Source organism: Aethalodelphis obliquidens, unplaced genomic scaffold (genome assembly GCF_003676395.1).
Source record: "Aethalodelphis obliquidens isolate GAN/ISIS:26980383/991018 unplaced genomic scaffold, ASM367639v1 scaffold6, whole genome shotgun sequence".
Classification (NCBI taxonomy): Eukaryota; Metazoa; Chordata; class Mammalia; order Artiodactyla; family Delphinidae; genus Aethalodelphis; species Aethalodelphis obliquidens.
In genome coordinates this window covers 20,615,883-20,760,061 of record NW_020837950.1, presented here as the reverse complement: position 1 = coordinate 20,760,061, position 144,179 = coordinate 20,615,883, and positions in this window count along the sequence as shown.

Below are 144,179 nucleotides of genomic sequence, written 5' to 3'. Positions count from 1 at the left end.
TATTATTATTATTTGATTTTACACTTAATTTTAATTATCAGTAATACCAACTTTAGTTTAATGCTTTGTTTTTATAATTACCTTAATTTTAATCAAGTAGCTAGTTGTCCATACTTATTGTGTATTTCTGATTGCCAAGTGACATAAGGACTCACCTAAATTTGTTTTAGCTCCTCTATTAAAATGAATATTATTTAAGAGGTGCTGCACTGAAGAGATACCTCCATAGTTCCATGTTAAACTCAGTTTTAAGTGGCTCTGAAAGTATTTTCATCTGCCATTTATAATTGGATAGTTTATAGTTTATAGTTTATAGTTTATAATTGGATTGTCAGGGAGAAAATCTGCAGGCTATTGTATATCACATAAAGATGACAAGTGACATTCAGGCTATTAGGCCATTAATATACAGTAATAAGTTAATACTCAAGTTATATAAACTACTTAAAGTAAAAAAATATATATAATGTCCACCATTTTTGTTTGTTTGTTTTGCTCCCTGTAATATATAGGAGGAAGTATTCATTCCAAAATGGTCACTGTTGACTTTTTAAAAATATTCCTTTCCTTGGGCTTTTGTAGCATTTCACCCTCCCGCTGAAAATTATTCTTAATTTAATCATCTAATGCACCAATTGTGCTTTCAAAGGTTATTCCAAATGGGGTCATTCTCCATTTTTCTGTACTCAATTTGTTAACACTCTTCACATTCAAACTGAAATGTGTTAGTTTCTGTTGACATTTCCTTCTTCCCTGAAAATAGGCAGTCATTAAGTCATCAAGATTCTTTTCTTAAAATGCGTATCATATTTTTCTGTGCTTTTAGTTCTCATAACCATATTTTTTGGGGCTATCCTAAGTCATTCCTGAAACTTTACATAGATTTATATCACCCACATAAACTAAACTGCCTTCATGGTCTCCATGGTCTTGTATATCTTCAAATTGTTGAATATCAATCTTTGTAAAGCATTGTTTGGACATTACAACTTTCTTCTCAATGGCATTTTCTGGCTCTTTTTATTTTTTATCCTACTGAACAAAGTAAAAATACATTTTTCTAATATACAAGATTATTTGCTGTGTCAAAGTTCCAGTCTTTTCTTTTATACCATTTTCTATTTCAGTCAAAAGTAAATATCTCTTAAAAAACAAAAACAAAAACAGTTTTGTTTTCCACATCCTTGGCTTGGCTCACACAATTCTCATCATCTGTGTTTCTATACTTCAAGGTATGGTTTGTTTGTGAAGTCTTCCATGAAGTCTATACAAAATGTGTAATAATTATGACTTTTTTTCATTGTAATTAACACTTGAATATCTTTTACTGTAAGTCCTTTGAAGGCAGACAATTGCTATCTATATACTTGGTTCCTAGCTACTGCTGAATGTAGTGATTTCATAATGTTAAGGCTCAATGTCATTATGTTTGATAACACTGAAAAAACTAGTATGATTTATTTATGACATAGTGTTCCATATTTTACTTGCATGATTTGAAAAGCATAAAATTTTATTGTCCATTTTACAAGTGATAACAATTAAAAAGAAAATGCCTGCATTAGCCTTCCTCAACTGTTTTAGAACTGAATCATATCTACTTCCCTGAAAGTCTCCCTTTTTGAAGAATATATGCTTGTCTCTGTGTGATAAGGACAAAATAATAATTAGCATTTGACAATTCTGTACTGAGAATTAGAGTCTCAAATATGCACTGAAGTAATTTTAAAGGCATTTGATAAGGTGAACTGATGATTAGATGTAGGTTAAGTCCCAGCATAAACTTTCTCAAATTGTTTTACTAAATTCAAGGCACTGATTGAGAGAGGATTAAGTGATGTTCAAGAACTACTTTATAATCTGTAGGGTAACATAAGGGCTATTTCATTCCTTTATCCTACTTTTAAAAGTTATTTTAAGCAAGAAGTAGCTCACATATCTATTTTATATTTTATTCCATTGCAGTTTCACTACATTTAGGCATCATAGGCACCTATAGTAATCTTGTTATTTAAGACTAATTGGTTTACCAAAAATTAAACACATAAGTAATTATCAGTTTGTATTATACTCAAAGACTGCTTTTATCCTCAGAAAAGGTTTAATAATTATAAAATTATTTTTCTGATTAATCACAGTATTTACTTTTAATGGATCACTACATAATAATAGGGCTCTCCAAGTTGGCTTAACTGTCATAAAAATTAAGATCCATAGTCACAGGATTATGCCCTAACTTTTAAATTAGACATGACATAAAGTCCTTCAAAATCTGTCCCTGCTAACTTCTCCAAATGAATTTTCCATAGGTCCTCTTGCATCTCTTAAGGATCATTAAACTACTTATTCTCTCTGCATTCACTCTGTGTAGTTTTTGTTTGCCATTTTATATCCTCAAATGTTTGCATGCACTATTTCCTCTATCTGTTCTACCTGGGATGCCTTTTATTTCCTTTTTCCATTTGGGAGATTACTCTTTGAGGTTTTGCCTAAATACAGTGAAAGTCTTCATTAGAGTATAACTTCTTTAAGAAAAAATAACAGATAGAACTTATATTATTCATCTTTGACAATCCAGAATACAATATTTTGCCAGACATAAAAGCATTTAATATATTTGTTGACAGAACTGCTTGAGGGGGAATGGACTACTTCTGTTAAAAAATAGATGTCTAGAAGTTTAAAAGGTACAGTAAGACATGAAAGGCTGCTATAGTACAACTGGGAAGGGCTCAGATGATTTTTGCAGTGTGTCTCAGTTTCTTTGTTTTAGATAGGTAGATAGATGGATAGATAGGTAGATAGATCGATCCATCTAGATCTAGATATCTCTACTACCTAGAGGTAGAAAGACAGCAATGTACCTGTTAATTTCCCACTTTACAGGTGCTCCTTTGATGAGTTTTAGAGAAGTTAACGTTCAAATAAAGTACTGATGATCTAAATTAAAATGAAACAAAATCACTACATGTAGAATATGTTTTAGTCAACCATGTGATCTCACATGAATTGGTGTTTTGTTTTTTGTTTAATTTCTAGAGCACTAGATAGTACTCTAACTCCGGAGTCCCAGTGTCTATATTTTAAAGTTATCACCTGCCTTGGGTGTGTTTTCATATGGCTTTAGTCTTTTTCATGAGGGATATAATTTTTTCTCTACGGGGAGTCTGGAGTATGATGAAATGATCACAATTTGATACATAGCAATTTTTCTTTCTTTTTTAAAAAAAAACTTGTATGTAATACTTTTTCTTACTCTTTCTATCTACTTACAAGTGTCCTTCCCCCCCTTTATTATTATTTCTTTTTCCCCTTTATTATTATTTCTTATTTTTTTAATTGAGGCATAACTTACACATGTTAACATGCACAAATCTTAGCTCTACAGCTCAATACATTTTACATATGCATACATGTGTCCTTTTGAAGGAACTTTAAAATGGGTAAATTATTGAGTAGTACAAATACACTAATTTTTTTTCTGTTAGGTCTTTTCTGAACTAGATTGTGCTTCTCTTTAATTCTCTGTGATTCATTGTTGAATTTGTGTTAAATACAATTGGTTTACACATCCATCAGCATAGTGCCTCTTGCATTGCAAATATTGAATAAATGTAAATACTAAGTAAATGAATGAATGAATGAATAAACAAAATATCAGTTTAAGCAAAGTGGTGAGAGTAACTTTCTCAAATACAATTGTAGAAATAGAAATAAGCAAAGTATTTACTGTGCATTTGGAAAGTTTGACTATTGTATCAACCAGGGTCCAGTAAGGAAAGAGCAACCTCGTGATTATTTGCATGGAGAAAGTTTGATATAAAAAACAGTCACTATAATAGACAGTAAAATGTATTGGCCAGTAAGAGAAATCTAAAGTATATAAGAATAGTGGATATAAAGCCACTAATCCTGGAGCTGAGATAGAGTTCCCAATGAGGAGTGCCCATCTGTGTCTCACTGAATGGCAGAGAAGTCACTGTGGTGTTGCACTGGTGGAATTGGCTGGAAAGCTATATTCTCTAGATGCTGGGAAAAATTGTTCCTGACAAGGTGTCTCACCAGAGGTATTTGTCTAGGAGACATTGGAGGGGGAGTCTATGAAAAAGTTATGGCACCTGACGGCTGGTAGCTGCCAGATACTGTAGGAGTCTGGCACTAGAGAGGCCGTGTGCACTGTAGAAACTGGGTTCTGGCAATGTTCACACAATGAAGGAGCCTGGCACTGGAGAAACCAATGCACTGTAGGAGGCTGCCTATCAGAAGCCACCAGTGCTACAGAAAGAAGCCTGGAACTAAGGAACTTGCCTATATTTTAGAAGCCTAGTCCCAGAAAACTGCACACACTGCAGGAACCAGACACTGGAGAAGCCAGGTAACTGTGGCAGCTGATGATGAGGAGCACAGCAGAACAAGAAAATAAGCCCCTTCTGCTTGCAACTAACAAAGATTACCATTGTTCCATTTAGCAAAAACCAAATATTTATAGGGCCAAGCTCCATTTTCACAGAGCAGGCAAGGAAGTATAAATTTGTAGCTGAGAGGCAATAATTTTATAACTGGCACTCTCTGTGAATTAAGGGAGGAGGAACAGAGATAAAATTAAAAAGAATGCACTCAATAATTAGAGAAATTACCTATTTGCTTTACAAGAGTCAATATGCTAAGAAGAAGGAAAGAAATGAGACAAGAAAGGAAGATATATGGCATGAAACAGGAAATAACTGACAATGAAATCATGAATGCAAGAACAGATGAAAATATCATGGACAAAATTTTAAAAGATATATACATTTATCTTGTGTTTGCAATATAATTATAAAGTGATTTTCTACTAAGAAGATTGCCTTTCCACATTTCTGTCTCTGTATGCATATGTTATCCTAAAAATTGCTATTGAAATACAGTTTTAGAGTAGTTTCAGATTTTAAATCAGAAACATGTGGAGGAGGTACATCACTATACCAATACAGACTTTTTAGAAATTATAGTATTTAAAATTCTAAATGTATTATAAAATACCTATTTAATAAATAAAGTTCTCAGACAACAGCTTTAGGAATGTCCAACATTAGTTAAGTTTTATTATTTCTAGACAGGATGGTCAAAACACTGATAGAATTTTGTAAATGGTTAAATAATCAGGACTAGTAGAACTTGAACATTATGACTCATTTCTCTGAAATATATGAAGAGCTATGCACTATAAAATTAATTATTATTTATCATGGCAAATATCACAAGTATATTTTAACAGGAATTATGTATTATTGAATTGGATTCAATATGTATTAATTAACAAAGCAAAATTGTCCCATAACTTGGCAGGACAGTCTCCTCTAAGAATGTAACAGGTAGGGTTTTAAAAATTATTAGGATTTCTCTTCAACCATGTTTAACATATGCCTTAAAGTAGTAACTAATTTCTGACATCTCTCATTAATGCAGTTTACACCTCCACAAAATGGATATATTTCTTATATTTTGGTGGGAAATGCTAGAAAAGTCTAATTTCAATCTCAATGATTTATATTTTCATTTTGTGATTCTTTTCTTCTCACCATATAGATTACTTCTAATTAGATTCCAATCAAAGGAGAATGTATCAAGGGCATCTACATGGAAAAAAATCAAATGAGCATTTTAATGATTTAATATTTGGAATTTATGCTATATAAGTTTTCTAATTGAAAAGAAAATATATTTATAGGTGTATTTATAAATGACTAGTGTTTAAAACACATCATAGAGATAATATTTACAGAAATTTTACTAATAAATTAATAATACTAATGATTGTTTTTATTGTTACCTAATAAATGTAGAGTATATTGTTTGGGAACAAAACAATATTTTGACCACTGTTAGATAATTGAAATAATTCAGAAACAACAAATAATTTAGTAAAAATGTAAAATAACTATTTTACCTTGAATCTTTTATTAATGCTTATATCACAATTATAAGTATTTTGACTAATAAAGAAAAAATACATAGAAAAATAATTGTAAAGCTAAACCAGTTGCATTTTAGTTTCTGCATTATATTGTTGGTGTAGATTGACAAATTAAACAAAAAGTGGTGTTTGGTGGGTCCCCATAGGAGGGATTTGAGCTAGAACAGAAACCTTATTTGCACTGATAGTGATACGGTGGTGTCTCAGAGTCTAAATCACCCTTGACTTCAGAAATATCATTTTGTTGAAGCAGAATACTGTTGTTTTTATCCTTACTTGACAAGAAAATGTGAGCAATGATTTTGTCCCCAACGTAAATTGGACTGCCCCAATTACAAACTCATGGTCATTTTCTGTGGCCATTATTGAAATGTATTACTTGAAATTTACCAACATATGTATTCTATGATTATTTGCTTTCTGCATCTTGGTATCCAAGAACCAGTCACTTTGCATTTTATTCTTTTAGTGCTCTTTCTGAGCCTGTGCTTAGATTTATGGTAAAGTATTCATCAATCAAATTGGCATTGCTTTTAGTCACATTTGGAGGGGAAATGTTTGCATTTAATCAATAAATGCACATGTTTAACTCCTGGATATGTAACTGTAGGCCCTATTACAATTTTAGTAACTTATGCCGGAGGTTTTCAGAAGACTATCATTATTTTTACAAATGCATTTGAATGTTGTTGCCTATTAGGACTTGAATGAAAAGAAGGATTCACAAGGATATTCCAGAAGCTTAGTATGCCAATACTGATACAGCTGCTAGTTAGATCTGTCCTCAAAGAGTAGAATACTTGACTGCCGCTGCCAATTGGATTTGTTTAACTATTAATTCCCTTTAGCCAAAGGCACAGGATGTAGGAAATCTATATCTAAGGGCTTTGGCAAAACCTTAGCTCTTTATCATTTGTGTGAGGATCAAGCAGCCAGGTGTACTGATCATTTTAATGAAGCCAATATAGAAAAGGGAGTTCAGAAAAACAATATAAAGCTTTATTCATTTACTTTACCCCTTGCTTGCAGTTGCAAGCATATAGTAGTTTCCTAGCCCACAAAATAGCCTGAGTTTTAATTCATTTTTACAAATAGAAGAGAAACCAGTTCTATTTAGACATCACTTACACTATATTGTTTTTTTTGTTTGTTTGTTTAATATGAAGATTTTTTGAATAAAAAAATTGCCACTTTTCTGATCAATACAATGTCTAAAACTGCAAGATAGAAAAAAAAAGAAATTTTATTTAGAGGAAAAAAATGGTGATTGAAGTTAAAATGCAGTCTAGATTGTATATTTGTGGAATCAGAATATGACAGTGATTTAGAAGAGAATTTCAAAGTCCTCTACCTTCTTTCAAGTAGACAGTGTTGGGCATTACTCCAGTTCTTCTAAGTACTTCTAAATTCCAGTATTAGGAGTGAGGTGAAAGTTATGGTTAGGCTTCAAGGTGACAAGCAATAATGCTGATGAAGATAAAAGTGATCACACTACTCTACATAAAATAGATAAATAATAAGAACCCACTGTATAGCACAGGGAACTCTACTCAATACTCTGTAATGGCCTATATGGGAAAAGAACCTAAAAAAAAGTGGATATATGTGTACATATAACTGGTTCACTTTGCTGTACAGCAGAAATTAACACAACATTGTAAATCAACTATACTCCAATAAAAATTTTTATAAAAAGATAAAAATGATCAGACTGACACTGAAGCAGTATGCAGCATTGGCAGTGGCAAGAATACAATGCACAGAGAAAGGGCTGGCATTCTGCAGAATACAGATGCTACTTTAGCACACAGCTCCCCACCATATCTCTTATTCCCAACATATGGGAATGTTCAGTGATTACTACCCCACTATCGTGTGTATTAGATTTCAGAATAAATAAGGGACCACTTCAACCTTGTATCAAGCTAATACAAATACTATAAAAGACATATTTTCTCCTAGTTTTCAAGTTCATTTCTTCTTTGGTGTATCTCACAAGAGAAAAGACTTTTGAATCTGTGTCTTAGGGTCAACAATTCTGAAGAACCAGTTGACAAGGAAGAATATTATCCCTTCATTTCTCCATTCAGGTAGACTATTAACATCTCCCTTGCCATACTGTGTTTCAGGTATCATAGAAGCTTGAAATCTAGTGAGAAAAAATTGAGAAACATTGCAGTTCTTCCTGTAATATCCATATTGTCATGACTTCTCATAATGCAGACAGGTTAAAGGCAAAATATCCATTGAGGAAACCATCCTGTACCAGAGGAGATAGTTTCATGAGATAAGCAGAACCAAAGAAAGAAAGATGTTTGAAACTGTTACCAAATATGGCAATGCATTTTTCTAACTCAGAGCTTCTGTGTTATCTATTCCTCTTCCTGTAATGCCCTTCCCCAGAGTCGCCTGGTTAAACACCTCATTTCATTTGGGCCTCTTTGTAAAAATTTTGTGCAATTCACCAGTGATGTCATCTGGGTTTAGAGATGTGTTTGTAGGGAGGACTTTAAGTACAAATTCAATTAATTTAATTTAATTTTAATATAGTTTTATTCATGTTATTAATTTCTTCTTAAGTGAGCTTTGGTAGTATGTGTCTTTCAAGGAATTTGCCCATTTCTTCTAACTTGTCAAATATATTAGCCTAAAGTCATTCATAATATCCCCCCTATTATCTTATTAATATCTATAGGATTTATAGTGATTGTACCTCTCTCAGTTCAGAAAATGGTAACTCATTGTTTTCTGGTCATTTTGACTAAGGTATCAATTTGATAACTTCTTAAAGAATGAACTTTTGGTTTTATTGAATTTTTTTGTTTCTATTTTATTGAATTTTGTTTTGTTTCTATTTTATTGAGTTCCACTATGATCTTTAGTATTATTTTTTGTTTTTACTTAGTTGTTTGGGTTTCATTTATTCTGCTGTTTCTTAAAAGAGAAGCAGTGTGATTTGAGTCCATTCTTCTTTTATTATATATCTTTTTAATACAACAAATCTCTTGCTAAGTACTGCAATATCAGAATCCCACAATTTTTAACACGTGTTATGATTTCTATTTTATTAAAATAAACTCTGTTTTATCTCCTTTTGTTGATAGCTATAACTCTTGGTTTTTTATTTTACTAATTACTTTGGGGCTTATAGTGTTAATCTTTAATTTATGGTCCATATTCATGTGATATTGTAATACTTCACTTATACTATAATAACATACTTTAATACACTTCCATTTCTCTCCTCTATCCTTTTGTTTACTGCCATCATACATTTTTACATATGTTAAAAAACCCAAACTAAATTGCTATCATTTTTGTTTAATAAAATTAATGCATTTTGTTATTATGTTTAGAGAGCATTATCTTTTTAAAGACATTTGGAAATTAAAAATCCATATAGTTACATTTTCTTTCTGTTTTTCTGTTCATCTCTATTTCTACCAATTATCATTCTTCTGTCTGAAGGAGTTCTTTTACATTTCCTGAAATGAGAATAGGCTGGTGACGAATTCCTCAGCTTTTGTATGTCTAAAATCTCATTATAATTTCTTAATTTTTGAAAACTCTTTTCTGTGGGTACAGACCTCTAGGTTGACAATTTTCTTTTTTTTTTATTCAATACTTTAAAGATGTTGCTCTACTGTCTTCTCAGGTTTATGAAATTGTATGTAAATCTGCTGTTATTCTTTGCTCTTAGGTGCATAATGTGTGTGTGTGTGTGTGTGTGTGTGTGTGTGTGTTTTCTTCTGGCTGCATTTTTTTCTTTTTTAGTGGAATATATTTGATTTACAATGTTGTGTTAACTTCTGCTGTACAGTAAAGTGAGTCAGTTTTATATACACATATATCCACTCTTTTTTAGATTCTATTCCCATATAGGTCATTACAGCATATTGAATAGAGTTCCCTGTGCTATTCTGTAGGTTCTTATTAATTACCTATTCTATATATAGTAGTGTGTAAGTGTCAATCCCAATCTCCCAGTTTATCCTTCCCCCCTTTTCCTCCCTGGTAACCACAAGTTTCTTTTCTATATCTGTGACTCAACTTCTGTTTTGTAAATAGGTTCATTTGTACTGTTTCTTTATATTACACATATAAGTGATATCATATGAAATTTGTATTTCTCTGTCTGACTTACTTCACTCAGTATGACAATCTCTAGGTCCATCCACATCTCTGCAAATGACCAAATTTCATTCCTTTTTATGGCTGAGTAATATTCCATTGTATATATGTACCACATCTTCTCTATCCATTCCTCTGTTGATGGACCTTTAGGTTGCTTCCATGCCCTGGCTATTGTAAATAGTGCTGCAATGAACATTGGGGTGCATGTATCTGTTTGAATTATGGTTTTCTTCAGATATTTGCCCAGAAGCAGGGCTGCTGGATCATATGGTAGCTCTATTTTTAGTTTTTTTAAGGCATACAGTTCTCCATAGTGGCTCTACCAATTTACATTCCCACCAACAGTGTAGTAGGGTTCCCTTTTCTCCACACCCTCTCCAGAATTTATTGTTTGTAGATTTTTTGATGATGGCCATTATGACTAGTGTGAGGTGAGACCTCATAATAGTTTTGATTTGCATTTCTCTAATAATTAGTGATGTTGAGCATCTTTTCATCTTTACCATTTTTACCTCTTTACCATCTGTATGTCTCCTTTGGAGAAATGTCTATTTAGATCTTCTGCCCATTTTTTGTTTGGGTTGTGTGTTGTTTTGGTATTGAGCTACATGAGCTGTTTGTATATTTTGGAGATTAATCCCTTGTCCATCGCTTTGTTTGTATATGAATGCATCACATTCAAACTTCATTACCAAAATTTTCCTGATGCATAGAAGTGTCTAACCACAGATTTCCATCATTATCACCAGTTTCACCAGGCAGGGAGATTGTCACCGTAGGGGATGATATAATGAGGAAAACAAGGAGATCTGAAGTAGAGAATTTTTTCTGGGGTAAAATTCATTATCAGTCAGCTTCTCATATGCACCAACTAATTTAATCATCACAGAACCTCATCAAGTTGTCATTTGTCCTCTTGTAAAACAAGAATTTGAAACCAGAACACTTGATTGTGAAATCTATGCTTCTGTTACTATTACATAGAGCCTAGCTGTTTGATACTTTCCATATAGTCAATAGTTGTGAACTATTTGAATCATTTGTTAGGGGATTTTTACTCTACTCTGGATCCCAGTTTTTCATTAGAGAGTTTGGGCATGAGATGTGATTAAGAAAGGATCATAGTGCAATATTGACTTAATTTCATCCTGATTTAATTTACATTACTTTTTCGAAAAGCACTGTCCAAATGTTACATATAGTGAATAATAATATCAGTAGTAGTGATAAACATTTCAAATATTTTTATTTTAATTGATTTTATTTGAATAAATGAATTAATAAAGATATTGTTTTCTTTTTTATGGCTGAGTAATATTCCATTGGATATATGTTCTACATCTTCTTTATCCATTCATCTATCAATGGACATTTAGGCTTCCATGTCTTGTCTAAGAGATTATCATACTAAGTGAAGTAAATCAGACAAAGACAAATATCATGTGATATCACTTATATGTGGAATCTAAAAAAAATAATACAAATGAACTTATTTACAAAACAGAAATAGACTCACAGACATAGAAACTAAACTTATGGTCACCAAAGGGGAAAGGAGAGGGAGAGATAAATTGGTAATTTGGGTTTAACAGATACACACTACTCTATATAAAATAGATAAGTGATCCTCTCTCTCTCATTGTCACTTTCTTTCTCTCTCATCTTTATTATCCATAGACTGGAAATAACATTTTATAATTGTTGTGATTTGTACTATTATTATTTTATGTATTTACTCATATTCTGACTTCTTTGTTTTTAATATGAATGTGGATGAGATGTGTTATATTTTCAAACATTAAAAAAATACTAAATTTGTTCATAAGTTGCCATTACATCACGTTTCTCATTCATTTATTCTGTTATTCATTAATTTATTCAGAAAATAATAATTGAACAATTACTATATGGAGGAGGGGTGGGAGACACCTCACAACTATTTAGGGCAAGGATGGGATTTACTGAGCCTAAGGTGATTAGAGTACAAAGGATAAAGATTAACCTGAGTGATTGGAGCTTCTTACTCTGCCTGTCAAACAAAGTTAAGGTTGCAATGAAAACAGTTCTGTTTTACTCAAAGCTGATGGAGAGGCCAAAGGTGGTGGGGGTAAGGAGTGGGTTTTAGAAAAAGAGGATCAAACTCCTGACTCCAGATGCCTTCCCATGATTCCTGTCAATTAAATTTTATACCTTTTCTTCTTGGAAAAACTAGTCAGCATGCCAGAGTTTTCATGCTTTAGTTGGTTTCTTTCTTTGTTTTTGTTTCTTTAATCATTTTAATGGAGTTCTCTTTACTGGAAGTAAGACTTACAGGTTGTGCAACCTTAGACAAATTACTCAAATTTTCTAGACTTCAGTTTCTGTATCTCAAACTAGGTATAATAATATTGCATAGTTAATGTATTTGTTGTATGGTTTAAATGTCTAGAACATTTCCTGACATATTGGAAGTGCACACTCAATAAATACCAGTTACTACCACCTTAGTATGAAAAAGGTAAAGTAGAGATGAGGAAGTTGTTGCTATTTCAAACAGTTATTGCAATCTTCCTGTCTCTTTTTTCAAGGTTGTGTTTTGCCATCTGTTTATTTTATATTTGTTCAGGTACTTACATGAATTCATACTCTACTTTCAGATTCCATGGTTAGTATTTGTTTTCTTGTTCATTTCTCTGGAGCGCCACAAAACCATCTATAATAAAAATTTTCAATATGTTGCCAATTTATGGACAATATTTATGTGTTATTTTTACCATGAGATATTCTATGTGTATATGTGGTGCTCATTGTATAAAAAATATATTTTAGGTGTCAGACTAAATCAAGGGTAGTTTTCAACACTTTCTTGAGGTAGGTTTAATTTTGGTTTATATAAAGTAATCAGTGAGACAGTGAGTTTGGGACAGAAACTTAAACATCATCCAATAAAGATGTTCTTCCAGTCTCTTACTCAATATTCATATATCACTACATTGGTTTAAGCCTTCTTTTCCCCCTTCATATCTGAGCATCTCTGGATCCTCTGCTTGAAATGACAGTACATGTCTATTTGCCCACATTTTATATCTGTTAAAAAGGAATTCGGGGCTTCCCTGGTGGCGCAATGGTTGAGAGTCCGCCTGCCGATGCAGGGGACATGGGTTCGTGCCCCGGTCCAGGAAGATCCCACATGCCGTGGAGCGGCTAGGCCCGTGAGCCATGGCCGCTGAGCCTGCGCGTCCGGAGGCTGTGCTCCGAAACGGGAGAGGCCACAACAGTGAGAGGCCCGCGTACCGCAAAAAAAAAAAAAAAAAAAAAAAAAAGGAATTGGGAGTGGCTGTGGTGATTTAGTCCTTTTGCATAGAAGTTATTCAGGTACCATTCTGATCCTACAGATGTGCATTAGTTTAGTCCTCTGGTAAAAGTTTAAACACTGGTAAACATACTAATTGTACAGCAGTAAATGTTGCATTTATTTATTTTAAGTGTATCTTTGAGAAAAAGGATATATATTTACTTTTTACTATGGGTTTGAGAATACTGGTTAAATCATTATTTATTATTTTACTCTTTTTAACAATTATCTCTTAAAGGAGTGGGGAGGTTCATTAATATGTGGCAGGTTTTTTAGGGGCTTCAGGAAGGGAAATCATATCAAAGATCTCCTTATCCTATGTTAATAATGGTATTACCTCTTACTTGCCTACCTGATTTTTTTAAAAAATAATTTATATCTGTAAGCCCTAGTTGTGCTTTGTTTTGTTTGTTTGTTTTTTTCTTTCTTAGTGGTACGAGGGCCTCTCACTGTTGTGGCCTCTCCCATTGCAGAGCACAGGCTCCGGACGCGCAGGCTCAGCGGTCATGGCTCACAGGCCCAGCCGCTCTGCGGCATGTGGGATCTTCCCGGACCGGGGCACGAACCCGTGTCCCCTGCATCGGCAGGCAGACTCTCAACCACTGCGCCACTAGGGAAGCCCCCTAGTTATGCTTTGATATTTATTTTGACATGTCTGCTTATTGCATACCTACAATATATATCTTCTTTTAGTTTGTTTGAAAAAAAAATGTGCTTTGTAATTTAGTGATATCATTATTTAGTTTGAACCCTAATTCAAACACAGACACAGGCATTTGAGAAAATAGTCTCTTTTAAAAGATTTGTGTAGAACAATCTTCAGGGTGAACATCGTTGGGTCCTTGGTAAGTGAAAACTATCAATACTAAGGTTGCCACTACTAATTTTGCTTAGGACAAATTTTAATGTCTCAGGAGACATGAATGGATCTAAGTCTAGGTCTTTACAAAAGAAAAAACAAAAGAGTTACACATCTCGCCAAAACAAAAAAAGAGAGAGAGAGAAAAGAAAGAAAATGTTTGGTTAGAAGAAAATGTATGTACCTTGAAATATATTTTCTCAATCTTTAACTATTTGTCAACAAATACTATTTTGATATACTATGTTAAAAGCATCAGGTAGATTATTAGGAACTTAAAAATATAACTGACCGCAAACATTTTACAATATATTTGTGAAGATAGGGTATATCCATGTTAGAATAAATATTTAAGCATAGTCAATATATATATTCAGGACCAAATAAATGAGGTAATAAAAAAACAGCTCCCTATCTCCTACAAACTCTTTATTTTTTTAAAGTAACAATCATCTTTTTAGCAACTACAGTATATCATTACCTGGAAAGTTTTCCTAATACCTAATAGTAGAAATCAAGTCATTTATTCTTGTTCTATCTCAGCACACAAGGTGAACAGCCATCACTCAAAGATGTTCATTTTATTTTACTTGACTTTTAGCCCTTTTGGAAAGTGAATCCTTAAATAGACACTAATGAAGAAACTTATAAGTCATTGTCAAAGTTTAATTTACAAGTAACTTTAAATTTTCAGTTAACCCATGATATCATACCAGTGTTACAGCTGCATCTAGTTTTGTTTACAGTAAAAACAGAGGACTGATTTTTACAGATCAAGCCAGACACCCATGACTTTGAAGAATCTGAGAAATAATCCTTTCAGATTTATATAAAATAACTGAAAATGCTATTTTTACTCACAGTATTTTTTGACTTATCAGAAATTCACAGTAACAAAATCAAATTCTATTGCTAGAGTTTTAAGGAAAAAGTGAAATTGTGGTGAATAATTTTGCCAATTTTGGGATAATAAAAGCAGTAAAAGGAGCATAATGATCTTCTAACCTCAATTTTCTTTACTAGAAACACACAGAGCTCATATTACACATGTGACAGCTTAACTAAAAGGCAAACACACTCATTTTCTCCTTGAAAATATTTGTTTATAGTAAATTGTATTTCAGAAATTCAACAGAAATTGGACAATCTCAAATAACTAATCAGACAATAGTTTCCAAATTTTTTTTTCAAACTATGGATTAGGTACCTTGAATCAACAGGATTTTAATCCAGAGCTGGAAAAGGGGCAGGGGAGAAGTAAACAGCCTAGCCAATATTTCTAGATATAATCAATAAAAAGTGCCATGTTGGAGCATTGCTACATTTATTTTTCCATCTGATTTTAGATAAACATTGGTAAATTACTTACATACAAAATACTTTCTGTTTTTAACCCTAAACCTAGAAATAAATTTGAAAGATACTGATGACTTTGTCAAAGGTACAAATGTTTAAGATGTTTGCAAGGGCGCTTCCCTGGTGGCGCAGTGGTTGAGAGTCCGCCTGCCGATGCAGGGGACGCGAGTTCGTGACCCAGTCCGGGAGGATCCCACGTGCTGCGGAGCGGCTGGGCCCGTGAGCCATAGCCGCTGAGCCTGCATGTCTGGAGCCTGTGCTCCACAACGGGAAAGATGTTTGTGAGTATCTTAGAAAGACTGAATTTCTTGTCATAGACATTTTACACATATTCCTAGATGAAAAGTCTATCTTGTATTTCAGAGTCATCTTACAATGACAGGAAATGTGTCATTTCTTCTGCTTTGGACTACTCTTCTACAAGTGTTTGGGGTGTAACCTACCGCATTCTCTGGAGGCTCCTCTATGACCTCCACTCTCAACTAAAATTGCATGTTTTCATTTCAAAGGCTTCTTACCATCAGCATTTAAATAGGTTTTTTCATCCAAACCTTAACAAAACAAGCAAATAAAGACGTCAGTATCCACAAGAAGTTCTCCCAAACTATTATTTTTCTCAAATTTACAGCAAAGCTTCTAATAGTCTCTCTATGCACATTCCCTGGTTCTTTATCTCAGATTACCTCCCAACTTGCTACAAAGCAACTTCCACTTAACATTAGTGAAACTGTTCTGAATATGTTTAACAACCTCTTGTTTGCATAATCAATTTTTTATTTTCCCTCGAACCATCTATTTTATTTAGCAATGTTGACCACTGAGTTTGAATCATTCTATTTCTTCAGTTTCTATGATACCATGATTTCATACTCACCCAGATACTTCTCCAGTTGGGCTTCTCTTTCCCTGTCATCCTTTAATTTGTGATTCTTCTTGAAGATGTTTCTTTGATTCTCACTTTATTTTCTGCCCCAGTATGGCCTATCTACAGTCATGGATCCAATATTGACTACACATTTGTAATTCCCAAATCTAGATCTACAAGTCTTATTGCACTAATGGTCATATTATTAGTATATTTATTTTCTTACTAAAAATTGGCATTTAAATCTACAGAAAGCTTAAAATCTGCAAAAAGCTTAAAAGGTGATTTTCACCTTCTCTTGTAAAATAGGGAAATGTAGGAATATTAGCCAAATTTGTTTGTGGCAACAATGAGCTTGAGCTAATTAACTTCTTGGACATATTATGGACCTTATAGTCATTTGAGTTTTAGAACCACAATAAAGAAGAGAGATGTAGATTTGGAATATAACAGACCAAGGTCTTTTGGCTAAATGGCATTAGTCAAGCCCATTTTAAGTCTCTCCATCAATATGTAATGTAAAATAAAAAACAAAATATACATTTACTATGCTTTTTATAGGATTAGAAAAATGTTTCTTCTTTATCCGTTTATTTATTAGTGACATTTATGCATTTATGTAACATATATTATGTACCATGTACTGAGGTGAATGTTGGAGGAGACACATAGCTTCTGTCCTTATGGAACTTAAATTCTATGTAGTGTATGAAATAATTATGTAATGATAAGCATCATTAAATAGATAATTGTGGATTGTGCATGGCATATACGAAACACTTAATAAAAACTAGTTATTTTAGTCTTATATAAATTAACTTGGAGCATAGAATTCTTAGGAATTAGAAATTAAATGCATTTACTTTAGAGTAGGAATGTTAGAAAATTTAGCCACAGTAAGAGTTTTATCCTGAAGTTCATGTTGTGGTTGTTTCTTTTTCTATTCAAGTGTTTGTACTAAATGCTGGGATGAACATTATCCATAACTTCAATTTTTAACAACACACACATAAAATTAGTGGGTATGTGTGTGTAATTTTATAAACAATTATCATATGTTAATTATCAATCTTGTCCCTCAAAGAAGCAAACTATAACCTTGCTTCTCAGAGGACTAACAAATGTAAGTGGACTACCAATAAAGATAACAGGAAATTATTTTTGCTGAGAAAAGGTAATTTGTGAAACTTTAAAAAAATATTAGTTTTATTTCTGCACTTTAAGTTATTTATCAATATAAGTAGGTGTTTTAAATGCCCAATGAAATGATATTTGCTGCTATTTCTTCAGCGTTATGAAAGTGTACATTTTATATCCATGGCGGGTACTCTAAGCAATTTCTCAAGATATTGTTATTAAATATAAGAAAAGATAAAAGATTAATATTTTCATATCTTGTGTCTTTCACTGTATTTAAAAAATAATGTAGACCTCAGTTTCTGGTTCTGCATGTTAGGATCTTAGAATCACCACTCCATTTTAACAAATGAAAAGCTGAACAGACTCTAATGTAACAAATCTTCTTGGGCAAACCAAGAAGAGAGAAAAAGGAGACAGAAAGGGGAGGACAGAGGGCAAACCACTGCCCTCAAGATTGGGGAGACTGACAGGTGAAAACAGAGAATAACCACTTACCAGAACAGAGGCTCACAAATGGAAATCTCCAGAGGAATCAGTGCTGGAATTGGAAAACCTGAAATGTGGTTGGCGAGCAGCTGGGGGCTCAATGTATACAAGTCTGAGTGTTAAAAACTCCAGGAAAACGCATTCATAGTAAGGTCCCCACAGTTTTGTAAGATTTACCTCCATGAAGTCCATTAGAGTCCCACAATAAATATCAGAAAAAATTCCCTCAGGCTTTCAGTATGCGGAGGGGAAAAGGAAACATTTTGAAATACTTCAGATTACTCTATTCTACTTAAACAGGCATGCCCTCAGGAGAAACTAGTCAACTAGAGACTAACCTGCTGGGGTATTATCAGAGCCTAACTGATTTAGGAGAAGGGAAACACCTAACTCCCGTCAACTCTAGTCTTTTACGTGGGAGAAGGAAAATACCCTACTTCAGTCCACTCTAGCTTTTCTGTCCCAACTAATGGGAGGAAAAAACCCTGAAAAATACTTGTGAAATTTACAGTCCAGAGGCACTGGCTCACTGAAAGATTAAGACCTAATTGTAGGATTATAGAATGCTTCCCCTCTCCCCACATCTTACTATCACATTACCAAAGGCTTATTTGCAGCAGTTTCTCTTACCTCATACATCATGTGTAGATATAAAGAAAAAATTACATACCAAAAGACAAGAAAACAATTTAAAGAGATCAAGCAAATACCAAAACCAGACATGTAGAAATGTTAGAATTATCAGACTGTGAATTTAGAACAACTATGATTAATATGCTAAGGACTGTAATGGATAAAGTAGACAGCATGCAATAATGGGCATGTAAGCAGAGGGATGGAAATGCTAAGAAAGAACCAAAAAGAAGTGCTAGAGATTAAAATCACTGTAACAGAATTGAAAAATACCTTTGATGAGCTTACTAGTAGACTGGACACCAGTGAGGAAAAAATCTCCAAGTTAGAGGATATATCAATAGAATCATAAAACAAACAAAACAAAGACAACCACAAACCCAAAACTCCCAAAGGTAAAAAGAAAAAGACTGATAAAAACACAAAAGGGAGGGCTTCCCTGGTGGCGCAGTGGTTGAGAGTCCGCCTGCCGATGCAGGGGACACGGGTTCGTGCCCTGGTCTGGGAGGATCCCACATGCCGCGGAGCGGCTGGGCCCGTGAGCCATGGCCGCTGGGCCTGTGTGTCCAGAGCCTGTGCTCCGCAATGGGAGAGGCCACAACAGTGAGAGGCCCGCGTACTGCAAAAAAAAAAAAAACACAAAAGGGAATATCCAAAAACTGTGGAACAACTACAAAATTTGTAATATACATGGGAATATCCAAAGGGGAAGAAAGAAAGAAAGGAACAAACCAAGTCCAGGAATCTCAAACAATACCAAGCAGAATAAATGAGAGAAAAAAACAAAAACAAAAAACTACATCTAGGCATATCATTTTCCAACTATAGAAAATAAAGGAAATTCAAAAAAAAGCCAGAAAAAAAAATAAACCTTACATATAGAGAAACAAAGATAAGAAATACATTGGACTTCTCAGAAACCATGCCAGCTAAAGAGTGGAGTGAAACATTCTAAGTTTTGAAAAAAAATAAGCACCAACCTAGAATTCTGTACTTTGTGAAATTAGCTTTCAAAATTGAAGGAGAAATAAAGACTTTTCAAAATAACATAAATTGAGAGAATTGGTTGTCAGCAGACCTTCCTTGCAAGAAATGATAAAAGTTTTTTGGAGAGAAGGAAAATATCTGAGGTAAAAAACTCAGATCTACATTAAGGAAAAAAGAGCATTGAAGAAGAAATAAGTAAAAGTAAAATTTTATATTTCTTATTCTTAATTGATCTAACAGATAACAGTTTGTTCAAAATAATAAGAGCAACAATGTGTTTGATTATGTATGCTTATGTATATATGATATGCTTATGTATGACCATGGGTATGATAATGCCATTTTAGATACAATACTAATGATACAATCCATTAAAGAAATAATTGATAAGCTGGACTTTAAAACAATTTTAAATATCTGCTTTGAAAGGCAGTGTCAAGAAAATGAGAAGATCAGCCACAGACTGGGAGAAATTATTTGCAAAAAACTCAGTGAATAAAGGTTTATTTTCCAAAATATACAAAGAACTCTTAGAACTCAATAATAAGAAAACAAGTAACCTGATTAAAAAATGGGGTAAACATCTTAACAGACACTTTACCAAAGAAGATTATACAAAGGGAAAATAAACATAAAAATATGTCCCATATCATATGTAGTCGGGAAAATGCAAATTAAAATAACAATATGATACCATTACACACCTATTATACTGGCCAAAATCCAGAAACTGACAACACCAAATGCTGATAAGGAAGTGGAACAACAGGAAGTCTCATACATTGCTGATGGGGATGCAAAATTGTAGAGTCACTTTGGAAAACATTTAGCAGTTTCTAAACATAAACATAAAACTAAGCATACTCTTACTATATGATCCAGCAATTATGATCCTTGATATTAACCCAAAAGGATTGAAATTATACAAAACCTGCACGTATAAATTTATAGCCGCTTTATTCTTAATGGTCAAAATTTGGTAGCAACTGAACTTCATTCAGTAAGTGAATGAATAATGTGAGGTACATCCAGAAACTAGAATCTTATACAATGCTAAAATTAAATGAACTATCAAGGCATAAAAAGATATGGAGCAATCTTAAATGCATATTACTAGGTGGGAGAAGACAATCTGAAAATGCTACATACTGTTTTATTCCAACTATACAACATTCTGGAAAAAGCAAAACTGTGGAGATAATAAAAGGTTCAGTGGTGTGGGTGTTGGGGGGAAGGAGATGAATAGGCAGAGCACAGAGGATTTTTAGGACAGTGAAAATACTCTGTATGATACTATAATGGTGAATATCTATCATTGTACATTTGTCCAAATGTATAGAATGTATAACACCAAGAGTAAACCCTAACTATGAACTTTGGGTGATTACGATGTGTCAATGTAGGTTTGTCCTTGGTTTAAAAAAAATGAAATTACCATTCTGGGTAGTAATGTAGATAAAGGGGGAGGCTGTGCATTAGTGTGGTTGGGAGTATATGGAAATTCTCTATACCTCTTTTTCAATTGTATTCTAAATATAAAGTATTCTGAAAAAAATAAAGTTTTAAAAAATTTCCAAACATGAGACTTTAACAATTAGCGTTTTACAAAAATGTGTCTAGACTGCTCCCATAGGCCCATATCATTTATCTTTACCATATGAAAATGAAGAAAATTCCTTGAGGTTGCATTATTAGAATAAGAGTATGTAATTCTTTGAGTGCAAACATGTTTTAATTTGCTTCACATTTTAATGGGATGGGAGCTAGCAAGTCTGATGAAAATAAAATTTGGCCGTATGATTTAATCATTGAATTCCCCCCCAAAATAACCTGGTTTTATATATATGAACTAAGAGACTTCTATCTTAAAATTTGAGAATATTTTCTTTAAAATTCTTTCCTAAGTAATTATTAGTCATTGCCTATGGTGTCCCTGGAAGTTAATATCTTTCATATAATAGTTTCTTTTTCATTCGTTTATTTAATATGGGTATACTTGAGCCCTAAACTAGAATTTTAGGATTGTGATCAGTGGAAAGAGTAATCAGTAATAACAAACTATTACATCTTTGTTGATATGCAAACATGGTAGCATCATATTGTAGGAACAGAAAGTGCAGTCAGCCAAAAGGTGGCAAAGGCCCACATAGCATTTCTTGGAAAAAGTGGTCTATTTTATGAATCCTGAGCATAAACTCAATGTAAGGACTTATGGCAACTGCAACCATTTCAATGCCTTAAACATGGTAGTGTCAGTGGTACTTAGAAAGTTGTGATGGTAGATAAAGGGAGAAAGATCTGGTTTGGACATCTGCATTAGAATGAACAAGGTGATTTACAAAACTCCTTTTCAAATGTTGCTCTGGAGAGATATAAAACAACTCTGTTTTTATGCCGTGATGAGAGCAGCTATGGAAATGCAACTTTGAGGTTTGTTGGCCAGCTTTTATATAACCAATCACATTGACTGTGTGACAGTCCAAATCAGTCATTATGATAGGTGAAAACAGTGCATCGACCTTGCTACAATCCAGTGTTTGGGTCATACAGGCGTGAACTATGTTTATATGCCTGAAGCAAATGGATGAAGGAACAGCAGTGTGGTCAATAAGTTTCACTGGCCCAGTCAGCTTGATCTATTTTTTAGTATATGTGCTGCCGAAGTGAGCACAGCTTGGTCTAGTTTGAATCCCTATAGTATCAAAGCCAAGGCCCTGTGGATCAGTCACAGAGACAGCCAATCACAAACTGCTCCAGTAATGAAGCCATAGTGCTGTGGAATTTATGAGGATATAAAGTTAAGTAGATATTAAAAAAGGGCTTTTATTTCTTTCCATATTAACTAATTATTAACTATCATTTTCTGTCAATCCCCTTCCTTCCAAAACTTGTAAATATTTATCTTGACATCTAATGCATATTAAAATCTGATAATCTATGAATAAAACACTGCCCCAAAATAAAAGGCAGGTCCAATATTGGAAAAAATAATGCAGCTAACTATAGTCTTCTAAAATGTTGTGATATCATCTCCATTACTAAACCAAGATGTTTGGAGAACTGTAAAAATCATGTTTAGTTTATTTCTATTTACTTAAAAAATTTTCCTCTGCAGCATTTAGGATTTTTTAAAAATATAATTCCTATTCATTTTCTAGGCTGTTTCCAAAATCTTTATATTTCCTTTGAAATTATTTTTTGTTCACTGCTTCCCTAGGTCTTCTACTCTATCTCTCTTAAAACATCTATTAGGTTTACAAACTTGTTATATCTTTATACTATATTTGAATGGAGATTAAAGGGCTTCAAGAAGACCATCCTCTTTTAGACCACAAGCTATTGCTTCCTAACAAATGTATTTCTTACATTTTTCACAGCAGGCACATTTTATATGTATATATATTTATGTGTGTGTAGTTGTACTTACTAGTGTTTTGGAGTTACTCTTTAATAACAAAAAAACCTCTTTTTTTTTTTTTCTTGGCCATGCCATGTGACATGGGGGATCTTAGTTCCTGGACCAGGGTCCAATCCAAAACCCTGCAGTGGGTGGAAGCGCAGAGTCTTAACCACTGGACCGCCAGGGAAGTCCCAACCAATAACCTATTTTGCATAATTGCACAGACTCCAGACCTCCACCCCAAACATTTCTGAATATAAGTTACATGGACTTTTTCCCTGCATTTCTTTAATCTCAAGCATGGCCGTAAATTATTGCCTTTAAATCTAGGACAGTAAAAGCAAGCTCACTATGTATCAAACTTTATAAATTTTGTAGAAAATGAATGAAAATTATATAGATGTAAATTATATATGCATACATAATATATGTGTGCATATATATATATATATATATTCTTTATGACAGAATGAGAGCCATAATAGTATCTAAAGACCACCAGTGATCTTACTGAATTTATTTATTTATTTATTATTATTATTTTTAAAAATTTTTATTGGAGTATAGTTGATTTACAATGCTCTGTTAGTTTCAGATGTACAGCAAAATGAGTCAATTAAATTTTATTTATTCATTCAACAAATGTGGTATTGACTAACTACAAAATTTTTAGGTACTATTCAATATCCCTGAGGTAAAGAAGAAAACAAAACAAATAAAAGTCTTTGTCCTTATAGTGTTAAATTCGAGTGGAAGAGACAATGAATAAAAAATTAAATAATAAAAGGCATAATAAAATATCATATAGGTAAAAGGACTAAGAAGAAAGATTAACATATTATAGCAGTGAGATGTATTGTCATATACGAATGAGGTACGAAAGAGACAGAAAGATACATAGAGAAAAAACATTCCACAAAGAGTTAATTAGGGCTTTGAGTCAGAAAGATGTTTGACTTAACCAAGGGGCAGGAAGCATACCAGTGTAACTGGAGTATAATGAACAAAAAGTGAAGTCACATGTGATAGTGCTGGGAAGATAACTAAGAATAGAGTACATAAGGCTTTGTAAGACATAGAAGGATTTTATATGTTGATCTAAATGTGATGTGTAATGGTCAGGTATTACCACAATAACTGTGGGTAATAAACCACCACACAATCAGCAGCATGCACAAATTAGCATATATGTTTCACTTCTACATCTGAAGGTTGGCTAGGATCCAGGAGGGTTCAGTGGGTGTGGTCCCAGGTGGTGAGTTAGGTCCAGTAGATCCAATGTTTCCTCCCTTCTCAGATTATTACATTTTACATTTCGTACTCTGAACCTACCTCTGTGTAAATGTAAATTATTATGGTGTTTATTTTCTTCTGTTTTCCCTTGGATGAAAGCTATATTGAAACATGAATAATACTTGACTGTTTTACTACTGTCACACTTGTGGCTAAGGCCGGGCATGGAGCTGATGAGATATTTAACACATATTTGCAGACTGGCTTTCTTCTGGAGAGGTTTTTGAATTAAATTCATTGTTAGGTGCATAGATAATTCTGATATACTCCTCTGTAATTCTCCACTCTTCAAACATGCTTTATATAAACTTTTTTGAAAATAAAAACCATTCTGGTGCTTGTCTTGTATAAACTATAGCAGACACTGAATTAAATCAATACATAATGTTGCCCAGCTCTTTCACGGGTTACCCTCCAGATCAGGGATTAGCAAAATTTTTCCATAAAATGTCAGGTAGTAAATATTGTATTCTTTGCCATCACAGCTGAATAACTCTGCTGTTATAACATTAAACTGTCCACAGAAAATACATAAACAAATGTGTGTGGCTGTGTTCCAATTAACACTATTTACAAAAAACAGGAGGAAGGCCAGATTTGGTCCATGGGTCATAGTTTTCTGACATCTGTTCTCAGAGATACACACATCACTTGTTTCCATATTACCCCTATCTACCCCTACACCATTTTTCCATCTCTAAAAGGTATTGCCTCCAGTAGATACAATGGATGAGTTCACAAATTTCTGTATCATAGGTTTCCTCACAGTCTCTTGTGTTGATATTTGCTTTCTGATTGCTGTTTTGTGTCTGCTACCACACCATATCTGCTGAGGCCAGAGCCCATGTTGAGAGCATCAGTGCCTTGGTTGAGGGTGATACATGATGATACATATATAGTTTGAACACCCCAAGTGTCAATGTAGTGCTGGTCTCAGAATCCTTAATGTAATAACCTATATATATTCTGTCCACAAATGGAAAAATCACCTCTCTCTGACATGTAGTTCTCATGTAGGTGTTGCTTATCCTACAATATCTCAAAGATTTGGTCCAAGAAAGTGACTTTTCAGTTTTTTCTTTAACCTCTGGAATAATAACTCTAGGCTTAGACAGGGTTTAGAGGCTAAACCAATGCAAAGTAACAAACAAAAATCATCCCTTTATTCCTCTTCAGCCAGTCTATTACATGTGCTCAGAGAGTGGGCAGTGTACTCAGGAGGGGGCACAGAGTAGACAGTATTGGTGTTTGCTATTAAAAGATCAGTCCACGAATTCTGATAATTATAATAAACTTCAGATATAATAAACCCTAACATCATCCACACCTGGTTGATCCAAAGTGTATTTATTAAGCTTAAATTTTATAAGAAAGAAAGCAGGAAAGGTTGATGGCAGAAGTTTTTAATCTTTTCTGGTTGCTTTTCTGGATGATGGACGGAACATTCCTTGTTCTATCCATCTAGATTCTCTTTTGGATCAATCTCTCTGCAGAGAATGCTCATAGAGAAAGGTTATAGTCCTCAAAAAAGGTTATAGTCCAGTTTGGGGGAGCAAGTTCAAGTCAGGAGAGATATTGGAAGCCTAAAAGTGGCCAAAGGGCTTCCCTGGTGGTGCAGTGGTTGAGAGTCCGCCTGCTGATGCAGGGGACGCGGGTTCGTGACCCAGTCTGGGAAGATCCCACATGCCATGGAGCGGCTAGGCCCATGAGCCATGGCCACTGAGCCTGCACGTCCGGAGCCTGTGCTCCGCAACGGGAGAGGCCACGACAGTGAGAGGCCCGCATACCGCAAAAAAAAAAAAAAAAAAAAAAAGTGGCCAAAGATTAAGCCACATTCTCCAAACTAACCTTACATATACTTAAGCTGATATTTCATATCCATCTGTTTAATTCATCATTTATATGTTGCAAAAAAGTTCTGAACTTCAGTGAAGACAAGCATGTAGTTTATTAGCTCCCTTGAACCCTAAAATGTATTATCCAAATATAAAGCCTGATGTATCAAGGGTTCAAACATATATAAGAAAAACTAGAAAAAGACACCATTATTAATGTACAAAGCAAATTTGGTGTTCTGGTAACTTAAAATATCACAAAACAGAATAGTTGTTTTAAGTTTCGCAATTACTAAATTATAGAGATAGTTTCATTAATAATATACTTCATTATTTTCCTTCACATTACTTATATCGTTTATTTAAAAAGGATTCCAAGAGCACATATTCATTATAGAGTAATGTAAGAAATAAGTGCAGAAGATACGCTGAATATTTTTCATTGCATTTACAAAATACATTTTCTTGCCTCAATTGATTTAATATATTGCACTACCTTAGGCATAATCCAGCTAGAAATAACCTAACTGGTGAAGTTGATATGTGAGCATTTTAATGTGTTTTCATTTTCTTAAATGTAACATGGAGAAACAAATGAGATTGAAAGTAATGACACATAGTTTATTTTATTTTTATTTTTTCTAGCAGAAACCATTACGTTATGAGGGTAATAAACTCTTTTAGAAATAAAGACACCTGTCTTGATGGGTGTATAAAAGAGAGAAGCAAAGTGACTACTGCACTAGTAAGATTTCATTTTTATTATGTTGAGCAGTTTATTTTCTTTGCCTCTTTTTATGTAGTCTCTGAGTATTTTTACTGCTGTTTTTTGTCTTTCTCTCATTCACAATTTTTTATCTATTTGCTCCACCCTTCAAGAAATTTTGGATGGCATAAACAGTGGCATAATTGCATGCCAAGGTCAAAATCAGAGGAGCATACAGAAAGCTAGTATTGTGGGAACAAACATGTTATGGAAAGATTTCAGGTGACACATTGCTAGGTTTGCATTATTAATGGTTCTCTTCAAATTAATTTTTCAGTCAAGTATCTGGCTCATGAAGTTTTCCTCTTGGCAAAGTGTTTCTTCATTTTATTTTCATGAAATATACATTTCATGAAATAAATTTCTATTTATTAATCTGATTGGGAAAAGCAGATATATGGCTGACAATAATCTGTATCAGTAATCAACACATTGCTAATGAATATTGTATTATACTGTTAACACTTCAATACCTTAGCAGAAAATACTTCTATATGTTATTCAGATATTGCTAGTCTTTGAAAGTCAAAAGAAATTGGAGGACTTTCAGTTGTTTAAAACTATTATTCTGAAATTTAAAATTATACAAGACTGTAGACATTTGAAAGCATACAAAATTTGTCTCAATTGGGGTACATACTCTGAACACTTCTTGTGAGCAGTTCTTTTGTATAATTCTGTGACAAATTGATTTGCTTGCCTTTTGATCTCTTCTTACAACATTAAATTTATAATGAAGTAACTAAGATAATACTATGGGAAAAATTTATAGAAATTTGTATTATATTCATTAGTGTGTATTTATTGAAAATTTAACTTTTTATATTTTACAGTGAGGCCAGAGTAATTTTTAAGTCATAAGACCTTTGTGAAGGATAGTAGAGTCCTCATGTCAAATTGGATATATTTTTGGAATGAGTACAACACTTCCTTTCAGTTAAAAAAGCAGAAAGTTAGGGTACAATTACAGCTTCCATGAGGTTCCAGACTGATGTATGTCATTAAACTAGCTTCATGTAACTATGGATTTGAAAAAGAATTCATACTGACACACATCATTAACATAGCCAGTTTGGGAACAGAGGTTATGTCATCATTACATAAGTATCCATGCAAATGAGATTCTTTGTTTTATTCAGAGGTGAGATTAATTTTTATTTTCTATTGGAAGGTCTTTTTTGCTCTCAATGTATTGCACTGGCAAACCAGTCAATATGAAGACAAATTTAGTAGAATGCTAAATTTTAAGTGAAAGAAATTGATCTCTAAATCCAGCCTTGTTGATTATTGTTTGACTTTTAATAAACTATTACAGCAAATAAAAAAATAAATACTTGGTTTGGAGCCACATCCAGGTTCTTCTACTTATAAGCCACACAGCATCATAACAAATTAAACTAATATGATAATATCCAATTTATAGTATTGTTATGAGTACTTAACTAGTATATATATATATATATATATATATATATATATATATATAATCACCTAACAGAGTGTGTGGCACATGTATCAGATACTAAGTTAAGTTTAATAAATGATACCATTATTCAAAATTAAGTAGTTCATTAATTTCTGAGTTAATCCAACAATTGTTCATGGTTCACTTATGTTTTTTCTTTTATTAATTATTCAACATATAATGATATGATTACGAATTTACTTGAAGAGTTGTTGCATCAGAATGCAGAATGGGAAGAGGAAATACTAGGCATCACTGGAAGAGTGGTTGCCTAAGTGGGATCCAACTATAGCCCCAATACAGGAAAGGTTTTTTAAAACACAGGCTCATATACCAACAACAGATATTCTTATTCACAGTGACAATACTAAGATGCGCAGCTAGGTTTGTGTCCTCTGCCCCAGCTTACACAAATCTTACTGGTAAACATACATTTTGTACAGAAGCTTAGGTGTGTGCACTTTCCTTTTCAGTCTACAGAAGAATGAACTGGGAAGATTTTCACTCATTTATAAATACTATCTGGGATGGGCAGTGGATGGGGATGAGAAGAGAGATGATTCTATTCCTCTTTCCATGGTGTTGGTTCATCCTCTTTATTCATTTCTTTCAAAAAATCAACTTATTATTCTGTTTACTATAATAAATGTGAAAGTAACAACAATGGCACCTAATTTCATCATTTATTCAGATAACCCATATTGACTTAAACATGTAAAACAATCCATTGACATTGAAATTCAGTAGGAAAGTAGAAAGGCGGAAAGTGAAAGCCTTCTCCTTTGGACCTCATTCTTCTGTACTGAAGAGTCTAACAGGACTCCAGAGGACCTGTGCTACCCTGCCATGTCCCTGAGCCATTCTTTTAACGGTTTTTTGTTTGTCTGTACCTCTCCCCAAGCCTACCACCCTAATTCTGCCTTCTTAAATCTGTCAGTAGCATTTAGATTCTCAAGTGAGGTCAGTTTGGTGGTATAAAGTAGAAACTAGTATTAGGCATGAGAGATATAATTCCACATCAGTATAAATATACCCCCTGTTTATGTTCAGTAAGGGGTGATGGATTTCCCTTAACAAATCTAGTCAGTTTTAATATTATTTTTGTGATCTCATTCAATAAATGTTTGATGTTCCATGACTCCCTCCCAGCTTCTATCGGTTGTCAGCAATCCTTAGTGTTCCTTAGCTTGTAGACACATCATTATAATATCTGCTTCTGTTTCCACGTGGTGTTCTCCCTTCTCCACATTCTGGGACTCATAGAAAGACACCTACAGGGCTGACCATAGTCACATTTGAAAAATGTGTCAAAGAAAGGAAATGCACACACATACACACAAACAAAACAGAACTCAGCATTACCAATCCTCCTCCTTTTAAATATCAATACATTTCTATCATAAGTCATCTTTGCTAGCTAATATAAAATTCCATCCCAAAACATATATTGGCCAATTTGGTACCTATGTGACATCCTATATTTTCAACATAATTGTTTGATTAGTACAAAATATATCAATTAAAGATGACAAAACTTGCTTTTTTAAGGTTAGTATAGCTTTTTATTTTAAAAGGTATAGATATTATCTGGTTTCCTTTCACTTATATATTTTGCATTGAATTTTCAGTGAAGTTCTCACATAAAGCTTATTGGTGGAGTGGGGTTTGTGACGGAGTGGTTTTCATATCTATGTTGCTACATGGGTAATATTTTATAAATACTTTTATAAAACATATGTAACATTATCTTTTTTTTTAATTTTAGGAATCCATCTTCCTCCCTTCACCATCAATTTAAATGTAGTCTTCCTTAATCTGTTAAAGTTTAGCTTTTTTCTCCCTTATTTTTTCCCCTTTACATTCAATTATGTGTATACCACTCAGTAAATTCATACTGTTAACATAAAATAGTTTTCCATTTTATCATTAAAACATTGCAAAGGGTAAGAAAATGTCTCAGCACATAGCCTAGCAGAGAATACGATGAAAAGTAGGACTATATTTGTCTAATGATTAAGATTTTTGTACTAATTTGTATTCCCAAAGTTACCGAACTGTGAATTGTTACAGAGTATAACTTAGGTAGTGAACTCTGAGCAGAAAGAAGCCTTTTATTTCCTTTAAATTTTACTTTTTTTTCAGGTAAGACAAGTGTATTAAGGAAAGTCCCTAATTGTGAATTAGGGGTGAGATTTTTGGAAGAGTCAATGCAGTGCTTACATGGGGAAGAACTGGTTCAGGCACTGAATAAAACAGGGAATTCAAATGGGGGTTACAGTGCAGTGAGTTTTAGGGAGGAACTTCGTGTTTTGTTACATCTTGTTGTAAAACCATGATTCAGTGAGACTCTGCAAGAACTTTTGGGAGTCTAGGACTTCTGAAGTTCACCAGAACATATAACCGAAAGTCTCATATAGAATAAAATATGTGATCAGGACAACTCACATGCACTGTGGCTTCTGTTCGTTCATCAAAATGTGTTATAGGAAAACTAGAGGATTTTAATTATTTCCTACAAGGATTTCAAAGAGGCCCCAAGGTATCACTGGCTAAAAGTATATTTGGCAAAATGTCTACAATATATCCTGCCATTTGCTAGGAGATACCTGAATATCAAACTAAATCCTCAGCTAGACAGAACACTGGGGATGTGTAAACTGCTCCAGGGATGTGTAAACACCTAGACAACTGCTAGTGGTGATTGCAAACCTGGGGACCTTGATAGTTCTCTACCTATGGGTTTGATTGTTCCTGCTGTGTCTGGGCATATCTATGAGAGACCAGGATGCTGGGAAAAGTAGGATGAGGGTAGGATAAAAGGTACTCTCACACTCATAATGCTCTTTCTTTCCTAGAGAAACAAATTCTTTACTGCGATATTATGTAATGTCCTGAGAAAGGTGTTTACTGAATTCTAAGACCAAGGCTTGTGACCTCTTTCATTATGAACAACTGTAAAAAATATTTGAAATGTGCTTAGGGAATATATGTTTGGCAATGAGCCACCAGGCTGATAACAAAGAACCCATCCTCTCATTCATTATTTTGGCATCAGTTTAAGACTAACTGATGCTTTTATATTCACACAAGTATATATGGATTGTTAATTAAATCTATATTTATAAACACACATATATTAAAACTATACCAAAACAAGCCTAAATATATTTCAGGTACAATCAATAAGGTAAATTACAAGTGAAAGCAAAAATAAGATATTAACTGGCTAATAGTCTTCTATTTCCTTACATATTCCCTTAGCATTATTGAAGAATTAATTATTTGAGTATTTGAGCAGGCACTAGATTTTATACCTTATTCAGTAAATGCTTTTGATGTTATGACAACTATTAGATAAATTTAAGTTGTAATAGATAAAAGTATCATAAATATAATATGCATATATATACTATTTCAATAGATTTCAATTGCTCTTTAGAATTAAGAAAATTTAAATTATTTCTAAACATTTATAGTCAAATTTCTGGCAACTGATTCTAAATTAATTGTAGTAAGCTAAATGTTAGAAGAGTTAGCTATGAATTAGCAGAGTCCAAATAAGTAACTTTCATAAGTTTACTAATAACTTCAGCAAATAAATCAGACAGGACAGCTTAATGTGTTCAACCTGTTCTATATGTCATTTACTTACAGTGAATCCAATGCACATATTTTAGAATTAAGCTCTCTATACCCATTACTAAGAATAGATTCTAGGATTTATCCCTGTGCCTTGTCCATTTTCCAAAGTCTCTCAAGCCAGCAACAATATTTCAAACATGCAGTTTTGCATGTCTGAATAAACAATTGCTATGTTTTATGTAGATGCATTAGTTTGCTAGAGTTGCCATAACAAAATGTTACAGACTGGGTGACTTAAACAAAAGAAATTTATTTTCTCACAGTTCTAAAGGATGAAAGTCCAAGATTAATGTGTTGGTAGGTTTGGCTTCTCCTGAGGTCTTTTTCCTTGGCTTGCAGACTGCTGCCTTCTCACTTTATCCTTACATGGCCTTTCCTCTGTGTGTGTGCATCCCTGGTGTCTCTTCTTTTTCTTATAAGAACACCAGTCATATTGGATTAGGACCCCATCCTTATGACCTCATTTAACCCTAATTACATCTTAAAAGTCCCTCTCTCTAAATAGAGTCACATTGGAGGTTAGGGATTCCATACTTATTCCATCCTCTCAAAACTATTGAATTGATCTAGTGATGATACTCATGACAGTTTTTTGTTTGATTTTTTGTTTTTTTGCTGTATGCAGGCCTCTCACTGTTGTGGCCTCTCCCGTTGTGGAGCACAGGCTCCAGACGCACAAGCTCAGCGGCCATGGCTCACGGGCCTAGCCGCTCCACGGCATGTGGGATCTTCCCAGACCGGGGCACGAACCCGTGTCCCCTGCATCGGCAGGCGGACTCTCAACCACTGCGCCACCAGGGAAGCCCTCATGACAGTTTTTTTTGTTGTTAAATACTTGAAAAAACTCACCATTCTCATACCTTGGAAACTTATTTTCCTCCTTTTTTTCTTTTAAAATATTCTTAGCTCTCTCAGTTTCTGAATAAAGTTTGAAAGTGCAGTCATTTTTGTCTCACTTTGTTAAATGTATACATTTCATACATTTAATGAAATATATACATTTCATTAAAGATCTCAATATGGGTGTTACTAACCACAGTCAATAAACTGCCTCTGGGCCGTGCTACACTTTTGTTAATCTAGCATATAATATCATTCAAAAAGAATGAGGCACATATACTTCCTATATATAGTAACAAGAAGGTGACTTTTCCACCTATGACTCAAGCATCACAACACAACTCTAATGCTAATACTGGAGTTGAGGAATATTATCTAATATAGTTTGAATTTATAATAATAAAATAAGATATTCTCTCCAAAACTTTCATTAAAAAGTTATCACTTTTCTCTTAAGATTTTTCCTTAAGTTTTACAACATTTCATTAATCACTCAAGACATGCATATTTTTGAAAATAGTATCCTTTTATTCTGTACCATATATTCTGTTTTAAAATACAAAATTGAAGTAACTATTGTTTTTTTTAAATGTTGAGCCTTCTTTTTTTTTTTTTTTTTTTTTTTTGCGGTACGCGGGCCTCTCACTGCTGTGACCTCTCCCCTTGCGGAGCACAGGCTCCAGACGCACAGGCTCAGCGGCCATGGCTCACGGGCCCAGCCGCTCCATGGCATGTGGGATTCTTCCCAGACTGGGGCACGAACCCGTGTCCCCTGCATCGGCAGGCAGACTCTCAACCACTGCGCCACTAGGGAAGCCCTCTTTTAATTAATTTATTTATTTTGTCTGCGTTGGGTCTTCTTTTCTGTGCGAGGGATTTCTCTAGTTGTGGCAAGCGGGGGCCACTCTTCATCACAGTGCGTGGGCCCCTCACTGTCGTGGCCTCTCTTGTTGTGGAGCACAGGCTCCAGATGCGCAGACTCAGTAGTTGTGGCTCACGGGCCCAGTCGCTCCGCGGCATGTGGGATCTTCCCAGACCAGGGCTCGAACCCGTGTCCCCTGCATTAGCAGGCAGATTCTCAACCACTGAGCCACCAGGGAAGCCCTGAAGAAACTATTTCATTTGTGATTCAGTAGAATAAATGAGGTTTGTCTTTGTTTATAACATACACGTAGACTATGTTCTTTCTTTCCTTTGAGAAATCAGGGATATAATTTATCTGCTAAATAGCATGATTGATCCTTTCTCACTGTGGTCTTTTCTGAGTTAATAAATCAGGACATCGTTACCACCTCCAAATGTTCAGTTCTGACCCTGCAATTAGTTTTCCACTGACTCTGGTTCCTGATTATCAGCACAAACCTCTACCTTGAGTTATTCCATAATTAGTAGACAATACAGTGTCATGTGCTAAAATATCTTGTCTTGTAGAACATTGCTAACCACTGATCTGTCACATCCCCTGGATGGATCTCATGCCCTTGTTTAGATAAGAGGATTGTCAGCTCTGCTTCCCATTACATTGACACTAACGTGGCATCCAAAATTTAAACGCAGCAATTAAAAGTTTTTAAAGCTTTTCTTAAATGGCACCAGGCCAAATCCTACATGCAAAATGTTTGGTGATCTTTCTTATGTATGAATAAAAATTTTCAAATGTTAAACAATACTGAAGGTGCTATACCAACAGACCATATGCATTGAATTTTGCTTTTATTGTGAAAAAAGAAAAGAGCAGAACTAAAACATCTCTCCAGCTGAATCAGAGAAAATATACCTCTTCATTATTTTTTTATTGTTTTTTTTATGTTATTCTTCCTTCAATTATCTGTAACTTTCTAAAAGTATTTTTCCAACTTAAGATCTCAATGTTGTATCATTTCTTAATTGTATTCTACTTGTATACATTTATAGAAATTTGTAAGAATTTTACTTTCCATATTTGGTCTTTTGGCAATATATGTGATCAAGGGGCAAGTATTAAAGGTACAAGAATTCAAAAGAAGACCATTATATTATCGATAAACATGGTGAGGATTATCAGACATATTTAATGAACTAACACTACTGTCAACAAAAACAAATTACAGGACTAAGAAGCATAAGGTCATATTGTAGGTAGTTAAAATATTAGTAAAAACAATTTAACCTCAGTCCTTGTCTGATTATTTTTACCATTTATTTAAAAGGATGTTCACAATTGAAAATACAGAAATGGCTAGAATTTACGTTAAAAGATGTTCATCATCATTAATCATAAGGAAAATGCAATTTAAACCACAATGTGTCACCTTTTAAACAAACTCAGATGTCTAAAATTAAAAACAATGAATATTCCAAATGTCAGTGAGGATATGGAATAACTGAAATGACATATTGCTCATGGGAGTATTAAATTATATAACAACTTTCTAAGAGGATATGAGATCCCTTATAAAGTTAAACATATTATATCATATAGCAATTCCAGTTTTAGTTATTTACCCAAAATAAAACATATGTCCACACAAAGACTTTTGTGCAAATGTTCATAGCAGTTTTATTCAGTCCCAAACTGGAAATAATTCAAATGTGTACCAGCAAAAATAAGTAAACACATTTTAGCACACTCAAAAATGGAATACTAAAGAAAAAGAGCACTAATTTATGCAACACATGGATGAATACAAAACAGACACAAAAGAGCATGTACTATGTGATTTCATTTTTCTTGCTTCTAAATAGGTAAAACTAAATTATGGAGATAGATATCAGAAAAGTGTTTCTCCTGAGGTTAAAGTGAGTTTGACTAGATAGGAGTATAAAGAACTTTCTGAGGTGACGAAAATAGTTTATATTTTGATTGAGGCAGTGGCCACTTGGGTATGTATGTTAAAACTCACCAAACTCACAATTAAATCTTGTGCACTTAACTGTAAGTAAATTTTATTTTGTGGAAATCTTGTGCTATATAAATATTGCCTCAATTAAAACCAACAATCATCACCATATACTAATAAACAGAATAAAGAGCAGAACTGTAACTCTCTTAGTAGATTAATAAATACAATCATAAAAGCAACACTCATTCTTGCATTTAGTATCTGATAATTTCTCCATTAAATAATAATAAAAAATTACCAAGACTGTTCTGAGGATTAAAGAATTCATGTATAACATAGTACCTAGATAACAGCCAGTACTCAGTAACTTATATATTCTTGTTAGATATTATCACTTTCTAATGAAATAACTTAAGTGCTAGATTTGTCTTTATAACATTAAAAAATAGCTGTCTCCGTGGATGGACCTACAGACTGTCATACAGAGTGAAATCAGAAAGAGAAAGACAAATATTGTATATTAATGCATATATGTGGAATCTAGAAAAATGGTATAGATTATCTTATTTGCAAAGCAGTAATAGAGACACAGACGTAGAGAACAAATGTACAGATACTGAGGGGGAAGGTGGGAGGTGGATAAGTTGGGAGATTGGGAGTGACATATATACACTATTGATACTATGAATAAAATAATTAATGAGAACTTACTGCATAGCTCAGGAAACTCTGCTAAATGCTCTGTGGTGATCTAAATCAGAAGAAAATCCAAAAAAGAGGGGAAATATGTATACATATAGCTGATTCACTTTGCTGTACAGCAGAAACTAACACAACATTGTAAAGCAACTATACTCCAATAAAAATTAATTAAAAAATAGCTCTCTCTTATATTTTGGTGAATTGATCAGTAAAATAATGACATTCTCTTTGCCAAACCTTGTACCAGAAAAAAAATAGCAAATCATGGTTGAATGTACTCATCGATACAAGACTGTGATAGCCTCAGAGAGTGATTTATGTAGTGTTATCCTCAAAAATTATTTTTAGAAATATGTAAATGTCAGAACACTTGATAAGGAAAAACTGACTAAAGAAAAGTGTCACCTTAATCTGACTTACCTTCTCTCACTTTCAGTAATTATAACTGTGTGTTTAAATTAAAATACTTGGTTCAAGCATTTTGTTTTTTCCCCAATACTTTAAATGAAAAAAAAATCAATTTCTTGTTTATAGGGGAAAATTATAATTGATTGAACTCCTTAAGCCCTTTTAAACAGTATGTCAAAAGAGAACCTTATCTGTTTGCTTTTATGTAAGTATATAATACAGCATTTTTAACTATAGTCGCTAATCTGTAATGTAAATTTTCAGGAGTTATTCTTCTTGTATAACTGAAACTTTGTATTCTTTGACTAATATCTTCCTGTTTTTCAGCTTCCCAGCCCTTGGAAATCACCATTACGCTCTCTGCTTCTATGAGTTTGACTATTTTAGATTCATTATATAAGTGGTATATGTAGTATTTGTTCTGTTTTATTTGACTTAGCATACCGTCCTCCAGGTTCGTCTGTGTTGCAAAAGGCAGCATTTCCTTATTTGTTTTAAGATTGAATAATACTCCATTGTATGTTTATACCACACTATCTTTATCCTTTCATTCATTCATGGGCATTTAGGTGGAGGTGATATCTTATTGGGGTTTTGATTTGCATTTCCCTGATGCTTAGTAATGTTGAGCACCTTTGGTATACCTGGTGACCATTTGTATAAACATACAAAGGTTTATTTAGTCCCTTTGCCCATTTTTAACTTGGTTTATTTGTTTTGTTTTTGCTATTGAGTTATAGAAGTTCCTTATATATGTTAGATTTTTATTCCCATTTGATAGCATTGGGTAGGGCTTCCAGAAAAAAAAAAGTGAATAAACATGTGTATACCCATAATGAATATCTTTATTTTGTTGTTGGCTGTTGTTGTGTTTTGTTTTGTTTTAACTAAGAGTGACTTTGCAACCTGGTTTGATCTGTTAAAAGTTGTGTGACCTTGGGAAATTTATATAACGTGTGTGTGTGTATACATATTTCCATTCCATATGTATGTGGATATATGTATGGAATATTTCTGGACATATATATCTATATCCTACATATTCTTTATCCGTGCATCTGCTGATGTACACTTAGGTTGCTTCCATACCCTGGCTCTTGTGAATAATGCTGCACTAAACATTGAAATACAGATCCCTCATTGATATCCTGTTTTCATTTCCTTTGGGTATATACCCAGAAGTGTAATTGATGGATCATATGGTAGTTTTATTTTCACTTTTTTGAGGAAGCTTCATACTGCTTTACATAGTGGCTGAACAAATTTACATTTCCATTAAGAGTGCATAAGGATTTCTTCTTTGCATACTTACCAACACTTGTTATCCTTTCTTTGTGATGATAACTATTCTAACAGATGTGAGGTGATATCTCATTGTGGTATGGATTTCAATTTCCCTGACCATTAGTGAAGTTGAGCACTTTTTCATGTCTCTGTTGGCTATTTGCATGACTTTGGAAACAGGTCTATTCAGTTTCTCTGCTCAATTTTAAACAGATGGTTTGTTTTTTACTATTGAGTTGTGTGAGTTCTTTATATATTTTGAATATTAACCCCTTATCAGATATATGATTTGCAAATATTTTCTTTCATTCTGTAGGTTGCCTTTTTATTTTATTGATTATCTTCTTGGCCGTGCTGAAGTGTTTTACTTTCATGCAATCCTATTTGTACATTTTTGTTTTTGTTGTCTGTGCTTTTGGTGTCATAGCCAAAACAATTGTTGCCAAAACCAATATCAAGAAGCTTTTCCCCTGTTTTCTTCTAGGACTTCTTTGACTTCAGGTCTTAAATTTTTCTTTAATCCATTTTTTTTTTTTTTTTTTGTGGTACGCGGGCCTCTCACTGCTGTGGCCTCTCCTGTCATAGAGCACAGGCTCCGGATGCACAGGCTCAGTGACCATGGCTCACGGGCCCAGCTGCTCCTCAGCAAGTGGGATCTTCCCCACATTGGCAGGCGGACTCTCAACCACTGTGCCACCAGGGAAGCCCCTCTAATCCATTTTGAGTTGATTTTTGTGTATGGTGTCAGATAGAGGTCTAGTTTCATTCTTTTGCATGTCTCTGTCCAGTTTTCTCAACACCATTTATTGAAGAGACTATTCTTTCCTCATTATAGTCTTGGTTCTTTTGTCAAAAATTAGTTGACCATATATATTAATGGGTTTATTACTGGATTCTCTATTCTGCTCCATTGATCTATGTGTCTGTTTTTGTGCCAGTACAATAGTGTTTTGATTACTATAACTTTATAATGCACTTTGAAATCAGGAAGTATTATACCTCCAGCTTTGCTGTTCTTTCTCAAGATTGCTTTGTCTATTTGGCATCTTTGGCACTTGATACCAATTTCAGAATTGTTTTTGTGAAAAAAATTCCACTGGAATTGTTTTAAATGATTGATTTGAATCTATAGATTGCTTTGAGTAACATGGACATCTTAACAATATTAATTCAATGTTATTATTCATTGGTGTTCTCCTATTTTGGAGTTTTAAATACATATATTGGGCTAAATTATTTCTTATATTTCCTTTAGAGAAAGACATCTTCTTTGGACTGAAAATAAGAAGATTCATGCTTTGAAGTGTTCAGCCAGAAACTGCCTCAAAGCCTTCCAACTGGGTAGTCATTAAGTCTACTAACTCTAGACACTCAAAAATAGTTTCACCTCTTCTTTCTATGATTAGTGTAGCTTCAAAAGCCAGAATATAGCCTTGGGAACATTGTGCTCATTGCAGAAGCGGGACACATAATATGACCTAATATGGAATTTTAATGTTTTTCTTTCATAGACCTTACCTTAGACAGTAAATGTCAGCAACAGTGAATCAGTTGTGTGAATGTTTCTATTTCTATTTAGTTGCCTTTCGTGAATTTTTGTTTGTGTCAAAAGTGTAGTTGTCTTTCTTTCAAGAATCAAGTGAAAAATATATTCAATCACAAATATTATTAGATAATTAGGTGAGTAGAATAAAATATTCTTTATTGGGATTTGGCTTTGACAAGAGAAATAAACTTATTGAGTTTATCTCTTAAAATATTACCTGTAATATTCTCTAGTAATCATAACGATCAATTATAAAATTTTTTGAAAAAGAAAAGATACCAGATGTCCTATTTTCTTTCTGTCAGAAGTTGCTACTCTCATCACTAATAGGAGCCAGCAGCAATTATACTGACAACCAAGAGTTTCTTAACCAGGGTAATTTTCTCTATGAGGGTTTTTTGATACATGATGAATATGTATTTCACTTAGGTATCTAATGGTTCCTGTCAGTGTCACCTGAATAGATGAGCTCAGACTGTAGAGCATTGTAGGCTGATGGGAGCTTTGCCAGGTTAATGGTCTTTTGGATGTTTCAGTACCAGGCATTCCTTTTTCCTCTGTACCCAACAGCCACATGTGCCCACAAATTAACATGCTCAGATAAAGCCATATTTGATATCTCAGTCTCAGGAGGGGTGAAGTCAGTAGAGTTAACATGGCAATTCAAACTTTGCTCTCTCTGTAGAGTATATCCATATTTCATAAGCTGGACCCCAAATTTATGAGGCTAAATAAAGTTTAAGAGAAAGAATATAGTCATTAAGCACAAAGATTAGGTGAATACGGTTTAGAGTGAGATAATCTAGCCTAAATTAATCATACAGCAAATAACTTACTTTTGCTGAATATTCATTGTCTCAGGTTAAAATGAATAAATTAATTTTTTGATAATAATGCATGATTAATGGGATTGTATTTGACTTTGGTTTTAAGTAGGTGGACAATGAATGCTTGCTGGTTAGAATCATGTTAAAACCTTATTATTTTTTCACACCTGAATAATTATTTGATTGATTTTCTTGGTGAGTGATTTCAAATTATTGAAAAACAGTATATTTTGTTGTTTCTGGATTGAGAACCACATCTTTATATTTGAGATCTACTAATCTTGAACACACTTTTGTTATACCTCAAGAATTTCTTGAGAGTTCTTCAGTTAGTTGTTTACATAGTTTCTGAGTTAATAGGACTTCTGAGACTTCTGAGTAAAACAGTCTCACAAGAAGATCGAAATTGAAATTAAGTATATTCATATGGTATATTAAATATCTTAAGGGAATGAATTTCTTTTAAACATTATTAAAAATTAATGACTAGGTTGAGAATTAAATGAGCAATTTATATAGACTGTATTGAAATTATTTGCTAATTAGGTACATGTATATATTATTCACTTTTGATTATCTATGTTTTCTGTTTTATACAATATATATCATATATAATATATAACATTATGTATATAAAATTATATATGATAAAATTATAACTAATAAAAATACATAAATTTTTATTTAGAAATACACTTTGATTGCTTTGATTGCCTATGTGTTTTCTATAATACCATAGCATAAATAAATAAAGGGGTATATAGTTTGAGATGATATGATGTAATACATATTAAGGGAGGCATTTCAGTGAATCCATATAGAGGTCATAAAATCATTATGCACACATTTCAATATGTCTTATACTGTAGGCAGAAATATTAATTATAAAATATTTTTAATGAAACTTATATTTGGTTAGCATAAATAACATCATTAAATTATTTGTTGAAATATGTTTCACTTGTACAAACTGCTTGAGGTCATTTCTAGTAGGACAGTGTCACTAACAAAAATGTAGGCTCTGGAACTGTATTGCCTGGGTACACTCATGTCAGCTACTCTCCAGGTCTATGTGACTTCACCTCATTTGTACAATAGAAATAACCACAGTATATTCATAAATTGTTGTGAGGAACCAGACAATCTGTTTAAGCACTAAGAACAGTGTCTGGCATATGATTAAATTTCAATAAACATCAGTTATTAATAGTGGTAGCAGTAATTATACTACTACTCATACTATAAATAGAAAAGTACTGCATAAAATTTCCATTAGCATAATTTAAAAATATCATTGTATCTAAAATTGCTATTTTATTTATTTTTAAAATTCATTTTAATGAGTTGCAGGGCAGGATACTCACAATAAGACATTTGGAAATTTTGGAGTTTGGAAAAGAGAAGAATTGGAGTTATAAAGCAGTTACTGGTCCATGTGGTGGCAAAACCTTTGTCCTGGCAATTGGAGACATTCCTTTTTCAGACTCTGATTCTGCTCTCCAGGAGGAATTTCATGTCTGTTGATCCCTGGGAAGCTCACCCATTGGGCAGTTCTTCTTTGTTCCCTGTTCTCCATGACCACATCTAAAGTGGTCATTCTTGAGCACATCCTCCTTGGGGGCTGAGTGATTTATGTATCAATAGCTTGTTTTCTGTTAGTATGTGTTGGGGAGTTTGGCAGCTGTTTTATTGTCACAGGCTCTTTCAAAGTAGACCCATGGTTTCTCTGGCTACACAATTCCACCAGCAGTGCCATAAACATTGTTCTATTTGTTTTCAGGCAGATCCAATTGTCACATAAAAATATTGAAGGCATAACAATGTCATTTTGAAGCCTACATTATTTCCTTCCTTTAGTGCTCCTCTGTTTCAACTCAATGTGGCTACATTGACGTCATCTTGGAATTAATGTCTCTCTCTCTCTCTAATTTTAATAACTGCTTGAAAACTGTTACACTATTTCTTGAGTGCATCTCTTTCTTCTAATATTTGGTGAAAACAGAAAGGAATAATTAATACACACAGACATAAAATTGTTATGTTAACTAGATGAAAAATGATTTAAATATTTTAAACTAATCACACAGGTACTATTTGTCTTCTTTCTACATGAGTTGAATCTGTAAAAGTGAACAACATTATAAAATAAGACAAGTGTCATGTAAAAATGGTCAAAATTGAAAATTTTTAGAGTTATTAATAGTCAAGGGTTATGGTATATATCAATCAATGTATAATTTTCTTGATATTTACACTTAGTTTTATAGGATAAACTTCCAGCTGATAGCAGCGTTATTAGTTGTCTGTAATATTTGAATAATTTTAAAGTTGTTAAGTCTTCTGTTCTAAACAGTAAAATTTCAGACATCAAAGACACTCATTTTTTAGGGATAATTCTATACATTTAAAATATTGTTTTTCCAGACACTTAAATTCTAGTTCAGTTGATTTTTAAAGAATACTTTCCATAAAATTAATTCCTGGCACTTAACACAAAAGTTCATTTTCATATTGAACACAGATATTTTAATTCCTTTCTTCAAATAAGTTATATACATCATGAATATAATATTTGCTTTCATACAATTAGAAATTCCATATTCTTATTTGCATAGCCCTTTATCCAAACCACTATTTTATAGTCCATACATTCCAGAGACAAGTTTTTATGGTGCTATACAAACAAATTATACTAACAAATAATTTTTGTTGGATTAGTTTTCCTTTTCATTCTAATATATTAATACTCCCTTCTTTACTAACTTGTTTGAGGAGCAAATTTTTATGCTAGTGGAAATAGTTTCAGAAGACATGAAGACTAAAAAAGGCCTTTGAAGAATGTATTAAATTTTGAAAACTGACACTTTTGTAAAAACAACAAAGGCACCTTACATTTTTTGCTTTATAAATGAAGGAATAATGTTTTACCTTAACTATGAAGGACTAATGACAATTATTACCCATCCTAATGCAATGAATACCCTGTGTATCAACCACTAAAAAGTGGCTGAATTAAAGTGTTTGCTCATTCTGTGTGATAAAGGGAAAATAATATCATCATATGACTTTTGATTATAGCATGGATTCCTCAAATGCATTTCTAATCTTAAGAAAGTTTGTGGTACACATGGTAGGTCTAGTTAATAAGCAATATTTGACCACCAGCTACCAGCACACATATATTCATACTCTCAGGCAGGTTCCTTCAAAATCTAAACACATTGTGAAGAAAGCAGGAAACCTCTGTTCTCACCTGTTTGATTATTGGAGAAGTCATCCCTCATGGTGTGGGTATTATACATAGGTAGATTTACCACTGATGACTATATATAGTTTCTGCATTCAAGTTTTATTGTGTCCTGTTGTTGTTTTTTTTAACTTAAATTGTAAAGCTGTTCTCTAATGGAAAGCAATAATATACAATTGATTTGCACAATAAATATTTTCTTTCTTTCTTTCTTTATTTTGCGGTATGCAGACCTCTCACTGTTGTGGCCTCTTCCGTTGCAGAGCACAGGCTCTGGACGTGCAGGCTCAGCGGCCATGGCTCACGGGCCCAGCCGCTCCGTGGCATGTGGGATCCTCCCGGACCGGGGCATGAACACGCGTCCCCTGCATCGGCAGGCGGACTCTCAACCACTGCGCCACCAGGGAAGCCCCACGATAAATATTTTAAATGTAAACTGTAGATCACAGTAACAAAACACGAATATGTATAACTCAGTTCCATTGTTCTATAATAGCTGATAACAGGAGTTTGTTTCTATGGCCAGAAACTGGTGGAGGAAATCATATATACTGTACAATGACTATATTTTTGACAATAAGTGATTAAATAAAACACATGCTTTGGTACATTTGGTTTTTCAGGGATGATAAATTTAGAGGAAACAATCCTACTGTAGAAAGTTTTTTAAATACAACTACTGCCAGAGATAAAATACATGAATGGGATGCACCTAAGCTATTATAATTGATGACTTTTGTTCAGGAATATCTCCAGTCATAAAATGAGAAAGTTGATGGTTTACTGTAATTGGAAACCAGGAGTGATTAAACAATTTAATAACAATGAGTCTAATTCTCTTTGATTGTCTCTGCACATCAAGGTGGTCCTTTTGTGGATAATGTTGCTCCCAAATTAAACACTGCTTTAGGTAATTTGAACCTGAGTCCCTGAATGGAGGCTTGTCTTGGGTGTTTATTTCTTCTAATATTGGTGTTCTCATGACTTCTTTTTGTTTTTGTTTTTTTTAGAAGATGTTGGGGGTAGGAGTCTATTAATTAATTAATTTATTTTTGCTGTGTTGTGTCTTCGTTTCTGTGCGAGGGCCCTCTCCAGTTGTGGCAAGCGGGGGCCACTCTTCATCGCGGTGCATGGGCCTGTCACTATCGCGGCCTCTCTTTTTGCAGAGCACAGGCTCCAGACGCGCAGGCTCAGTAGTTGTGGCTCACGGGCCTAGTTGCTCCGCGGCATGTGGGATCCTCCCAGACCAGGGCTCGAACCCGTGTCCCCTGCATTAGTAGGCAGATTCTCAACCACTGCGCCACCAGGGAAGCCCTCTCATGACTTCTTTTAATGCCAGTCTCATGAGCTGAATTGTGTAACTCTGTTACAAAGCTACCAAAACCTTTTTCTGTTACAGAAAATGTTCTGTAGCATGATAGATATTCCGAATGACAACTGGAGTCTTCCTGGATACCTATAATGTCTTCTCCTAGATTTTTTATCCCTTTATTATAGCACCAAGCTGTGTTTTGATGTCTTTTCAACCATTCTGGTATAGTTTACCTGCACTACTATCTATGGCGAATCACCTTGCTTTACGAATTCCAGCAGCTGAATTCCTCACCATCTCACTCTACTCCCTTGACTGTCTCTGGTCATTCTCTAATGGACACATATCCTTCCAGGGCCATTTTTCATTTCCAGGCATGGCCATTTCACAGGGTGCAAAAGGGAAGAAAGCAAGAAAGCAGACTGATAGTGAAAGCTACAGATGTTAGAAATAACTAGATTGAAATGAATTAGAGTCCTATTTCTGTCACATTGTCAGTAAAGAAGGGTTATTTATAATTTCTTAATTTTATCTAATCATTTGGGAAATGGTAAGACTGCATGCTGAGATGTGTTTATATTAACTATGTTGATTAATCCCCCCTTGTTAGAAATTAAACATTTATAAATAGTAATAAGAGATAACAGTGAGAATATGAGCTATTTAATAATATATTTCCTTTGCCTGACTTTATATGCAGACTAAAATTGGGTCATCAGAATGTATTGCTAAAATAATAAGAGCATTACATCCTTCAAAATCTTGATGAAGTTGATAAATATGATGTGAACTAGGACTTGTGAGCCATAAATGCTCACAGTAACATATTTGAAAAACACAATGTTGTCTATTTCAAAGTAATCAACTTTCTCCTCTATTGATTGTGAATACTGAATATCTAAACTTCAAACTCATCTTGGAGGGAAATCAATAAATATATTTCTATTTAATTACACAAATAAACAGAATTGGTAAGAGAGTGGGTGAAAGCTCCTTCCTATGACCTCACTACATGACAGTTCTATCTACAAATGGAAAATTTATTCCCTTCAATTCATATATGCTTCCCAGAAGTCTCCGTATTTCCCAGAATGTACATTAGTTCTCTCAAGTATACCAATGATGGTCATTAAACATTGCAAATTTTGAACCAGTTTTACTTTTCCAAGTTTCTGGGAAAATGATTTGTCCAAACTAATTGAAGTATTTCCTCTGATACATTTTTGTTCTGAAACAAGCTAAGAACGTCTAAATTAAAATGAGAGAAGAAAACCACTACCAGATTTTCTAGTGTCTTTCACTGGTCCTCAGCTAATACAAAATGAGACTTCATGTGTACTAGATAGGGACTTATGAAGACACATGATCATCAGACAAAGAATAAAGATAAGATATTTTCCGTGCTTTGGACCAAAAGTTTGTGTCCCCCTAAAATCTGTGTGTTGAAACCCTAACCTCCAATATAGGGTATTTCGAGTTGGGGTCTTTGAAAAGTAATTAGGTTTAGATGAATTCAGGCAGGCAGAGGTCCCATGATGGGATTAGTGTCCTTTTATAAGATAAAAAGCCCAATGCTCTCTCTTTCTCTGCAATATAAGAACCACAGCAAGAATTTGACTGTTTGTAAACCAGAAAGCTGGCTTTCACCAGACACCAAATCTGCTGGCACCTTGATCTTAGACTTCCCAACCTCCAGAACTGTGAGAAATAAATGTTTATTATTTAATCCATCCACCTTATGGTGTTTTCTTATAGCAGCCCCAGCTGACCAGGGCACTTCCCTTCTGGTTAAAAAGATGTATTACTATGAGTATTCATCCGTGTTCTTTTCATAAATAGCATACATATTCTGTAATTACTAAACTAAAAATTTACTTTGTTCTCTATGTTTTTCATCTATTTCATTCAAATTACTTTCGGTATCATGATTTTTTTCTATTATTCCATAGTTTACCATCACACTCAATGCCTCAAGAGATGCAGAACAAACAAAATATGTCTACTATATACTATATAGTCTTCACTACATGATTTACAATTTAGAATTCCTCTCTCCCTTACTATTCAATAGAAAATCTCTATTTCCTTCTCTCTCCAGTTTAAAAAATATAGTTTTCTACTTTTCACTGCTGAGAATGTTCTTATAGGAGACTCTCCATTAGTCAAAAAAACGAGCATCCTTTCAGCTCTACTTGTTTATTAATTATTTTGAACAAATGAACCAAATCTTCTACCATTCTTGCCAATTTTATGATACCCAAGAAAATGGAATGTGTATCACCTCTCCTTTTTTTTTTTTTCAAATTGGAGGTTATTTCATCTACCCTCTTCCTGTTTTGATTTATAAAGCAGCTCTAAAATTTTACGTTCCAATCTCCTTACCTCTGAGAACATTTTTCAACTCAATCTCTCTAACTCTAATCTACTGATCAATAACTGTGAACCAGAGGCTCTAATAAGATGGCAGGAATCCACAGTCATCAAAACAAAGGGGTCTTACTTTCATGACTATACATTTGGCATTGAGGAGGAGAGACATATGAAAAACCCATTGCCAAAAAAATATAAAAAATACAATATTTAAAAAGAATAGTCAAAGGAAAATCAGGAAGCAGAGTGACTAGGGTGAAATACCCAATCTACAAAAATGGAAGGGACTTCTTTTTTATTTAAAGATTTCCAATATAGCAGCATTACATCAAATATTTCTTCCCTTTATCTTTCTGCATATTTTGTATAAAAATGGGAATAGGCAAGCTATTTTTAATAGGAGAAGTACAAGACATGAAAGAAAATACACCAAGTTGAACAAAAGAGATTGCATTAGGAGTCAGAAGAACAGGCGCTAGCTAATCTTAGATCTGGTTCTAATATACTGGTTTGGGCAAATCACTTCTATTTCTTAACTTATTAAATAAGGATGGTGTTCTAGGTTAGTGTTTTTGAATTGTGTTCCACAAGCCCTAGGTTTTGAAGTTGAATACCGTTTTATTTGGGTAGTGTGAGGGGATGATCAGTTTACCAGATACCCCCCTGGCACTTATCAGATTAGCTGTTTATAGTGACTATATATTTGGTGTTTACACTATATGTATACATTTAGCTGAAAAAATGTTTTTCATTCTAAAAGTAAAATATCAGTCTTTACACTTTAAATTCTAATTACACTTTAAATTCTAATGTTCCATGATACTATCACATACAGTGTGAAGAAGTCAGGACGAACATTTATCTTTTGCCTTTGTTTTCCACATAACACCCACTACATTTCCTTACTTTCTTCTCATACTGACCTAATGTGAAAGTGTCTGTCTTTAGCATAAAATACTTCAAAATTATGCTACAAACTCTATCAATATTGACAATAATATGCTTTAATTTTCTTAGAGAAAAACCTAAACTTGCATTCCAAGAGAAAACACAAAGAGCTATTTTCTGCAAAGATTCAAAAGAATTCTTCAAAATGGAGGCAAGGAAAATATCTTTCCAGTCTTGACAATCTATATCATGAACAGTACAGATCAAGGATTCAAGGTGAGAAGAGGTGGTGGGTGGGGAGAAAAAAAACTGAGGAATATAAAATAAACAAACAAAAAAAAGGAAATAGAGATATTTGATGGTCTAAATGATACTGACTCTATATATTAAGAAAGGCCATTAGAGGGAATTTAAAATGTATTCATTATAATATACAGGAAAGACTGTATTCTTTTAAATAATGGACTGTACCTACATGTCCTTTCAGACATTTTGAGGGCATAAAAAGGTTTCATTACATTTGTATATTCAGTAAATATTAACCAGGTACTATGATAGTGTGGCAATTCAGCTATTAACATATATATTTGAATTCCACCCACAAAAGCTAATAATCTAGAACTGTGCTATACATTAGCCACTAGCTCATGTGGCTATTTAAAATTAAATTAATCAAAATAAAATATGACTAGTAACCCATTTCATTGGTCATACTATATGATTATATCAAGGGCTCTGCAATCACTTGTGGCTAGTATCTGCTGTTTTGGACAGCCAAGATTATAGAATATTTCCATCACTACAGAAAGTTTTACTGAACATCGATGGAGTAGAAGACAATACAGGAATGAAATTCAAAATTGCCATTGTAATTAACACATTAAAATAGAAACATAGGACATTTTGGTAATATATTAACAGTCTCAGAAAAATTTAATTCATCTGTAACTGGGATGAGTATGTGACCACAATATTTGAAAAGAAATCTTCCTTGAGAAAATTATGTTTAAGATAAAACTAAAAATTCCTAGGTTGAATAAGTTTGGAGTTTAAAGATTAAATGGAGGTAGTATAAAACACCACAGGCAGAGAAAACAGAGCATGTGATTCTATAGTTATTAGACTCAACAAAGAAAATAGAAGAGTTTAGCAAGAAATATTCCCAATCATTTTGGGTAATGAAGACTGTCAAACCTCAAGCATTTTATAGTTTATCCAAAAAGCATGAGAATGACTACAAAGATTTTTAGTAGAGTAGTGTCATAAGCAGTATTACATTTTTAGAGAGATCTATGGCATTTGAGAATAGCTGGAGATGGCCAAAAGATGAAATCAGAGATTATGTAGAAGTTAATTACCCTGATGCATTAGAAAAATAATGCCCCTTTGGTCAAACATGATGAAAACTGTGACTGCAGGATTAATCTGAACCCCCAGTAATTACTGAAAATCTGTATTTGGGAGGTGAAAGAGTAAGAGAGGACTGCCCAGCTAATCAGCAGACTCACAAGTGTTTTAAGACACTAGGTTTCAGAGTGACTTGTTACACAGTCATCATTAACTGATACAATAGTATTGAAATAGGGAACAATAGATGAAGAATAGAGTTTTATTAGAAAATAATTATTTAAATACATGGATCCTAAGTTTGAAACTTCTATCAGACATTGAAATGAATATATCTTATGTAAGTGTTGGAAGTTGGTAGAAATGCCTATGGCTAAAATATACATTTCAGAGATAGCTGTATGTAGAAACTAATTGGAATACCAGGTAGTGAATGAGATTTCCAAGGGAGAAAATGTAGTGTGAGAAGAGGTAAAATAAAAGTCCTGAGTGACTTGAACACTTAATAGAAACTATGTTGTATACCCTGAGAGGTCCATATACTTTAGAAAGCAGGTTTACCTGAAGGAACTATGTTCCCATGGAAATATTCATAGACCTCAAATCCTTATTCAAATGAAGAATAGAAGGCAGAAGGCATAAGAAGAAAAAGAAAGACCCAACTGAATACTATTATTCTTCATAAAAATTCTTATCAATGTCAAATTTATAGTATACTATTCAGCTAATGCAAATGCTGCTAATTTCTGCTCTTAAATATAATAAAAGATTGTGACAAAAATGTAACTGCAATTTTTAAAGGGGAAAAATCAACAGCTTTTATTTTAGCTTTGAATATTTTTAAATTTCCCTCTGATTCTCTTGACCTTTTTTAGCTATAAGAAATACATTCACTGATGATTAATTTAACAGAAAGGAACCCATGATCTCTGCTTATTTCTTAAGCACTTTCACTCTTCTTCTTTGTGAGCTGGAAAATCTTAAAGGTGACCCTTTTGCTGAGATTTATCATAAAAAAAGAAACAAAAATAAAACTATTAAATGTTGATATTGCACAGTAAGTGATGATGAAGTATTATTAGTTAAATTCTTAAATGTTCTTGATAGTGGGAACTTTCAAAAATATGTATTATGGAAGGATGGAATATAAATTAAATGTATGTAACTGATTTATTTATGTAGAAATTTAAACTTTATAGAAAATAAGCTATATACATGAATACATTTTATCTTGACCTATAAGTTGAGGAATCATTCAACCTCTTTACAGACAATGATACAAATTAAAACAACTTAACCTATAGATATGAGATATATTATTGCATAAGTTTTTATCTGAATATTTAATTACTTGATCATGGTAAATTTTTATTTTGAAATAATGCTGAAATTAATTTAATAGTAAATTATTTTAAATTGTATATGCTCCTTTCTAAGAAATACCCATCTATACTTTTAGTTGGGTACAAGACAGAATTTTACAAGATGCTTGTATTGGTTTCAAGGTATATTTTTGGTATATCAGAATGTAAATGTTTCCATATAATTGGATATTTCAGGTATTGCCTTAAATCTCCTCATTTGATTTCAAATTACTTGTCTTTTACCAAACATAACAGTTAACACTGGAATAATGACTGACTTTGAACATTAAATTCTAAGTAAAATTTAAAATTCTTGGGAAGTTTGACTTTTGAATATGATAAAAAATGGGTATTGATTTTATATGTGTGAAATGTGAATGTCAAGGAGAAGGCTTTGCAAGACTGGCTGAAGAGCTTTTGTGTATTATGTACAAAGGAATAAATAAATACATAAATGAGAGTAACTATTTAATAAAAAATTGAATAGATGAAATAATCAGTCACATACATACTTTTTAACTGTGAGCTATATAAAGATCTCAGAATAGTTTGATGTGAATACCTCAACCCACATCTTGTTAGCAGGACTATGTAAAATGTATTCTGTGTAGTTGTATCAATGACAAAATTTCCAATCAATAAAGTTTTTATTATGGGTTCTAATTTTATTTTCCAAATGATCTAATGGAATTACACTAAGGGAAAGGCAAGGGAAGATTATTTTTTATTAGATATCAACATGTTTCTGAAAGTTTTGTTTTTGTCCCATTCTTGACACTATTTTTTCATCTTACGGGGCAAGTTTTAATATTTGTTTATTATTATCTAAAATTAGAGTCTTTAAGAATGGAGCTTTTATCCATTGATTTATATGAAAGTCTCCTTTTCCTTCTCTTATGCTCCTGCAGAACTCTATCGGGAGTGATCACGGCCTCAGTTCTCTGTTCTCATCTGAGGCTCTAGTCTTAACCTGTACTGTCTTTACTTTGAAACTTCGTTTTGAACTGCAATAAAATGTGGGGTATTTTAAAGATTTTCTAAGTTACTTTCTGTTTGGAGTCTCTTCTAAAAACAGATTATCAAATGCACAGAGATGAGGACATTCAATACATCCTGGGAATGCCATTAAAAAAAAAATCCCTCCTTCAGAAACAGCTCAGGGTAATGGCTATTTAACAACTTTTACACAATATTATGCAAAGCACATGAAAGTATAATTTCCTAAAATATGAGTTTCTTTATTTTCTTGGTTGTTTTAAGGGAAATGTGTAAGAGGGATTTTCCAATGTTCCCTCACACCTACAAGTCACAGAATATATGAATGATTTGAAATGAAGTAATGCCCCTAAAACAAGTACAATGGCTCCATGGGTACAGGGTGAAGATAAAGAAGCATGTCTTTGATGATGAGCAAAATTCAAGAACGATTTCTACACTAATAGGTAGTTCAGTGTAGAGATTTTGTAGAATTTTTAAAATTAAAAATAGTAGTTGAAGACATATGGATAAGAATTAGTCTGATCTTGGCTCTTTTATAATGATAATTTGTGGTAAATTACTTTGAAGTCTGCAGTCCAAATGAAAATCAGCTGTGACAAGAAACAGTTGCCTTGAGTACATTTTATCTACAATTTCAATGAGCTTCCTTTCTCTATATTTAGGTTATTTTCTAACTCAGTTATCAATTCCACATCTTCATTGTCCAACCTTTGCTTTTACTCTGTTTGCCAATCATTTTGATTATTCTTTTTCAGGGTTGCAGCTCATACTATACCCATCACTTTGCTTCTCCCTACATCTTATTTTTTCCCTCATTTGTGCCAATTTTTCCACAATTGCCCTTTTCTTCACTGTTTTAAATTATATTACATATCTTGTCCTGAATTGTGAATAATAGAGCATGAAAATTATTTGTAAACCTTTCTGTATTGTTTAAAGTTATGAATTCCTTTAAACATTTTGAATCATGGTGTGTTGAAATATTTTTTGCTTATTTATTATCCATTTTTAAAAAGTATTAATTACTGAAAATGCTCTTCTGTGTGAAGAGCAAACAGTGTGTGGTGCTCTGATTTTTCCCCCGATTTTGAATCCTCTCATGGAATAGCCAGTACCTGAAGGAATGGTTTACATCATAGTGGCTTAATCCAGTTCTTCTGGATCTCAGTCAGTTCTTTAAATTATTGGAGGAAGTATTTTCCCCAAGAAACATCTCTTAGGAGAAAGAGAAGAAGAATTTCAGGACCTCAGTAAAACTACTGACATGAAGTATGTGAGTGTGATCCCTTTGGGGGAAGGTTAAACTTGCCACAGAATGAAGACAGGGTCCTCTATTCATGTTGACCAAGCCATAGAATGAAGAGCTACCACTAACATACAGGTGATTTGGTTCAAGCTAAACATAACAGGTATCAGGTCTAATGTAGTTTTATATACTTTAGACACTATGTTTTAGCTGTGTTCAAGGATGTAGGTTCATTAACTGGACAAGAATGAACTTCTTTTATTAACACATTATCAGTACGAATCAGTGCAATGATACTTGCTACAACAGATAAACCATAAATTCTCAGTCATTCAATAATATGCTTCTCTTGTAAAGTGTAAAACAGGTGGGGCATGGCCAGTGAGTGAATGGTCTGCTATAAGCAGTGATTAAAAATGTCAGGAAACTTCTATTTGGTGGTTCCTCCAACTTCATCATGTGGCTTCCGTGTTCATCAAGCTGGTTTGCATCAAGACCCAGAAATGGAAAGAGCATAGTATCAAGTTTTGGATGTGGGCCCACATCATTTTGTTAGATCTCAGGCACAAATAGCTAAAGTTAAGTGCAACAGCAAGTAGACAATTTAGTTTAGCTTAATACCTCAAAAGAAGTGGATGTGGTGAGCAGCTCATTATTCTGTGCCACACTATCTTTAATTGCATAAGTGTTGGAGAGAGAAAGCTTATTGAACACACACTCTGGGAAGGGCTATTTTTTTCCATAAAATATTTAGAAATAATTACTTATATAAATTATATGGATGAATGACATTAGAGACATTTCATAAGATTAAGTAAAATTGATCATTAAATTGAATCGTGCGAACTTTAGGAAAGCAGCCAGCTAGGCAATCAGTTAATTCAACTTTTAAACGTAGTGTGTTTGGAAATAAGTGGTGCATGCTGATGTGTAGCCTCTGAGGAAATGCTTCTTTGAAGACATTAGCACTTTACATAAAATCCAGTGTGTGTGTATGTGAGGGAGGCATGGGGGGGGCTGTGGGAGATTGGGGCATGGATAAATTGTAAATGAATACATTTAGTTCAAAAATATTGATCTGGATATATTGTAGAATGTCTATAAGATATTCTAAAATATGCAATTATATAATTAATTTTATTTCATGCTACCTTATTGCCATAATTTTCAAATTATTTCTTTAATGTAGAGAGAAACCATGGAGTTGGGATCTGAGGATACTGTTGCCTTATAACACTGACTAATGAAAAGTGAGAGTAAATATTAAAGCTGGATAAATGCATAAAAATTGCATTGTAGAAGGCTTCCTCATTTCCCTACCCAGGAAGATGTCCCTGGAACCTGGGAATACATTACATGACATGGCAGAAAGAGCTTTGCAGGTAAAATGAGATTAGAGACTTTAAAACAGAGAAATTATGCTGGATTTTCCAGTTGGGCTCAAACTTAGAAGCAATGATTTTCTCTGTTAGAGTACTGAAAACATGTGGAAGCAGGGAAAGTCAGAGGGATGCAAAGACTGGGAAGGACTCCCCCCCACTTTGCCATATGGAAAACACTAGAAGGAATTGGGGCAGTCTTTATGAACAAAGACTGTCTAGTTGCTAACAACCAGCAAGGAAATTGGAACCACACAACTGAATTCAGTGAACAACTAAAATATTTGAAAGACAATTCTTCCTTAGAGCCTGCAGAACATAACGCAGCTCTGACCACATCTTGAGTTCTGCCTTCAAAGGCCACCAGTGCTGCTTATATGGTTTGGTAAAACTTTAGGCTAACATTTAAAACACATAGTAAGGTAACTTCACACAATTTTATTTAGAGATAAGAATATTGTTTTATTTTTCATATGGCTTAAATTTTTTAAAAGAGAAGTCAGGCAAAATTTCATATTTTATTTTCTTGTATGCTTTCTCAACCTTGGAAATCCAGTTCATTATTCTAAACCAGTTCAAATGGCACATTTTGGTGGATGCTCATTCTAGCTTTTTCACTCAAAATAGTCAATTTCTCTCTGTCTCAGAAACATTTCATTTATATCTCTTTTCAAGAATTCACTGTCATATGTTTCCTTTTTAAAATAAATTATGTGTTTATCCCTTTCCCTAGGTTGTAAACCCAGTATCAAATAAATAATATCTTTTCTATTGATCCAATTTTTATTTAAGAAGATACTTTTTATTGTTATTATTGCATATGTCTTCTTAAATTGTTATTATTACTTTTAAACTTTGCTGAGTTATTATCAAGGAATGTGACTTTACAATTAAAGCCTTTTAATAGATGAAAACTTTTTGTCTAATCTTTATGACATACATATTGAATATATATATTTACATAAAATTCAACTCTGTATTTTAAATATATATAAATTATCCTTTCTCATTTTAGGATTATGGTATTAAATTGACACAACTCTTTTCCTGCCATTTGTACAGTAACAAGAAGAAAAATTTATTATTATTATTATCATTTTTTTTTTTAAGGAAGACATCCTACCCCACATCTGAACAGGCCACAGTGCTGAGCAATGGTCATCGGAAGCTGAGGCCCACTTCCTCCACTGTCCCTTTCCCCAAAATGGCTGAAAATTTTTTTAAGTAAATAATTTTTTTTTTATGAAACTGCAAGTGATTTAAAATTCCAAATTCCATATTTAAAAGGAAACAAAGAATGAAAAAATTAAAAACAAAAAAAGGAGTAGAAACCCAAAGAACTATATGTGAGGTGAAGCTTATAAGATGTCAGACTTGTCCTCAGAGAGATCCGAAAACACACACTCCTTGATGGTCAGGAGCACAGCCTGAGATACAAAACCTAAATGCCTTATTTGGAGCAGCAAAAATTGGAACACACATTAATAACAGATGCTCCCTCTTCTCCTTGTTTATGAACACCAAGGGGGCAGACACAGGCAAGTCATTATTCCAAGAGTCTGCCTGCCTTGGAGCCATGGAGCTAATGTAAGACCAAACGGTAAATACTCTCCAGCTGAATATTTCTCTTAGGTGGAGAAAAGTGATGTCCAATTAAACTTACACACAATTCCATCTGTGTGAAACTCATGTTTCAAATATGAATAATGGAGATGGAAATAGATCATGAATATATAAAGATGCCACAAAAATAAATAACATATGAAATATGAAAAACCAGTTGCAAGGAAATAACATTCTTCAGAAAAAATATGAGATAATATGTGTGCAAATGTATGTATACATATGTATTTATATACATCTCTATCTCTCTATATATCTATCTACCTATTCATAATGAAGGTAGAATTTTGAAACAAAATATCCATGAGCTAAAATGACAACAATGAAATGGATCAACTGTATATTTATAATTTTAGACAGAAACAACCTGTAACAATGTGGAATCAGGTCCTTGTTGCCATAAATTATCTACCCTCCAGTAAACAGACTTCACTTTAATGTTACCTATAATTCTGACCTTATTATTTAAAGATGCTCATTCACTCTGACATACGATTTGAGAGAATAATTCTATTTTTATTGTATTTCTGCTTTGAATTAAATGAGCTACATAAATTTCTCCAATAAAAGCAAAAAGACATTTTTGAAATGCTTGATATCAAATCTATAGAAAACTGCTTAACCTTGTTTACATTCTTTCATTATTGATTTTCTTAACATCTTGACATAATGAGGGAATTCAGAAATACAACTGATAAAACTATAAATCTGAGATAGTCTAACACTGCTGTGAAGTATTTTGACAACCTTGCCCCCTGCTACCCCTGAAAAAAGCATAGAAGTGTATTAAACTAAAATAACTATAGCTAATACCCATTAGTTTCAACCTAGTTTCACATAGTATTTAGAAGTTGTCCCAGTTAAATCCATCAAAACACAAACCCTGCTAAGACAGGGAAGTTTTGTCCCTAAGGGCCCTTTCTCATAACTGCAGACCCATCAGATTTTTAAGTCATATGGAAAGTCAATATGGAATCTCCAGGGAAGCTAGTTCTTTCCCAACTTTTCTATATCTCTATTACTATATTCACCTCATTTCAACTCTCATTCAAATTTTAACAACTGCAAGAGTAGGCTTATTTCAGAGCCTCTTGACATATATTTTTACCTGGTAGAAGATTCCAATACCCTTAGGGACCATATCAAAAATGCCCCACTTAAAAAGAATTTGCTAAATTGCATTTATGAACTCAGTCTCTATGCATTCAGCAGTACAGGTCTATAATTTTTCTCGAATGAAGCTTGGCCTTTGAGCATAGTTATACTTTGTATCAAAGTCATATGCAATTATAAAAATGGATGAAAAAAAATCAGGACCCTTTAGGCAGCTGTTCTGATCACAGAGGTCAAAGAAATGTCAGCACACTCTTTCTTCTATGCTCTGCCTCCAGTCTGGACTGTATTACAACCACCCAGAAAGATTATTTTCTCTTTTAAAAACTCTCCAATTATTCTCTATAGAAAGATATGCAAACACTTAATATCTTAATATAATTCTCATAATGTTAAGAAAAAATAGGATTTTTGAGTAAGAAAATATATGGTTGCTGATTGTACATTTGGATCAGGAAAGCTTTTTTACAATGAATAGCAAGAGACCATAATTACTAAAGATGGGGCAAATTAGTTTTACTATCCTGCAAAAGCAGGTAACTAGTATGTGGCAAATTATGATCCATGAATATTTAATTCACCTTAGGTATTTCTCTCCTGTAACATGGCAGAGGGTATATCAAGAAATGACTTTTCTAAAAATGCAAATTCCTCCCTTGAATGCTCAACTCCTTTGTTAATCTTATGAGCAGTTCTTTATTCAGTCTTCAGCTATTATTAAAAAAAAAAAAAGGAAGAAAAAAGAATAAGAAAATCCTGCTAAGAGAAACCAAGCAAATTTCAGTCATAATAGTTTTTAGAAATCAAAACTTGTGTAGATATCTCCTGATATTTTTAAATAAAACTGAAAAATAATTACTTCAGTTAAAAAACTCTATTAAAACTTAATATTGACCATAGAAATATAAATTATGAGATTTTGTAAAATGTCAAAATGTTATTTATATGGTAAATTTATAGAAGTTAAATATTTTTGTCCTATCTTAAAATTGGTCATGGTAAACATAATTATATTTTATTATTTTATATTTTATTACTTTTTGTGATAAAATTTTACTGCATATCAATCTAGTCCCTGAATTAGAGTCATATGTAAAGATTCATGGGAAATTTCTTTATGTAAATGATAAAAACAAGGGAAGAAATAAAAAAAACAAGACTCATCATAAAGATGCTATTTTACTCTTTTTAAAAGATATCCTCTACATAGAAAAACAAAAACAAAAAACAGTTCCCTGAAATAAAATGCCAAGGGGCATGAACTAAACAACTGAAATATATATAGTAGCTTTAACCACATTTCCTCCTAGTGAATTCAGAACAAAGTGCTATATTTTGTATTCATATCTAAACCACTTAGTGCATTCAAATTAACATTTTTTTTTTTTTGTGGTACGCGGGCCTCTCACTGTTGTGATCTCTCCCATTGTGGAGCGCAGGCTCAGTGGCCATGGCTCACGGGCCCAGCTTCTCCGCGACATGTGGGATCTTCCCGGACCGGAGCACGAACCGGTGTCCCCTGCATCGGCAGGCGGACTCTCAACCACTGCGCCACCAGGGAAGCCCCAAATTAACTTAATACATGTCTTCATTGTGTAACAAATTTTGATAGAGTTCATGATGATCATTGTGAGAATGAAAACTACAGTCCATGTGCCTAATAAAATACATGAAACACAATGGGTGTAAAATAAAAATATGAAAAATCTAAATGGATATTCCTATTAATGTTTTTCTATCTGGACTAAAATATCAATTTACCATGTCTTTGTTTTTACTTCAAAAATAAGTCAAATAGGGCTTCCCTGGTGGCGCAGTGGTTGAGAGTCCGCCTGCCGATGCAGGGGAGGCGGGTTCGTGCCCCGGTCCAGGAAGATCCCACATGCCGCAGAGCGGCTAGGCCTGTGAGCCATGGCCGCTGAGGCTGCGCGTCCGGAGCCTGTGCTCCGCAACGGGAGAGGCCACAACAGTGAGAGGCCCACGTACCGCAAAAAAAAAAAAAAAAAATAAGTCAAATAGTCATTTCACCACTACTAGGTCTTCTTTTTTTTTAATATTTTAATTTTATCAGAGTATAGTTGATTTACAATGTTGTGTTAGTTTCAGGTGTACAGCAAAGTGATTTAGTTATACATATACATATATTCATTCTTTTTTAGATCTTTTTTTCATACAGCTTATCACATAATATTGAGCAGATTTCCCTGTGCTTTATAGTAGGTACTTGATGGTTATTTATCTTTTTAAAATTTTTATATTTATTATTTATTTAAAAAATGTAATTTTATATTGGGGCAGAGGTGTTTTTTTTTTTTTAATTGGGGTATAGTTGTTTTACAATGTTGTTTTAGTTTCTACTGTACAGCAAATTGAAGTAGAGCTCTTTGTGCTATCTTTCTTTTTTTGTGGCTGTGTTGGGTCTTCATTGCTGTGCACGAGCTTTCTCTAGTTGCAGCGAGTGGGGGTTACTCTTCATTGCAGTGTGTGGGCTTCTCATTGCACTGGTTTCTCTTGTTGCATAGCATGGGCTCTAGGCACTTGGGCTTCAGTAATTGTGGCACGCATGCTCAGTAGTTGCAGCTCATGAGCTCTAGAGAGCAGGCTTAGCAGTTGTGGCTCATGGACTTAGTTGCTCCATGACATATGAGATCATCCTAGACCAGGGCTTGAACCCGTGTACCCTGCATTGACAGGCAGATTCTTAACCACCGCACCATCAGGGAAGCCCACAGCAGGTTCTTAATAGTTATTGATTTTATACATATTAGTGTATATATGTCAATCCCAATCTCCCAATTCATCCCACCCCCCACCCCCCTACTTTCCCCCCTTGGTGTCCATACATTTGTTTTCTACATCTGTGTCTCATTTCTGCCTTGCAAACCAGAGATAAACCCATGCACCTATGGTCAACTAAACAAAGGTGGCAAGGATATACAATGGAGAAAAGACAGTCTCTTCAATAAGTGGTGCTGGGAAAACCAGACAGCTACATGTAAAAGAATGAAAGTAGAATACTCCCTAACACCATACACAAAAATAAACTCAAAATGGATTAAAAACCTAAATATAAGGCCAGACACTATCAAACTCTTAGAGGAAAACATAGGAAGAACATTCTTTGACATAAATCACAGCAAGATCCTTTTTGACCCGCCTCCTAGAGTAATGGGAATAAAAACAAAATAAACAAATGAGACCTAATGAAACTTAAAAGTTTTGCACAGCAAAGGAAACTATAAGCAAGATGAAAAGACAACCCTCAGAATGGGAGAAAATATTTGCAAACGAATCAATGGAAAAAGGATTAATCTCCAAAACTTACAAGCAGCTCATGCAGCTCAATATCAAAAAAACAAACAACTCAATCCAAAAATGGGCAGAAGACCTAAACAGACATTTCTCCAATGAAGACATACAGATGGCCAAGAGGCACATGAAAAGATGCTCAACATCACTAATTATTAGAGAAGTGAAAATCAAAATGACAATGAGGTATCACCTCACACCGGTTATAATGGCCATCATCAAAAAAATCTAGAAACAATAAATGCTGGAGAAGGTGTGGAGAAAAGGGAACCCTCTTGCACTGTTGGTAGGAATGTAAATTGATACAGCCACTATGGAGAACAGTATGGAGGTTCCTTAAGAAAACTAAAATTAGAACTGCCATATGACCCAGCAATACCACTTCTTGGCATATACCCAGAGAAAAACATAATTCAAAAAGACACATGCACCCCAACCTTCACTGTAGCTCTATTTACAATAGCCAGGTCATGGGAGCAACATAGATCTCCTTTGACAGATGAATGGATAAAAAATGTGGTACATATATACAATGGACTATTACTCAGCCATAAAAAGGAACAAAATTGGGTCATTTGTTAGAGACGTGGATGTACCTAGAGATTGTCATACAGAGTGAAGTAAGTCAGAAAGAGAAAATAAAATCATATATTAACACATATATGTGGAATGTAGAGAAATGGTACAGATGAACAAGTCCCAGTTCTTTATGGACCATTACCATGGTTTATTCTGTTTTGTTTAAATTTCTTTTAAACTTTTGTATCTATCTTTAACAAATACTGATTCTTCCATAATTTGTTTATGCCTTTTAAAAACTGAATTTCTCCATGTTTCCTCTGGGTACAAACTGCTTCAAAATACCTTCTTTTGTGTAGAAATATATATGTATTTATATTTATAACTGAAGACATATTTCAGAAGTATTTTAAACATTCAAAATTTCAAATCCATCATTAGTGTATGCCTTTGTAAAATCATTTTCAAAAAAATATTTGGAAGGCTGAAGATGCCTATGATTTCCTTACTTCCTAATAATATAAAGTCTGCACTCATCTTCTGCAAATATTTCATCTGTCCCTCATTCTTTCTTAGTTTAATTATGGATATATTCATTGATGTTCAGCATATGAAAGTAAAGATATAATCTTTCAAGTGGAGAGTAGTGGTATAAGAGAAGTATTAGTACATTACTTTCCTCCAGAGTTAGGATAGAATATGTCTTCCTGGGTTGTGGGATTTTTGTCATGATATGAAAATTTCAGTAGAACAAAAGAGAACAAATAAAAATAAAACAAACTGTTTTTTCCTTAAGGATTCTTGAGGAGAATGGTGTCTGTTTAATTCAAAATTTTCCAAGTCATTTTTAAAGAAAGTTAAAAATGAAGAGAAAATAAAACTAAACATACTATAACTTACTATAACTGTAAGGCAAAAAAATGTCAAAAGCATAAAATTTGCACTGTGACAAGAAGAGAGAGAGAAGAAAAAATGAGTCTTTCCAAAAAAAGAAAATTAAAAATGACATAAGAAATCAAAAGGCATTCAATATCTTCCCCATCATTCCACCACCCCAAAAAAGAATTTAGTAAAGAAATTTGATTTATCAAACCGACAGAAGGTGTTGCACATCTAAATTATACTCACAAAAGAATATGTTGATATGATAAAACATTAATATTTAAAACAGGCACTAAACACAGAACTCGAAAAGGTAGAAGAAAAATTAGAATTGAAGTTATTAAATATCAATAAATAGATGACAAAAAGAAAATCATAAAAAAAATGAAGACTTGGTTTAAAAGTGCCTTAGGAAGAACAGAGTAGAATAAAAACTTAAAAAGGAATATTATAGAAAAGCAGAAAAAACAGCCAAAAGATTGAACCTGAAAAAATAAAATTAAAAACATTTTTTAAACCTCTTAGGTAAAAGATAACTGAAATTATCATCTTTCAGAATAACAAAACCACATATTTTAGTATATAATTAAATTATTTGAAAAAGTGTTCAGATATGAATTATTTACTAACATTTTTATAAAAATTTAAAAATAAAAATATTTGAACTAAATTCCCATCTCAATAAGCTTAGAAAATAATAAAAACAACAGCAAACCAGAAAGAGAAAGAAGGGAAATATAAAGATAAAATAAAAATCAATGTCATAGAGAATAGAAACCTCCTAAGAAATAATTAATAATTCAATATCCTGAATTTTTTTAAAAAGTGATTAAATAAAGTAGATAAAGACTTTGTTAATTCCATCAAAATGAAGAAAGGAAAAGTACAATTAACAAAATAACATGTAATTAAGGGAAATAAGTGTGGAATTAGGATTTTTTTAATTAAAAAGCATTTTTCATATATCATAAAATCTCGATAAAATGGATAATATATTAGAGAAATTGAGTTTACCTGATTAGAAATATAAAGTTCCAAGAAGCAAATATCTGTAGTGGAGATGGAGAACTTTTTAATAAACTATAGCACAAAAAACACCAAGCCAAATGATTTAAAATTGGAATTTAAAAAGTCTTCAAATTTTTTTTCAGAGTTGTGGTGGGTATATATGTCAACTTGACTAGGCTATGGAGTTCCAGAAATTTGGTCAAAGATTGTTCTGGTTGTTTCTATGAGGATGTTTTTGGATGAGATTAATATTTAAATGGGGAGATGGAGTAAAGCAGGTTGTCCTCCTTAATGTAGGAGGGCCTTGAAGGCTTAAATAGAACAAAAGGGTTGACCCTCCATAAGTAAGATAATAATTCTTTCCTGACTGCTCTTGAACCCTGGCAATTTTCCTGCTGAAACATCAGATTTTACTTTATCTGTAACCTGCCAGCTTTTGGACTGGAACTATACCATCAGCTCTCCTGGGTCCCTAGTTTGCTGACTCATCCTCCTCATCTTGGTATTCATCAGCATTCATAATCAGTCGAGCCAATTCTTTATAACAAATCTCTTTCTCTATATTTACACACCCTATCAGTTCTGTTGCTCTAGAGAACCCTAACTAATATAAGAATACACAATATTGAAGGATTCAAAGATTATTTTCATGAAGCAAGCATATCTTGGCATGTAACTCTGATAAAAAAGTATACAAAAGGTAAATGATCCCATAATATCATTTATGAATTAAAGGTAAAAGCATTAATAAAATGTTAACAAGGCATATTAAAAAAAAATCAACATTGCCTAACAAGGACTAGAGCATGAAAATGAATATTGTAACAGGTTATAACATAGATAGATATAGATAGATAGACAGATAGATATAGATATAGACATCTATATAGATATAGATAGATAGATATCTATCTATAGATAGATAGATAGATATAACATAGATAGATAGAATATCATAATCCACATGTCCATACTGACAAAAACAAATAAATAAATCACCCTTAGAGTAGAATGCTAAGAAATTTACTATAAATGATAGGTTGAGAAAAATTGGCATTTGACAACCATTACAATAATAATAAATTCAGGCAAGATTCATCAGTTAAAACTACTAAGTGAGAATTTGAAGAATAATATGATATTTACATGGTGTCAAAATCTCTCCCTTCAAGGTGCTTACTAATTACAAAAAGTAAAACAATAACTACTGTGAAATCACTTGTCAGATACTACTTAAACTGATCACAGAAGCTAGTATTGCCTGGAAGGGGTGTATGGAGCAGCATATTATTCCTGCTATGGATGATACACTGAAAAAATTAGCATAACTTTTATGGTATTATTGCTAAAATTTCATAATATGATTCTCTTCAGAAGCAAATATACTTTTCCAATTGAAAGGCATTCTTCAAAACAAATGTCCTGCACTCTTCACAAATGTCAAGGTCACGAAAGACAGACTGTGGAAATATTCCAAATTAAATATAACTAAAGTAATGTGAGAACTACATGCGACCTGTAACTTTGAATTGGATGTAAAACCAGAAACATTTTTTTCTTCTGTAAAGAACAGACATTATTGGGCCAATAAGAAAAATGTTAATAAGATCTATAGATTAGAAAATAGTACTAATTTTTGATACTTTCCTGATTTTGATCATTGGCTTCTGGTTACAGAAGAGGATTTCCCTTGTGTTTAAGAGACATATATTGAAGTACTTAGATGTAAAGTAACATCATATATGTAACTTACTCTCAAATGATTCAAAGATAATATCTACAAGAAACAGTAAAGCAAACAGAAAACAATGCTAGCAGATGGGGAATCTGTATAAAGGGTATACTGAGGATATAAATATTTTCTAAAAATCTGAAGTTATTTCAAAATAAAATGTTTAAAAGTAGAGGTCTCCTTTTAATGGAACTAGATTTTCCATATCTATTTGAAAAATAGTTTAAAATCTTATGATTTATGTCTTCCTGGTGTGATTTTACTATTAGAGAGCTCATTTTTCAGACAATATGGAGTGATTAACATTGAAACAATGGATTTATATGGAATGAATAGAGTTGCTATTTTTATATTGAAATTTCATGACATCCATGATGGTTGAAAATAGTGACAACAACCGAACTGTGATTAACTTTTCTTGCAAAACTGAAAGCTATGCAACCCCCCACAATTAAAATTTAGCAGAGTCAGCTTGAAGTGTAGTATTAAAATAGAGATATCAAAGATGTGATCTATCCTAGGATTATTTCACCACTTGGCATTTGTTTCTTCTCAGTTACAGGCATAGAGTGCAAAATGCAGAAAGACAACACAAACCAACACTCTAGACTTTGTTATAATCTCACTGGGACAGGGAAATCAAAATTGTATACATGGTCACCAAGGAAGATAAGACTTCAAACAAAACATCTTAGATAAAAGTGAACTTCAGAAAACCACACTTGATATGGTATTCTGTACCTAACTTCTGTTTGAATGAATTGATGTTTCCAATGTGTATATTTCCAGGGTAAGATGTTGTCAAGAAAAAAAAAGAAAAAGAAAAAGAAAAGGAAAAAGAAAAGAAAGAGAAAGAAAGAAAGAAAGAAAGAAAGAAAGGGAGAAAGAAAGAAAGAAACTGCTGCTAAGGGGCTAAAAACAATGACAACAATCATTGTTGTTAAATGTTAAAAAAATTGAGAACACCTCAAATATTCATCAATAACAGAAGGAATAAATAAAACAGTGTGTATGTATATAGCAGAATATTATACAGCAATGAAATAGAATAAACTACCTGAATTAATAGTGGTGAGTATCATAGAAGAATGAGTGACATAATGGGAAAATGTGGAATTACCCTCTATAGAATGTTCATAAATAAACAAAATGAACCAACGGTGATAGAAATCAGAATAGTCTGTACCTTTGCAGTGTGCATAATAACTGGGATGGACCACAAGGGGGGACTTCCAGAGTGTTAGTATGTGTTAGTGTTAGTTTTACATATTAATCTGGATGTTTGTTCTATGGGCATATTTGCATTGTAAAACTTAATTGAGTTGTTATTGTATAATAAGATTTTTCATTTTTATATGTTATTATTTTTCAAAGAAAATGTTCAAATGAAACGAACTACTGTTTCTTTTACAGAATACCGGGGAAAGCAAACTTTAATGTTAATTCAATTAATGAGGATTCTGATTAAAATACACTTTTTGTAATATTACCTATTAAGTAAATGATATTTGATTAGTAATAAAGATATAATATCCAAAAGTGGCCATTCCACTGACAGAGAATAAGAAAAAAGACAAATGATTGAGAAAGAGATTCCCGAGTCAATTTATTTAGATAGATCTGTCAAGTTATATTTTATTCTAAGTGGGAAGGAATGGGGTAAACACCAAAATCAAAATGTAGCCTGTGGATATAATATGCTTCCACAGACCAAATGTACTCAGCCTTAACTTGGATTTTGACATATCTACAATTTTTCAAACTTTCATTGAGCTTATATGAGCATTCAATCTCTCCCTAACATTGTTTGGTGTAGTGGTGATTTCAAATATTGAACAATGTCATCTAGGCATCAACAAATCAGAATGGATTCCAAACATCCTCAGCTGATACAGCCCCACAGAAGCATCCTGGGTAAATATCAACCTGGCCAGATGTCCTGCTAGTATGTTTGCAAAAATAAATATTTGTCATGTAATCTGAATCTAAAGATCAATAATATTACTACAGAAACCTGAGGAATTATGAATTATTTGTGCAAAATAATCATTAATCCTTGCCTATATGTGTCATATTTGAGTAACATTCAAAGATTATGATCTAAGCATATGTTATCTTTAATTAACATTGCCATAACAAATGACTAAATTAAGGCTTTCTATTTATATTTAATGTCAGATGAGTTTCCCTCTGTAGATTTTTACTTTAAATGTTTCTGTTTCCCAAAAACAGTTCCAATGTCCTTCAATAGAGTGTATTCAAGTGTTGAAAAATCACAGAAAAGTAATATTTCTTGGAGGATATAAACTGGGCCTGTCAGATCATAATCTGTTCATCCAGGTAAATCAACTCACCTAATTATTGACTAATCATCACTTCAGCAATCCTTTTAGCAGTTTCTTAGGACAACTTTTGCTTCTCTCCCATCTGATTATCAGAAACCCCCCCAAAGTTCCCTTTTATTTGTCATGTGAATTCAACCAATTGGACTTGAATGAAATAGCTCACTCAAGTACTTTCCTCTTCTGTCTTTGAGTGAACTCTGCCTTGTCTTAGTGTGCAGATTGGCTCAAACACAGCACTCTTCAAAGAGGCATTCATTTTGAATTATATGCAGTACACATTACTCTATTACCCCTTCTATTGCATCTGTCCTTCTACACTTGTTAGAGCCTAACTGCTCTCCACAAAATTTGAAATCCAGGTTGAGGATTTCTGTAGGAGTAAATCTTTTATAAAATTATGTACAAGGCTTATAACAAAATAGTACTAAAATAAAGTTAGAGCTATAAATTCTCAAATTTTATAAAATAATAAAATTAAACTCAAGTTCCTAAAAGTGTGGTACAAATGTACAGTACATGATGACTTTAAAGCACTATAAAGTGTAAAAGTAGCAATAAATATAATTCTACATTTTAGTGATTCTGACAACAATCTGATATGCTAGTTATTGTAAATATTCAGCCACGAATTGACAACAATCTGGTTTTCACCACCTTAGAATTTTGAAGAACCTTGTGAAATTCTTTACATTGCCTGAGTCTCACTAGAAAATCATTACAAGGAAGTCTGAGTTGATTTACCTTTTTTTTTCTTTTGATAAATTTCTATGAAGCAAGGATACACAATCAGAAGCATTTCCTAAACTACATACCAGAGTAGTATTGATAGAACTATAGAGTTAATAAAAGATCCTGATATCGAAATATGTCCAACTAGTCATTCTTTCTTTTTTTACATGTATTTATTAGCAGCAACTAATTTCAAAGAAGTAAGTGTGCTGTTAGGATATACCAGTTTGCAAAGAATGAACTCCTGATTTTAACTACTCTGCAAAATAATTGAAGATGAAAGTATTCAATGTAAGATAAAATAAAGGTAACTAGGAAACAACTTCTTTTTAAAAATATTTTTGAGGGCTTCCCTGGTGGCACAGTGGTAGAGAGTCCACCTGCCAATGCAGGGGACACGGGTTCATGCCCCGGTCCAGGAAGATCCCACATGTCGCAGAGCGGCTGGGCCCATGACCCATGGCCACTGGGCCTGCGTGTCCGGAGCCTGTGCTCTGCAACGGGAGAGGCCGCAACAGTCAGAGGCCCACGTACTGCAAAAAAAGAAAAAATATATATATATTTTTTTGAGTCTTTGTTGACTATATATATTCCACATTAATCAATTCATATAAATCAAATTTTTTGAGAACTTATCAAGTACTATACAGCAAATGAAGAGGTGAATACTTTTGACTTTAAGGAGATTATTGAAAAACCAAGGAAACATCTGGCCATTACCAAAGCTTTTGAAAACAACTTTAAAACAATTTGCACTATATTGCTAAAAGTAATCATACAATGGCAAGACAGTATCTTATGAGGGTATATATTATTGTCTTATTTTTCCAAAGTATAAATGTACAAAAGTGAGTTAAGAGAGTAGAATGTTTTTTTTAAAGTTGTTAGATAGCTGGATAACTAGTCATTCATTCAAGCATTTAACTAGTATGCACTTATCACTTCCTATTAGCCTGGCATGGTGTTTGGTATGGCAGATTGACCAATTGAAGAGACAGTGCAGCTTTTCCCTTCAAGAACTTGCATTATAAAGTGAAAGACAGACATGAATTAGGTTGTACTGGGCAATAAGCCCAGGGATGGAGATTTCAGCTAATGTGGGATAACCTTTGTGGTGTGGTAAGGTCTATGTGTAAGGGGATGTCAAGTTCCTCCCAAGAAGGTCCAGCTTGCTTTCCTTTATTTTTTTTCTTTTTTTTTTTTTCCTTTTTTCCTTTTTTTTTCTTTCACTATTCTCTACTATGTGGGATGTTCAGATGTACTCATATCTGGGAGAGTCCCCTCCACCACTATCTGTCATCATCACCTCTCTTTTCCACTCTGAAAGCCTAAGATGACTGTTTAAAGAAATGTGACAAATGCTCATTCTCTATCTCAAGTTGGGTAGCTATGGATTAACATTAATTATTGAAGAGTAATGAGATCCAAGATTCATATGTTTATTTAATGTAAAGAATAGAAAATTAGAAATTTTACCTGGCTTTGTTTCTAGATCTTAAGATTCCTTTAGACCATGAGAGAAAGTTGCTTAGTGCTTAAGCCTAGATCAAAATGTATTACATTAAGATTTGGAGTTGACTTTCACCCATTGTAGTATGACGTACATTTGTTTAGACTCTGACTACAGTATGACTGCTGTAACTAATTTAACTAACATTTTATGCTAGTGCTAATTAACCTAATAAGTTTACAAATTCAAGGTATATTGCAACCTGCTATATTCTCTTTGCCTAATGACAAAACAAAAGTGTAAATGGGATAAATAGACAGATAGATGATGGATAGATAGATAGATATCATAATTAAATCATAAGTATATTGTTCATAAGACTTAAGGCATTTTCAGAAAGATCAAGTAAGAGAAAAAAACTTACTTTTTGCTTCAATTCCTGACTTTTGAAAGTAAAACTTTTTTTAATGCCAGAACTGTGATTAGAAAATGACAAGAGTGTAGATAAAATAAGAAAATTAAGTCTCTGAGGAACAGAATGACAAAGATCTTTGATAATTAGAAACAAAACCTTTCCTAGTGGCCAGTTCAAATCCAGCTGATTTTAGCAGAGGCCAAAAGTGCTTGATCTGATGGATGTTCAATATAATTCATGAAACAAAGACAAAGGAGTAGCTCTTCCTTGGGTGATCAGCAATAACAGTTTCAAATCTACAATAGAAATTGGCAAACTCATTACCCAGCTTGAAAAATGTTGGCAAATATTAAAATAGAAAATGAGAGTGACCCATTGGATATAGCACAAATTGAGATTCTTAGGAAAGTATTAGCTATTCTGTTCTCTTTTTTTTCCTCCAAGCTAAATTTGGCCTACTAATTATGAAACTAAACTGTATTTTGAGGACCATAAGATAACAAAGAAAATGCAATCTACCTCACCTCTCCAAGTAAAAGGCCTCTATTAATTAAAATGCTTTATTCTCAACTTACTGTAAAAAATATCATTAATATTATTTCAGTCAAGATGGTGTTGAATTTCATGCTTTAAAGCCTTTCCTTGGTTCTGAACACATAGCAATGATAGATAAAATAAAACAATGAGATATTACAATAAAAAATATTGAAAAGTCATAGCTTTAATAACAAATGAAGAAGAGGAAAAACAAAAAGCAAAAACACAAAGTGGTGAGCCTGGGTGAAAATATATATCCTATTGACTCAGAATTAGCCAAGAAAATTGGGAGTTTGGCTCATATAGGTAATGAGATTAAAGGTGTTCCATTTTTTTTACTTATTAGGGTTTTGATTTGGCATCCTCCTGCTTTTATATGGAGGTTAACAAAAAAGCTACTACAGAATATTAGTGTTGCATCTTATATGAGAGGAAGTAGAGAACACAGTTGTATATCAGGGGTAAGATTTGAACCAAGATTTGGTTCAAATTTGGCAATCTCTGATTGCCCTAATAAAATTGTCTGATATTCTGAGATGCCATTGTCTGACCTAATACTAGACAGGGCCCCAAAGGTGACAGGAAAAAACATAAAGTCAGAAAATCTAAGATCCCATAAATAAAGAGAGAGAGAGAAATTCCAAACTCAGTGAAGAAAATTGGTCCTAAGATGGTATCCAATAAATTCAAAACCTAGGAATTTAATTTACTGTTCTCAAAATTGAAATAATTTAAAAAATCTAGAGAGTTAAGTATAAATGTGATAAGATATAGTAAAAAGTCAAATAATGTAATATTTCCATAAAATAAAATGTCAAAAAAGAATGAAATAAATAAAAGATATTTAAGTAGGAAGGATCATTGACCCAAACTCTGAATCAAAAAGGTATAGATGGGGGTGACCTTCAAGATGGCAGAGGAGTAAGACGTGGAGATCACCTTCTTCCCCACAAATACATCAAAAATACATCTACGTGTGGAACAACTCTTACGGAACACCTACTGAACGTTGGCAGAAGACCTCAGACTTCCCAAAGGGCAAGAAAATCCCCATGTACCTGGGTAGGGCAAAAGAAAAAAGAGAGACAAAAGAATAGGGACAGGACCTGCACCTCTGGGAGGGAGCTGTGAAAGAGGAAAAGTTCCCATGCACTAGGAAGCACCTTCACTGTCAGAGACAGGGGGAGGGTGGGGGGGAATGTATGTAGCCATGGAGGAGAGCACAGCAACAGGGGTTCAGAGAGCAAAGCAGAGAGATTCCCACATAGAGGATCGGTGCCCACCAGCACTCACCAGCCTGAGAGGCTTGTCTGTTCACCCACAGGGGTGGGTGGGGCCTGGGAGCTGAGGCTCCAGCTTTGGAGATCAGATCCCAGGGAGAGGACTGAGGTTGGCTCCGTGAACACAGGCTGAAAGGGCTATTGTGCCACAGCTAACCAGGAGGGAGTCCAGGAAAAAGTGAATAAGAGGCAAGATACCATTGTTTCTGGGTGCATGAGGAGAGGGGATTCCTTCCCTATCTGCCCACAGAAGGCAGAGCATCGCCTAAACAAGCTCCAGACACAGGCGCGAGCTGCGGCTATCAGCTCGGACAACAGAGACAACATGAACCGTTAATGTTGCTGCTGCAGCAACCAAGAATCCTATGTGCAAGCACAGGTCACTACTCACACTCCACCTTGGGAGCCTCTGCAGCCCGCCACTGCCAGGTTCCCATGATCTGAGGACAACTTCCCCAGGAGAACACAAGGTGCACCTCAGACTGTTGTAAAGTCACACTGGGCTCACACTGCATTCCAATTATAACAACCATACCCCTCTCTTTGCCCCTGCAAGAGTGAGCCAGAGCCCCCTAATCAACCACTGCTTTAACCATGTCCTGTCTGAGTGAGGTCAGAAGCCTGAGGGCAACCTACATGAAGAGGTGGCCAAAACCAAAGGTGAAGCACAGGAGCTGTGTAAACAAAGAAGAGAAAAGAAAATTTCTCAGTGCAGCCTCCAGAGCAGGAGATTAAATCCCCACAATCACCTTGAGGAACACTGCATCTGTGGAATACCTGAATAGATATACCTGAATAGACAATGAGATATACCTGAATAGACAATGAGTCAACCCAAATTTGAAGTGGTGGACTTTGGGAGCAACTGTAGACATGGGGTTTGCTGTCTGCAACTGACTTGTTTCTGATTTTTATGTTTATGTTAGTATAGTTTTTAGCACTTGTTATCATTGGTGGCATTTTTTATCATTGGTAGATTTGTTTATTGGTTTGGTTGCCCTCTCTTTTTATATTATTACACTTTATTTTAATAACTTTTAAATTTGTTTTCTTTTAATTATTTTATTTTATTTATTTTAATTTTTTTCTTTCTTTTTTTCTCCCTTTTCTTCTGAGCCATGTGGCTGATGGGGTCTTTGTCCTCTGGCCTGGGGTCAAGCCTGAGCCTCTGAGGTGGGAAAGCCAAGTTCAGGACATTGGACCACCAGAGACCTCCCAACCCCACATAATATCAATTGGTGAGAGCTCACCCAGAGATCTCCATCTCAAGGCTAAGACTCAGCTCCGCGCAACTGCCAGCAAGCTCCAGTGCTGGACTCCCCATGCCAAACAACTAGCAAGACAGGAATACAGCCCCATCCATTAGCAGAGAGGTTTCCTAATTCATACTAAGTTCACAGACACCAAAAAACACACCACCAGACACAGCCTTGCCCACCAGAAAGACAAGATCCAGCCCAACCAAACAGAACACAGTTCCCTCCACCAGGAAGCCTACACAACCCACTGAAACAACCTTACCCACTGTGGGGAGACACCAAAAAACATGGGAACTACAAACCTGCAGCCTGTGAAAAGGAGACCCCAAACACAGTTAGTTAAGCCAAATGAGAAGACAGAGAAGTATGCAGCAGATGAAAGAGCAAGGTAAAAATCCACCAGACCAAACAAATGAAAAGGAAATAGACAGTCTACCTGAAAAATAATTCAGAGTAATGACAGTAAAGATGATCCAAAATCTTGGAAATAGAATGCAAAAATACAAAAAATGCTTAATAACGACCTAGAAGAACTAAAGAGCTAACAAACAATGATGAACAAAACAATAAATGAAATTAAAAACACTCTAGAAGGAATCAATAGCAGAATAACTGAGGCCGAAGAACGGATAAATGACCTGAAAGATAAAATAGTGGAAATAACTGCTGCAGAGCAGAATAAAGAAAAAAAGAATGAAAAGAATTGAAGACAGTCTCAGAGACTTCTGGAACAACGTTAAATATACCAACATTTGAATTGTAGGTGTCCCAAAAGCAGAGGAGAAAAAGAAATGGTCGGAGAAAATATTTGAAGAGATTATAGTTGAAAACGTCCCTAACATGGGAAAGGAAATAGTCAATCAAGTCCAGGACGTGCAGAAAGCCCCATACAGGATAAATCCAAGGAGAAACACATCAAGACACGTATTAATCAAACTATCAAAAATTAAATACAAAGAAAAAAATATTAAAAGCAGTAAGGGAAAAACAACAAATAACACACAAGTGAATCCCTATAAAGTTAACAGCTGATTTTTCAGCAGAAACTCTTCAAGCCAGAAGGGAGTGGCAGGACATATTTAAAGTGATGAAAGGGAAAAACCTACAATCAAGATTACTCTAGCCAGCAAGGATCTCATTCAGATTCAACAGAGAAATTAAAACATTTACAGACAAGCAAAAGCTAAGAGAATTCAGCACCACCAAACCAGCTTTACAACAAATGCTAAAGGGACTTCTCTAGGCAGGAAACACAAAGAAGGAAAAGACCTACAAAAACAAACCCAAAACAATTAAGAAAATGGTAATAGGAACATACATATTGATAACTACCTTAAATGTAAATGGATTAAATCCTCCAACCGAAAGACACAGACTGGCTGACTGCATACATAAACAAGACCTGTATACATGCTGTCTACAAGAGATCCACTTCAGACCTAGGGACACATGCATACTGAAAGTGAGGGGATGGAAAAAGATATTCCATGCAAATGGAACTTAAAAGAAAGCTGGAGTAGGAATTCTCATATCAGATAAAATAATCTTTAAAATAAAGGCTATTGTAAGAGACAAAAAAGGACACCACATAATGATCAAGGGAGCAATCCAAGAAGAAGATATCACAATAGTAAATATCTATGTACCCAACATAGGGACACCTCAATACATAAAGCAAATGCTAACAGCCATAAAAGGGGAAATCGACAGTAACACAATAATAGAAGGGGGCTTTAACACCCCACTTTCACCAATGGACAGATCATCCAAAATGAAAATAAATAAGGAAATGCAAGCTTTAAATGACACATTAAACAAGATGGACTTAATAGATATTTATAGGACATTCCATCCAAAAACAACAGAATACACTTTCTTCTCAAGTGCTCATGGAACATTCTCCAGGATAGACCATATCTTGGCTCACAAATCAAGCCTTGGTAAATTTTAAAAAAATTGAAATTGTATCAGTATCTTTTCCAACCACAAAGCTATGAGGCTAGGTATCATTTACAGGAAAAAAAACTGTAAAAAATACAAACACATGGAGGTTAAACAATACACTACTAAATAACTAAGGGATCATTGAAGAAATCAAAGAGGAAATCAAAACACAACTGGAAACAAATGACAATGAAAACACGATGACCCAAAACCTGTGGGATGCAGCAAAAGCTGTTGGAATGGAATATTATTCAGCCTTGAAAAGAAACGAAATGAGTTTTTTGTAGTGAGGTAAATGTACATAGATACTGTCATACAGAGTGAATTAAGTCAGAAAGAGAAATACAAATACTGTATGCTAACACATATATATGGAATCTAAAAAAAAATAAAAATGGTTCTGATGAACCTAGGGGCAGGACAGGAATAAAGATGCTGACGTAGAGAATGAACTTGAGGACACGGGGAGCGGGAAGAGTAAGCCGGGATGAAGTGAGAGAGTAGCACTGACATATATACACTAGCAAATGTAAAATAGATAACTAGTGGGAAGCAGCTGCATAGAACAGGAAGATCAGCTCAGTGCTTTGTGACCACCTAGAGGTGTGGGATAGGGAGGGTGTTAGGGAGATGCAAGAAGAGGGGGGGGATAAGGGGGTATATGTACACATATAGCTGATTCACGTTGTTATACAACAGAAACTAACACACCATTTTAAAGCAATTATACTCTAATAAAGATATTAAAAAATAGATATATATATATACAAAAAAATAACTAATTAAAAATACACACACACACACTTATATGACTGGCTAGGAACCAGCGCTACCACAAAATGTATTGAATAGTTAGCTTGGCAGTAGTTGAGGAGGAAGTCTTTGGGGTTATAGTGGAGGCAGTGGCATTCCACAAGAAATTAAAGTAAGAAGTTAGTAAATAATTTACCTTTAAGTGTTCTTTTTTTCCTCTAATATTTAATAAATCTATTAACATAATATTCATTCACTATTGAAAAGGTTTTAAGAAAGTGTAGTCAGGAAAAAGCAATCTAACACAGTAATTTTAGATATAAAAAATATAAATGTTTGGCGTAATAGTAAAATCTGTGCATCCCCAATTTACTATGACAAATACCATTTAAAAGAAAACACACTGTTGGGCTCCTTGGTCTCTTTGATAAGATGAAGATTTAATAAAGATTTCAAAACACCAGAAGTGTGTGTCTTATATGAAAGATTTGTTTCTATTACACATTCCAATTGAAAAACAAATGGAGAAAAGAAAGGCATTTTGAAACCAATGAGGTGGATATATTTATAAATGATACACAGTGAAGATCCCAAATGAGCAAAAGATAAAATATGAAAAGAGAAAGATAGAAAGGGAAATGGAAAGTGTAGGGAATAATGAAAACATTCTGTCTCCAAACATTGTTTAGTGTAATAACAATTAGTTTAGCAATAAAATATTTTGTAAATGTGCTAGTTTGCACTTAGGAATAGGGAAACATATCATTTAAGATTCATTTTTTTTCTTGTCATTTAACAGAAAGAAAATAGTGTCCCTTTTAACTAGGAGCTCATTCATTTCAGTGATGGCTTTAATGACAGTTAATCATGACAATGGCAGTGGCTGATTTAACCACTCATGATTAGTTCAGGCTTGTTTTTGTGTATATTTAAAGCAAAAGACAGCTTTTTTCCAGAGACTTCAATTCTTTCTGCTCTATTTCCTCTCCTAAGTTAAAACTTAACATTTAGCTCACACACGTATTCCTCTTACATATCTACATATCAAAGGATGTAGCTATGTAAGGTATTAAGTACATATTTCTGAGTCAAAAAGACATGGTTATTAGTGAATTCTAATATTTTACAAAATAATCTACTTCTACCAACTTATTCCCAGATGCTTCTAACCTCCAACCATATACAGACAGAGAAGAGAGAGTGAGAGGGAGGGATACAGAGAGAAAGGGAAGAGGGAGGGAGAAGTTTGTGTGATATGAAAAATATTGTCTCTAATTAGATATATGATATATGGTGATTGCCTTTCTTAACATGTTTTTTAACATTTAAAAAAATAACAGTGTATCATCAATTAGTCAGTTTAAATAGAAAGCTATAAAACTCTAGAATGATCACAATATTAAAAAGGCAAACAAACAAACCAATAACCAGTGGTATGAACCTAATGATTCATTAAAGCAATTTCCATATGTACTAATGGAGGAAATATTGACTTTTTAAAATTTGACTTTATTTATGATTTCTGTAGAAGGATTTTTGAACTGCAAATTATTTGCATAGTTATTTTCCCAAATTTTGTCCTCATGAAAGTCATCAGAAACCTGATATATCCTATAATTAATAAAATTAACCTTAAATGTTTTAGTTATTATTACTTGAAATATGAAGGAAGAACCTAATCTCATTCTTCTATTCAGGGAGACCTATTCTGGAAATATTTTATTTCTATGGACTTAATTCTTGCTAAGGGAAAAAATTAACTTCTGTATTTAATTTTTATTCTACAAGTTCCTTTCTCTCCCCACCTCCACTCCCAGTGAGAAACTTATATGAACAAGGTTTGGCTTAGGGAAGTCATCTTCTAACTAAAGTGAGAGTGACTGGCTGTAGAGTAACCAAAAGTTTCATTTTACCTTTATAATAAGTATTAGAAATGTACCACATGAAGATGTAATGTTTGGTAAGTGAAAATATAAATATGCAAGTTATGTGTACCCAGACAGGAATGGCTAATTGATAAAGGCATTTCTTGATATTTGTCATATTTTCTGAGATCATTCTTTTCAAAATGACTTCTCTGTTTTCATACTCATTCTATCTTTAAAACCTCTGGGAGTGCTAGAAGTATAGAATAACTAGAGTGGCCTTCTCGTATATTTTACATGTGTTGAAAGAATTTTAAGATCTTTGAGAGAAAAATGTGGTTGAACACTCGGATGTCACTTTTAGTTCTTATATACATGTGTAAACAGATCCCTAGAAACTTTCTCTTTATTTTCATTCTCTTCACTGCCAGTTATTCAGCAAATATTTTACTTTGGTTTTCAACCATGTAATTAGCTATCTAAGTAACACACACCTGGAAAACAAAGTACTCCCCTCATTAAATAAATTATTAGACAGAGTGTTTCTGCATTGTGAGCTCCAAAGGATAAAATGTAATACATTGTCATTACATAAATTTCCTCATGATTTTGACAGTAATAACAATACTCAACATATTAACTGGAGGCAATCAAAAGATAATTTCTAGATACACTAAAAACACTTAAAATGTTTTCTCTTATTTCATAATTTCCAATGCATTTAAAATTTTTGTATCAACTCACAAACTATAATTTAAAACTATTATATTTATATTCTGTATTTCTTATTTTGTTATAAATACTATGTTTTTGATGTCTGTGACATTGTGCTCTGATGGCAAATATTCTTTAATATCTGCTATATATATATATATAAGACAGATATTACATCTATAGTTAGGAAGCTTAAAACAAGGGTAGCAAAAAAGCATGAAAATATGTAATAAGCATTCACATATACAATCAGTTCAAGAGTGAATAAAAATGTAGAAAAAGAATGGGTATTGAATTGACCATATCTAGCAATAACGTGGACAATCAGAAACAACTGCTATTCACCAGGTAACAGAAAGAAAAGTTGTCTAATTTGACACTGAGTATCAAAGCTGTTTCATCAACATTGAGAGTGAAGATACAACTCAGACATGAAGAGGAAAGAGTTAGAACAAGCAACGAGATTTAGAACACAAAACGGTAAGCTTGAAGATATAGGTCATGTTTGAGTGGGGCTGAGAGGCTGCATACAACTTTGTGCACCATAGTTAGATGCTGGTTTTTGATCCAGAGGGCATTGGGAGAGCACTGAAAAGCGTGAGTAAAGGAACACATGGTTAGACCTGCCAGAATTGAAAGGGGTTTAGATATAGAAGAGAGAACACTGTGGGTTGGTCCTGCTTGAATTGATCAGGAGGAGGAGTCAGGATTTAGCAGCAGAAATAAAATGGGTGAATTAGAGCAAAAATGAGAATACAAAGAAAAAATAAGGTTAAGAGAAATTCTGAATAACATATCCTAGGAGGTAGAGAAAATGAAGGGATATCAGAATTTAAGACACATTCTTTTCAATACATGCATTTGTGTTACCACCTGTATGAGCTGTCCAAGGCAGGATGCTATAGGGCAGAAGCACATAAGATTTTCCATGTCATGCCTAATTTTGATCCCAATTTTTTTTCTGTTATTTCTTTCTTCATCCAGCAAATTAATTTCTTTCAATCAGAGTTTCCTTATCTGTTAAATGTGAGTGGTTATAATAGTTGACACTACATATCTCAATGTGTTTTATAAGATACAACTGCATTCAATTTAATATATTTTTGCCAATTTAAAAATGATACTACAAATGTTAACAATGGTTACAAAAGACTTTAAATTATTCTAGATTAGACAAAGTCAGGAGTTTGCTTGTACACATATCTATGTGAGTTTTGATTAATTTACACACATTGTATAGTTTTATATAGTTAATAAAATTGCCACTACTCCATTGAGGCATGGCCATGGAGACTGCTATAAGGAACAAAAATCACAAATCCAAATTCAACCCATAAGAGGTACCATGATTAAAAACTATAGGACCAAATTTAGAGTGGTTTATGAGCTTATCATTAATTTGTGTTTATTTTCTTTTAAAAATTCCTTAAAGAAAACCTCAGCACACGGAGGAGGTCTCTGGGTAAAGAGAAAGTGAGAGTTTAGAGCCCTTTGTATTTCTGGGTCTGCAGCCCCACATCACTGGGGACAGCATCCTTAGAACGCTCTTTCAATACCATGGAGAGAAACTGCTTCATGGCATTAGAAGAACATCTCAGCAATATTTAGAATTATATTAATCTGAAGGCTATATATTCTTTTCCATTGATCCCCTCTTTGTCACATAGATACATTCTATCTCTATGGATGCCATTCATCCATCCATGAATATTTATTGAACCTTATAAATGTTCCCAGTGCAGTATAAATGAACTCTTGCAGATTTATTTCCCACTGTCTTGTCTTATCAGACATCTGAGTCTTCTCTGAGGAAAAAACTTGTCCTGAAATCTTTATGATCAGACCTTATGACCTCCTCTGGCTCATGTTCCAATGACATACTTCTGGACTCCACAACTGTTGTTATCTTAATATTTTCCTAAAAAATAAATTAATAAAACCTGTGTGATCTGCACCTACTATGGTATGTGCCTTTTGTACCTCTTTTTACTTCCACTCAGAGCCAGACTTCTCAAATGGGTCCTTTCCTACCCAACCTATTATTGTGAATGTCCTTCTGAAGGTCATTAATAATTACCAGTTCCCTATTCAGTTCTAATCACAGCTGAAGTTTTTGATGTATTTGTCATTTTCATCCATTCTTTCTCCTTGAAACTTGCCTCCATTAGCTTCCATGCCCCTATATTCTCCTACATTTTTATCTACATTTTTAACAAAAATATTCTAAGTGCCCATTTCAAATTTTCTCTGTACTCCCATAGGAAATTGTTGGTGTTACTCAATTGTCCTTAGTCATATCTGCTCAACTGCACTTTCCCCTGTAGCCATAATATTTTACTTTATATGCCAGTATTGAATTTTAAATTAATTTTTGGTAAATTTTTATTTCCATATAAAAATTATCTTCTGATATTTAGGCTCTTCTAACTTTTTATTTGAAATTCCATTTGTATTTTCTGTATTTCAAATTCAATATACATAAAATTAACCCTTTTCCCAAAACCTTTATTATACTTTAGTTAATACATTCACTTGATGATCTAATTTAAATATCTAGGAAAAAAGTTTTATTCTTCACTCTCATCTATCCTTCTAATTGACACGCAAACTTTCATAATGTTTTGATGTTTCTTTTTCTTAAACACATATGAACTATCACCCTTCCATCCTTAACCTCTCTATGTCCACGGAAAACTGTCATAGTTTAGGTTCTCATGATCCATCACCAAGAATATTGCACCAATCTTAACACATATTTGTTTTATTGAATTGATTTGTCTCCTAATTTAGCTTCCTTTCTCTGGTTGTAAATCCTTCTATTTAAACTGTACTGCTACTATATGATCAAGTTATCCCTCTAAATTTAAACTGTCAATTGACAGATGTCAATATCCCTGAACAAAATAGCTTAACTATGTCATTCCAAACACTTGGATATGTCTGTCAAGAACTTACAGGTTTTTTTCACATATGCAGTATTTATTCAGTTGAAGGTATTTTATATTAGTTAATTTTCAAGGTTTCTGTTGGAAACAATTTACCAGATTTCAGAACTTTTTCTTATTATTTCACAGTTAAGGGGACAAAAACACTCTCTTATGGTTGAATTCAATAAAGACTTTTAATTTCTATGCCATAGAATCTTTCCCATCTCAAAATGTGTTAACACACACTCTACCTTCTGTACCTCAGGCACAAGACATGCATTTATTTATTGAATCTACATTTAAGTCATGGGTGAGTCAGTGAATGAGGTAATGTAGGAAACTGTCAAATTAAAAAAAAAAAAAAAAAACATAAGGAAGAATGCCCATAGCCTTGTACCATAAATAAGTATCTTCTGATTATGTCCATTTTAATAATTTGGTTTTTGTATCTGTTTTTGAAGAGCCAGAAAATAGTCATCTGTTTTAACATATTGAGGTATCTATCTTAGAAGGTTCTGACTTTTTGTACAAATTCTTAGTTTTGTATGACATGAAGCTATACCATACTTGATGTACTTGTGGGTTATTACCTTAATGGGCCTATTTCCATTCATTATAATCATCAACTTAGTCCATAATGAACCAAAATGAGAGCGCAAACAGAGAGTTTGCATGGGTGCATTTATCTTAATCATGAAATTGTTATAACTAAATAACTAAATCATTTAACATGGATGCATTCTTTGCCTCAATGATAACTGAGAAAATATGTTTCTGGAGGATTTGATTGTGCAGTAGGTGTGTGTGTAATGGAAGGACTTGACTGGGAAATCTTTTCAAGTTCACAAGTTGTACCCAAAGCTTACAACACTGAGAGTCTGTTAAGGGCCCCACAATTCCCATTATCCTTCTTCCACTCTCAATCTTGAACAATCAGAACTTAATCACAGGGTGGAAAAGTAAGTGTTTTATATAAAAATGATTGGATGGTGATGCTAAAACCATATAACCAACTGAAAAGATCTTTATGCATGCATCTGCAATATAAAGAAATAGACACTATAAAGAAGAAGAGATCAGTAAGACAACTGAATAGAGATTATGGGAGTAAAGATGTATGAGACATGTTGCTGGGGTTAAACCTGAAAAGAACATGGTTATCCACAGATACTAGAAAAATTTTTTTAAATGGCTAATTAGATAGTTAACTTTCAGCTGGTTACAGAATGCTATTTTTTTGGCAGTAGACAAAGTAAGAATTTTAAGCAAACTATTCTTCTTAGGATAGTGACATTATTTATATTGCTAATTTCCAAAACAGAGTTCAGAACCTGACATAAAGTAAGCACTTTTAAAATGTGAAATGAATTGAAGTTAAATTGACTTTGCATGTTATCAAAATTTCTCAAAGGTATGGGAACCCATTGTAGGAAAAACCAGAGCACACACAGATACTTATAATATTTGAAATAACTAAAATTTCCTAGTCAGGGCTCAAAATTATTAATCAACAATATTAATGAGTTAACTTTTAATACATGTTGCTAACAAAACAAGGAATTATCATAGGTAGTTGTAAAAACCTATTTCCATAATATAATAAATTATTTGAGACCTTCTCTGTAAATTAGTTTTTCTCTTTTTAAAATAAATATAAGCATCTTTAATTAATTACTTTCTCTGAGGAGTAGTGATTGGGATGGAGTACAAGGGATGCTTCCATAAGGAATCTCAAGTTCTATTTATTAATATGGGTGGAGATTACACTAGTGTTTTCATGTTGTAAAAAATTATCGAGGGGTCGTCTTTCAAGATGGCAGAGGAGTAAGAGGTGGAGATCACCTTCTTCCCCACAAATACATCAAAACTACATTTACATGTGGAACAATTCCTACAGGACACCTACAGAATGCTGGCAGAAGACCTCAGACTTCCCAAAAGGCAAGAAAATCCCCATGTACCTGGGTAGGGCAAAAGCGAAAAAGAAAAAAACAGAGACAAAAGAATAGGGACAGGACCTGCACCTCTGGGAGGGATCTGTGAAGGAGGAAAGCTTTCCACACACTAGGAAACCCCTTTACTGGTGGAGATGGGGGATGGGCGTGGGGAAGCTTTGGAGTCACAGAGGAGAGTGCAGCAACAGGAATGCAGAGGGCAAAGTGGAGAGATTCCTACACAGAGGGTTGGTACTGACCAGCACTTACCAACCTGAGACGCTTGTCTGCTCACCCACTGGGGCAGGTGGGGTCTGGGAGCCAAGGCTCAGGCTTTGGAAGTCAGACCCCAGGGAGGGGACTGGGGTTGGCTGCATGAAGACCGACTGAAAGGGGCTAATGTGCCACAGCTAGCCCAGAGGGAGTCTGGGAAAATGTCTGGACCTGCCAAAGCAGCAAGAAACCATTATTTCGGGGTGCGTGAGGAGAGGGAATTCATTCCCCATGTGACCACAGAAGGCAGAGCACTACCTAAGTGAGCTCCAAAGATGGGCACAAACCACAGCTATCAGCTTGGACCCCAGCGACAGGCATGAACTGCCAATGCTGCTGCCGCTGCCACCAAGAATCCTGTGTGCAAGCACAGGTCACTACCCACACGCCCCTGGGAGCTTGTGCAGCATGCCACTGCCAGGGTCCTGAGATCAAGGGACAACATCCTTGGGAGAACACATAGCGTGCCTCAGGCTGTTGCAATGTCACACCACGCTCTGCCACCTCATGCTCGCCCCACATTCCAATTATGACTACTGTACCCCTCCCTCTTCACATCCTGAGTGAGCAAGAGAGTCCTAATCAGCTGCTGCTTAATCCCTCCTATCTGGGTGGGGAACAGACTCCTGAGAGTGACATACATGCAGAGGCAGGGCCAAAACCAAAGCTGAACACCAGGAGCTGTGCAAACAAAGAAGAGAAAGGGAAATTTCTCTGTGCAGCCTCAGAAGCAGCAGATTAAATCCCCACAATCAACTTGATAAACTATGCATCTGAAGAGAACCTGAATAGACAGCGAATGTTCCCAAAATTGAGGCAATGTACTTTGGGAGCAGTTGTAGACTTGGAATTTACCTTCTGCATCTAATTTGTTTCTGGTTTATGTTTATCTTAGTTTAGTTTTTAGTGCTTATTATCATTGGTGGATGTGTTTATTGGTTTAGTTGCTCTCTTCCTTTATAATTTAGTTTTTATTTAATTTTTTTTCATTTTTATTATTTATTTATTTATTTTTACATTTTTTTTCCTTTTTCTCTTTTTATGAGTGTGTATGTGTATGCTTCTTTGTGTGATTTTGCCCACACACAGCCACAGATGATTTTACAGATGTTTTGCACTAAACACAGAAGTAACAAATCAACTGTATGTAAATTCTTCTAGAGGAACTAGTAACTGGGGAGCCAAATTATTTAATTAAACCTTAAAAATTAGGAAACTATATGATGACAGTATTGCCTTGATATTAAAACCAGACAAGGACAGATTGACAACTATAAAAGCATCTAATATATGACTATACATCTGAAATCATAGCCAATTTTTTACCCATAGAGGATCTATATGAATACTTTCTGTAAGCAAAAATTATTTCTAAATTTATATTTAATGCATCTATAAGATAAAATCATGTTTTTAAAATTTTCATCACTATTTTCCTATGATTCCTATACTATATTTGGGACTGATTAAAATTCCTGGCTGATATAAAGCATACTTACAACTTGAATCCAGAAGAAAGGTAATAAAACTCACACTTGTAGTTAAAATTAAAAGTTAGACAACAGAATCTTGTGGCATGCAAAAATAAATAATCTGGAAAAATTCTGTTTTTAAGACTGTAAAAAATTTTCTAGGACCATGGTATGGTCATTAGAATCAGCCATACTTGCTGTTGGGTTATATTTTCTTCTGAGTTATATGTATATTTTGGCATGTTATGTAAGCAATTTGAAGGCCCATTTCCACATTGGTGCAATATTGACAATAAGACTTATATTATGGAACTGTTGTGAGGCTAAAAAAGCATAATATAGCAAAGTACCCCAAATCATCTCTCACTAAATGATGATCAATGAATTATAGTTGCTGCTTTAGTGTTATTAATGACTAATAATTATGTAGATTCTTATTATAAAATTAATAAACAGTTTAAATTTTTGTGAATTCATAGAGAGCAGAATCACTCCAACATTTATATTAAACACAAAATTTCTAATAGTATTACTTTTGAACTTTAAATATGTTCTTTTGACCATTACTAGGACTATCATAAGAGCCTAAATTGTTATTTCATGGGAAATTATTTTTCATTATACTGTCCTGTTTAATCAATGAACAACATTTTTTAGTAGTACATAACATAATGGGGTAAATTTAGATTAGAATCAGTGAAAGACAACTGGATTTAGATAGGCATACAGATGGCATAACAAAGATACAGGCGGCATTGGAGAAACAGGATGTGTTTCCTGTAACCTGGATGTGTATCCTGAAAAATGAATGGGATTTGAGTCATTTTGATGACTCCTATGCTTTAGACATCCAACTGGAGGAAAGCGTCTCCAACAGAGGATTAGATCACTAGCATAGCTGGACCTGATATGACAGGCCTCAGAGGTCAGGCAGGAGACACATTGCCAACGTCAGAGAAACTGCAGTTGAAAGCTCCTAGGTGGTTTCAACCTAGTGAGGCTTTTTTTATTTTGATTTATTTTTTTTTCTCAAATTAGAAAATTGTATACTCACCAGTTGGATAAATTTCCATGCAGACAAGGTTTGGACAGGATATCGTCCTTTTGGAAAAAAATAAAATAAAATAAAATAAAATCACAGGATACACGGTTTGCAGGCAAAGTATTTGCTGGATTAGGATCTCCTCTCTCCCCTGCGTGTACAGCTGGGAGATTCCCAGAGACAGGGGATCATTGAAGAATTAATAAAAATGTATTGTGAAAGAACATGTCCTATCATTTTATTTATTTATTTTAACATCTTTGGTGTCTTAGTTTCTGCTTTATAACAAAGTGAATCAGTTATACATATACATATGTCTCCATAAGTCTACCCTCTTGCATCTCCCTCCCTCCCACCCTCCCTATCCCACCCCTCTAGGTGGTCACAAAGCACTGAGCTGATCTCCCTGTGTCATGTGGCTTCTTCCCACTAGCTATCTATTTTACATTTGGTAGTGTATATATGTCCATGACACTCTCTCACTTTGTCCCAGCTTACCCTTCCCCCTCCCATTGTTTTTTGTTTTTGTTTTTTTTTTTTTGATTCCATATATATGTGTTAGCATACACTATTTGTTTTTCTCTTTCAGACTTACTTCACTCTGGATGACAATCTCTAGGTCCATCCACCTAACTACAAATAACTTAATTTTGTTCCTTTTTATGGTTGAGTAATATTCCACTGTATATATGTGCCACATCTTCCTTATCCATTCATCTGTTGATGGACACTTAGGTGATTTCCATGTCCTGGATATTGTAAATAGAGCTGCAATGAACATTTTGGTACATGACTCTTTTTGAATTATGGTTTTCTCAGGGTATATGCCCAGTAGTGGGATTGCTGGGTCATATGGTAGTACTATTTTGAGTTTTTCAAGGAACCTCCATACTGTTCTCCATAGTGGCTGTATTAATTTACATTCCCACTGACAGTGCAAAAGAGTTCCCTTTTCTCCACACCCTCTCCAGCATTTATTGTTTGTATATTTTTTGATGACAGCCATTCTGACTCGTGTGAGATGATATCTCATTGTAGTTCTGATTTGAATTTCTCTAATGATTAATGATGTTGATCATGCTTTCATGTGTTTGTTGGCAATCTGTATGTCTTCTTTGGAGAAATGTCTATTTAGGTCTTCTGCCCATTTTTGGATTGGGTTTTTTGTTTTTTTGATATTGAGCTGCATGAGTTGCTTGTATGTTTTGGAGATTAACCCTTTGTCAGTTGCTTCATTTGCAAATATTTTATCCCATTCTGAGAGGTGTCTTTTCGTCATGTTTATGGTTTCCTTTGCTATACAAAAGCTTTGAAGTTTCATTAGGTCCCATTTTTAATTTTTGTTTTTATTTCCATTTCTCTAGGAGGTGGGTCAAAAAGGATCTTGCTGTGATTTATGTCATAGAGTGTTCTGCCTATGTTTTCCTCTAAGACTTTGATGGTGTCTGGCATTACATTTAGGTCTTTAATCCATTTTGAGTTTATTTTTGTGTACGGTATTAGGGAGTGTTCTCATTTCATTCTTTTATGTGTAGCTGTCCAGTTTTCCCAGCACCATTTATTGAAGAGGCTGTCCTTTCTCCACTGTATATTCTTGCCTCCTTTATCAAAGATAAGGTCACCATATGTGCGTGGGTTTATCTCTGGGCTTTATATCTTGTTCCCTTGATCTATATTTCTGTTTTTGTGCCAGTACCATGCTGTCCTGATTACTGTAGCTTTTTAGTATAGTCTGAAGTCAGCGAGCCTGATTCTTCCAGCTCTGTTTCTCTTTCTCAAAATTGCTTTGGCTATTCAGCGTCTTTTTTGTTTCCATGCAAATTGTGAATTTTTTTTTTCTAGTTCTGTGAAAAATGCCATTTGTAGTTTGATAGGGATTGCATTGAATCTCTAGATTGCTTTGGGTAGTAGAGTCTTTTTCACAATGTTGATTCTTCCAATCCAAGAACATGGTATATCTCTCCATCTTTTTGTATCATGTTTAATTTCTTTCAACAGTGTCATATAATTTTCTGCATACAGGTCTTTTGTCTCGTTAGGTAGGTTTATTCCTAGATATTTTATTCTTTTTGTTGCAATGGTAAATGGGAGTGTTTTCTTAATTTCACTTTCAGATTTTTTCATCATTAGTGTATAGGAATGCAACAGATTTCTGTGCATTAATTTTGTATCTTGCTACTTTACCAAATTCATTGATTAGCTCTAGCAGTTTTCTGGTAACATCTTTAGGATTCTCTGTATATATAGTATCATGTCATCTGCAAACAGTGCCAGTTTTACTTCTTCCTTTGCTATTTGGATTCCTTTTATTTCTTTTTCTTTGATTGCTGTGGCTAAAACTTCCAAAACTATGTTAAATAATAGTGGTGAGAGTGGGCAACCTTGTCTTGTTCCTGATCTTAGTGGAAGTGGTTTCAGTTTTTAAACATTGAGGGTGATGTTGGCTGTGGGTTTGTCATATATGGCCTTTATTATGTTGAGGAAATTTCCCTCTATACCTACTTTCTGGAGGGTTTTTATCATAAATGAGTGTTGAATTTTGTCAAAAGCTTTCTCTGCATCTATTGGGATGATCACATGGTTTTTCTCCTTCAATTTGTTAATATGGAGTATCACGTTGATTGATTTGCATATATTGAAGAATCCTTGCATTCCTGGGATAAACCCCACTTGATCATAGTGTATGAGCCTTTTAATGTGTTCTTGAATTTTGTTTGCTAGTATTGTGTTGAGGAGTTTTTCATCTACGTTCATTAGTGATATTGGTCAGTAGTTTTCTTTCTTTGTGACATCTTTGTCAGGTTTTGGTATCAGAGTGATGGTGGCATCTTAGAATGAATTTGGGCATGTTCGTCCTGTTACATTTTGGAAGAGTTTGAGAAGGAGAGTTGTTAGCTCCTCTGTAAATGTTTGATAAAATTCTCCTGCGAAGCCATCTTGTCCTGGGCTTTTGTTTGATGGAAGATTTTTAATCACAGTTTCAATTTCAGTGCTTGTGATTGGTCTGTTCATATTTTCTATTTCTTCCTGTTTCAGTCTCAGAATGTTGTTCATTTCTAAGAATTTGTCAATTTCTTCCAGGTTGTCCATTTTATTGACATATAGTTGCTTTTAGTAATCTCTAATGATCCTTTTTATTTCTGCAGTGTCAGTTATTACTTCTCCTTTTTCATTTCTAATTCTATTGATTTGAATCTTCTCCCTTTTTTCTCTGGATAATGGTTTATCAATTTTGTTTATCTTCTCAAAGAACCAGATTTTAGATTTATTGATCATTGCTATCGTTTCCTTCATTTTTTTTTTTCATTTATTTCTGATCTGATCTTTATAATTTCTTTCCTTCTGCTAAGTTTGGGGTTTTTTGTTCTTCTTTTTCTAATTGCTTTAAGTATAAAATTAGGTTGTTTATTTGAGATGTTCCTTGTTTCTTAAGGTAGGCTTGTACTGCTATAAACTTCTCTCTTAGAACTGCTTTTGCTGAATCCCATAGGTTTTGGGTCGTTTTGTTTTCATTGCCATTTGTTTCTAGGTATTTTTTTATTTCCTCTTTGATTTATTCAGTGATCTCTTTGTTATTAAGTAGTGTGTTGTTTAGCTTCCATATGTTTGTATTTCTTACAGATTTTTTCCTGTAATTGATATCTAGTCTCATAGCATTGTGGTTGGAAAAGATACCTGATACAATTTCAATTTTCTTAAATTTACCAATTCTTGATTTGTGAGCCAAGATATGATCTGTCCTGGAGAATGTTCCATGAGCACTTGAGAAGAATGTGTATTCTGTTGTTTTTGGATGGAATGTCCTAGAAATATCAATTAAGTCCATCTTTTTTAATGTATCATTTAAAGCTTGTGTTTCCTTATTTATTTTCATTTTGGATAATATGTCCATTGGTGAAAGTAGGGTGTTAAAGTCTCCTACTATGATTGTGTCACTGTCGATTTCCCCTTTTATGGCTGTTAGTATTTACCTTATGTATTGAGGTGCTCCTATGTTGGGTGCATAAATATTTACAATTGTTATACCTTCTTCTTGGATCAATTCCTTGATCATTATGTAGTGTACTTCTTTGTCTCTTCTAATAGTCTTTGTTTTAAAGTCTATTTTGTCTGATAGGAGAATTGTTATTCCAGTTTTCTTTTGATTTCCATTTGCATGGAATATCTTTTTCCATCCCCTTACTTTCAGTCTGCATGTGTCCCTAGGTCTGAAGTGGGTCTCTCGTAGAAAACACATATACGGGTTTTGTTTTTGTATCCATTCAGCCAGTCTATGTCTTTTGGTTGAAACATTTAATCCAAATACATTTAAGGTAATTATTGGTTTGTATGTTCCTATTACCATTTTCTTAATTGTTTTGGGTTTAATATTTTAGGTCTTTTCCTTCTCTTGTGTTTCCTACCTAGAGAAGTTCCTTTAGCATTTGTTGTAAAGCTGGTTTCGTGGTGCTGAATTCTCTTAGGTTTTGCTTGTCTGTGAAGGTTTTAATTTCTCCATCAAATCTGAATGAGATCCTTGCTGGGTAGAGTAATCTTGGTTGTAGGTTTTTCTCCTTCATCACTTTAAATATGTCCTGCCACTTCCTACTGGCTTGCAGAGTTTCTGATGAAAGATCAGCTGTTAACCTTACAGGGATTCCCTTCTGTTTATTTGTTGTTTTTCCCTCGCTGCCTTTAATATTTCTTCTTTGTATTTAACATTTTTTTTTAACATCTTTATTGGGGTATAATTGCTTTACAATGGTGTGTTAGTTTCTGCTTTATAACAAAGTGAATCAGTTATACATATACATATGTTCCCATATCTCTTCCCTCATGCATCTCCCTCCCTCCCACCCTCCCTATCCCACCCCTCCAGGCTGTCACAAAGCACCAAGCCAATATCCCTGTGCCATGCGGCTGCTTCCAACTAGCTATCTACCTTACTACGTTTGTTAGTGTGTATATGTCCATGACTCTCTCTCGCCCTGTCACAGCTCACCCTTCCCCCTCCCCATAACCTCAAGTCCGTTCTCTAGGAGGTCTGCGTCTTTATTCCTGCCTTACCCCTAGGTTCTTCATGACATTTTTTTTTCTTAAATTCCATATATATGTGTTAGCATACGGTATTTGTCTTTTTCTTTCTGAGTGAAGTAAGTCAGAAAGAAAAAGACAAATACCGTATTGTATTTAACATTTGATAGTTTGATTAATATGTGTCTTGGCGTGTTTCTCCTTGGATTTTTCCTGTATCGGACTCTCTGTGCTTCCTGGACTTGATTAAATATTTCCTTTCCCATATTTGGGAAATTTTCAGCTATAATCTCATTAAATATTTTCTTAGTCCCTTTCTTTTTCTCTTCTTCTTCTTCTGGTGCCCTTATAATGTGAATGTTGGTGCATTTAATGTTGTCCCAGAGGTCTCTGAGACTGTCCTCAGTTCTTTTCTTTCTTTTTTCTTTATTCTGCTCTGCAGTAGTTATTTCCACTATTTTATCTTCCAGGTCACTTATCTGTTCCCCTGCCTCAGTTATTCTGCTCTTGATCCCTGCTAGAGAATTTTTAATTTCATTTATTGTGTTGTTCATCATTGTTTGTTTGCTCTTTAGATCTTCTAGATCCTTATTAAAAGTTTCTTGCATTTATTCTATTTCCAAGATTTTGGATCATCTTTACTATCATTATTCTGAATTCTTTTTCAGGTAAACTGCCTATTTCCTCTTCGTTTGTTATGCCTGGTGGGCTTTTGCCTTGCTCCTTCATCTGCTGTGTGTTTTTCTGTCTTTTCGTTTTGCTTAACTTTCTGTTTTTGCGGTCTCCTTTTTGCACGCTGCAGGTTCGTCATTTCCATTGTTTTTGGTGTCTGCCTCCAGTGCCTAAGGTTGGTTCAGTGAGTTGTGTAGGCTTCCTGGTGGAGGGGCTAGTGCCTGTGTTCTGGTGGATGAGGCTGGATCTTGTCTTTCTGGTTGGCAGGTCCACATCTGGTGGTGTGTTTTGGGGGGTCTGTGGCCTTATTATGATTTTAGGCAGCGTCTCTGCTAATGGATGGGTGTGTGTTCCTGTCTTGCTAGTTGTTTGGTATAGGGTGTCCAGCACTGTAGCTTGCTGGTCTTTGAGTGAAGCTGGGTCTTGACATTGAGATGGAGATCTCTGGGAGATTTTCACCGTTTGATATCATGTGGAGCTGGGAGGTCTGTTGTGGACCAGTGTCTTGAACTTGGCTCTCACACCTCAGAGGCACAGCCCTGATGCCTGGCTGGAGCACCAAGAGCCTTTCATCCACATGGCTCAGAATAAAAGGAAGAAAAAATAGAAAGAAGGAAAGGAAGAAAGAAGATAAAATAAAATAAAGTTATTAAAATAAAAAATAATTATTAAGAAAAAATTTTTTAAAGTAAAATAAAAAACAAAAACAGACAGACAGAACCCTAGGATAAATGGTAATAGCAAAGCTATACAGACAAAATCCCACACAGAAGCATACACATACACACTCACAAAAAGAGAAAAAGGGGGAAAAAAATATATATATATCTTTGTTCCCAAAGTCCACATCCTCAATTTGGGATGATTCATTGTCTATTCAGGTATTCCACAGATGCAGGGTATATCAAGTTGATTGTGGAGATTTAATCCGCTGCTCCTGAGGCTGCTGGAAGAAATTTCCCTTTCTCTTCTTTGTTTGCATAGCTCCTGGGGTTCAACTTTGGATTTGGACCTGCCTCTGCATGTAGGTCGCCTGAGGGCATCTGTTCTTCGCTCAGACTGGACAGGGTTAAAGGAGCAGCTGTTTAGGGGGCTCTGACTCACTCAGGCCGGGGGGAGGGAGGGGTACGGATGAGGGGCAAGCCTGCAGCGGCAGAGGCCTGCGTGACATTGCACCAGCCTGAGGCGCGCCGTACGATCTCCAGGGGAAGTTGTCCCTGGATCACGGGACCCTGGCAGTAGCAGGCTGCACAGGCTCCCAGGAGGGGAGGTATGGATAGTGAACTGTGCTGGCACCCAGGTTTCTTGGTGGCTGCAGCAGCAGCCTTAGTGTTTCATGCCCGTCTGTGGGGTCCGTGCTGATAGCCGCCACTCATGCCCATCTCTGGAGCTCCTTTAAGCAGCGCTCTTAATCCCTCTCCTCGCGCACCAGGAAACAAAGAGGGATGAAAAAGTCTCTTGCCTCTTCGGCAGCTCCAGACGTTTTCCCGGACTCCCTCCCAGCTAGCCATGGCGCACTAGCACCCTTCAGGCTGTGTTCATGCCGCCAACTCCAACCCTGGGGTCCGACTGAAGCCAGAGCCTCAGCTCCCAGCCCCCGCCCACCCCGGCGGGTGAGCAGGCAAGCCTCTCGGGCTGGTGAGTGCTGGTCAACACCGATCCTCTGTGTGGGAGTCTCTCCACTTTGCTCTCCGCACCCCTGTGGCTGTGCTCTCCTCTGTGGCTCCGAAGCTCCCCGCTCCGCCACCCGCAGTCTCCGCCCGCCAAGGGGCTTCTTAGTGTATGGAAACATTTCCTCCTTCACAGCTCCCTCTCACTGGTGCAGGTCCCGTCCTTATTCTTTGTCTCTGTTTTTTCTTTTTTCTTTTGCCCTACCCAGGTACGCGGGGAGTTTCTTGCCTTTTGGGAGGTCTGAGGTCTTCTGCTAGCATTCAGTAGGTGTTCTGTAGGAGTTGTTCCACATGTAGATGTATTTCTGGTGTATTTGTGGGGAGGAAGGTGATTTCCGCGTTTTACTCTTCCACCATGTTGAAGCTCCTCCTGTCCTATCTTGAAGTCTGGTAATCCCAGGAGGTATCAAAGCCAGATTATAACAACAACAAATGCAAAAATTATTTTATTTCTTTTATGTCCTCTCCCTCTCCCTCAGTTCACCCTTGGCAAGACTGAAAAGGGCAAATACTGAGGATAGGATGTGTCAGAATTTAAAATAGAAAAGAAATCAAACATACAGCCCCTTCCCATTCTCCATAGTGACTCAGGGTCTAAGGTAAATCCAGCTGGGAGTGGAGCTTTGAATTGAGTAGAAGTTCCTATAGTAGTTTGAATTTGATATTTAATTTAAAAAATTAAAATGATTTAAAAATTGTAAAATTATATGATTTTTCCCAAGATTTTATCCAGGGTAAGAAAGAATGTACAATTTTGCTGTGGGCTATGGAACAATAAAATAAATATGTATTATATATCATCATACAGAGCACAACATATAACATATTAAGTGGCTAATAAGTATCCAGAAGAGGAGAACTTCAGTAGAGGTAAGAGAAAGTGCAAAATTTTGGAGTAGAAATCAGCATATTTCCAGAAACAACAACTGCATTTTAAATATAGTATGATATAATCAAATATAAAATTACCCAATATATATACAAATATGTATTATGGAAAAAATATGCATAGAGATATGCATTCAAGGGGACATCTCTGAGTCTGTGCCATTTGAGCTGAGTCGTGTGGGGAGAGTGCATTGAGTGCAAAATGGGTGGAAAAACATTCCAGGCAGAAAGAATAAATGTGTAAAAGTGAAAGCAGCATGACACGTTTGATGAAAGTGAGCAGAAGAATGAATTAAGAAAAGAAGGATGGAATATTTAAAGACAGCCTGATAAATAGATTGGGACCACACCAAAAAATGCTTTGTATACCATAACAGTATTTGATTTCAGGTATGCATGAGAAGTTTAGTAAAGAAATGGTAATAATATGATTTGAGTACTTGAGAAATAGCTCTTAAAAACAAAATAAAACCCACAAAAATCTATTGTTTTAGTTTCCTATTTCTGCTGTAACAAATTACCATGAATTTAGTGACTTAACACACAGTCATATTTTCTTGTGCCTGTCAGAAATCCAAAGTGGGTCACACTGGCCAAAATCAAGGCATCAGCAATGTATCTCAAGGCTTTAGGTGAGAATCTGTTTGCCTTTTCCATCTTCTGGAGGCTGCCCACATATTTTGGCCCATAGTCCTCTTTATTCACCTTCAAAGCCAGCAATAGCTGCCTGCATCTCTCTCAGGATATCAATTCACTGGTGTTTACTTTTGTGTGTCTGTCTTCTTCATTCTTAGGTTATAGCAATTAGGACTTGGACACCTTTTGAAGGACATTATTCTGCTTCCCACAATTATTATTCAAGAAATGATTAGGAAAATTTTGGTGCTTAAAAGCAGTGGAATAAATAATAATAGTTGTAAATAATAACAGCAATGATGATAACAGTAATAACAATACTGTTGGTGAGTACAGGTTAATATGTAAATTTCTCTGTGCTTCACAAGTCCAGAGAGATATTATTGAATGAATAATTTGTGGAAGATTAAACAAACCACTATCAAATCCCTTTGGGAGACAACTGGAGGTTTGGTGTGGGTGGATTCTATACTTTTTAAAAATCATCTTATATTGTTTGAAATTTTTGGTGTGTATATATAGCAACTTTTCAATTAAAGATACTGTATTTACTTAATTTTTAGAATAATTATTTTTAAAATGCATTTGTTCTAATCAATTGAGGAGTAAAAGCATGGAAGTTATTTGGTGTGAGATTTCAGTAGACATAATTTAGAGTAGCTTCCTGGGTACACCATCTTTACTGGCCATGACTGTGGTCTGCCTCCACATGTTCTTATGATAAAAGACTCACCTGCCCTGTTGGTCAATGGATTGGTCATGTTATACATCCTGAGCATTATCAGTCAGAATATGTCAGTTCCTTAGATCTATGATTGGTCAATGGGCCTGTGATAGGTGAAGAGGATCTCCCTTGTTAATGCCCAATCTCTATGTGAGAAGAGAAGCTGTTTTCAATTTCTGCTCATGAAACTGCTAAGAAAATAACCTAAAAGATCTGGCAACCACTTCCATTGCCATATTTCCAGTCATCACTAAAAAGTAAAATCTAACACTAATATAATGGAGTAACTAAATAGGAAATCCTAAATATACTCTATCTGCTAGTCCAGTGGTTCACAAGGCCAGAGACATCATTGACCTTCTTTGGTTAATTCATATGGGCCAATAGATTCCCTTTGATAATTTAGCTACTTCAGGTTATACTTCTACCTTCATAACGAAAAGAGCTTAGAAAATAATTAATATTTTATCAAGGAGTTTTAAATAACTCCATTTTTGACAACAATGAAAATACTTTCCTCCTACTTACTATTTGATAATATAGTCTCTGAATGTGGTTGTACCTCAGACCTCGACCTCAGACTACCAGAGAGGAGCTCAAAATATGACTCAGAATATCTCTCTGAACTATTCTTATCATCCTTCCTCTCCTACACAAATTTGTTTTGATTTCTACACAAACAAATTTTTAAAATTCACAAATTATTTTTTAGAATATCACAAAGCCAACATAAGTAATGATCCAGTTTCATAAACCAAGCATTGTGTTACTCACTTATGTTGTACTGCAGTTTTTCAGGTATAAAAAAACAAAGAGTCAGAAGGAGATTATATATAATGAACAACAAATGTAAGTTTATTTTTTTTTCAATATTCATTCAACAGCAGAGAAAATTGTGCTACAAAATGGAGGAAATGATAAAATTTGAAATGGCCAGGTATGTTCTTCAATTATGATTAACCATTCAAGATTCATTCAAAAAATGTGAATTAAATATGTTGCAAAAGTAAAAACATAAATAGTTGTCAACAAAAGCAACAACAAATGACTTTTCCATTTGGAAGAGCCAATATTTTTTTTGAGAGTGTAAAAAGTGGTCTTTTATGTCACAAAATGCCATCATCACTATCATTCCATAAATCTTATTAAAAAAACACTTGCACTTAAGAGCAAGATGAATTGATTTATAATTCAGAGAACAATCATTGGAACAATTTTACTTTAAAATTTTGGACCCAAATGATTAAAGATGATAAATTTAAAAATCTATGAGTAATGAATAAGACTAGCCTCTCTCTCTCTCTCTTTCTCTCTCTCTCTCTCTCTCTCTCTCTCTCTCTCTCTCTCTCTTTGGCAATTATGAAGGCTTTATGTGTTTAAATAGAAAGAATCTCACAGAATAACTCTTGTAAATTGTTTTTTCTTTTCTCCTCAAAAAATAGATAATCTTATATTTTAGACAACAAATACTAAAGCTACATTTAAAAAATAGAGTTACCAGAATTCCAGTTTCAGTCGATTATGACGGGATGTTAATACAAATCTTTGACTACACAGGGCTCATATACCTCCTCTATTCTACATTTCTATGAAGTTTTGTACTCCAACTGGGAATAAACATTTCAGGACTCAAAGATGGTTAGAAATGAACTGGTACTACTTTTTCTTTCTCTTTTTCCACCATCAACTTATCTTTACTTTATTTTTTTTTTTTCCATTACTGAAAGGCTCTTTAGATAAGAACATCTCTGACTTCTGGTTCTTCAGTGTGTGATATTCCTATAACCTCAGGGAGTTTGGAGGATTTAGTTAGCAGGAATTAGCTATCATTTTAGTCAAATGTACTCTTCAAGTGACTACTGCATGTAAAAACCTGCAAAAATAATATTTTGCATTTACATAGGTATTGATGAGGCTCAGGGTAGGTGACCCAAAATATGACAAGGTGGCATATTGATTGTTTTGAATTAACAGTACTGGAGAAGCAGCCACATGGAAACTCTGACCCTCTTCTCTGTTCCCCTGAAATCAGGAAATATATCTCCTTTCTTGCACCAGGAGGTAGAGAGACATTCTTATACAAGAGATAGGGAATTAAGGGCCAAAGAGGTGTGTAAACAAACTCTGCTTGGTTTCTTCACTAATAAGTACCCAAGCCTGTTTGTCTCATTAATTCTTCATAAACGTATTGTTTCATTGTATAAAAGGTATAAAAACAGCCTACTTTGGTCGTTTCTTGGGTTCAACATTATGAGACCTCTGTGAGTATGAAATTATTATTTTTTCCTCCTGCTAATCTGCCTTGTGTCAATTTAATTATTAAAGCCAGACAAAAGAACCAAGAGTGGTAGAGAGAAAATTTTCCCTCCTTGACAGTACCCTGACATCATTTGCCAAATACTTATATGTCATTAATTTACCCATCTCTGTGAAATGGGTGCTACTGATAAATTGCATCATTGACATTTGAAAGATGAATAAATGAATTTTACATAAATAGAGTGACTTGTCTAAGACACTAAAAATGTAACAACAAAACCAGAATGAGAACTCATTTCCCCAACTTTCGATCTCAATTCAGCTCAATTCATTCTGTTCAATGATACCCAAGCTCAAGTAAAATCATCAAAGTCCAGCTTCCCCTACCATAGATTTCTCTGTCTTTTCCAGAAGCTCAGCCCAGCATTTCTATCTGACAGCTTTTATTACCTCCTCTGACTCCCTCTCAGCTTTTTTCCTCTCACAGGTATTTCCCCACTAAATCTCTAATCCATCTAATCCTGTTTTGGAATATGCTTCTTATAGGACTCACACTAACATAAACTCTTTTCTATAACCCCTCAGAAGAATATAAACAGCACCATTCCTTCCTGATAGTTAAATATGTTATATGATATGAATAAATAATTTATACCAATAGCCAACAAAATACACAAACAAGTATAAGTTCAATATAGTATATATTTCCTTTATCCTTCAGCATCAAGCCCATATGATTAATAGTAATGTAATTTGTACAAATACTTTATTTGTGCATGGAAATATATCAGACTATTCATTCCAAATCTTGAACCTTCTAATTCCATGTTTCTGAATTAATTTTAATAAAATCACTACAGAAATGCACAAAGATAGAATTATAAGGATGAACACAGGGGTTATTTTTAATGAGAAAAAAATTATTTCCTTGAAGATTATTTAAAATAATGGAAAGATGTTAATCAAATATTGATAAATCAAAAAAGCAATGTATACATTATATTTTTTCTGCAGAAAAATACATAAGCACGTTTATGCACAAAATGAATGGAATTATGTATCAATAAAATAAAACATAACCCAGTTTTCTGTTTATCTCCTTGTTGGTAAAAACATGGGTGGATTTAATCTTTTACTTCTGCATTTCTGTATTTTCTATAATAAATATGCATTAATTTTATAGTCAAAGAACATGCATATACTATGAAAAACCATGATAGACACTTTCCTAAATATAACAGGGAAAATGAAGAAAGAAATATGAAACATTATTCATCACTCACACCTCCATTTTTCAAAGTTGAAGTAAGTTTTAAGAATATTTTTTCAAACTGTGTTGTAAATTACTTGTGAATATACATTGTCTGCCATTTTGGAAAACAATAATTGATATACACTATCCATGCAGTAATTTAATTCAAAATGCTGAAATATCAACAATCACATCATGGTTTTGCATCCATAAGTTTGCACAGCTTAATATCCACACTCACATGGAAAACAAGTGTGTATTCATACTTCCATGAAGTCTTCAAATGAACTGTGCAATCTCTCAAAAAATTAAAAATAAAATTAATATGCAGTTTTCTAATATTTAAAAATCTCATCCTCTGCTTTTTTCAAAGTTTTATTCAGTGAGATAACTCTTTGGAAATGTGACTGATCTCCCATATAGAGAAATAAATTTCCTGAATCATTTATTTATTCATTTATTTATAAATATGTGTTGCCTATGTTCATTTTGCTGATCACTAAGCTAGTAACAGTATTGGAATTAATTAAGTTTTAGATTAATCATTATCATACTCTCCACAGAGTTTAGAATATGTGGTCATTCAAAAATAAATATATGTTAATATTTTATTAGTGTTAGACGCTGACAGTGAAATAGCAATTAAAAGAGAAATCAGGAACTTTCCTATGGAATTCAGAGATAAAAATGTGTAAATGAATGACTGATAAGACCTTGAGATATTCAAATTAATATGTTAGGAGCTTAGATGGGAGGGAGGTTGTCTTATGGTATAAGTAACATTTAAGCTGGCCTTAGATACCATTTTCTGTACTTGCCCCCTGCCCCCAGCATTACATTTATTTTTCTATTAGAGCACTCAACATTCTATGATGTAATTATCTAACATTTTCCTTTGTGGAGGTTTCTCTGATCATAAATAATTCCTCTCATCTCTACATTTGTATTGATTATCCCCTCATTTCTCCACTCGCTTATAGATCTTTCAATGAGCCCTCTGTAATATTCTAAATATTGATAACACATTCCTGGGCATCTTTTGTTTTTTCCCTGAATATTATTCATACTTCATGTAACTAAAACCTTCAAACTCCCTGTTTTTTTATTACTGATATTGGTGACTTGTATTTTTTCCTTGATTACTCTTGTTATGGTTTTATAATTTTAGTAATATTTTTAGAGAACTAACATTTAGTTTTGATCATTTTCTTTATTGTACAATCAATTTACATTAATCGAGTTCATCTATTGCACGTTTAACTTCTATCCATTAGTTTTTAATTGTTTCCTTCCTTTCACTTTATGGAGTTTGTTTTTAAGTGAAACCTCAGATATTCTGTTTTCAGCTTTTCTAACCTATTCATTTAAAACTCTAAAAGTTCTCTTTTTTTCATGCTGTAAGCCTCATCCCACAAATCTTTATATGCCTCCCTTCAATATCATTCAGTTCAAAATATTTCCACTGATATTCAAAATGTAATTTTGATATTTTCAATGTAATATTCTTATTCCCTGGTTTCTTAAAAAACATACTGGTAAATTCCAAGTGGAAAGAGGTTATTATTTTTGTAGTTTTTGCATTTATTGTCATTGATTTACCTTTATTGTCCTTGAGTGCTCAATTCCTTTTGAGCTATTGAATGCTCTCTAAATAATGCTCATCCATTGATAATCATCAAATCTTGTTTAATATACCAGCCTTGAACCAATTTTGGTAAATATGCCATGTTCATTTGAAAATAATTTGTACCCTCTTTTTATGAGATAATTCTTCTTATCAAATCTTTAGAGAGGTGTGCTAAAAATTTCTAAATGTTGGCAAGGAGTTACTGCTCTGAATATGTTGGCTAACTTTTGCTTTATACTTTATACTTTACTTTACTTTTTGTTTGCTGATTGATATAATGAATTAATGAATAGGAGGGTGGAGTCAAGATGATGATGTGGGAAGATGTGGAGTTAGTGTGTTCCGACAACTAGGGCACCTGCCATCTGCTGGTGGGGGACTCTGACATGTAAGGAGATGGGAGGAACCCCAGAGTGAACTGGTAAGATGTAGGGGAACTGAGGGGGGAGAAATGGAGGCCAGACAGGATTGCCACACTTGAGGCTGGGGAATATCAGGAGAAGCAGTTGGAAGGGACTCTCTGGGAAGAGCAGGAGAAGAGCAGAGGGTGATTGCCTGGCCCACTCGGGCACAGGGAGCCTGCTGAACTCCCAGGCCAATCCCCAGCCCTCCAAAAGCCCTCCAGGTCATGTGGGTCCTTGGGGGCACAGAAAGGAGGCTAAGAGGAGAACAGGAGAGGCAGGCAGGAGGGGCCCTCTGGAAGGAGTGAGTGAGGAGAGGATGGTGATTGCCCTGCCCACTTGGGCATGGGGAGCCTGCTGAGATCCCAGGCCAATCCACTGTCCTCCAAATCCCCCTCCAGGCCACATGGGTCCTTGGGGGCATAGGAGGGAGGCCAGGGAGATCGGGAGAGGCAGGCAGGAGGTTTCCTCCCAGACCCCAGACTGGAGGAGCAGGAGTGGAGACAAGGGCACTTGCCCCACCCACTGGAGGACAGGAAGGCTGCTGGGCTCCCAGGTGAGGTCCCCTGCCCTCTGGGACCAGGGGTGGGGGGCACGCCTGGGCCCTTCTGTTCTTTGAGCCTAAGCCACAGCCCCCACAGCCCCCAGGGCATTTTCCAGGCCATGGGTCCTGATCATGGGTCCCATCTACCACCCAAACCTTGCTCTTGCTTAGGCCCCCTATAGCCAAGGCATTTTCCCGCCACCAACAGTTTTTTTCTTTTCCTTCCTCCTCTTTTTTACTATTATGATACTGATATACCTTCCAGTTGTTGATTCATCAATTTTTTATTTTCACATTCTTTCTAACATATCTATTAGTTTCCTAGTTTAATTTTATTTTTTATTTTGTTATTGTTCTCTTTTATTTTTTCTTTCTTTTTTTTTTGCCACACCACACAGCTTGAGAGATCTTGGTTCATGAGCCCAGGGTTGCACGGAGGCTCCTGCAGTGGGAGTTCTAAGTCTAAACCACTGGACTAACAGAAAACCTCAGACCCCAGGGAATATTCATTGGAGTGAGTTCTCACAGAGGTCCTCATCTCAGCACCAAGACCCATCTCTACCCAATAGCCTACAGACTCTAGTGTTGGAAGCCTCAGATCAAACAACGAATAAAACAGAAACACAATCTCACTCATAAAAAAAAAAAAAAGAGAGAGCAAAAAATATGTCACATTTGAAGGAGCAAGGTAAAAACCCTCAAGACCAAATAAATGAAGAAGAAATAGGAAATCTACCTCAAAAAGAATCCAGAGTAATGATAGTAAAGATGATTCAGAATCTCAGAAAAAGAATAGAGGCACGGATTGAGAAAATAGAAGAAATGTTTAACAAAGATCTAAAAGAACAAAAAAACAAACAAACAGATGAACAACACAATAACTGAAATGAAAAATACACTAGAAGGAATCAATAACAGAATAACTGAGGCACAAGAACAAATAAGTGAGCTGGAATACAAAATGATGGAAATAACAGCCGAGAAGCAAAATAAAGAAAAAAGAATGAAAAGAATTGAAGACAACCTCAGAGACCTCTGGGGCAACACTAAATGCACCAACATTTGAATTATAGGGGTCCCAGAAGAAGAAGAGAAAAAGAAAGGGTCTGAGAATATATTTAAAGAGATTATAGTTGAAAACTTCCCTAGCATGGGAAAGGAAATAGTCATCCATGTCCAGGAAGCACAGAGAATCCCGTACAGGATAAACCCTAGGAAAAACAGACCAAGACACATATTAATCAAACTTACAAAAATTAAATTCAAAGAAAAAATATTAAAAGCAGCAAGGGAAAAAATAATAATATACAAAGAAATCCCCATAAGGTTATCAGCTGATTTTACAGTGGAAACACTTCAACCCAGAAGGGAGTGGCAGGATATACTTAAAGTGATGAAAGAGTAAACCTACAACCAAGATTACTCTATCCAGCAAGGATCTCATTCAGATTGGAGGCAGAAGTCAAAAGCTTTTCAGACAAGCAAAAGCTAAGAGAATTCAGCACCACCAAACCAGCTTTACAACAAATGCTAAAGAAACTTCTCTAAGCATAAAAGAGAAGAGAAGGAAAAGACCCACAAAAACAAACCCAAAACAATTAAGAAAATGGTAATAGGAACATACATATTGATAATAACCTTGAATGTAAATGGATTACATGCCCCAACCAAAAGACACAGACTGGCTGAATGGATACATAAACAAGACACATATATATGCTGTCTACAAGAGACCCACTTCAGACCTAGGGACACATACAGACTGAAAGTGAAGGGATGGAAAAAGATATTCCATGCAAATGGAAATCAAAAGAAAGCTGGAGTAGCAATACTCATATCAGATAAAATAGACATTAAAATAAAGACTGTAACAAGAGATAAGTAGGAACCCTACAAAATGATCAAAGGATCAATTCAAGAAGAAGATATAGCATTTATAAATGTTTATGCACCCAACATGGAGTACCTCAATACATAAGGCAAATTCTTACAACCATGAAAGGGGAAATTGACAGTAACACAATAATAGTAGGGGACTTTAACACCCCACTTACACCAATGGACAGATCATCTAAACAGAAAATAAATAAGGAAACACAAGCTTTATATGACACAATAAACCAGATATATCTAATTGATATTTATAGAACATTCCACCCAAAAGTGGCAGAATACACTTTATTCTCAAGCATACATGGAACATTCTCCAGGATAGATCTCATCTTGGGTCACAAATCAAGCCCTGGAAAACTTAAGAAAATTGAAATCATATAAAGCATCTTTTCTGACCACAACACTATGAGATTAGAAATAAATTACAGGAATAAAAGTGTAAAAAACATAAATGCATGGAGGCTATAGAGTGTGCAACTAAATAACTAAGAGATCACTGAAGAAATCAAAGAGAAATAAAAAAAAATAAATAGAAACAAAAGACAATGAAAACATGACAACCCAAAACCTATGTGACAAAACAAAAGCAGTTCTAAGAGGGGAGTTGATAGCAATTCAATCTCACCTCAGGAAACAAGAAAAATTTCAAATAAACAAAGTAACCCTACACTTAAAACAACTAGAGAAAGAAGAACTAAGAAAACACAAAGTCAGTAGAGGGAAAGAAATCATAAAGTTCAGAACAGAAATAAATGAAATAGAAACAAAGATCAATAAAACTAAAAGCTGGTTCTTTGAGAAGACAAACAAAATTGATAAACTTTTAGCCAGACTCATCAAGAAAAAAAGGGAGAGGAGGCAAATCAATAAAATTAGAAATGAAAAAGGAGAAATCACAACTGACACTGCAGAAATACAAAAAAATTATGAGACTATGACAAACAACTCTATTCCAATAAAATGGACAACCACTAAGAAATGGACAAATTCTTGGAAAGGTACAATTTTCCAAGACTGAACCAGGAAGAATTAGAAAATATAAACAGATCTATCACAAGTAATGAAATTGAAACCACAATTAACAATCTTCCAACAAACAGAAGTCCAGGACCAGATGGCTTCACAGGAAAATTCTATCAAACATTTAGAGAAGAGTTAACACTAATCTTTCTCAAACTCTTCCAAAAAATTGCAGAGGAAGAAACACTCCTAAATTCATTCTATGAAGCCACCATCACCCTTTTAGCAAAACCAGAAAAAGATATCACAAAAAAAGAAAATTATAGCCCCATATCACTGATGAACACTGATGCAAAAATCCTGTACAAACTACCAGCAAAGAGAATCCCATAGCACATTAAAAGAATCATCCACCATAATCAAGTGGGATTTATCCCAGGTATGCAAGGATACTTCAATAAACACAAATCAAACAATGTGATACACCACATTAACAAATTAAGGACTAAAAACCATATGATCATCTCAATAGATGCAGAAAAAATCTTTTGACAAAATTCAACACCCATTTATTTTAAAATCTCTCCTGAAAATGGGCATAGAGGGAACCTACCTCAACATAATAAAGGTCATATATGACAAACCCACAGCAAGCATCATACTCAATGTTGAAAAATGGAAAACATTTCCACTAAGATCGATCAGGAAGAAGACAAGGATATCTACTCTCATCACTATAATTCAACATAGTTTTCAAAATCCTAACCACAGCAATCAGAGAAGAAAAATAAATAAAAGGAATACAAATTGGAAAATAAGAATTAAAACTCACTGTTTGCTGATGACATGATACTATACATAGAAAATCCTAAAGGTACCACCAGAAAGCTTCTAGAGCTCACCAATGAATTTGGTAAGGTTGCAGGATACAAAATTAATATATAGAAATCTCTGGCATTCCTATAGACCAACAATGAAAAATCAGAAAGAGAAATTAAGGAAACACTCCCATTAACCACGGCAACAAAAAGAGTAAAATAACTAGGAACAAACCTGCCTAAGGAGGTGAAAGATTGTACTCAGAAAACTATAAAACACTGATGAAAGAAATTAAAGATGACATAAACAGATGGAGAAATATACCATGTCCTTGGATTGGAAGAATCAATATTGTGAAAATGACTATACTACCGAAAACAATCTACAGATTCAGTGTAATCCCTATCAATCTACCAATGGCATTCTTCACGGGATTAGAACAAAAAATCTTACAATTCATATGGAAACACAACAGACCCCAAATAGCCAAAGGGATCTTGAGAAAGAAAAATGTAATTGGAAGAATCAGGTTCCCTGACTTCAAACTATACCACAAAACTACAATAATCAAGACAGTATGATACCAGCACAAAACAGAAATATAGATCAGTAGTACAGGATAGAATGCCCACAGATAAACCCATGGACCTATGGTCACCTTATCTTTGATAAAGGGGGCAAGAATATACAATGGAGAAAAGACAGCCTCTTCAATAAGTGGTGCTGGGAAAACTAGACAGCTAGGTGTAAAAGAATGAAATACTACCTAACACCATACAGGAAAATGAACTCCAAATGCATTAAAGACTTAAATGTAAGACCAGACACTAAAAACTTTTAGAGGAAAAGATAGGAAAAACACTCTTTGACATAAACCACAGCAAGATCTTTTTTGAGCCACCTCCTAGAGTAACAGAAATAAAAACAAATATAAACAAATTGGATTTAATTAAACTTAAAAGCTTGGGCACAGCAAAGGAAACCATAAACAACACAAAAAGACAGCCCTCAGAATGGCAGAAAATATTTGTAAATGAAACAACAGACAAAGGATTACTTTCCAAAATATACAAACAGCTCATGGAGCTCAATATCAAATAAACAAAAAATCCAGTTTAAAAATGGGTGGAAGACCTAAAGAGACATTTCACCAAGGAAGATATACAGATGGCCAAGAGGCATATGAAAAGATGCTCAACGTCACTAATTATTAGAGAAATACAAATCAAAACTACAGTGAGGTATCACCTCATACTGGTCAGAATGGTCATTATCAAAAAAGCTCTGAACAATAAATGCTAGAAAGGGTGTGGTGAAATATTCTTCACTGTTGGTGGGAATGTAAATTGATACAACCACTATGGAAAACAGTGTGGTGTTTCCTTAAAAAACTACAAATAGAACTACCATATGACCCAGCAATCCCACTACTGGGCATATGCCCTGAGAAAACCATAATTCAAAAGGAGTCATGTACCAAAATGCTCATTGCAGCTCTATTTACAATAGCCAGGAGATGGAAACAACCTAAGTGTCCATCATCAGATGAATGGATAAAGAAGATGTGGCACATATATACAATGGAATATTACTCAGCCATAAAAAGAAATGAAATTGAGCTATTTGTAATGAGGTGGATGGACCTAGAGTCTGTCATACAGAGTGAAGTAAGTCAGAAAGAGAAAAACAAATACCGTATGCTAACACATATATATGGAATCTAAGAAAAAAATAAAGGCCATGAAGAACGTAGGGGTAAGATGGGAATAAAGACACAGACCTACTACATTATGGACTTGAGGATATGGGGAAGGGGAAGGGTAAGCTGTGACAAAGTGAGAGAGTGGCATGGACATATATACACTACCAAATGCAAAATAGATAGCTAGTGGGAAGCAGCCGCATGGCACAGGGAGATCAGCTCGGTGCTTTGTGGCCACCTAGAGTGGTGGGATAGGGAGGGTGGGAGGGAGGGAGATGCGAGAGGGAAGAGGTATGGGAACATATGCATATGTATAACTGATTCACTTTGTTATAAAGCAGAAACTAACACACCATTGTAAAGCAATTATACTCCAATAAAGATGTAAAAAAAAAAAAAAAAGAGAGACATGCACCAGAATGTTCACTGCATTACTATCTACAATAGCCAGGACATGGAACCAACCTAAATGTCCATCAACAGATGTATAAAGATGTGGCACATATATACAATGGAATATTACTCAGCCATAAAAAGAAACAAAAGTGAGTTATTTGTAGTGAGGCGTATGGACCCAGAGTCTGCCATACAGAGTGAAGGAAGTCAGAAAGAGAAAAACAAATACTGTATGCTAACACATATATATGGAATATATATATAAAAAAATGGTACTGATGAACCTAGTTGCAGGGCAGGAATAAATAGGTAGATATAGAGAAAGTACTTGATGTCATGGGGTGGGAGGGTGAAGCTGGGGTGAAGTGAAAGTAGCAGCCACATATATACACTACAGAATGTAAAACAGTTGGCTGGTGGGAAGCAGCAGCATAGCACAGGGAGATCAGCTCAGTGCTTTGCTATGACCTTGAGGAGTGGGATAGGGAGGATGCGAGGAGGCTCAAGAGGGAGGGGATATGGGGACATGTGTATGCATATGGCTGATTCGCTTTGTTGTGCAACAGAAGCTAACACGGTGAAGCAATTATAATTGTGAAGCAATTATACTCCAATAAAGATCTATTAAATAATGAATTAATGAATAATTGGTGGAAACATACTTTATAAAATTATACAGAGTACATTTCCTGCACTCAAGGAATTTACAATTGTGTTAGAGACTATATACCTGAATAAATATGAGGAAAAAAGATATGATCTGTAAGTTCTATGAATATAGAGAAAACAATAAAGCCATAAGATTTTGGAGAAGGTAGTGACTATACCTAGTAAGTATGATGAGAAAAGGTTTCTCAAGTGATGGTAAACATCCCCCTAATCAAACAGTATAGGATGGATAGGATATTGATAATCAGACTTGTTATTGACAGTGACAAAACAGTAGAAAGTTCATAAATGAACTTTTGAATATGTTTTAAGAGTATTATTTATAATTGTCATTGGGAGTTTGAATGGTTTTATATCTTAAGAGTCTTTAATCAGATGACATGGACTTTTGAACAAAGGTCCATCCAAAAAAATCTTATAGTCTAGAGGTAGGTAGAGGACAGTATAGGCATCTAATATAATCTAAAATAAAATATTTCATATCAGTCAAAGAACAGAAGTGTGTTCTGAAGTATCTCTACAAGTAGGAGAAGCCTATCATGGTATACTCCATAGCAATATGGGGACAAGTTTAGGTAGAAAGTTAGTGGTTCTTGAAAGTGAAGCTTCCATTCGTTCATTGGCTTTTGATTCTTGCAAGATTTTAATAATATTTCTTTTCTTTTAATTTGCTGATGAAAAATTTTTAATTATATTTAACAGTATATTTATTCTTACGTATTTTAAATACTTGTATAAGGCACAGCATGGAGCCAATAATGTCATATAATACATGGCTAATTGATCATTATTTGTCTTTTCTGTTTTTCTTGCTAATGCAGATACTTCTTAATGCAGTCTCTCTTTTCATCCTGATCTTAACCATCTCTTTAATCCAGCCTCAGTTTCACGAGAGTTGGTTTCTAAATGATAGTGTCCAATAATTATGAACAGTGTTCTATAATTTTCTATATAACTACTTCTGTAAAATAATTGAAATCTAATTTTATAGTTGCAACAGTTGCTAGAGTTTATGACCACATATTTGGAATTTTGTACAGTAATACTTTGTTAGCTTATCTATTCATTTAATTACATTTCACTTTTCCTTAAATAGATAGCACACTCCCTGAAACTCTAGAACATGCTTTATTTTTCTGTATATGCAGAGAGGTAGATACATCTTTACTATTTCCTTTCAGACACTCATAGATAGTTCCTGTTTTGCTGTTAAGTGCCTATGGATGTGTCAAATCCCATTCACCCCATTGGTAAGAGATAGATTCCTATCCTATGATTATGGGGATGGCCAAATACATGACATCAGATACTAGGCAGATGAGATTGATATTTTTAGTCACATATACTCACAGCCCCGGGGACAAGAACACTACATTGCTACAAAGGGCCCCACTGGGGTTGCACTTGGGAACAGAGTAAAAAATCAAGGACGAGAGAGTGTCGAGAGAGTCAGGGACCTCTGGTTCCCATGTGTGGATACGATTAGCTTGTTTGCATAATTCCATGGGCAGGCAGGGAGCTGAAGCCCACTTTTCAGTGATAAGCATGAACAGTGTTTGATTCCCATGGATAGGAATTTTGTTTGGCTAGGGGACTTAACTGTGGAAACAGAGCAGGAAGGGGAGCTTGTGGTTAGACTGTTCCAAGTCCACCTGATTTTCCCTACATATCAAGGTGCAAATTATATTTGGTCTTACTTTTAGGACTTATATCACTGGGTGTCAGCAAATGACCTTTTGGGCTGTGGAAATTACTCATTGTGATGTGCTGTTGATTTCTATCCTATATATATCATGCCAAGGCACGTTCTTCATTGGTGCCCTCAGACAACTGAGAGAGCACAAGCAGAAAACCCAGTTGTGTTTCCCTCACATACTATTTTGAGAAAGACATAGATTCCTTCTCCAATGTAAACTCTTGGAGATTGTCCAGCCATAAGGATATCAAAATTGAATCTCCTAGGAGAGAACTTCAGCATCAAATGCTGTTACACTACTCACTAAACCTGATATTTAAAAGACTCCACAGTTTGGCTAAAACTTAATATTTTAGCCTTGTTTCTCACCTTCGTGAAACCTCTATAATCTATTTAAATTTCTTCCTTTGTTATCTCCCAAACACATTTTGATCTTTCCTGACCTTAGGTCAAATATTAGTAGGCTTCCATCATTAGTTAAAATTCTTACTGTATGAATGATCTCTCTGGTCCTTATTTTTCTTGTCTATGAAAGAGAGAAATAATATTATACACTTTGTTTTCTGTTGTGAAAATTAAATAAAAGAGTAGATCTAAATTACTCATCACAGGGTTATACATAACATAAATGTTTGATAAATGTTATGAATATATAATATCATTTCTGTCAATACAGTCTTGATTTATAGAAAAAGCTTGAGGGAAGATTAATTATGGCATTGTCATTGCTTACTTACAGTAACATTTTATCACTAAAACATAAATTTTTCATATAGTCACATAATGGAAAATTTAACAACCATTAAAAATTGCATGAAATTTAAATGCATAAAATAATGATAACATTAGCACTAAAAATTGTTTACTTATATTATAGAAGAAAAAGTAAAATAAAAAGTTTACTAAAGAGAATGTGATGAAAACCCCAGGTTAAGGGTTGTCTACATAGAAAAATAAAACCTGAAAATATATACAATATAATGTTTTTCTTTATATAACTAGATTATGCCAGTTTTGCTTATTTTCCGTTTTCTAATTTTACAAAATATACCATCATATTATTCTAATACATTCTTGAAGCCTTACCAGATCATCTTACTTTCTGGACATGGCACTTTGCTTTGAATTGTGAAAGATTTTTGTTGTCTGTTTCAGCCACACATCAATTATCCATATGGCCTTCAGTTTTGTCTGTGTTGTAGAGATGTCATGATCATCCATGACAATATAACATACTAAAAATATGACTTAAAAATAGTTATTACACTATATTATTATGTGGCTTCAGAATCTAGGTTGTATTTTTGCTGGGCAATTCTGGGTGTCAACTGGAGTTACATGACAGACTTCAGAGAGCAGGTGGGATGAGCTGGAGGATACAAGACAGCTTGCTCATATGTATGTCTGACATGATATTACAGATGGCTGGGAGACTGGGTTCAGCTGTCCCCATCATCCATGGAGTATCAGGGGCTTTTCATGTCATCTCTTAGCAGGATATTCATATTTCTAACATGCTGGGTTAGGGAATCCCTGAGATCAAACTGGAAGTTACCAGTCCTCTTAAAATTCTGACCTCTAACTGCCATAACATTATTTCCACCACCCTCTGTTGATTGCACACTCACAGATCAGTCTAAATTCAAAAAGAAGGAAAATAAATCTCACCTCTCAGTGGAAGGAGAATATATTATTTTTGGCCTAATTTTCCAGAGGAAGGCAAATGAAAATTTTATTATAATTCTGATAAAATTTTGGTATTTTTTTAGTGCTTTATATTATACGTGTGCTTTAATGTGAATTAGTTCATTATCTCTTTAGATATTTAAATATTTATACAAACTCAAAAAAGTTACTACTACTATATCACCAGTTTGTAGTGTTTGAGATGTTCTGATAAATAGTACCATTTTCCTTTTCAAAGTTCTACACTGATCAAGACACAAAGGATCAGTATATGAAGACTAGAAAACAACAGCTTTATAACTGGAAAATATGATATTGAAGAATAAGGCTCATATCTGGGCATTACTAGGTTTCATAAAATTAGTCAAACTGACTCATGCAAGGAGCGACAGCCATTCCCTGTAAGGCAGAAAGCAGAGCAGAGCATATATTGTCTGTTTTCTAGCCTGCTTTCAAGAGAACTAAGAGAATTAGGACAGGTTTCACATGCCAATTTTCTCATTTCTCTTCCCCAGGAAAGGATTGTGTACCTTGATGAAATGATGCCAAAGAATGAAAAGGAGTGAGCATAAGGCAACCATACCTAGACACATGAAAAATTTGCCAATGAGAATACCAAGAATTAAAGAAGTTAAAAGATGTTTGCAAGACTTCAAAGATAGAGAGTTGCAGATTGAGACCTTGAATCTAGACCTTCTAAGCCCAGTTCTGCAAGGTATTTGCAGAAATGAATTTCTGTTGCTTACAAGCCACCAGTCTATGGTGTTTTGTTATATCACCCCAAATGGACTAAGATAGTCTTTCTTAATGCAATCACTTAATTTATCTTGGTGGCATGTGCCAATCTATAAAGTGATTGCAAAAATGTGTAGACCGTTAGTCGCTATGTATTGGAACACTTAGGGCAATGCTCCCCCAGTGTGTGTCTGTGGCAACATTTGCTCAAAACAATGCCAAAAAGGGAATTTAGGTAGAAAATTCTAAGTAATTCTAAATCTTCCTCATTATTTTAACAGATGTTTTAGTGATCAAACTTTCTCCAATAGAAAATTTGCAATGGCAGCTCCATGAAGTTTGAAATTGAACTCAGAATAGTTTTAGAATTTAAACTAGTTTTATCTTTAGTGCTTTAAATGCCATGGACTTTATGACTTTACTCATATGTTTACCTGAATAAGGATTCCAGCCACAAATATTGGAAATATAAAAAATGATATTTATAATAGGGGTTGAAGTTTATCTGTTTTTTAAACTTTGTCCATAATTTTTAAAAAGGAGTCATGTTCCATTTATGCTATTTTATTTTCAGATTCGTCCCTTGCTACGTGAATATTTTATATCTGTATGTTTATCTATATCTATACACACACAAGGAAGTGGAGATAGAGTAGAAGGGAAAAATAAGCAGGAAAAAGTGTCTCAAATCCAAGCATTTAAAATGTTTAAGTTTGGGGGAATTCCCTGGCAGTCCAGTGGTTAGGACTTGGCACTTTCACTGCCGGGGCCCAGGTTCAATCCCTGGTTGGGGAGCTAAGATCCCTCAGGCAGCGTGGGAAAAAAACTTGTTTAAGTTTGTATTAGAAGAGAGTAAAACTATTGAAAAACATCTAAGTCGATGGTTTGAAGGTAGCCAGCATTCTAAAGGCCACTGTGTTGGAATTATGTAGTCTGTAAATATGACACATCACGAATATTGGGTCAACAATTTTTGTAAAACTTTTCATCATTCTTTTAAAAATAGATATCCAAGTAAGTGATATGTAACATCACAAGGTATTGATGAGGAAAGAGTTGGGGTCCAGTGGACACCAGAGATTAGTCAATGAGATATTTATAGTATTTATTATAAGTCTAAGTTTTACAAATCTGTGCCATCTTTGACAATCTGATTGCTGTTTTCTAAACGTATTACACTTGATGTTCTTTGGGGTGTGTTTGTGTGTGTGTGTGTGTGTGTGTGTGTGTGTGTGTGTGTGTGTGTTAAGGAGAAAGCAAGCAATATGCCATCTAGAGGGAATAGTTGGAAGGAAAATCCTCTATCAAGATCATTTGTGTCTTGGGATCTCTTAACTGCTGATGGAGATTTCAGTTTCAGTGCTGTGAAGGCATTGTGTATACACAGGCAAGATCATTGTCCGATTTTTCTCTCATTGATACAACTTTTCAATTTAGGGGGTCACAGATGGACAGGACAGCAACCAGAAAGAACCAGAAGTGGGAAAAAGTTTAGAGGGGAAGGCATGTACTGAGAATTGAAACTACAGAACTAGACTCCTATTCTCAATTCTAGCTCAAGGTAGAGTTAAAACCTGGGCATACATGAGAATGAAACTGGGAATCACAGCAAGGGCTGGAGTAAATTAAGATATTTTAAGTTACTATTTTCAATTTCCCCAGGCTCATGTTTATTGATTAGCAAATGGATTGTGCCCAAGTGGATAGGACGGCACAAGCACATGGTAATGGATATTCAGTGTTAGCAAAGTCAAAACTATAACTCCTTGAAGAGAAACTTTGAAGGATATATTCCATGCATAATAGGTTACATTTCTGCTCTCCACCAACCCAAGATGCAGACAAAGTTCTCCTACCCAGGAGCAGCACTATGTTGTTCCTCAGCATGTGAGCAAGTAGATTGGATCTACTTAGACACTTAGACTTGAAAGGACAAAAACTGCCTAGTGCCTTATATCCTTTTTGGTGTTTTGTTTTCCATTAAAAAATTATCTTAAAACAAGTAATATTGTGTTCCGGTAAGACTTTGAGGGAAAAATACTTTAGGCTCAGGAAAACAGAGAGTTTTTTTAGAGTAGAAAGAGGATAGACCTTGAAAGCTGAGGTTTATTTTACTGATTATGCATGAAATTGGGAAAGTTATTTAACGCTTAAGATCTACAGATTGTACATATTAGGATTAATAAAGCTTTATTGGCCTTTTTAAGTATAATTCAAGCAAGAAGTGCATACAGTGAAATCAGTAAATGTCAGTTTACTCTCTGATTTATTTTGTTTTCTGATGCTCAAGTTAGCCTCCAGGAAGCCCAGCTCTTCAGGGTAGCCTGCGCTGACTGGTGCTCCCTGCAGGTCATCTCTGCATTTTTTGGAAGTCAGTGGAAAGAAACAGACATCACCACCTGATGTGTTCTTGAAGTGATATAGAATTGGGAATATAAGTGATTCAATATAAATAACCACAGTATAAAGTGAAAGAAGAGACCCTAATTTACTCCTAAAATTACCTTCGTATGTGTAAATATAATTATTGTGCTTCATTGGATGATTCTAATTTTTAAATAAAATGAAATGAAATTAGGGCAATGAAAGTCTCATGTTGTCATTTACCATTAAAAAACTGTTAAATATGAATCTTTCCCGTCAACTATTCACTCAAATAAAGAGAAGGAAAGGGAGAGAGAGAGTGGGATAAAGAGAAAAAAATATTTTTAGACAGTATTATAAATCTTCAGTATAAGAATAACTTTTTTATAATGGCCTATGGAAATTTGTTTATTTAGAAGGTACTTAAAACGTGCACAATACTATAAATTGTAGCAAAGTATATGTTTCTCTTTGCTAATGATTATAGCTACCATTTATGGAATGCTTATTACATGGCAGGCAGAGTACAAAGAATTTTATATTTTCACACAATTCCCCCCACAAACCTCCCTGAAAAAGGTATTTTAATATTTCTAGTACTCAAGTGAGAAACATAAAACTTAGAGCACATGTGTAACTTATATAGCTTAATGCCATATATCTATTAATACTAGATCCTAATTTCTATCTGAATGACCTAGAAGCCATTACTTTTTTTAAAGAAAAGACTTTATTTCTTGAAAGGATTTATGATGATACATGAGATGTACAGATGATGGCTTTATGATGATACATGAAAGAGAGAGAGATGCATGTGTAACTTACTAATGATTTATGATATAAACAACTTTTTGTCATTTATTCATGGTATTTATTTATGGCATGAGGGCAAAGGCTTATGTCAATTATCCCCCTCACCACATATTTCATCCAAAATCAACTATTTGCTACCTCCCTTTTACAGGCCAGATTTTGAAGAGAATTCTTCCCTTTCAAATATCACATGTCAAATTCCTACATATAATGTAAAAATCATTCCATAAAATAAATCTTTCATAAATCTTCCCTGCGATTTTTGAGATGACCAGCACATACTTCTTTAAGTGTATATAGAATTTTAAAAATATTGCTATATTACCCATCTTAGCTTCCATCATGACTTTATGTACTGCTCATCTTCCTTACTCTTCCAAATGCTCTTTGTTGGAAGAGTTTGTGCTGTATTAATCATTTAAAAAGTATGTATATACAGTTTTGACTCCCCTATCTTGCACACAGTAGATTATTCAGTAAAGACAGGTGTTGTGGTGGTAAACACAAGCATAGTTCACGAAAGCTTTGAACCTAAGTTTTCATGCATGGCAAGATTGCAAACAGATTCTTTAAAGTTGGGTGTGATCCCACAAATTGATCTGATCAATGAATGTGAGGAGAAGACACATGTCATTTTCTAGGTAGAAGGCAGCACATGGTCTGCCATGCCCACTTCCATCTGTCAGGACTCCAGGCTTATGGCCCTTGTTTAGATAAGAATAAAACAAAACAAACAAACAAAAAAAGATAATTGGTCTCATAGACCACATTGCTACCTTTTCCAATATTAATGAGACTGGAATCAGACGTGGCTCTCTATCACCTTTACACTTTGACAAGACAATACCTGGCCACCTTCTCTGAATGTGCTGTGACAAGAGAAACATTTTGAGGCACATCAGCTTTATGTTTTCCACCTGAAAACCAACTTACAAGATGCTTTGGAGTCAAAAGTCCAGGGTGTATTTATTTCATCCTTTTTATACATAATTTGATTTATTTGTAGCCTTCAAGTTCTATTTTTTTTTTCCTGGCCTGATTTGCAATTTTCAACATACTGTGTGCAGCTAGGACTTGTTATGACAAAAAGATGTGTTTAAATATGCAATTGTTTTAGTAGCTCACTTATGTCTTTGTAGCTCAGTTTAATCTTGTCAGACATAATGTAGATAATTATAGCAGAAAAAATACAAATTAATTACATATCCTCTTGATTTCTGATGTTGTGCTACCCTACAATGCAGTGAGGTTTTGATGTCACACTTAAAAATCCTTAATGAATAATCCTCAGTTCCATTTACACAAAGCTAAATAAATAAAAACCTTGTTTTATTATTCTTTAGATGTTTAATTTTAAAGCAATTTTAAAATAAGTATTAAACTAGTTGTAATAAAAATATCACAGACTTGGAATACAAATGTAATCATGTCAATATACACATCAGGTTAGGAATCGTGAATCTGGTTTATATGACACATTTATCCTACTATTCTAGCACTTTGAAAGATGCCATTATATAAAATAATTTAAATTGAAATTCACTTTTAAAATAACTATGGCATAGTTTTAAGTAAATTAACTACTAGTGTGTTCAAGAATATGGATTTTTTTTGTTTTGCATTTTCTCATCATAGTATAAAATGGAATCCATATGGCACAATGATTTATAGGAGGGGTTGGCCAATTCATTGCCTTTTCTTTTAATTAAAGTTTTATTGGAACTTGGGCATGCCCATTAATTTACATATTGTCTATATGTACATTCAGAATTGATTCACAGTTAAACCTAACTGTTAACACTAACCCTAACACTAACCCTACACTTGACCAAGGGTTAGAGTTGAGTAGGGCAGAGTTGAGTAGTTTATGACAGAGACTATATAGTCCAAAAGCATTTATTACCCAGTCCTTTACACAAAAAGTTTGTTGACCTCACATTTAGAATATGAGCATCGAGTCAAGAAACATAATTCTGCCATTTTATAGCTTATAACGGCCAAATTACATAGCTTTTTTTAAAACTTCATTTTTAAATTTTCATGTATAGCTTTATCTCTAAATTTTAAATTTATAATCTAAAGATTATAATACTACTTGTATCAAGCTAATCTGATGTTTAAATGGAAGAAGGTATATACATTGTTTAGTCTGGTGTCTGGTCCAGAGAAATTCCTTAATAAAGATCACGTTGTTATTATTGATTCTGTTTTTGTTCTTGTTATGTATGACCTTTCTTCATAGGACTGCCTGAGCAACATCCACTTGTATATACATTATTAGACTGTCAATGTTTACATAACGTAAATTATGAAATTATTAATGTAGTTCCAACATAGTCAAAGAGACTCTCTTAGTGTGTTATTATATGTACTAGAGTGTCATATAAGTATATTTTAAAAATCTATATTTCTAAGGTTAAAACATTTACAAGAGATTCTCTGAGCACACTTAGAGTTGACATGTTCAGCACCTGTAAAATGTAGATCATATATAGGTTGTGACTTTGAAGACATAAAGATCAATTTGGTAATGCATATTCATTCAAATCTCCATGAAAGGATTAAATAAATGAATGAGTTTCCTAATGAAGTTAGGCTTCCTCCTTCCTCCCTACAAAGTATAACCTAAGTATAAACTGAAACCATGTAAAAAAGAGAGTCTCTAATGCCAAATAAGTGTGAGTCTCTAATGCTATTTTTAAACAATTTTATGGCTTGACAAAAGGCCTTATACATTCATTTATTCTTCTAAAGAATTAAGTTTATCCTGCACATCATTCTTTGCACATATGTCCAAAGGGTTTGCTGCACTGAGGTGCTCTGGTTTATGGTTTCCTTCTCCTGCTGTCAGTGAGAAGTATATGCACAGGTCATCTCTAGGGATAGGATGCAAAGGACTAAGCTCACAGTGGACACAGGGGCAGACCTAGAGGAACATCACTGTGGCATGCTGCATGTATAGAGATGAATGCAACATTATGTATATTTTTCACATAGCTAAATTTTGAAATCCATACCTAAACCTAGGCAGTTTATAGACAATTGATGCTGAATTTTTTCAAAAGTTGGAACACTATAACCTCTTGATCTTTCCATCTTTAGGTCATTTGTATATAAGTAACGTCTTCACTTCTTGAAATTGCCTGAACAATTTCTTTCTTCTTGGCAAAATTTCCATTACCCCAGATAAAACAATGATAGTCTGTCATTTCTCTATTAATATTTCCACTAAAGTATTTATCTAAACTGCTTTGAAAATGCAGTGACCTGGAATCTTTCTTGTTATGGAATTTGTCTTTGCATTTGTTAAGACTAGTTGTTAAACAACCTAGAATTATGTTAAAATGTGTGAGAATATAAAAGTATGGATGGATTGGAAATTTGATTGTATATCTTAAAGGTGATTTTTTTCTGTATGCTAAACATATTTTCATAGGTCTGCCTAAGAAATCAAGAGAACTCACTATTCAGCCTACCTCATCAAACATTATTAAGCACCACATGAGAAAGTCAAGTATTCCCAGGGACCCTTTTTTAAATTCAGATAGTGCTCCATACTTAGTTAAGTTTCTATAAATCAATAAGCACCTTACATGATTATTAGCACATCTGGATGCTGGCTATTAGAGTTTTACAGGCACTCTAGAAGCAGCATTGCTTAGTATTCATATTTGGTGTTCACATAAAGCACAGGGTATTTTCAAGCAATTTACAAGCTGTCAGGGTTCAGGAGCCACTGATCAAAATTTATTGAAAATTGAAGAACAGGAGAAGGTAAGAGAGAAAGAACTAAATGGAGAAATGTGGCTTGTAGCCAAGAAATAAATTCTTACATAGTATTTGCTGCTTATGTGCTCTAGAAAATTAGGTAGATTGTAGATTATTGAATACATTTTCCAGAAACTACAGGAATAGAGAAACCAAGGAGATAGAAATTCTCCAGGAGGCTGAGGGCGTTGATTATCATCTGGTTACTCATTCATTACCTTTAACCTGTCTCTCTAAGTTTGAAACTATGCTTTAAAAGAGTTGGGGATTAGAGACAAAACAGCAAGGAAATCAGAAGAAATCTATAGCTGAAGACATGGTAGAGATGATACTGGCATGAATGAGGTTAAACACACACACTTGCACACATAATTAGACCCTACAACTGGGAGGTTTTGAGATGAAGGAGGGGCCTATTAATGATGAGGTCAGAACATCAGGCATAAACTGGGGCTGGCCCTATGCACCTGCAGAGAACAATCCCCCTGTATAAATTATGAGCACGTTCTCTAACCTACTAATAGCACTAATAAAACTCAACCAAATCATTCACAGTTTTGCATAAAACCACCTTACAGACACATTTATTTTGAGATAATTCATCACAGCATTTTTTTAAATGAAATTTTGTTTCATATCAAATGTAACTATTTAGAGCCATACCTCAGTGTTAACATGGGATTTACAGAAAGCTTTCTCTCTGCCCCCTAAGTGTTCTTGTCCTTACTTTTGTCTCTGTTCATGTATAGTTTAATTTGTGCCACAGGAAAGACATGCTCTGATTTGCAATGATTTCAATAACTTACCTGTAGGCAAATTTTTAAAAGGAAATACCTGCAGACACCAGCCAGGAGGTATGTTTATGGTGAGGCACAGCCACATTCATTTGACATTACTGTTTTGCGGGTTATATTTCCAGTTGATGTGCTTCAGGTTTTTTTTTTCAGGTCTACTTGTCTGTACTTTTCAAACTGAAAAACATTTACTTGTTTTGAACCAGATTCCTGACCCTTTTGGGTTCACACATTTTTTTTCCATTTCATCACTATTTATTTTCTTTTTACATAACTCTACTATTGATAATTTTATGTCACTGTCACTCTCTTCTGCTGTTCCTTTTACTTCATGTAAAATGAGTTTTCAAGAAGATGATAGACATTAGCCTCAACTGAATGTTTTCTTACAAACACATTTTCATGTATAGTTTTATTTCAATTATCATGTTCAAAGCTCTGCTTAACTCAACAAATAAAATATCTTTTAAACCAAGTAACAAATTTATATTGAATATGTAAGTAGCCATCTGGATTTGGGTAACAATTCTGTAATAAGTTGTTACCTACATCTGTTGCATTAAGAAGTGGTGTGGTTAAATTAACTTATACAGAGACTGGTCCTCTTGCCTAAGCATGAACATTGTGGTTGACTGGGATGCCGTTCCTACCATTACAAATCTAGTTAGTTGGGGTTTTTAAATAGAAAGTTTAGACAAAAGAGTATTATTTGGGAACAATTCAAACCACATACAATGGTTTGCCATCCCCTGAATGTGCCATGTTGTTTTACATCACCATGGGATTCTCTCTGCCTGAAGGGATGTATGCTACTTCCTCAACTTCATTAACTCCTTGCCAGCTTCATGACTCAACCTAGATGGTACTTATTATAAAGCGAGTTTCTTCAAACTTGGTTTGTTCATTTTCCCTTCTCTCTTTGGTGGAAGACTCTTCCCTTCTCTTTTTTTCTAAACCCCATATGAAACACTTCTTTCAGTGTAAGAAAGTTCAGGCTTTAGGGCAACGACCCTAGCCCTTAACCTCACAAAATGAAACAAAATTTTCTCCATGGTGCTTACTCCTTCATCTCTTCTGAGCATCCTTTGACCCCAAAAAAGTGGTCTGTCTTAAGTACTGTCTCTGTAATTTTGCTTTTAACTCTTTATTGCACACATTGCTCTAGACAGTATTAACTTTTATAAAAAAAAACACTATTGATTCATTTCTGAACTCAGAGGTTACATGAAAAGCTAGCAAGCATTTTCCAGTACAACTCACAATCCTTGCTTATGTATATGTATTTTAGTATCTTGCCAATCTTCCTGCATACTATTGTGCAAATACAATGGTAGCTCATTAACTCTTATAAGACCAACATTATTTCTTCCACAGTTATCGATAATTTAGCCTTCCAGTTATGGAAGTATGTACCTCATGTTGAGGTATCCTTTAATTTGCCCTTACACACCATTTTTTCCCCTTTAGCTCCTGGTAAGATGTTCAATGATGTTAGGAAAAGACAAATTCCATCATAACAAACTTCAAGAACCAGTGTAAACCTCATCTGAGAATTAAACAAGTTAGCCAATGAGTGAGGTTTGGTAATTTTTTTGTGTGTATAGGATTTGTCTCATGACAATAATGAAATGGTACCTTAACATGATAATGTTGTTACAGTGAACACTAGGGAGAAAATAGGCAAGTAAAACCCACCCACTTTGTAAAAACTCAACCTGGTGGAGTAATTAGTTAATCCAAGTACCAATTAAAGCTATGGAAGAATAATTGATCCTGCGACATCTGTAGTCAGGCTGAATGTATTTAACTTAAATGTGTGAATAGTACTGTAGTCCCAGGCCATTTCTGCCCAGTCAAATGAGAGGTACATGATGGAAATTGGTTTAGCTAATTCAAGACCATACTGGCCATATTACCTGAAAATTAACATGTAGGCTTTAGTCAGTTAATTAAAAAATTAAATATATAAACAACATCAGTTTGAGCATCTAAACAAAGTACTACCATAGACTCAGAGAACATTATACTGTCTACATTTTGCCAGCTCTAATAAGGTGTCACAGACTGTAATTTTCAGTGTCCCTTATAAAAGCAGAGCAAGTCCAAGTTTCGCAGAGTACAAAATCATGCTAACTATGTACATTAAAGATTTTGCTAGGGAAAAAAATATCAAGAACATAATAGTAATTAACTAGGATCAAAGTTACAGATTATTACATATCATGTTTTACAACAACCTTAAAAGGCAGTTACTGTTATTATTTCTATTTAAAGATACAAGAAACTAAAGAACAGAGGATGCTTGCAGTTTGCAAAGGGTGTCAGTCATTGGTAGAAGCAAGATTTGTGCTATAGGTATTGTAGCTACAGAGAACATGCTCTTAAGACATAGGTTATAGCTCCCCTTTTCCACTTACGTGCCCCAATTTCCTCCGGCTCCAGACTTATATATTTTGATGCAGGGGGAACTGCGTCAACAAGATAAAGGACTTTATTCGTGATTTAGGGCAATAAAAGGATAAACTACACTACTTTTCATTGATGGAAGGAATTTTCTCCTCAATCAATACTCATTTCTGTATTTCTAGCTGGGTATCATCATCAGAACTGAGAAAGCTGGGGCTACCTTAAAATTTGCTGTGTCTTCCATTAAGTCAAATGTATTAATCCTCATACTAACCTGCTCTCTTAAAATCCCTTTCAAAAACAAAGAGGAATCAATAAAATCTAGAATACTAATATGGTTGATGATATTAGAGATGAATGAAGCTTTCTAAGGAAATAATATATAAAGTGCATTTTTTCATAATTTTTTCTTTTGCCTTAAATTTCTGAACTGGAAAACAAAGATAATGTATGCAAGTGAAATGTATGTATGTGCTTTCTATTGGATAATACATATCACGCTATGTTCAGGGATAAGACACTTAAAATGTTCAAATTATAAAATCTCTATTTTAAGTGAGTTAGTTTACTTTATTCTAAATTGAGCCAATATTTTATTCAAAATTAAACCAATGGTCTCTGAACTTGATGCCTCAACTTTCACAATATATTTTCCTCTGTAACCACAAAACGTAAAATTTTGTACAAAATCACACATACAAATTTTAAATAAGTATCCCTTGGAAAGACATTTAGCATCAATTTGATTCATATATATATTATAGAATGGCAGTGAATCATGCCTAGGGCATGGGTAACAGCATAATGGAATTCAGAAACCTCTGCCAAAATTCTGTTGATCTGCTACTCCACATTCTTTCCTGAATGTTTATTAAATTACATTGGTTTATTTCTTTCACTCACAATAATATTTCATAATACCAACTGATCTTTTTCCAATGGACTAATTTAGGCAAGTCAGTTCCTTGATCCTTACCCTTTTGTTTAGAGTTATGGTTAAACCTGCAAAGGATATTGTTTGTTCTAATAGGTACTGTATAAGTCACCTTAGGTTTTAAAATAGAAAGACATAATATAAATCTTACATATGTGTCTTGTTCCCAATTGGGACTTCCAATGAGCAGAAAACTCAAGGCTGAATCCTCAAAGATTTTTTTTTTTCCTACACTGCTCCCAATGAGTCACTGTACCTGTATAGGTGGAAGTAAAACCTATCAGGTTCCCAATGAAACTGGATGAGTTTTAGAACACATTCTATGAACTGCTCACTTAAGACATGCATTACACTGCAGTTATTATGACACTCACTAAAAGCTAACTAAATCCATTTCCACAAAACTCAAGTTTTTAACAAACTTGTCAGTGTTTAAGCACATGCCATTGTTAGTGCCATCTATTGGTTGACTTGTCAAGTGTCCTTTTATCTGGATGTTAAAGTAGAAAATTATTATCAACATTTCTGAAGAGTAGAAAATAGAAAATACTGAAGCAATGGCCAATGTAAATAATAATAAATGAAATTATGCAATGATTAAAAGAATAATGGGATAAACATATTGCTTTTCAAATTATTCTCATTTGTACTTTGAAATTTTAAAAGTTAGACTACAATTAGAAAAAATTTTCTCTCTATTCAGTTAGCTTTAATGAAAAAACTAAATCAATTGCCTGTAATTTTATTTATTGGTTTTACTAAATAGATTTGAATATTTATATTGCAATTTCCTCTTAGCATTTGCTTTTCTCATATATAAAGATACTTGCTGAGAAAAATAAACACACTCAAATGATCTAATATTAATTTCTGTGCCCCATAATTCTAGAAGTAAATAATTTATTCAAAACTACCAATTCTCTAACAATAAAAACATCTAACATATGATACTATCCTTGTTGGTAAAATCTTTCACAATAGTCATGCAGTCAGTGTTTATTTGTTCAGCAAATGTGTGCTTAGCTCCTAGTTAATAAGAGAAATAAAACATATGTGGTCATTACACAAACAAGGAAGAAATAAGGGGAGGGAATAGAGAGAGAGAGGGAAGGGGAAGAGGAGAAATATTATAAGGTGGATGAAGTGCTGTGATAGAAATAAAAAGACTGACGATGAAAAAAATCTACCTGGTATACTTGGGTGTAGAGAGAGAGTCCCTTCCACTTTTGACATTGCGTGACAAGTTATCTCTGATTATATTTCAATTGTTGGAAGACAATGCTAATTTCAGAGGTAAGTTTCATAATGGTGATCTAATACTAAATCATCCCTTTTTCTTACACTTGTAAATGACTACAATGATGTTTCATTTGCTGGCCACAAATGAGTCCCTGATTCAATTGATGATCTGCATTACTACTGGGAAACTCCTCCAAGAGATTTGAACCAACAATTCATAAATAAACTAACTTTTAGAAAAATTTATATTAGAACCATATACAGGAATACCTTGTTTTGTTTTATTGTGCTTTCCTCTATTACATCTCACAGATACTGTGTTTTTTTACAAATTGAAGGTATGCAGCAACCCTGCACTGAACAAGTCTATTGGCACCATTTTTCCAACAGCATTTGCTCACTTAGTGTCTCTGTGTCACTTTCTGGTAATCCTTACAATATTTCAAACTTTTCATTATTATTATAATTGGAATGTAATTTGTGATCAGTGTTCTCAGATGTTGCTATTGTGATTGTTTTGGGGCTCCACCAGCTGTGCCCATATAACATGGTGAACTTAATCCTTATATGTTGTGGGTATTCTGACAGCTCCACTTACCAGCTGTTTCCTTATCTCTCTCCCTCTCCTCAGGCCTCCCTATTTCCTGAGACACAACAATATTACAATTAGGCAGTTAACAACCCTATAAGGGCTTCTAAATGTTCAAGTGAAAGGAAGAGTGGCAAGTCTCTCACTTAAAATCAAAAGCTGGAAATGGTTAAGCTTAGTGAAGAAGGCATGTTGAAAGCCAAGATAGGCCAAAAGCTAGGCCTCTTGCATCAAACAGTTAGCCAAGCTGTAAATGGAAAGGAAAAATTCTTGAAGAAAATTAAAAGTGTTACTCTAAGGAAGACAACATTCATTAGAAAGTGAAACAGCCTTATTGCTGATATAGAGAGAGTTTGAGCAGTCTGGATCAAAGATCAAAGCAGCCACAACATTCCCTTAAGCCAAATCTAATTCAGAGTAATGGCCTGTCTTCAATTCTGTGAAAGCTGAGTAGGTGAGGAAGCTGAAAAAGAAAAGTCTGAAGCTAACAGAGGTTGTTTCATGAGGGTTAAGGAAAGAAGCTGTCTCTATAACAAAAAAGTGACAGGGGAACAGCATGCGCTCATGTAGAAGCTGCAGCAAGTTATCCAGATCTAGCTAAGACAGTGAAGGAAGATGGCTAAACTAAACAACAGGTTTCCAATGTAGATAAAATAGCCTTTTATTGGAAAAAGATGCCACCTAAGACTTTCATAGCTAGAGAGGAGAAGCCAATGTTGGCTTCAAATCTTCAAAGGGCAAACTGCCTCTCTTGTTAGAAGCTAATGCAGCTGGTGACTTTAACTTGAAGCCAATGCTCATTTACCTTTCCCCAAATCCTTCAGCTCTAAAAAATTATGCTAAGTCTACTTTTCTGTGTTCCAAAAATGGAATAATAAAGTCTGGATGATACCACATCTGTTTACAACATGATTAATTGAAATATTTTAAGCTCACTGCTGAGAAAAACTGCTCAGAAAAACAAATTCTTTTCAAAATATTACTGTTCTTTGACAATATGCCTCATCACCCAAGAGCTCTGATGGAGATGTACAATAAAAGTTATATTGTTTTTATGCCTGCTCACACAACATCCAGTCTGCAGCCCATGGATCAAGGAGTAATTTTGATTTTCAAGTCTTATTATTTAAGGAGTACATTTTGTGAGGCTATGGATGCTGTAGATAGAGATTCCTCTAATGAACCTGGGCAAAGTCAATTGAAAACATTCTAGAAAAGACTGACCATTCTAGATGTCATGAAGAATGTTCATGACTAATGGGAAGAAGTCAATATATCAACATAAACAGGAGTTTGGAAGAAGTTGATCCCAACCCTCGTGGATGACTTTGAGGGGTTCAGTACTTCAGTGAAAGAAGTAACTGTCTGTAGATATGGTAGTAATAGCAAATCAACTAGAATTAGAAATTGAGCATGAAGATGTGACTGAATTGTTGCAATCTCATGATAAAACTTTAATGAATGAGGAGTTGCTTCCTATGGATGAGCAAAGAAAGTGGTTTCTTTAGAGGGAATCTATTCCTGATGAATAAAGGGAATTTCTACTCTAGGTAAAAAGATATTGGTCAGCATTGCATGCTACAGAGAAATCATTTGTGGAAGGAAGACTGAATCAATGCACTAAACTTTCTTGTTGTCTTATTTTAAGAAATTGCCACAGCTAGCCGCACCTTCAGCAACCAGCACCCTGATGAGTCAGCAGCCATTAACAAGACCCTCCACCAGCAAAAATATTACAACTTACTGAAGGCTCAGATGATGGTTAGCATTTTTTAGCATTAAGGTATTCGTAATTAAGGTGCGTACATTGTCTTTTAGACATAATTCTATTGTACAATTACTAGACTAAAGTGTAGTGTAAACATAACTTTTATATGCACTGAGAAACCAAAAAATTTGTGTGAATCACTCTATTATGATATTGACTTTATTGTGATGGTCTGGAATATCTCCAAGGTATGCCTGTATGTTCCGTTTTACACACACACTACATACTGTGGAAAAGAACAACAGATAACTTTGCAATTTACTCAGTTCCTGTAGGAAATTTTACTCTAGAGATACTTTGTGTTAATAGCATTTTAAATGTTGTAGCCTATATAAAATCACAATATATAAAAGTGACATCATATAAACAAATACAAGTGGTAAGCTAGGAGTAGTTACAGTAAATAGACTATAACAGCATCCAGTTGAAAGTAGATGTCAGAAGTCCTAAGTATAAATTCTTCCTTTTATCTTATTAGCTATGTGACAGCAAGCATTAGGAAATAGTTTCTTAATAGTGAGTGGCCTGACGCACACACACACACACACACACACAATTTTATAATTATACAAATGTATCATAAACATAGGTTAAGCTCTAAATCTTTAATATAGAAAGAAATAAAAAGAGTTTACAACTTTGGAGATTTATTTCAAAATTGCTAGAGGTATATCAAAAAGTCTAATAGGTCAAATCGAAATCATCTAGAAAATTCCCTGTTATAAAAAAATGATAAAGTTTTCCTAAACTAACTAAATAGTATAATAACCAGATATATTGATAATCCACAGTTCATTAGCATTATAGACATAATATTATCTATAACAATTCAAATTTCATGTTTGTTTACAATTTGTTAGTCATACCAATGACCAGTGATTAGAATAGACAAAGCCAATAATTTTGCGACTCTGTATTTTGTTGAAATCATAAATATGCAGCACTAGGTTTTAAAAGCATGGATATGGGCTTCCCTGGTGGTGCAGTGGTTGAGAGTCCGCCTGCCAATGCAGAGGACGTGGGTTCGTGCCCCGGTCCGGGAAGATCCCACATGCCTCAGAGCGGCTGGGCCAGTGAGCCATGGCCACTGAGCCTGCGCATCCGGAGCCTGTGCTTTGCAACAAGAGAGGCCACAACAGTGAGAGGCCCGCGTACCGCAAAAAAAAAAAAAAAAAGCATAGACATGTAACTAAATTAAATAACATTTTATAAGGCAAGATCTACTACTTGGTGGTTCTCTGCAACTCTGGCCTTAAAACACTTTATTTTCCTTCCTAATTGAGGACTTCAAAGTTAATAAATGGCACCATCTGCATTTTTTTCCAATTGTACTTGGTGCTTTATATAGCACAATTTATATTTATTTATATTATTAATTTATACTTACCATAAATAAATAACAAAATATTTATTCATTTCAAAAGTCATTAAAATCTCCTTTTAAAATAAGAAGACATATGGAATCCTTACGTACAAACACATGTAATATGGAGAGAGGGAGAGAGAGGGAAAGGGAGAGAGGGAGGGAGAAGAAAGGGGAGAGGAGAGGAGAGAAAATAAGTAAAAAGCAAAACCGACATTTTCCCACACACACACTTGGATAGTACATTTATAGGAATTAACATTCTCAAGATTCTTAAAGTGAGGATTTGGAAGAGGGATAAAGAAAGTTGAATTTTTTTTTTCTAGAAGATCAAAAGACAAGATGCAGCTTTGAATTTACAAAAGTTTGCATATGGAAGAGTGAAAATAAACATACAGTTACATGTTTAGACAAGATTGAAATCAGTGCACTCTCTCTTTGACATTAATGGATATTGTAAACATTAAAAATAAATATAAATTTATATAATTTTATTCAAATCAAAGTTGATATATTTGAATGTCATCATTAGCCCTATTTATTAATGCCTGACTAAACAGAACATACATGTCACTATCTAATATCAGTATTTGATGACTTTTGAGATGAAAGACACCATGGAGACTACATATTAGGAATAAAATCATTGCTAATCATTTCAAGTATGCCTCTCATTTACTTAGCATAATTAATGATCTTATAATCAAAAAATTAAACTTTAACAGAAAATATGTATCATGTTTTGCTTTTTATATGTATGTATGGCATTGGACAAAATTTATCACAAACCTGAACTCCACTTAGTTTTCCTATGACCTCCTCTAGATAATCCCAAACTCAAAATAACTTTAGGGCAATGTACCTTATAAAGCAATATTTGCCAAAATGCAGAGGCATAGAGAATTGCTCTTCTTTTCCTCACCTCACCTTCTAGTCTGCCCTTATATTAAGTCAACTAATTCTTTGTCAGTTGAGCACCTATGTTTTCTAATACATTGTCATACAATTATGTTAGGTACATTATTCCTTTGTGGGCCTAGATATGAGAAATTTATGTTAAAATGGTTACTGAAGCTATATTTCCCTCTTTTGCATTATTGAATAAACACCTCTTTTACAGTCTTATATACACAGAAATATTTGAGTTTAATGGGATATAAGTTATTTAATTTTTCTTTCTTACCTATTGTGGTTTTTCTTTAATAGACTTTTGTACTGACAAAAAAAAAAGATTTAAGAAGAGGTACATAAAGTTGTGATCCGCTGTATTGTATGTTTCTTCTTTGTACTTTAATTCTCAAAAAAAAACCTCTGATACATACCAACTATTCTAAACAGATAAATAACCTTTTCTTTTTTATGTAGTGATTCATCCAAGGTTTTCCTTCACACATAACACATAATTTAGGGTAAATAATTAGTGAATTAATGTAGGGATTGTAAAGTATTTTCTGTGTGATCTGACATGTGAGTCAAGAGATCTGGGTTCTAGAAGAGTATTATCCTCTACTTTCATGACTTTATAGAAGTCACTTAACCTCCTTGAATCTCACATTTCTTTGTAGACTATATGGCAGATAAAAAAAAATATTTAAGTGGGGTGAAGTAGAGATAACTATTGGGGGCCAACAAGGCTCTTGTCACTTGCAACACACTGAACTTTTCAAAACATCCAGTTGTGGCAGATTCTAGAGGCAAGCATAACCATAATCATGTTTAAAATTCTATGAGCATTTACTTTTTTTGCCAAGCACTGTGCTAATTATCTCTTCAAATTCTCACCAGGGATCTTTGATTTAGAAGCCATTGTCATTGACAGATGAGAAAACAGTAGCTTATTAAAATCAAGTTCATATCATTTAAGTATCAGAGTTGGATTCTGAGGATCAAATCAGATGTAAAATGACATGGATACTTATGATGGAAATGACCTAGCTTTATTCTTTCATCAGAAATAGCACACATTAAGACAGCTCCCCTCCTCTGCCCCCACTTTGTACATTTATCAGTGATGCCTTTTTCTTTCCTTTTTTTTTTTGCCCCCTCAGAGAAGCAGCATGATACCAAAGAAAGAACATGCATATTTGCTTTCAGACGAATAAGAGTGACGATTCTGCCTCCATAATTACTAGCTCAGAGGATTTAGAAATCTCAACTAAACTCTCTGAGCTATGATCCCTGCCTTTGTAAAATAGGTTAAAAAAATGTCAACTTTGAGTACTTTATATGAGGCTGAAAATAATCTATGTGATGGTTACAGTGTAAGGTGCACTGTAAATGCAATAGTTATTACTTATATGAAAACTTCTCATACAGTCTACATGCTGAATAGTCCAGAACAAATTCCAGCTCTATGGAAATCCCGGACATATGTTTTAGTTTATGATGGAAGAATCAGAGGAGGAAAGAGATAGTGTCTTCCCCAAAAAGAAATTTGGATAAAAATAATTATCTGCCAGAGATATGGAAATGTATACCCTCTAAAATGTGGGATTAAAACCTCTAATCTCTGTCAGAAAAAAATCATAAAAGGCTGGTGTGATTGGATTTTTTGAGGAAATAAATATGAACGAGGTCTGTATCTGCTCTTGTTTGACTGGGCTTAGACAACATCTATCTGTAAACTGCAAAGGACAGCAGATATCAGTTTGTTTTCCTTCACCAGTTGAATAACTAACTGGTCTTCAAACTTAACAATTCTAGTAACTTATTTACTCATTTTTATAAGTCTAATTATCACAAAGCAGTTCAATTCTTTAACTCATGACTCAGAAAATTATGTGTACACACTTTATGACAGGGCACTTATGTATTTCCAGATGGGTAAATGGCGTTTCTTTTTTGTGCTGCTCTATGAGAATAACCAATAGAGAAATTTCTCCTCATTCTGATCTTGCAGATTACATGAATATATTCTCTGAGGCCAGAGTGGATCAAACTGAATGCTTGGAATAGCCATCATACATAAATTACTAGCTATTTGCAGGGTTTACTGATAAGCTGTTTAACACTGCAATATATATTTTGTTAAATTTTTATTGGAGTATAGTTGCTTTACAATGTTGTGTTAGTTTCTACTGTACAGCAAAGTGAATCAGCTATAACTATACATATATTCCCTCTTATTTGCGTTTCCTTCCCATTTAGGTCACCACAGAGCATTGAGTAGAGTTCCCTGTGCTATACAGTAGGTTCTCATTAGTTATCTATTTTATACATAGTATCAGTAATGTATATATGTCAATCCCACTCTCCCAATTCATCCCACCCCCTCCCTTTCCCCCTTGGCATCCATACATTTGATCTCCATGTCTGTGTCTCTATTTCTGCTTTGTAAGTAAGATGTATGCTTTTAAATCACTGTTAGAGCCTATAATAACATCAGAATCAATAATTTCTAGCCTGTTGGACCACTTAGATCCTGATCCTTTTTGGGTGGCTGGCAATGAATACCTCAATATTAATGCATTTTTTGATGTTCAAAGGAAAACAAAAATAAAATCCGTATTAAGCCTTATTTTACATCTCTTGATTTTTAAAAGTGCCTTTTTCTTGTTTTAAAGGATGATCATAGTGTGAAGCTGTGTGTGAAACCCTGGAGCTGGTGTGTTAAGCTAAGAATATGCAGATTATGCAAATTATGACCTGCTGAATAAGGAGGCACAATCCACATGCAGGGCTTGGGGTGGGGGTGGGGGTGGGGTACAGCAGGTAACTTCCTGAGCACTAGAGGGAGCTCCCACTTTGGGGAAGGGGAAACCCTGGGACCTGTTTTGATTGAAGGTGCAGTTTCAATACACTCACACAAAGGAAGTAAAGTCACAAGTGTATTACTTACAGAGCCCAGAAGGGGAGGTGTAATGAGCCAGGGGAGGGCAGCCTTCTGTCTGAGGTCACTAGCCAGCAGTAAATAGAGAGCAGCCACCTGTTACTTAAGAGACACCTGGGTTCCAGGTTACGACTATTTGGAGAGCTCAACACTGAGTGGTCATTTTACATGGTGCCCAGGAAAAGCAAGGTGGGAACTTGTGGAGGAATACTAAACTCGGGTCCTTATCTAAATGTTCACACTCTGGGTACGAGCAGAATTGTCATACTGTAAAATGCCTAGGCAGCATCTCAAAAAATGTTTTTTCTCATCACAGAAGAATTATATGGCAACAATCCTAGAGAAAACTGGTGATTTGTGATTCACTCTTGATTGCTCATTTTTTTGTCTCCCCTCTTTAAAGGATTACTTTTAGGAGGAACGTCCTATATGCTCATTCCATGTGACTTAATGAAAGCTGTATTACTGTTACATTTCTAGTCCTAAATCATAAGTAGTGGGAACTGTTGGAAATGGGCCCAAGCACAGTCAGGGATGTTGCATACAAATCAATAGAGTTGTTTTATTGTTGTTGTTTTTTTACTAATTATATTCATGGTTATTATCAGATAATTGATTATAATATCTATTTATAGACTACTCCAATAAATATTATATGTATTTTTTATGATTTTCCTAAGATTCAGTCACATGCTAGCTTATAACTAAAAATTTATAAAATCTACTTATAAAAATGAGAAAAATGATTGTTCCCAATATATCTCACAAAGATGATACAAGAATTAATAATGTAATGATTATGTGTCAGCTAACTCTGAGGAGGAGATAATAGGAATTTTCTTCTCTTTAGATCTTTAACTTGAAAATCAAGACCTGTCACATGAGTTCTTACCAATGAAGGTAATCATTTAATGCATCTCTACCTTCCTTTTTTTTTCTATTTCTTATGAACTCTCAAATCCCAATTATTATAATTCAGGAAGGGTACTCTGGCATTTTCTCAATATACATTTTTTTTCTTATCTTGGCAAATTAAAATGGAGAATTAAGAGTTTAGAAAGTTAAAACAAAAATATATAATCTGTTAGAGGACCTAGGTTCAAATGTTTTATGAGCATAAATAATTTTTAAGTTATATTATATTTACAGCTTAGTTTATGTGTATGTATGATCCTGGTTTTATTTGCAGAGGAGATAGTAAAATTATTCAAAGTGTTCAATAAGTATAGTCCCTCTGTAAGAATATAATTTACATGGGTGGATATATTGCTGTCAGGACAATGTGAAGGAAAAGTAACACTGCTTGTGACTTCCTGTGTGAAATCCTCAAACGCAGAGCATTTTAGGTGCAGACTGCAGTAAGTGCTGCCAGAGAGGAGCCAAGGATATAGCAAGTTATCCTGCAGGGTGAAACACTTGAATGTACGTGAGTACTGGTAGATATGTGGCTTGATGATTTATGGTAACACAATGCATGTAAAGAAAATAAACAAGATTTTTATGTCAAAGCAAACTTGAAGTCATATTTCCTGATCACTGTCTGCTATATGTTTTACTGAGCATATATATACAACTTCTGATGGTGGAGGGGGGCATCAAACATATTTAATATGAGTGTGATCTTGACAGAGCCCATGAGATTTGATTCATTTCTGAGTGCTCCATTACCTACTCTGACAGCCTTACAGCTGTCTTTGGAAATGAAGTATTACATCAGGTTACTAAGCAACTCTGCAGCTTTTTAAAAGTATGTCTTGGAACTCACTTGTTTATCCTAATTGATTCCATCCACATCATTTTGAACATAAATGAGACATCATGTTTAGAAATATGCTGGGTTGCTACTTTCAGCTAACATGTCTTGCTACCTCTGCATATCTAAATCAAGGACTGGCATATAAATGTCATATTCAAAGCAAAATTTTATCTTTTTCTTGAGTTGCATTGAAAAAAAAAATATATATATATATTGGCAGTTCAAATTAGTGTCTGAAGTTATCTACACAGTGTCAGAAAACAACATAAAAGAATGAAGAGTGATTTTTTTTTTACTTTTACACAGAATAAAGTTTTAATTAGCCAGTCAGACTTACCCCCAGTACACCTCCACAATATAACACATCAGAATTAATAGCAAATATGTCTCACAGTGTGGCAGCCATGTTGACATTTCTGAAGTCACTAAACCTTGGAGCAAGATAGTATCTCATCCAGTCTTGAAATATTAGTGATAAACACATGCATATATCATTTTTATGAGGAGAATAGTTGTCTTTTATTATCTTTGATTTCTCTTTCCATTATATCAGAGGTGAAGAGTAAACAATAAAATTACAAACATTTTAGAGTCAGAGCATTTTCTCATGGAACCATTAACTCTCCACTCACAGTTTACAGTAGGGCACAACTTATGTACTAATTCTGTTCATGGAATATCTTGTAATTTAATGAGGGTCAAAGATATACAAGAAATTGACAGGTTTTTTTTTTTTTAATTCTGGATATTTTTGCTCAATGTCCACTTAGGAATTGCTTGATTATTTTTCTCTTTACTTAAAATATGACCAGTACAAAATCCTTTATAAGAGGAACTTCACAAGTAGCCACTTTAAAACAGCTGTTAGAAGATTGCAGAGTAGAAGGATGTGCACTCAATCCCTCTTGCAAGAGCACTGGAATGACAACTAGCTGCTGAACACTTATCCACAGGAAGACACTGGAACTCACCAGAAAATGTACTCCACATCCAAAGACAAAGGAGAAGCCGCAATGAGACGGTAGGAGGGATACAGTCACAATAAAATCAAATCCTATAACCACTGGGTGGGTGACTACAAACTGGAGAACAATTATACCACAGAAGTCCACCCACTGGAGTGAAGGTTCTGAGACCCACATCAGGCTTCCCAACCTACGGGTCCGGCAACAGGAGGAGGAATTCCAAGAGAATCAGATTTTGAAGCTAGCAGGATTTGATTGCAGAACTTTGACAGGACTTGGGGAAACAGAGACTCCACTGTTGGAAGGCACACACAAAGTACCATGTGCATCAGTACCCAGGGTAAAGAGCAGTGACCCCATAGGAGACTGAACCAGACCTACCTGCAAGTGTTGGAGGATCTTCTGCAGAGGTGGGGTTGTCTGTGGCTCACTGTGGGGACAAGGACACTGGCAGCAGAAGTTCTGGGAAACACTCTTTGGCATGAGCCCTCCTGGAGTCCACCATTAGCCCCACCAAAGAGCCTGTAGCCTCCAAAGCTGGGTCGCCTCAGGCCAAACACCAATAGGGAGGGAACTCAACTCCACCCATCAGCAGACAAGCAGACTGTTCTACTGAGCTCTGCCCACCAGAGTAACACATGGCTTTAACCAACACCAGTCCCTCCCATGAAGAAGCTTGTACAAGCCTCTTTGATAGCCTCATCCACCAGAGGGCAGAGAGCAAAAGCAAGAAGAATTACAATCCTGCAGCCTGTGTAACCAAAACCACATTCACAGAAAGACAGACAAAATGAAAAGGGAGAGGACTATGTACCAGATGAAGGAACAAGATAAAACCCCAGAAAAACAATTAAATGAAGTGGAGATAGGCAACCTTCCAGAAAAAAGAATTTAGAATAATGATAGTGAAGATGATCCAGGACCTCGGAAAAAGAATGGGGGCAGAGATTGAGAAGATGCAAGAAATGTTTAACAAAGACCTAGAAGAATTAAAGGACAAACAAGCAGAGATGGATAATACAATAACTGAAATGAAAAATGCACTAGAAGGAATCAATAGCAAAATAACTGAGACAGAAGAACCGATAAACTACCTGGAGAACAAAATGGTGGAATTCACTGCCACAGAACAGAATAAAGAAAAAAGAATGAAAAGAAATGAAGACCGCCTAAGAGACATCTGGGACAACATTAAATGCACCAACATTCACATTACGGGGTCCCAGGAAGAGAAGAGAGAGAAAAAGGACTGAGAAAATATTTGAAGAGACTTTAGACGAAAACTTCACTAATGTGGGAATGGAAATAGCCACACAAGTCCAGGAAGTGCAGAGAGTCACAGGCAGGATAAACCCAAGGAAAACAGGCCAAGACACATAGTAATCAAACTGATCAGAATTAAAGACAAAGACAAATTATTAAAAGCAACTAGGGAAAAATGACAAATAATATATAAGGGAACTCCCATAAGATTAACAGCTGATTTTTCAGCAGAAACTCTACAAGCCAGAAGGGAGAGTCATGATATATTTAAAGTGATAAAAGGGAAGAACCTACAACCCAGATTACTCTACCCATCAAGGATCTCATTCAGATTTGACAGAGAAATCAAAAGCTGTACAGAAAATCAAAAGCAAAGAGAATTCGGCATGATAAAACCAGCTCTACAACAAATGCTAAAGGAATTTCTCTAAGTGGGAAACAAAGAGAAGAAAAGGACCTACAAAAACAAACCCAAAACAATTAAGAAAATGGTAATAAGAACATACATATCATTAATTACCTTAAATGTGAATGGATTAAATGCTCCATCCAAAAGACACAGGCTCACTGAATGGATACAGAAACACGACCCATATATATGCTGTCTACAAGAGACCCACTTCAGACATAGGGACACATACAGCCTGAAAATGAGGGGATGGAAAAAGATATTCCATACAAATGGAAATCAAAAGAAACTTGGAGTAGCAATACTCATATCAGATAAAGTAGACCTTAAAATAAAGAATGTTACAAGATACAAGGAAAGGCACTACATAATGATCAAAGGATCAATCCAAGAAAAAGATATAAAAATTATAAACATATATGCACCCAACATAGGAGCACCTCAATACATAAGGCAAATGTTAACAGCTATAAAAAAGGAAATTGACAGTAACACAATAATAGTGGGGGACTTTAACACCTAACTTACACCAATGGGCAGATCATCCAGACAGAAAATTAATAAGGAAATACAAGCTTTAAATGACACAATAGACCACATAGATTTAATTGATATTTATAGGACATTCCATCCAAAAACAGCAGATTACACTTTCTTCTCAACTACACACAGAACACTCTCCAGGATAGATCATATCCTGTGTCACAAATCAAGCCTTGGTAAATTTAAGAAAATTGAAATCATATCAAGCATTTTTTCCAACAATAACACTATGAGATTAGAAATGAATTACAGGGAAAAAAGTGTAAAAAACACAAACACATGAAGGCTTAATAATACATTACTAAATAACCAAGAGAGCACTGAAAAAATCAAAGTGGAAATCAAAAAACACCTAGAGAAGGCTTCCCTGGTGGCACAGTGGTTGAGAGTCCACCTGCCGATGCAGGAGATGCGGGTTTGTGCTCCAGTCTGGGAGGATCCCACATGCTGCAGAGTGGCTGGGCCCGTGAGCCATGGCTGCTAAGCCTGTGCATCCAGAGCCTGTGCTTGGCAACAGGAGAGGCCACAACAGAGAGAGGCCCGCATACCGCAAAAAGAAAAAAAAAAAGCACCTAGAGACAAATGACAATGAAAACACAATGATCCAAAACCTATGGGATGCAGCAAAAACTGTTCTAAGAGGGAAGTTTATAGCAATACAATCCTACCTCAAGCAACAAGAAAAATCTCAAATAAAATATGTAACCTTACACCAAAGGAAATAGAGAAAGAAGAACAAACACAACACAAAGTTAGTAGAAGGAAAGAAATCATAAATATCAGAGGAGAAATAAATGAGGTAGAAGCAAATCAAACAATAGCAAGGATCAATAAAACTAAAAGATGGTTCTTTGAGAAGATAAACAAAATTGATAACCCTTTAGGCAGACTCATCAAGAAAAAGAGACAGAGGACTCAAATCAATAAAATTAGATATGGAAAAGAAGTTACAATGGACACCACAGAAATACAAAATATCATGAGACAAATCCAAGTAACTCTATGCCAATAAAATGGACAAACTGGAAGAAATGGACAAATTCTTAGAAAAGCAAAACCTTCTAAGACTGAACCGGGAAGAAATATATAACATGAACAGACTAATCACAAGTAATGAAATTGAAACTGTGATTAAAGTTTTTCCAACAAACAAAAGTCCAGGACCAGATGGCTTCATGGGTGAATTCTATCAAACATTTAGAGAAGAGCTAACACCCATCCTTCTCAAACTTTTCCAAAAAATTTCAGAGGAAGGAACACTCCCAAACTCATTCTACTAGGCCTCCATCACCCTGATATCCAAACCAGATAAAGATACTACAAAAAAAGAAAATTACAGACCAATATCACTGATGAATATAAATGCAAAAATCCTTAGCAAAATACAAGCAAACAGAATCCAACAACACATTAAAAGAATCATACACCATGATCAAGTGGGATTTATCCCAAGGATGCAAGGATTCCTCAATATATGCAAATCAATCAATGTGATACACCATATTAACAAACTGAAAAATAAAAACCATACGATCATCTCAACAGATGCAGAAAAAGTTTTGACAAAATTCAACACCCATTTATGATAAAAACTCTCCAGAAAGTGGGCATAGAGGGAACCTACCTCAACATAATAAAGGCCATATATGACAAACCCACAGCAAACATCATTCTCAATGGTGAAAAGCTGAAAGCATTTCTTCTAAGATCAGGAACAAGAAGAGGATGTCCACTCTCACCACTATTATTCAACATAGTTTTGAAAGTCCTAACCATGGCAATCAGAGAAGAAAAAGAAATAAAATGGATACAAATTGGAAAAGAAGAAGTAAAACTGTCATTGTTTGCAGATGACATGATATTATACGTGAAGAATCTTAAAGATGCTACCAGAAAACTACTCGAGCTAATTAATGAATTTGGTAAAATTGCAGGATACAAAATTAATGCACAGAAATCTCTTGTATTCCTATACATTAACAATGAAAGATCAGAAAGAGAAATTAAGGAAACAATCCCATTCACCATTGCAACAAAAATAATAAAATGCCTAGGAATAAACGTACCTAAGGAGGTAAAAGACCTGTACTCAGAAAACTATAGACACTGATAAAGAAATCAAAGATGACACTCACAGATGGAGAGATATACCATGTTCTTGGATTGGAAGAATCAATATTGTGAAAATGACTATACTACCCAAAGCAATCTACAGATTCAATGCAATCTATATCAAATTACCAATGGGATTTTTTACAGAACTAGAAAAAAATATCTTAAAATTTGTATGGAGACACAAAAGACCCTGAATAGCCAAAACAATCTTGAGGGAAAAAAACGGAACTAGAGGAATCAGACCCTCTGACTTCAGACTATACTACAAAGCTACAGTAATCAAGACAACATGGTACTGGCACAAAAATACAAATAGAGATCAATGGAACAGGATAGAAAGTCCAGAGATAAACCTACGCACCTGTGGTCAACTAATCTATGACAAAGCAGGCAAGGATATACAATGGAGAAAAGACAGCCTCTTCAATAAGTGGTGCTGGGAAAACTGGACAGCTACTTGTAAAATAATGAATTAGAACACTTCCTAACACCATACACAAAAATAAACTCCGAAAGGATTAAAGACCTAAATATAAGACCAGACACTATAAAACTCTTAGAGGAAAACATAGGAAGAACACTCTCTGACATAAATCACAGCAAGATCTTTTTTGACTCACCTCCTGGAGTAATGGAAATAACAAAAATAAACAAATGGGACCTAATGAAACTTAAAACTTTGGTGCAGCAAAGGAAACTATAAACAAGATGAAAAGACAACCCTCAGAATGGTAGAAAATATTTGCAAATGAATCAATGGACAAAGGACTAATCTCCAAAATATATAAACAGCTCATGCAGCTCAATATTAAAAAAACAAACAACACAATCCAAAAATGGGCAGAAGACCTCAGTAGACATTTCTCCAAAGAAAACATACAGATGGCCTAGAGTCACATGAAAAGCTGCTCAGCATCACTAATTATTAGAGAAATGCAAATCAAAACTATGAGGTATCACCTCACACTGGTTACAATGGGCATCATCAGAAAATCTACAAACAATGAAAGCTGGAAAGGGTGTGGAGAAAAGGAAACCCTTTTGCACTGTCGGTGGGTGTGTAAATAGGTACAGCCACTATGGAGAACAGTATGGAGGGTCCTTAAAAAACTAAAATTAAAATTACCATATGACCCAGAAATCCTACTCCTGGGCATATACTCTGAGAAAACCATGATTCAGAAAGGCACATTCACCCCAATGCTTATTGCAGCAGTATTTACAATAGCCAGGTCATGGAAACAACCTAAATGCCCTTTGACAGACAAATGGATAAAGAAGATGTGGTACATATATACAATGGAATGTTACTCAGCCATAAAAAGTAACGAAGTTGGGTCATTTGTAGAGACGTGGATGGACCTAGAGGCTGTCATACAGAGTGAAGTAAGTGAGAAAGAGTAAAACAAATATTGTATATTAACACATATATGTGGAACCTAGAAAAATGGTACAGAAAAATTTGTTTGCAAGGCAGAAATAGAGACACAAGTGCAGAGAACAAACATATGGACACCAAGGGGGGAAAGCGGGGTGGGTGGTGTGGTGGTTGTATGAATTGAGAGTTTGGGATTGACATATATACACTAATATGTATAAAATAGATAACTAATAATAATCTGCTGTATAAAAAAATAATGAAATTCAAAAAAAATAAATAAAACAGCTGTCAATATAAAAAGCATGTTTAATGGTTCAATTAATTGGAAGAATCATAGTAATACATAATACATATAGTAACATATAAATGACATTTTTAAACTAAAAATACCTTTAGAAGTGAATTTTATTTACTGGATCAGAGTACTGTGGTGGTTATCAATATTGTATGGTTTTAATAGTCACATAGAACTATGTGTGAACACTTAGCCATATAATAACTGAAGGGATTAATACAAACATGCTCTTTCCCACAACAGTCCTGACATAGTCAATGTGCAATAAATGAAACTGCAACTATTTATATGAAATACTGTACTAACACTGTGCAATATAACACAGATTAGGACTGATATGTACTTTAAAATTCTTATACATCCATTTTGGAGACAAAGAGCACATGTTTCTCTCATTACAGGAAAACTCACACAAAAAGATGCGGTAAAAAATGTGATAGTTAATACAATAAGATATGGAAAATCATGTGTGGTAACAAAAATAATATACTGGGCTAATAAATTGTCTTAGCCAACAATTCTTTCCTATTAGAAACCACCCTAATTGTTGTTGGACTTATTCTGTTCTGCTCCTAGTTAAGAAGAACTAACCAGAAAACATCATTCCTGATATCTGATATTTTGAAAGGAAGCTCATGAAAATTGAAGTTAAAAAAAGAAAAACTACAAAAACTATAAAAGAAGACAAAATGACTACTTCTTAACACTTCCACCAGTGAATGACATCCATTAGCAGATTTTACAATGTTTGCTTTAAGCAAAGCAAACAAAACTCACAAGTCAAAACTGCTTTTTATCCTCTAAACTAAGACTCCACCTCTCAAATATATCTCCCAAAACATTCGTCAGCCTATAGTTTTTAGTAGCTTCAAGCAGGATAAATCAATAAGGAGAGTTCCATACAACTGCATCAAATTGCAGCCATAGACTGAAGCACCCTGAGGTAAATTCTAATTTTACTTTGGTACATTGAAGAAAGTTTTCTATTCACAATGAAAGCAGAAAAACTTTGGATTTTCCAAACATTTTCTCAGTGTTGAAATGATCTTTCTTCAATACATGTTCCCTGGATAATACAGCTCAAAATTATATTGCATAATATAATAATTACAAAAAATAAGCCTGAATCTGAATACAGAGGGCATAAATTAAAATAAAACATAAATCTGCTAGTTTAGGAATTAAAGTTAAGGGTCAGTATGTATATGGTGGTCTTAAGAATTGCATCTTAATGGAATTGCTTACAGATTGTTTCATTTTGACCTCTCAGATATTTGAAAGTAAGGCTGCTCTTTTCTATTTTCTTATTGAAAAAACAATTATAGTTTATTGAAAATAAATATTAGAAAATGCAAATAGCAAAAAAAGAAAATAAATAGCAAAAATCATATAGCCCCCAATCAGGTGACCAATAATGATATTTTGCTTCAAATAATTCTTTTCTTCCTTCTTTTTTATGTAAATTTACATATATATTTCCAGAAAAAATAAGTATATATGATATTCTCTTTGTGTTACTGATTTTTTACTTACTAATGAATGGAATACAATTTTCTAAGCTATTAAGTGTTTTTGAAGTATCATATTAAATGGCTATTTTATATGGATTTGAACTTATTAAATCACTCATTTCCTTGGATATTCAGTAACTTCAAGTTTTTCTCTATTAAATATTGTGTTGCTGTTTCTTTATATTTATAGATTTTTTAAAAATATTGCAATTTTTAGGGTACTTTATCTTTATTTTTTCTACACTAGAAGAATCTGAACCTCATTGAAATAAAAATATTCCTGTGACACAGAGAAGTAAGCAAAAACATTTTAGAAATGAATCTGCACTCAAATTCCAGAAAGAATATAAATAAGCAATTTGTATCTACTTGTCCAAATAGCTAAGAGGGAAATCTCTCTTGAAATTCCTTATAACATTCGAAAGGAGAAACAGCAGGAAGTTTAGAAAGAAAAAACAAATGAAGTCATTCATTTACAAAATGCATAACTCAACACAACTATTTTTATTGAGCATTTATTAATTGCTAATGGTGAATGAGACAATAAATGTAGCAGAAAAATCAGGACCTATTTATTTCAATGGTAATGTGGTATTTAGAAGATCAAATGAGGTAAATATGAAATTGGAAGACTGATAATATGATACAAATGTAATGACACAGTAAATCAAGGAAGAAAGTCATGAATGTTAGTCACAGTAGGTGGGAGTAATTCAGAAGCAAAAGGCAGAATTGGAACTTGAATCTGAAAGAAGTTGATTTCAGTTGACACATCCATTTCTGCATAAAGTTAACTTAGTTTATTGTCCGTTTGTCTTTTTACTTTGTTCTTGCCATCACAAAATATTCTTCATCAAGGATTCACAGTGTGTAGTGTAAAAAAGAAAAAAATGGGCAGAAGTTTTATGAATGAAAGCCTATGCAGCAATCTTTAGAGGCTGTTCTTTCTGTTCTGCTGGCTCCATTGAAAAATCCTCTCTGCCAACACAGTATGAACAGCATTCACATCAGAAACATATCTTTTACTTCTCAGATGAAAGGTAGATGTTATCACATCAAAGGGCTTCTGCTTAAACTAAACCCTTATCACTGTAACATTTGCTTTGCTCAAGAGACAACATCTGGAGGGCACTTTACAAGAAAATATTGCAATACAACTTGCAAAACTCCCCAAAGTGTTGCATGCAATGTTAAAATTTGGGAAATCCCTAGATTTTCCTTCCTTATCTTTTCTTCTTTCAGCTTCATATCTGCCAAAGGCTACTCTCCCCAATTCTCCATCTCTACTGCATCAAATTCAATCCTCAGTTTTAGCTGCTAATCTGGGTCTGATTATAATTGTGAAATTATAAAATCCATAGTCCCCAAGGGTGAGAATGTTTTTTTTTTCCCACTGTTTTTTTTGTGTGTGTGTTTTATTTTTGGTGGATAGGGCCTAGTCTAGGAACCTCGCATTAAAACAAAAAAATTTCTTGACATAGTAGAATTTGCCTCATTTGGCTTAGTCATCCTCCTAGATACTCAGGTCCTGCTGCCAAACTACAGTCAGGTGACAGGAGCATTAGTACCTGTTGACAGGTTTACGTGGTTCGTATTACCAGTCTGTTTGCTTGAATCTTTAAAGACTCACTGTGTTTTGATTTATGATTACCAACTTTTACTCCTCTCTTAAAACATATTTTTTTAACAGTGAGCCTTATAATGTCAACACATTTTATACCCACTAGGTCCTGCTCTTTTTGACTGGACTTTTTCCTTGCTTTTCAGGTGGATGTGACTTGAAAATGCTTGTCCATCCCTAGATTTCATTTTAAATCTCAAATATTCAGGGCATGTCTTAAGAAGCCGCAGTAAACATATTTTCTTAGCCCCAAATCATAACCCACTCTGACAGTTGGTGTAAATGATTGTCAGACTGCCCTAGAAAATCTAACATAAATAACTACCGCAGTCAATGGGGTAATTCCCTTTTCCA